The sequence below is a fragment of the Eptatretus burgeri genome, chromosome 2 (assembly GCF_056783735.1).
Source record: "Eptatretus burgeri isolate ZD-2024b chromosome 2, Ebu_testis_v1, whole genome shotgun sequence".
NCBI classification, from domain to species: Eukaryota; Metazoa; Chordata; class Myxini; order Myxiniformes; family Myxinidae; genus Eptatretus; species Eptatretus burgeri.
This window is the reverse complement of record NC_140962.1, coordinates 39316727-39460905: the sequence shown is the minus strand read 5'-3', so window position 1 is coordinate 39460905 and position 144179 is coordinate 39316727. Positions and strand designations below refer to the sequence as shown.

Genomic DNA, 144179 nt, shown 5'->3' with positions numbered 1-144179 from the left:
AGTGGGAGGAGACCGGTGAGTGTCGCACGAGGGATCAAGGAGTCTGTAGAGGCCGAGAAGATCAGGGGCTCAGGTTTCAGGTGTTGAAGGGAGAGAGGGCACCGTTAGAAGGCGAGGGTATGGGAAAGCAAGATACCACGAGAGAAAAAGCATGGGCACTTGAAAAAGATGGGGAAATGTTGAGGAAATGGTGTCGAGATTCAAAAGTATGCGGGAAGGTTTTGGAAACAATACGGTGGAGAAGCGAACACAAAGAAGAGATGCCGTCGTTCAAGGAAAATGGAAATGGAACAGAGGAGGAAATGCCAAGAGAAAAGGAATGTGAGTTAGGAGGAGGAGGAGAAGATGGTGTGGCTGCCCTGTTGGGCTCTTTGCTGGACCTAGCTACCTCCCACCCTCTGGCTCAAGAGATGAAAAGCAGCGCCAATTCCATGGTCGTCTCACTGCTGGTAATAGTCAACAAGAAATACTTATCTCATGAGTTTACATTTTATTAATAGTTGCATATGCTGTTGCAGTACATGTATAACTCAAACTGAACGTGTTTGTGTGTCTAGGGGGACAGTGGGCCAGGTGGTCATGTAGCTGGTCTGACCAGAAGTCTCATGGACTTGGCTACATCGATGACCCTTCATCCTGAAACCCTGAATTTGGCCAAATGGTTCCTGAAACGCGTGCTGGTGAGCAAAGCACTAACATCATCTGTGGAGGTTCTCTTTTAAGTTTGACCAAGTATTTTATTTTAAACTAAAGCATCCCTTTAAATACTCCGCTTGTTGAAATGACAGGAGAAACCTCTTCTCTCTCCATGATGACGTCACAGAATGAGCTTCCAAGGAGATCCTACCCGCAAGGCCTCGCCCATCCTGTGCACAGCCCAGCCCAGAAACAAGAGGCACAAACAAACGGAGGAGAATCAGAGGTAAAAAAAGGATAATTTGTTCAAATTACTATTACCTCCACCACCGAAGGTGAAGGAGGTTATGCTTTCACCCCTTTCTGTTTGTTTGTCTGTTTGTTTGTTTGTTTGAATCCGTCCCCAATTTTTTGAGATATCCTGCACACAAACAAACGAAACTTGGTGGACACGGGTGTGTGACAAGGACGAACTGATTCAATTTTGGTGAACATCCAGATATGAGAATTATTTATTTTTTCAAATTGATTCTTCACCATTGAGAGATCGGGCCAAAAACGAAATATCGCACGATAGTTCAAAAATGTATTGGGCCCGATATGTTCTTGTGGATCAGGCATTGAGTGGTAGAGGTATGCGCTCTACCCAGTGCCCTTCTGGTTTACATTGCTACCACTATGTTTTGCTGAGGGGTTGTTGAGGTTGAGGCTTTATTTTGAGGAATTTGATGATATGAAGCTTTTCTGAGCTGGATTCAGGATATGGGGAAGGGGGTGGGTGGGGTTGGAGGTTTCAAGTGTGAAAATATAGTTTGTGAAGGTATAAGTGTTGAATAAATATAATAAACTGCTTTTTACCCCTACCCCCCACACTGATGTGGGTTCGGGTTGTGGAACTTGTCGATAAACAATATAAATGAGGCTCAGAAGGTTTCCCCATTCACACCACACAACATCCACAGTGCTTTGTAACAGTCATATCCATGTGGTTTGAAAATGTGATGTATAAATGAGGGAGGAAATATGAAAGTAATAAGCTAATCAATCCTTTTTGTCAGCATCTAATCACAGACTGTACCGTAGTTGGGCTAATATAACCTCAGTACCTCACTGTAGTCATTGAAAAGAGCTTTAAAGGCAGGAGGACCCAAACTTCAAGGGAAACCTAAATGAGGAGGGGGCAGGCTTCCATTGTATCATTTGTTTTCCTCGTAAGCAGCTAGTGAGCTATTGTAAAACAACAATTTTATTTTCAGGGTGTGCTGCCCCACCACCCTTTGATCATTAACAAAAAAAACTTGCACGAAACTTCTAAAAATGTGAAGTTTTTTTTTTTTTTCAATACCTCGTCAAGGCTCATCTGAAAGCTAACACGCAACGCACGGCAAGGGGGGCATGAGACAAGAGGGGCGGGAGTGAGAAGGACAAAACAGTGGGGAACAGAGACATTGGGAGATCTGTGGAAGGGAGAGGGATGGGGCGGGGAACACGGGGTATACAAGATCGACATTACAGGGACTTTCAGGAAGGAAAGCAGGGAATTTTAAGGAGGTGGGTTTGGGATGCATTAACAGGGGGGGTAGAAAGGATCGACTGAAAAGAGAAGATCGAAGGCCAGGAGGGAAGAATGGGATTGAATAGAGTGAGGGAGTTTGTTCCAAAGGCGGGAAAAAAGAGGAATGAAAGAGTGAAGGTGAGCAGCGATTTGTGATTTTGGTAGTTTTAGCAGAAAGGGGTTGTATGCGGACCTTGGGCGCCCTGCAAAAATATGGTGGGGACAAATCGCAGACAGAGTGGGGGGGGTGAGACCGGAGAGGAGACGGTAGAAGACCGAAAGTCCACCAACCTGCCTGCGGTGAGAGAGTGAGAGGTCCAAAGACTCAGCCTCATCGTGGGAGATGCCAATGATCGTAAATGCGTTGGTTTCCACAGCGTGAAGCCGAGAAAGGTGAGAGGCAGGAGCACCAGCCCAGAGGTGAGGGCACTACTCCATCAGGCTGTGGATGAAAGCTTTGTATGTGGTCATCCATTGTTGGGAGAGCAGATGCAGCATATCCAGGGTAGAGTGACCTGGTCTGAAACCAAATTGATGATTGGAAATCAAGCCATTGGAGAAGGGGAAGGATTTAATGTCTGAAGCGATGATGGATTCCATAACCTTGCTGATGATTGGGACAAGGCTGATTGGTCTGTAGTTGCAGGGATCTGTTTTTGCACCTTTTTGTGCAGGGCAGTGATGTTTGCAGATTTCCAAGCAGATGGCAGATGACCTTGAGCAAATGAGAGGGTGAATAGAACAGAGAGAGGGAGAACAAGAGCAGAGGAGCAGGTTTTTAGGACACGTGCGCTGATGCCGTCTGGACCGGTTGCAGAATCTGAGTCGAGGTTTGAAAGCAAGCTCTCCACCTTGTCAGGAGAAAAGGACACAAAGTCCAGGGACAGTTGTGTGCGACTGGGTAAGGTGGGTACAGAAAGTGATGGGTTTTGGACACAATATTTCGATGCTAACACTGAGTTTAGGCATTCTGCCTTTTCTCGTGCGGTATCAGCAGTGCGGCCATTTGAGGTAACTGATGGGATGGAGGAGGAACATACACCAGAAACAGATTTGATTAGATGCCACCAGGATTTGGAGGAGGGAGAGAGATTTGAGAGTTCAGACTTGAGCTTAGAAAGATGTTGTTTTCTGGCTCTCCTGAGGGTAGATACTTCTGGTTCTGGGTTCTGGGTTCTGGGTTCTTTGTAAAATAAAATAAAAAACAATGATAGTTGTTGCAACTATTTATTTGAGACTACAGTATACTTTAGATACGAGTCCTCCCACTCCCTATGGGAGTGGCAGGGTCATGTCATTATCCTCTCTGGGGTATATACATTACACTAGATCTAGTCTCAGGTCCATTAGTCTGTGGGGGACACAATCAGCAAGTAATGCCTCAAAGATGTCGGGATTCCTCGAAATTTATTTCAGTTTAGTGTTAAACAGCAGTTGCTGTAAAGTTCTGATGTTAATGAGAGAGTGGCAATGTTCAAAGAGAACAATCGGTTTTATTCACTGATCTCCATACTGACTGGACAGGAGGCTTGACCCTGAAAGTTCACACCACCGTCCGTCATCTTTGTTCGCTCAAAAAGGAATCACACGAGCACTCTCCGCCGCTGAATTCAATGCCTTCCGCACACGCAAACCTTCTTCATGACTGTTCTAGAATGATTTGAAACCAACATGTACCACAAATGGCTGTGGTGTGTGTGTGTGTGTGTGTGTGTGTGTGTGTGTGTGTGTGTGTGCTTGCGTGCGTGTGTGTGTGTGTGTGTGTGTGTGTGTGTGTGTGTGCTTGCGTGTGTGTGTGTGTGTGTGTGTGTGTGTGTGTGTGTGTGCTTGTGTGTGCTTGCGTGCGTGTGTGTGTGTGTGCGTGTGTGTGTGTGTGTGCATGTGCGTGTGCATGTGCATGTGTGCGTGTGTGCGTGTGCATGCGCGTGTGTGTGTGCGCGTGCGTGCGCGTGTGTTTGTGTGTTTTTCATGCTTTTTGTGTCTATTAATTACGTATGTCTATTAATTAATTAGGTACTATTGAAATGTATGTTGAGACCCCTTCGACCTTTAAAGACCCTTTAAGACCCTCATGATCCTTAAGACCTCAAACACCCCAAAATACCATTAAGACCCAAAACACCCTGAGGATCCAAAAGACCCAGAGGACCCAAAATATTCAGAAGACCCAAAAGACACAGAGGACCCAAAAGTAACATTGATGATAACACTGCAACAAAGCATATATTCATTAATACGAATCTATCTATAATTCCAGCAATCTTTGTGTGTGTGTGTGTGTGTGTGTGTGTGTGTGTGTGTGTGTGTGTGTGCTTGTGTGTGCTTGCGTGCGTGTGTGTGTGTGTGCGTGTGTGTGTGTGTGTGCATGTGCGTGTGCATGTGCATGTGTGCGTGTGTGCGTGTGCATGCGCGTGTGTGTGTGTGCGCGTGCGTGCGCGTGTGTTTGTGTGTTTTTCATGCTTTTTGTGTCTATTAATTACGTATGTCTATTAATTAATTAGGTACTATTGAAATGTATGTTGAGACCCCTTCGACCTTTAAAGACCCTTTAAGACCCTCATGATCCTTAAGACCTCAAACACCCCAAAATACCATTAAGACCCAAAACACCCTGAGGATCCAAAAGACCCAGAGGACCCAAAATATTCAGAAGACCCAAAAGACACAGAGGACCCAAAAGTAACATTGATGATAACACTGCAACAAAGCATATATTCATTAATACGAATCTATCTATAATTCCAGCAATCTTTGTGTGTGTGTGTGTGTGTGTGTGTGTGTGTGTGTGTGTGTGTGTGTGTGTGTGTGTGTGTGTGTGTGTGTGTGTGTGTGTGTGTGTGTGTGTGTGTGTGTGTGTGTGTGTGTGTGTGTCTGCGACCGCCGTTTCTCGACAACCACTGGTCCGATCTAATTGAAACTTGCCAGATATATTGCTGGGGACCTGAGGATGTGCCTTTTCAAGGTTTGATATTAATCGGACAAGCGGATCCTAAGTTACGCCATTTATTTATCAACCAATGACAGGACACAGTGCTATGACATCACTATTGACGTCACAATTTTTTTTTTTTTTTTTTTTGCACGTACGGGCATGCACTAGTAATATTAATAACAACAATAATAGTAGTATCACTTGGCAAGAATAACAAACGTTTAATTCCCACCCTGGCCCCAAGACATCTTCCCCAGGACATGGCTGAACGAAGTACCAGGCTCTGCCTCGACAACTAAATAAACCATTCGTGGAAGACAATGACATTATTTTGCTCCTTCAGGTGACAGTTTTGTTCAGTTTCAGTAACACACCCACAGTAACACATACATACCAACACACATACAGTAACACACACAGAGTAACACTCACATACAGGAACACACAGAATAACAAGCACACGCGCGCGCACGCACACACGCACACACACACACACACACACACACACACACACACACACACACACACACACACACACACACACACACAGTAACACACCCACAGTAACACATACATACTAACACACACATACAGTAACAGACACAGAGTAACACTCACATACAGGAACACAGAATAACAAGCACACGTGCACGCACACACACACACACACACACACACACACACACACACACACACACGTAACACACAGTGTAACACACACACAGTAACACACACATATGGTAACGCACATATACAGTAACACACACAGTAACACGCATACAGTAACATGTGTACAGTAACATGCACACAGTAACACACACAGAGTAATACACACACACACAGTAATACATACACACACACAGTAACACACCCACAGTAACACATACATACTAACACACACATACAGTAACACACACAGAGTAACACTCACATACAGGAACACAGAATAACAAGCACACGTGCACGCACACACACACACACACGTAACACACAGTAATACATACACACACAGTAACACACACATATGGTAACGCACATATACAGTAACACACACAGTAACACGCATACAGTAACATGTGTACAGTAACACACACACAGTAACACACACAGAGTAATACACACACACAGTAATACATACACACACACACAGTAACACACCCACAGTAACACATACATACTAACACACACATACAGTAACACACACAGAGTAACACTCACATACAGGAACACAGAATAACAAGCACACGTGCACGCGCGCGCACACACACACACACACACACACACACACACACACACACAGTGACATACACACACAGTAACACACACACAGTAACACACACAGTAGCATGCACACACACATACACACACACACAGCCACACACACACACACCGACACACACACACACACACACACACACACACACACACACCGACACACACACACACACACACACCGACACCCACTCCCACAACCCCCTAGCTATCACTACTGGTCATACACAATTCCAACCAGGAAAAAAACACAACCCCAAAATTATCACCATCTCACTCTGCCCCAGACTCAAACTGCTCTGCTACTCTTACTCTCAGTGCTCTCCAGTGCCCTGTTATATGGCTGCGTGCTACATCTTCCCCAAAAACCTAGTCCCTCGGCTCTTGGTGGCATGACAAGACCATGTTCATGCAGCATGGTGGGTATGGAGAGAGAGGTAAATAAAGTGGCCTTATTATCATAATAGGGAGAGGGGGGAAGGTGAGGAACCATTGGCTTGAAGACGACTTGTGGTGCCTCGGTCATTTTCTTACACCCACTCAATGCGTGGCTATACAAGTCCAGAATGACAGAACCTGACAGAAACTAACACAAAATGGCCACAGCTTCTTTTTACATATGTGCACAATCTGTAATGCTTCCTTTTTCCGTGCGCATTGCAATATACATATATCCCTGATGGGATGGTGCACAGGTAGTGTACTTACCTTTGAGGTGTCGAGTTTGGATTGGGTTCTCAACCTGACTATAAACTGGGTCATTCCGTGCCAACTCACCTAAATTTCAAAAACCTCCCCAGGTCACCACCTCAGATTTTGCTGGAAAAATTCTTCAATGTAGATCTATATGGCTCAACCCACCATGCAAAAGATTAGCTTTCAATTCCTCAGAGTTTAAAAAATATCAATCTCGAGAGACCTTTGAAATTTGGCCCTAAAAATGCCAAATGTGGACAACGCATTTTTTCCAACTTCAGGGACTTATAATTTTATAATGGACTCCTCTAGAAAGTTAATATTGCAAATATTTACTAATTGGCATCCAAATTTTTCAATTATGGCATCAGAAAGCTTCTGGGATGCATATTTCTCACTCTATATCAAGCTAAAAATTGCTTTTGGGCCAAAACAAGCAAAAATAAGGTGAAACTATAGTAGCCCTCCTGAAAATATGGAACAACTTCGAATTTTTTCCTCATAACACAGTGATTATAGGGTCATTATCTATCCATAGATACATTTTGGTTGGGATAATTCAGTTAGGCGATGAATTATAAAAGTTTTACCATAAGCCCTTGCCTCCGAGGGCTCTAAAATGGACCAATTTTGTCCCCTGGTTTGACCATGTGGCTTGGGGTTTAGGATCTTCATTTTTTTTCTAAAGATTGCCTCATATAAGATGTGTCTACTGACTGCATGATTTTATCTAACGCCCATGGCTTCATAGTAAAATAAATTTTTATTCACATGCACGTTTTTTATAATTATTCACTTTTTTCATATTCCTGAGCTTGTAAATCTGAAACTGAACACGAGCAAAGTGATACTGCAGATATTTATAAACTGGCATATGAAATTTAAGGATCTGTTATCAGAATGCCTGATAAATGCATATGTTTCTATCTGTAGAAAGTTGAAAATGCCACTTTGACCAAAAATGGTGAATATTCTCATGGCCTCCAGAAAAAAAGAAAGTTCAATGCTGGGTGCCGTTACTCGACATTCTTTGTGTGGTTGAGGCCCCTGACATAAAATCTGGTGGACGTCAGTACCAACTGTCACAGCATGACTTCAAGCATGTTCAAGACCTGTTTTCCAAGATGTAAAATTCTGTGCCTCTGAGTGTGAGATAATCATGATAATGAATGTCATAAAAGATGAAAGGTCATTAAAGAGTTTTCTCAAGTATAAAAATTACTAATACTCATTGTCTCTGTATATCTGTAAATAAAAAAGCTGCTACTCAACTAATCAAATTTGTTCTAATTTATAATTTGCAATCACTTACGAAAGTAATCATTAACATGTATTTATGAATAAATAACATCCTTATCACTAATGTCTAATAAGAAGCATAATTTAGCCTCATGCGCACCCCCTGCAAGTTCACCTTGTTTTGTACCAAGTGGGCCAAATTGCCATATTTGGCTTCCTAAAACGAGGAGTATGTGCTTTCTCGAGACATTCTGATGCCACAATCTGAAATTTTGTATATCAGTTAATAAAATTCTACAGTTAAACTTTCCTGGATAGTTATATTTAACACTTATAAACTTCTGAACATGAAAAAGTGAATAATTATTTTTTAAAAACGTGCATGTAAATAAAAATTTATTTTACTATGAAGCCATGGGCGCGAGATAAAAATATTCGGTCAGTAGACACATCTTATATGAGGCAATCTTTAGAAAAAAAATGAAGATCCTAAACCCCAAGCCACATGGTCAAACCAGGGGACAAAATTGGTCCATTTTAGAGCCCTCGGAAGCAAGGGCTTATGGTAAAACTTTTATAATTCATCACCTAACTGTATTATCCCAACAAAAATGTATCTATGGATAGATAATGACCCTATAATCACTGTATTATTAGGAAAAAAATCGAAGTTGTTCCATATTTTCAGGAGGGCTCCTATAGTTTCACCTTATTTTAGCTCGTTTTGGCCAAAAACCATTTTAGCTTCCTATAGATGCATCCGAGAAGCTATCTGATGCCATAATTGAAAAATTTGGATGCCAATTAGTAAATATTTGCAATATTAGCTTTCTGGAGGAGTCCATTATAAAATTATAAGCCACTGAAGTTGGAAAGAAATGCGTTTTTCACATTTGGCATTTTTAGGGCCAAATTTCAAAGGTCTCTAGAGATAGATATTTTTAAGAATTTTTCCAGCAAAATCTGAGGAGGTGACCTGGGGACCCTTAGGTGAGTTGGCACGGAATGACCCAACTGTCAGATTGGTGCTCTGCAGGCAGGGTGTTGCATCACATAGTGTGCCATTCCTTGGATGGATGGATATACTGGATGGACTGGATATACCATATGCTTGCATTAGTTGGTAGTCTGAGCAGATGGATGGCTCGAGGTATGCACACTCACCTCAAAGCTGTCTTGCCCGGGTTTGATTTCTGACCTGGCTATAAACTGGTGTTTCACAAGCAGGGTGATTCATCAGTGTGTGCGCCGTCCCTCGGATGGGCGTTAAGCCATCGGACAGCATGAGTCGGTGGACGTTAAATACCCGACGGTGTCCCTCGCATAAAGTAGGCGACCTATTGCTGGTACCATGGACAAATTCCAAATTCCTGCCATTACCAGCAGAGGGCGTTGCATCAGTGGCACAGCTACACCCTCAGCCAATGATGCTACCCCGCAGCGTTGTTCTGCATTCAAACAAAGAAGTTGATGGACGTTAACAGCCCACTTTCACAAGCAAAGAGTAAATTCCAAATTCCTGCCCTAACCTGTAGGGGGCACTTCATTAAGCAGCACAACCATGCCCCTAACAATGATGCAAAGCAGTAGCCCTGTGTTACACGTGAATGAATAAATGAATGAACTTGTATGTATCTCAATGTCTGACTAACTGCAGCTCCTGCATCGTTCAACCTTTGCATCAACAGAGTGCTGGTGAGAAAGCGCGTCGTATGCTGCATGCATTGTTGCATGTCAGTCGGACATCACGGTGCAACCCTGCATGCGTTGATGTCATCAATGGACTTGTGACCAACTTGATGGTGAGGACTTTTAGGCTAAAGAAATACCATAAAGAGGCTTGTGGAGCTAGGAGCGATTTATTTATTGATGTCAATCCAAAGAAAAATTCTGGATGGGCAGTAAGGTCTCTGATCTAAATGTATTGGGGGTAAAGATGAGATCCTTATTTGATATGATCAAACAGGTCATTTCATCCTTTATTAAATCTTAAGAAGAGCATTTAACATTGATCTCAGTTGTGTAAACCTGGACCAAACAGGAGACACTTTGACTGATTTAACTAGTCCTTGTTGGTTCTGCTCCAGCTCCGTAAGCAAACTGAGGAGGCTCATGACCTCAACCACCAAAGGTGGACGGACGTTGTTTTCACATCCGTCTGTCTGTTTGTTTGTTTGTCTGTGAGCAGGATATCTCAAAATGTTGTGGATGGATTCGGACAAAACTTGAACAGGTTGGGTGTGTGACAAGGACAAATTTGTTAGATTTTGGTGAATATCCGAATCCGGATAATATAATTTTTTAAGCGATTCTTCACCTTTGTTAGTTGGGGCCAAAAACTAGCTAGATCACACTATCTCAAAAAGTGATGGACAGATTATGATAAAAATTGGTGGATGAGTTAAGTCGGTGACTAGAACAAGCCGATAAGATTTTGGTTCAGGTACAGATCCAGATCTGGACCATCAGTGGGATACAAAATGTAAACTGTTCAGCCTGGTGGAGGTATGCGCTCTACCGAGTGCCCGTTCTAGTTTTCATTTTGCACTGCATCCTACTTACAGCTCTAGTTCAGGAAACAAGTGAGAGTTATTCTTTATACCTGTCATACATGTGAGTGAGAGATACGATTGCATCTTGAATTTGTGCAGGACACCGTACAATTTGAAACTGGTAGTAATGTTGAACAGTCAATGTGTCTATACCTTACACTAGTTACTATGAATGTGGCAGGTTAACCTGCCTTCAATCATCCACAACATTCAAATAGGATGTATGGCGATCAATATAGACAAGGCCTCTTCTCATAAACTATCACCTACAACTGGTTTGTCAGAAAACCATCACCTCAATTATTAAGACAGCTGCAAATTATTGTGACCCCAACACAATGCATCGACAAGATGAACATTCATCTGTAGAAAATATGGCATAATAACGAGTGTTGATGCACTGATAAAGTAAAATATCACATGTTAACTGACCTGGACTCGGGTGACACCCGGACTTACAAACTCCCAAGACCTTGTTATCACAGGAACTCTTACAGGTCACTTGGGAAGAGGCAGAACAGTTTGACGAGTTCCTTGACTTCATTTAATTGTTGGCCTATCGCATCAGACTGACACCGAAACAGGCCCCACATCAGTCCAGTTGCAATAGGTCCTGAAGGTCTGGAAAGAATGACCGAATGGACTCCTCCGTTCTTCGGAGGTGATCAGTCATCACCTATGCAGAAGACTTGGTACGATTGTCCATCCTGAAGTTGCACAGTTGAATGAATGTTTCACAGTTCATCTTCGTGGGGTTTTTTTGTTTAGAAATTGAATGTCTTCAATAATCCGCTGACACGGGTGCTGATCAGGAGGATGCGTGTATTCTTGCTCTGCACACCAGTATTCTACTCATTTAATTGCTTGAAAATATCACTGCGGTATACCAGGAAACACATCTCTTTATCGCAGGATCTCCACAAATGTTGGAGGAGGGGAGTGTTTTTGCACTCATCTCACTTCTGAGTTCAAAGCAGCATTCAAGGTCCTATTTACAAACACCAACAAAGCTGCAGCGTTTAACAACACGTCATAATTGGATCCTGTTTCTTTGCACAACTCTGGAAAGAGAAGAGCATGAAGCGGTTGAGCCTTGATGAACATTCGTTTTGAAATGATCTTCTGCAACACTCAATTTCACTCAGTTCCTTTGATGCCACCTATTCTCAGTGAATTGAGCAGTATGTCCACATGGCTGACTGTGCGACTTTCTTCCCTATGGCAGATTTGGCTGTCGATCCCATAGATTTGGCTGTCTTGTTTGAGAGTGCTACGACTCTCGGTTTCTTTGCCTCATTGTCCTCGCACATAATTCTGACCATGTCATTTTCAGCGAGCAAGACCAAAGTTTTACCAATCGTGTGAGCATGCTTGCATGAGTGCACGGTGAGCACTCATGAAACTCAATCTTTCTGACTACTCAAAAAATGACTTTAGCTTTTGTTAGGGTTTGACTAACAAATCGCCGCATGTTTGTCTACTTCCTCTCCCTCGTTGTAATGTTGCAATTTGTCACTTTTTAATATCGTGTGATGATTAAAAACACTCTGCCAGGCGGTTTCACAACCCCATTTTTATATTTTATCATCCTCCATCATCCCATATTGGGTCATGGTCTCAAGGTTTGAAACTCCTGCCTGAGGGTTTTTAAAAGTCAAACCAAGTATAAACTGACATGACATGTAGACCATACCACAAGCTGTAGGAAGTTCTTGAATTCTTGAATGAAGGTCATTATTGAGCCAGCTTGGCTTTATTCAAATTTCTCAATTCTCATGATTCCTCTCACGTTGTAATCCTAATGATAGGTTTCGAATGAAAATGCTACCTTCAGCCACATTGGAAGGTCCTCACTACTTGACCACTGTGCCCACTTGGTTGTTGAATAGTTTCTCTGTATCACATTACAATCTCTGTATCACATCACTTTTGCACCATAACGAACCTTTTGGATCTTTTTCGCCTGTTTCGCAATTTTATCATCGCTCAACATGAATTCCTGATATTCTTTCACAAACCATATGCTTGTAATGCCAAATATATTATTTCACGTGCCTGATATTAATGCTTTTTGGTTCACAAATCGACTCTCATGACCCTTTATGATCCCTAATGATCCAGGATGGCTTGATAAAGCCCAAGGATTTCAGGAACCGGATTACAGAAGAATATCGATCTCACCCTGAACCCTACGCTTCAAATTTCTTACAGGTTACTTTATTTTCAGCATTATCCCCTTTAATGTTGATTCTTCCATCTTATTATTACATCCAAGATATCACTGCCTGTTTTGTTTTGCGTGTAATTCTGTTTATAACGAGCTGGCCCTCTTGGTTTTTTTGTCCCAGGGGGGGCATCTACATATAGTGAGACAGATACAGGCAAGAGGTGTGAAAGTACAGTAGCCTGTTGCTTATCCTGCCCAAGTAATGGTGATCGCAGGTGGGATTGGGGGTAATGGGGGGAGGGTGAAAGCAGTAGGTTATGAATGAATCATTGTTGATATAAAATGAATCATGGGTTATGTATCCATCCATCCATTGGGACCACACTCTGTGCAGAGCGTTGATGCTGCCTCAGCATTCTCCTTGGCTGGTGGGCACAATCGTGGATGTGTCGCCACTCCGACGCAGGATACCAGCAAGCTGGCACTCATTTTGCCAACCTCGGAAGGATGATAGGCAGAGTCAACCCCCACCTGGCATTAATTCAACAGCCAAGGGGGATTTGAACTCAGGATCCTAGGATCCCAAGCCCACCACCCGAACCATTAAGCCAACACCAGGCATGGTTATGTATGAATCATCCTATTTCTCCTTATTTTGGTTTCACAATGTCTTCAGAGCCATTATCCTTGACTTGCCAACCACAGGTACAGAATGTACTTTGCACAGTCAAGAAAACTTTATTGCCAAGCTGGCAGACTAGCAGAGCAGAGGATTGCATCAGTGAAGATGAGGAATAGAAATGTGTGCTATGTACGGGGAGAGATAGGGGGTACATAATTATATAGAAGATCTCTTATGGAAATATAGTACGTAATTATGTAGATATAATTCCTACGACGGGTATCATGACAGAATAAAGGGGTGAAGTGCCACTGAAGTGGTATTTAAGCTCACGCTATAAACAATCATAAAGGTCACATTTTTGTTTAAACTTTGAGCTAGTTTGTCAGCTTCATCGTATGTACATGGAAAACCTGATCCATTTCCCCATGCAGTAATAAGTAGCAAAGATGTGATGATGAGCACACCTGTAGAACTTTATATATATATATATATATTTTTTTTTTTTTCTTACTGTTTCTTCTCCTCTAGGTGGCCCTTCCCCACCTTCGGCAGGTCCTTGGGGAGCAGCTGGAGGCATCTGGACCTACACAGCAAGGTCTTGGGAGTCCAGCCAGCAGCACAGGAAGTGAACACTGTGAAAAGGTAAGTAGGATGCAATTACAAATTACTACAGGCATTTACAACACAGCCATCTGCTTAAAATATTACACTGGAAGAGGTGAGCCAAATAATTGCGGATGGGGAGGGTGGTTAAAAATAAGGCAAAGGACATGAGGTATGGCATTATCATGTAGAATGAGTCTGAGATGTAAAAGGGAATAAAGGAAGAAATGTAATTGATTGACCTGCAGCGATGATTGTTTAATTTCTTTCGAGCACAGCAAATGAAATCCTTCACACATCGAGGGTTCCAGCCCATCTCCCACTTCATATAACACCCCAGTTCTTTTAAATGTTCAAAACAAATGTTTTGTTTTTTTTAAGGCAAATCAAAACAATAAACTCTTAAAATATTATATTGTGGTAAATTGCAAAAAACTTATTGGAAGACATCATTCAATCCAATCAACATGTTGATAGATCAAGATTGTAAACTTCCGGATCAGTAGTATCAGCTGTTCATTGTTGGCTCATGACATCATGTTGGGATGACATCATGTTCATCATGACGTCATGTTCGGGGAACCTTCCCAACAATTTGGTGAACCGTTTCTATGGTCATAATCATCTTGAAACATCTCAAGTTTCCTACAATATCTCATATGAGAATAAATAGGATTTGTTTTTAGCTCACCTGGAACGTAGTTCCGGGGAACTTATGGGATGGTGCATTGTCGTCCGTCTGCCCGTCCACAAATACTTGCAACATCTTCTCTGAAACTACACATATGATTTCGATGAAACTTTACCACAACCCTCATCACCATGTATGTTTCAAAGTTTGTTCATGGCATTAAGAAAAAAAATCGATCCCAAAGGGTGTGTAGGGTTGCCCCCCCCCCCAAAAAAGGTATTTGCTTTCTTCTTAGAAACTACATATGCAATTCCAATGAAACTTGACCACAACCTACAACAACTGTGATGTACCAAAGTTTGTTCATGGCATTAAAAAAAAGAAAAATGGATTCGGGGTCTGATGGGGTCTGCGGAGTGAATTTACAGGGTAGTTCCCCCCCCCCCTCCCAAAAGAGGTATTTTCTTTCATTTCAGAAACGACACACAATTCCAAAGAAACTTGATCACAACCTTCAACATCCGTGATGTACCAAAGTGTGTTGACAGCATTAAAAATATATCAGGGTCTAAGGAGATCTAAGGGGAGTTGCCCCCAAAATATGTATTTGCTTTCTTCTCCTAAACTACACACAATGTTTGGATGAAACTTGACCACAACCTTCAACAACCGTGATGTACCAAAGTTTGTTCACGATGTTTAAGAAATCTGGGTCAAAGGAGATTTCCGCGGGGGGGGGGGGGGGGTTGCCTCCCGAAATAGATATTTGTTATAACATGTACATTTTGCTGATTCCATCCCACATTGACTTCTTCCTCAGCATCATTATGCTACCAGGTGGGCACCCATCGGGAGTCATTCCGTGTCAAATCAGCCAAAAAAATGAAATTTTGCGGTGACACCCTCAGATTTTCTTGAAAAAATTATCAAAGCTACCTTAACATATATGAGGAAGGTTTGCCAAGTTATAGCTCAAAATTCCAAGTAGTTTCCGAGATATGGCCCCACAAACACCCGAAGGGTGTTTCAATTGTGGCAGTCGCGAGTTGCAGATTTGTATCTGAAGCATTTCTGGAGGGCTCTAAATTCCAGACTTTTACAAACAGAATTCTGAAAATTCACACAAATGGTGTCTATTAGTGAGGCTTTCAGAATCTGACATCAAAAATGTTCTTTTTTAAGATAAGTACTCTCAAATGTAGTGATTTGTAACATGCAGTCAAAAAAATTGGAGTTTTCAAATTGCTGCCAACAGTCAGTTTATTCATCATGAAAAATTTTGTTGCCTGATTTACATAATATAGTGACTGGATCATTTACACAAGAAAACTGAAACATTTTGGAGCAAAATCTTGGGTGCTATAGGTGTCTGAGCTTTGCTCCAGACTCAACGACACTGAAATTTACCCCAGTTTTACCCCAAGTATTCACCATGTTGACAGTTACACAGCTCTTTTAAATTTTTGTCACTTAAAGACACATACATAGGCAAACTGTGGTAGAAAATTCAAGAGTTGTTCTCAATCCCTTCTATTTTTAAACGATTTTTATAAAGGCCCACTATTTAAAAAAAACATGTTTGATGAAAGATGTAGAATAAAAGAAATAGGTGTGCTTTTGAAGTGGAAGCCATGTCAAACATTCATAAGCTGACACCACAATGAGCATGCAGTTGTGTTTCATGGTCGGAATAACTTTGTGGTTAATTTACTTTGGCTCAAAAATCTATTTTTCCAATTAAAAATGAGATGCTAACACTTATCTCAATCATGAAAAAAGCCACAATGTACAATGGTGCATTTTGTATGATATAAAAGTAATAAATATTTATAACATTATTAATCTCATATCATATAATTAAATTTGCACATAAACATCAAATTTATACCAAGTAAATACTTGTGTAAACCTTTATATTATTGCAAAATATCATAAATGTGGGGTTTGAAGTTTTGAAGTAATTTACAAAAAATGCATCAATTTCTAATGATTCTGCAGTCCCAAAAGCTACTTTTTTTAAAATATTTTTTTTTACTTACAAACATATAGAAAAAAATAAAGATATTGTAAGGAAGTATGACTTAAGTGGAATCTAACAATATATAAATCAGTTTAGTAAAGCTTAAAGAAGTGTACCAAAATCATTTCCAAAGTTAGGCATGAAGCACAACTCTATCTTATTTAGGCTTTAACCTAATACACAGCCCTGTGGTAACTGCCAATGCTCATTGTTACATTTTATTATATCCTGGCAATTACAACACTAATCACTGTTCACTTTGTACAATGGATCCAAGTACATTTGTCCTAACAATTTGATATGAAATTATGAAAAAAAAAGTTGAACCAGATATTGTACCCACATTTACAAATGGATGGAGACTTTCATAAAATGCACACTAAATATATAAACATTTAGATATGCAAATGAATATTTATAATGGTGATTATTATGATCACATTATGTGTCTTAATTTGTAGTTGAGATTGGCGGTGGCCTTAAACTAAAATATCCTTTTCAAAAAATGTGAGCCAAATTAAAGTAACCACATACTTGTTCTGACCAAAAAACACAAAAATTTGATCATTGTGGTGCCAACTTATGAATGTTTGGCATGGCTTCCACTTCAAAAGCACACCTATTGCTTTTATTCTACATCTTTCATCAAACATGTTTTTTTTAAATAGTGGGCCTTTTTAAAAATAGAAGGGATTGAGAACAACTCTTGAATTTTCCACCACAGTTTGCCTATGTATGTGTCTTTAAGTGACAAAAATTTAAAAGAGCTGTGTAACTGTCAACATGGTGAACACTTGGGGTAAAACTGGGGTACATTTCAGTGTCATTGAGTCTGGAGCAAAGCTCAGACACCTATAGCACCCAAGATTTTGCTCCAAAAGGTTTCAGTTTTCTTGTGTAAATGATCCAGTCACTAGGTTATGTAAATCAGGCAAAAAAAGTATTCATAATGAATAAACTGACTGTTGGCAGCAATTTGAAAACTCCGATTTTTTTGACCTTTACAAATCACTACTTTTGAGAGTACTTATCTTAAAAAGTATTTTAAGTAGAACATTTTTGATGTCAGATTCTGAAAGCCTCACTAATAGGCACCATTTGTATGAATTTTCAGAACTCTGTAAAACTCTGGAATTTAGAGCCCTCCAAAATGCTTCAGATACAAATCTGCAACTCGCGACTGCCAGAATTGAAACACTCCGAGGGTGTTTGTAGGGCCATATCTCGGACACTACTTGGAATTTTGAGCTATAACTTGGCAAACCTTCCTCATATATGTTAGGGTAGCTTTGAGAATTTTTTTCAGAAAAATCTGAGGGGGTCACCGCAACCCCCGGCTGAAATGACATGGAATGTCCGATGGGTATTGTCCCTTTTTTATACTAGAGGATCATAATGCAATGCCAAGTGAGCAGACAACCAATCACAGTGGCTTGAATTCCAGTGGCAACACCCAATCACACCTCATGGTTCATTCATCCACTTCGTGAAACACAGAACCAGCGATTTGACTCCGTTTTCATCAAGCACTTCTATGCAACTGACAGGTCCTACCAGAGGATCAATACATTTGTAAACTGGTGGTAGAAATCGTTCAGGATGCAATATTCGGCCTCGAGAGCTCTCTGTCTCTCTGTGTCTGTCTCTCTCCGTCTCTCTCAGTCTCTCTGTCTCTCTCAGTCTCTCTCAGTCTCTCTCAGTCTCTCTCAGTCTCTCTCAGTCTCTCTCTCAGTCTCTCTCTCAGTCTCTCTCTCAGTCTCTCTCTCAGTCTCTCTCTCAGTCTCTCTCTCTCAGTCTCTCTCTCAGTCTCTCTCTCAGTCTCTCTCTCTCAAGTTAAGAAGACAGACAGTGCTGTTTCAGGAATGGTGTTCATGTGAACTTGTAAAAATCAATGTGACCATCACACACTACCCCTTTTGGATTGTGGTCCATAGTCATGCCCTGCAGAGATACCATTCCATTTCCCTGTGGTATGCCAATTATTATCTAACAAACTTTTGTTACTATCTTTAACAAACTACTTTCGCTGGCAATGTTGTTGCATATGACGTCATGAAAATATTGCTCTTGCCCTCTCACACCAAAGGCCCCAAAGCGGAAAGGAGTACATTCTGTGGAGGAGATAGACAGGAAACAGATGAGATGGACATCTGAGAAGCACGACGGAAAGCCAGACATCTGATGAAGTTCCAGTGTCAGTCGGAGTTCCACATTTACAGAAATACTGTACATATATGCAGGATTTTATTTTTGTAATGTTCTTCAAGAGTGTAGTTTGATCAGGACTTGGATAATTTTTGTCAGTCTACTCTCTAAAGAACAGCTGGCAAAGTGAAGTGCAAGGAATGCAAAGGAGGAAAAAGAAAAAATGATGGGCTTTATGGGGACATGTATTATATATTTATTACTTATGCACAGGAAGGAGGTTGAGTTGGGTCGAAGCATATCGGGTGTCTACAGGCAGGGTGGGAAGAGGAGGAGGGGGTGGGTGTTGTCTTCAGCTTAACACACATACAGGTCATAATCAAATTAAAGCCATGTCGTTTATTTGTTTATTTTCAATGTTAAATCATGTTTGATTATTTAAAAAAAAAAAAAAAAAACAAGCTTCAGAAGTGTATTTGAAAGTTTGGGGAAAAGGGTGGGGGAGCGGGGAGGATGTAATGCGGAATTCTGAAAGTAATGAGGCAGAAAGTTTGTTTTGATACAAAATTAATAAACATAATAATTTGATACTACTAATAAATATATGGTCTTTGTGTTGTTTCCACCTTCAACATGTGTGCAAAACCAGAATTGTGCTCCACATTTCTACCACCTTGTCTCTGCTGTTAAAATACATCACAAGGCAGTCCTGAATACGATGGTTCCACAAGCAGATAGTCGGCATAAGCTGGGTAAATGAGAGTGATTCAAAACATGCGGGCTAATCTTAGATATCGATTATAGTCCATTGGTCAATGTAAAAAAAATTAAATCTTGTCATATTTTTGTATATAATCTTGGCAAATGCATTTAAATTCCTCTAAATAGTATTTAGGACATAAAAAACATGTTGCCAGTTTTTCTATTTGGTCTCGGGGTGATTTCTGAGCAAAAGTATGAAAAAAATTTTAGTTGCCATAAAAATATTTTTCAATTTTTGGGGAGCCAGACTTTTGGCAAATGCATTTCAATTCATCCAAATTATCTAGTAAAATACGAAAACAAATATTGCCAATTTTTTCTTCAGGTATTTTGTGCCCTCAGAGCCAAAATATGGTTAGATTGTTTAAAAATTTAATAATACAAAATACTACACTAATTATACTAAGAACTGATATTTTATGATCTTAGGTAACATACTGGGCTGCAGGCGCGGATCTTGGAAAATTCAAGGGGGGGGGGCATCGGGCCCGACTCACGAGTGCCGAAGGCGTGAATGAAGTCCGTGAGGGAGGTCTGGGGATCCTCCCCCAGAAAATTTTGAAAAATAGGCACCCGGAAATTCGTTTCTGCAGCCTGCTTGAGGCTCAGCAGAATCTCTAGCAAAGCTGGAGTGTATATGTGAGAGAATTTGGCATTTTTTGGTCTATGGGGGGGGGGCTGTGGGGGGGGGTCGGGCACCGCCCCCCCCCCCTCCGTAGATCCGCCACTAGTGTCACCTAATTATTGCATTTGCTTCATAAGTTTCAGATGAATACGTCCCAACTACGACTTCATTGCTGTTTCAAGTTCTGATTGCCGACTTGTGTCAAGCCCAACATCTGCACCTTCACAGAGAACATAAACGAAGATGGCCACCTCTGCAGCATTAGGAGAACCACCTGTAAAGAAACAATCAATTGACTTTGACCTCTGCCTCAAATGCCAAGGACAACAGTGGGTGAACACTAAAAACAAAGGGAGAGAGCTGGAGTCACTGACGTATCAAAACGTGAAAGATATCAGAAATTTCTTGACTATACCAGTCAAAGAGCTGAATATAGGAATCCTGACTTCGTTCGTTTGAATCAACAGCTGCATGGTTTGTCAGCGGAGATCTTGGAACGAAACCATTCTGTATGGCACAGGACATGCTACAGTGAGGTGACACACAAAGGACACACTGACAGAGACAAAAAGCGGTACGAGAAAGCACTGTCTGCGAAGAGTTCAAGCGTGTCGTCATACAAGAAGGAAGGGGGACGACCCATGTCAAGTAGTACCACTATGCCTGATAGCAGTGAATCTGCTGAGTCAATGAAAAGGTCACTCACACGATCCCACGTCAGTCCGTTCAACCGAGAGCTTTGTTTATACTGCCAAGATATCAAACACGAAAAGAAACATGCCAGATCTGGTTTAAACCCAGAGCAGGTTCACTTATGCAGAACTTCAGACATTGGAAAAATCAGTCAAAAAATTGGAGATGCCAGTCATAATGACCAATGGAAATTGAATATGGCAGACATCCTTGTGGAGGGAGACTTCCTGTCCAGGGACATCAGGTACCACACAAGTTGCCACACAATGCACTGGCAGCGCTACGTGCAGCAGCCCCAAAGGCTCAGTAACAGGGACAACCAGTCAGACAAAGACACTGTGGCATCTATTTCGGTGGAGATTGAATTCTTTGCCGAATTAAAAGAGCGCTTGAATCAAGGAGACATCATCACACTGACTGAGGTGGCTGCACTGTACACCAATATGATGCACGATCATGGAATTCACAACGAGAAAATCACTCGGCAGGTCCTCTTGGAGAAAATCCAACAGAACATCACAAATTTCACAATCACTGATGCACAAGGGAGGAAGCCAGCAGTCCTACATTCCAATGAAGCTGGTCGCTCTGCTATAGACCAGGCAATACAGGAGAGAGACATCAAAGGAGAGATGAACACAATCTTCCGGTGTTCCAACATAATTAGGCAAGCTGTCCTACGGTGATAGCGCAGTCATCAAGAGAGGACATTGATTTGGAAGCAGTGATTGGCACTCACGAGTTTGCATACACAAACCAGGTGTTGATGTAACCAGATGGATCGATCCACCCAACAAGACAAAAGCACAGTAATCCACCTGCTGGAGAATCTTGTGCAGGCCGATAGTGACACAACCCAAGAAGCTACTACACACAAACCGACCGAAGAGAAGGGGTGCTGTCTCATAGTCGATGGAATGGCAGACCTTGCAGGAGTTGATGGCGGTCAAGAACTTCAATAACTGCAGTGACCTTGGCACATCATATGTCAAGATCATCGACTCAAAAGCTCGAGGCTATGACCAAGTGAGGGTTATCTTTGATAACTATACCAAAGTATCTTCACTGAAGGAAGGCACAAGAGAACGGCGCAGAGGCAAGTCAAAGGGAATCCGATCCTACATAGTACAAGATTCAACTTGCATCAGAGACAAAGGTACTTTTCTCGCAAGCAACGACACAAAGGATTCACTCACTCTGTACCTGGCTCAAAAACTCATCGACATGAGTACTGCTGGGAACCTGGTGACTGTGACATGCAGTGGTGTGGTGACAAACTCCGACTTCCCTGCCTCTACAGGTGTGAGCACACATGAAGAGGCAGACACTCTCATGATTCTACGTGTGGTGGAAGTTGCAGAAACAGGACTCAGAATCCACCTATACTCCCAAGACACTGATGGCTCCTGGCTCTTTGCAGGGTGCCACAACTGGGCATCGGCACCAGGGAGCGCCATCACAAAGTCATGCTGAAACCAATATATGACCAACTTGGTCCAGATAAAGCATCCGCTTTAATCAACTGGCACGCACTGACCCGGTGCGATATAACTGGACACATACAAGGAAAGGGCAAAAAGGGATGCTTCACAGCATTCCTTGCATCAAGCCCCACGGTACTTGCTGCACTGGCTAGGCTTGGAGAAGGAGCAGAACCGTCCGCTGAAGTGGTCAAGGGCTGTGAAGAGTTCTTGTGCGCACTATTCTGTCCTAGACGACTCCACATCACCCAGGCGAAGGACCTCAGGTGGCACCTCTTCAAACTACTGAAGCCTACAGTACAGCTGTGCATCCACAGACAGGACATGCTCAGGCAGGTGCTCTTGCAGACACCACAATCTTGTCTGCACCGAACTCTGCCACTGCGCGGGAGATGAGGACAAATGTCACAACACACAACCCACTGTAATTGGACAACATGAGGAAGAGGAGTAACGTAAGGAGCAAGGACTCAGGTGTAAATATATGTGGTTTTAAGTGGGACACTGGTTCACAATAAGAGTGACTGATGTTTGCAAAATTCTTAATGCGACACTTTGTCCATTGGAAATTCAAATGCTCATCTTTTTGAGACTCCATGTGCTGGTACTTGTAGTGAAGAATTATACATTAATAGCATTTAACTGCACAATATTCACACACAGGGACTCATGACTATATGGAAAACATACTCTCATAGTGGATTGGATCATCCTGATCATTTTAAGGGGTCACACGGTATACTTACTAAAGAAACTAAAGTTTTGGTCAAATATTATCGCATTTTTCACACCAATGTTTATTTTGTACCAAAAATGACCCTGGGACCACACAGAAAAACTGGCAACAACATTTTTTTCTGATCAGTGATGTATTTAGATGGAATTAAACACAGTTGCCAAGATTCTATATGAAAATTTGTTTTTTTTTTTACATTGACCAACCGACTCTTGGGTGGATGAGGGAAAGGCAGTGGACATAAAGTATATCTAGACTTTAAGAAAGCATTTGATAAGGTACTACATCGGAGGTTATTATCCAAAGTTAATGGCTTGTGGAGTGGCTGGTTAGGCAGCTAATTGGATTGCAAACTGGCTTAGCGGTAGGAAGCAAAGAAGCTGGCACTCATTTTGCCGAGCTCGGAAAGATGACAGGCAGTCAACCCCACCTGGTATTAATTCGACAGCCAAGTGGGATTTGAACTCCGGGTCCTGGGATCTAAAGCACACCACCCTAACCATTAAGCCAACACCAGGCATGCATAGGATTCGGAGGCACTGTCCACAAAACTCTTGATTACTGGCCACTGAAACACCAAGGGAATTTGTAGCATGTGAGCAACAGCCTGAGATGTTTTAATTGGAGTAGGGGAAAGCAGAAGTTATGGTGTAACCTCAACTAAAGTAGGGACAGGAAGGGGCAGATAAAACAATTTAAAACTGATTGGACGATTAGGGATTCTTCAATACTACTGCCATGCTCAGGCACACTTTCTAAGGTAGGCAAGACAGTGGCCATTGGTGTTAAGGAGCAATTAGTGGGTAAGTTAGGGAATTGTGAAGAAAGGGTGGGGAAGGGGGAGACACCGGAAATACAATCAGTTTTGAGCCCTTTTGCTTCATCAGTGGAGTTTCTGCGCGCAACTTGTCGCCGTTCGCGCAACAAGGAATTAAGGCGGCTTTGCTCTTAAGGTTCTCTGGAAGTGAGACACATTTACCCTCCGAGACACTCAGAAGACCGGTCTCCATGACAGGCAAGGATTCTACATCCTCACATAAAAGTGACTCATAACAATTACACTGTAACAGCAATGGCCAAAGAGGATGTGGATTGAAATCAAAAACGTTTGTTTTAGGGGACCAAACTCAACACAGGTAAAACATTTTAACGTCTCGGTTGAGGTATACACTTGGTAGTCATGATTGTCAATGCAGAATTTAAAAACTAGAGAGTTCATAGAACGCCTTACCCCACACAGTCTTGAGAGAAAAAAGGACATGGGAATAGTCTGTGAGGAGAAAATTTGATTGGTTGAAATGATACAAAATGCCGTAATATTTTGTCCAAGTACTGCTAAACAAAAGGTTTTTGAAAGTGCCAAAGAGGCGATTTGTGTTCTAAAGGTTTTAAGTGTTTAATTCAATTGAAATAAAATAAAGATATTAGAGATTGTAGAATTTTTTTTTTCGAAGTTTACCATTGATGATGCAGCGTCTTTCACGCCAACTTATTTAATACCGTTACGAATCTGGAAACCATTTGCCTCCAAAATACAGGTCCCAAAAGTCAGTTATTCCGTTAAGTCGTGTGAGACAGGTCCCTTCCTTTTGTTTAGTGGGAGAATTAAATGTGTGCGCTGCGACGGCTTAGTTAGGTTAATAAATCACTTTCTTTTATTTTTACATCCCCCATTGCGATCCACGGAACCATCGCGCTTGCGCCCTCGGTTCGCGGGCCACAGCGCACCTTTGCCTGAGACGGATTCCCGAGGATGTTTGAGGTGGCTTCACCACCATCCACCTTCCTCAAGCACGCGTGGAGGGGAGAGGCGGCTTTCTCCCGGCATGGCCGAAACCCTGCCCATGAAAGCTGTGCCCGTAGGATCCTGGCCAATTAGAGGTGAACAGCGAGGTGTGCTGACCAAGGCCCCTCCACACTGAGGGAGGTCCATAAATTCCAGAGACTCTCTGAGGCGTTGTTGGTGGGTTGCGGAGAGGTTCTGAAGGGTTTTTGCTGTTACGAAGCGGTGGTGTTTTTGAGGGGCGATTACAAAGAGTGGTCACAGGAGGTCTACGTCACAGTACGAAGGGGTTTTTTGCTGTCACGAGGGTTGAGCAGAGGGCCATCGAGGCGGCGAACCTGTCTCTGCTGGCCCTCTACAAGGAAGGACAGAGCGACCCTGACCCCCCCTCCATGGACCCCGATTATTCGCCCCCGAACTCTGCCACGAGCTTCGAGACCCCCACGTGTGACTGGGGATCGGACCAACAACCTTTGTCGGGTGCCGCATCACGGAGTACTCCCTTCCCTCCGACGACCAGGTACAAGCCGAACTCTGACCCCCAGCTCATCTCACTCATCGGTTGGAGGGTCGAATAAAGAACCTTGGGTTTTCTTTTCATTTGTGTGTGTCTGCGTGTGGGCCCATCTTTAAGTAGAACTGAATAAGTGTTTTTGGATCATTATAAATACTTCCTGCATATTCGCTTTAAGTCTCGCTTCTCTTGTCTTTTATTTACTGTTAATAAATTTATTAGAAATGTTCCCAGTCCATTTCTGTCCCTTCTTGTATTGGTCCAGCATGGTTCGTATCTGAGTTTAGACGGGGTTTCAGCCCCGGTGATCGGTACATCGTAGCCGGAACGTCCTGGGCAGGCCCGCTCGACTGCATCCGAGCCGGAGTTGGTAGGTGGAAGATGATACTCCACCGTAGCTGGTAGAGTAATCCGGTTCGGCCAGACGTTCCGAGGGCGTGAATCCCCGGTAGCCAAGACTGCGTGGTTACTTAGGTACATTGGATCTGGACAATTAACCCTACGCCACGCGGTCGAGATATTGGCGTTTCACGGTCGATTAATCGACCCGCCGGCTTCGGAGTTATCCAGAGCGACGGCCTATAATTCCGGGGAAGACCGGTGGGAGACGGCATAAACTTCCCCACCTAGCGGTCGTTCTCGCCACCGACCCCCGGCCCACAACAATACGTTAAATTATTTTTTCATGCCTGTTGTTTGTGTCCTTTATGATTAACAGTAAGTTTCCTGGGTTTTTTTGTTTGTTTGACTGTCAGACAGGCAGACAGACCAAAATAATTACTTCACTCCTCTCTGAATATGCGCAATCGGAATGAATTCACACCCCGTGTCTGTTGCACACTGCGAAAATACAGGTTTGTTTTCCGATTCATGTTCCAATTCATGTTCAAAATGTAAAATTCAACTGAAATTAAGTTGTTCCCCGATCATAAACTGACATTTGTAGACACAGACAGTCAGAGAGAGTAAACCAATTGCTTATCTCCGTTCTTTGCTTAGTACACACGAAGTAATAACATTGAGAACCTTATTCACATTAGATGTGGGAAGTGCAATGTATGCCTGGCGCCAAAAGGACATTATGTGTTTATCCTGCTCGTTACGACAGGCCAGAGGCAAAAATATATCTATACTTTGAGAGTCGTGTGTGTCGCTATTTTTTTCTTTGTCAAACTTTCAGAGGTTCATCAGTGAGTGCCAGGGAGTGTTTTAGGCACAAAAAACCCCAAAATTCGAAGTTTTGAGAAAAAAAGTTTGATCTTTTGTGGATTTTTTTTGTTGTTTTTTTTAATCGCTGTATAGTGCCAAAGCCTTTTTGATCAATGACAGTTATATTCAAGTCCACATACATATTGTTACGGTTCAAGGAACCGTACGCATACAAACATACAGTTGTCCCGAAGTTAGTTATGCCAGTAGTATATGTGTAGATAGATCCCTTCCTTGTATGTAGTGGGAGACACTGCGTTGCAATGTTTTTTTAGTTAGGTTAATAAATCATTTTCTCCCCTTTTATTTTATCCCGCCTCTTATTGGAACCACAGTACCTTCCTCTCGCTTGCTAGTCTCCTTTGGGCTGGACAAGCGCTTCCACCGCGTACTTGCCTATCCAGACTCTTTTTCACGGGCAAAATCTCCACGTTCGCTGTAGTAGTTCCTTCTCGGCGGGTCCAGACACGCATGAAGTGGGCGGTCCTTGCCGATGCCTGGCCGAAACCCCCGCCCAGAAAGGGCGGACCACACGAAGGCCCTGTCCAATCAGGATGGACGATGACGTCGGCTTCGCCATGGCTCCATACCCTAGCTCCGTGATCTATAAGATAGGAAGCAATCCTCAGAGTAGAGGTGGGATTGGATGAAAAGGAGTTCCTGGTTGGATTTGAGAGAAAGAAAGGAAGGAGTTGGATTTGGAAGTGCTTAGTGCTTGGTTGGTTTGTGTTTGGTGGGATCGATGGTTGGTTGGGAAGGTCGAAGGAGGTTGCAGTAGAAGGATTGGAAGTGTGCAGTTGTTGAAGGGGTCGTTGTTACGGAGTGTCTGCCCACATCTCACCTCGGCGGCCCGCCTGTTAGGCTGGTCCGCGCACACCCGACCTCGACCGGATCTCCCGTCGGGTCCTGTCTGCTGCCCCGTTCCCACCTTGGACTCTGCGCTCTCCACTCAAGCTCCTCCATGCACCCGAACTCCACATGGGCGGCTGTGGTCCGAACTGTACGACTTGTCAGGTGCCGCACCACGGAGCACTTCTTCCCCCGAAACTCTCAGGTACCAAGAACTGCGACCTCAACTCCCTCCCTTCCTGGCTGCAAAAGGGTCCCCTTTTCTTTTCATTGGATTTGATTTTCTGAGTGTGTGTCTGAGAGTGTGGCGCTTGTCTTTTAAGTAAAATTGTATAAGATCTTTGATTATTGTAATTCTTGTTTTTAGTATTCTCGCGTAAGTCTGCTCTGCATCTGCTTTGGTAAGTTGCTGTATAATTGTTGCACTACATCTCTCTCATCTTCCCCCTGCATAACATAGCCAATAAACGTTGTTCCTGTGCCACATGTTTTTCCTCGCCAAGTGTAAATAAATCATAGTAGAAATGTTCCCAGCTCGTTTTTGTCTTTTCCTCCATTGGTCTGGCATGGTTCGGATCCAAGTTTGGCCGGGTCTTTATTCCCGATGGTCCGTTCCTTTTAGCCGGTACGTCCTTGGCAGTTCCGCTCGGCTGCATCCGATCTGGAAAGGGAGTTGGAAGAGTTGGTAGTTGGTGGTTGGTATTTTACCGTAGTTGGTAGAGTGATCTGGTTTGGGCAAGGCGTACCGAGGGCGTGGTTCCCTGGTAGTTGAAACCGTGTAGTTAATTAGGTAACTTGGTTCCAGACTGAAGGACCCTACGCCACGCGGTTGAGGTATTGGCATCCACGGTCGGTTAAGTGACCTGCCGCGTCACGGAATTGTCCGTGAGTGACGGCCTACAATTCCGGGGAGTCTGTTGGGAGTCGACGTAACTTCCCCCACCTCGTGGTCGTCTCTCAGCCAGACCCCAGCCCGCAACAATATCAATAAATACAAAACAAAACATTTAAATACAAATAAACCTCTTCTCGAAGCGGTCGAAGTTGGTGGTACATCTTATTCTTATTCTTCCTGAATGGCACCATATTTATAGATCGGGGTCAAACTTAATCCAGAAATAGACGTCACATTCACTTGCATCCATTCGATGAATAACATCAAATTCCACTTCTCAGGTAACGCTTTTACAATGATTCTTAGCCAATAATCTACAGGGTGTTTACCAAGTCCCGTTACCCCCTCCGCAGAACCTGATAAATGATGAAAATGAACACACAAAATATTCATGTGATATTCATGTCTCTGCATGTTGTGAGCCAGAGGTCAATAGATGTCTGGGTCGGGCCTGGGGAGTCATGGATTCTCTGGATCATGAGGTGTGGCACTGCCGGTACCTATTCAGGAGGACGAAGGTCCGAGTCTTCAGGTCCTTGGTGCTTCCATTCTTGCTCTACGGATATGAGAATTGGACTCTGACCAGGGATCTGAGATGGAGACTTAATTCCTTTGGTACCAGGTCTCGACATGCACTGTTTCTTTATGTAAACCATTATTCAGATCAATACTAGCCGAAACCCCGTCACAGGCAGATTCCGTTCATTCAACCACCCTCACCAGCTCACTCACACTCGAGGGACATGGACTGGACAGGGCGTGCTTGCCTCCGCCTACTCATCCCCCGCCCCTGCCCCATTCCCCCCCCGCCTTTAATTTGGTTACCCCCGCCCAAAATGTAATTACCCCGGCCCCGCCCCCGCCTCTTCACTCCCCACCCCCCGTCTCTTGATCTCCCGGCCACTCGCCCCCGGACCCCCCTCCCCTGACCAGCCCCTCACACTCAACCCCGCCTAATTCACCACAACCCCCGCCCACTCATCCCCCACCCATTTCCCCCCATCTCCCGCTTTCAATTTGCTTACCCCCGCCCAAAAATTTGCTTACCTTGCCCCCGCCTCTCCTCTCCCTGCCCCCGCCTCTTCACTTCCTGCCCCCGTCTCTTCATCTCCCGCCCCCGTCTCTTCATCTCCTGCCCCCGCCTCTTCACTCCTTGCCCCCGTCTCAACGAAAAGTGTTTATTCCGCTTCAGAGTTGAAAGTTGACTATTGCCACGATGTGCGATGCACTCTTACAGGTACGAAGTTTCTTTCAGTCCAGGTCATAGTACCGAGAAAAACGTGACGCGACCGCTAGTCGGACCACAAAATTGGTCCTTCAGTATTAATATATAGATGGCTTCTCGATGTAATGTCACTGGCGAAATAGAAAATTGACACTCTCGGACTTTTTTTCGACACTTTGTGATAAGAAAAAAATTCAAATTTAAAAATTCAAAATTTTTCAAAAATTACACTGTGATTGATGATATTCAATGGTTTTCAGATCGAAAAAAAAATGCATTTGGGTTCCCCTTTAAGCACGAGTGAATTGGCTTGAAAAATGTAGTTACGGGCCGATTGGGAAATGCACATTTAAAGCACTCTCAAAAGATAAAAGCAGGATTGGGAAACACATTTTATTATTATTGAGCTATTAAAAGATTTACTCGACACCTCTCATCCATGTCTGCCTCCAACTCCGACACGCTTATATCAGAACGAGCTGATTTGTTATACGGTCACGCATGTTGAACCCCAATATGGGGCTGTTCAAAAATGACATAACACTTCTTCTCGGGAGGAGCATACGGGCTTGATTAAAAATTACAAATAATTTTTATTTGACATATGATTCGATTTTTCAGGGTCCCTCATCATGATTAACACAATAACACTCGACCCCAACAAAGCCAATATAAATTTGATGCAACAAAACTGGAAAGTGTATAATCAGTAGAGGCCTACAGGCCTAATTAGTGTAGTAGATAGTAGAAAAATCGAGCAAATTATGATACAAGCATCAAATTTGGCATTTCTGTTCTGCAGGGCTTTCTGATCAAATCTGCCCGATTGGCCATTTGAAAATCCAAATTTTGAAAAAAAAAAAAAACTTCAAAAAAATTTGAAGTTACAGCTGGCTGAAATTCTTGAAGCGCAAGTGAACATCCCAGATAGAGAACCAAGGGGAGATGCGGTCATCATTGATGGCTCAGCACTTATCAATGCCCGACCTCCACGCACTTCAAAGATATTTGATGACTATGCTAAAGAAGACATCATCCCACAGGTGGAATCCTATGGTGCCAGGTACGAGAGGGTGGACGTAGTGTTTGATGTGTACAAGAAGTCAAGTCTGAAGTCCGAGGCAAGGTCGAAAAGGGGGCAAGGAATCGGAAGAAGAGTGACAGGAACCAGTAAGACCCCAAGTAACTGGAGAAGCTTTCTTCGAGATGACAGCAACAAGACTGAGCTGTTTCACTTCCTTGCGGAAAAAATGTGTGAATCACAGACGACAAGCACAGTCATTGTCACAAAAGGAGAAGATGCCATTAGCAACACAAGGAAGTCACTGGATGCTGCGTCTCCATGTTGTCATGAAGAAACTGACACTCGAATATTTGTACACGCCACGGATGCAACGACGGATGGTAGCAAGTCCATTATCATTAAGGCTAATGACACGGACGTACTAGTCATAGCAATATCTGTACTGCCATCCTTACAGGAACTAGGTCTTGAGAACATATGGATTGCCTTTGGCCAAGGAGCCAAGGCGCGATGGATTCCAGTCCATGAGGTAGTTTCTGCAATAGGGCCTGAGAAAGCTGGAGGGATCCCATACTTCCATGCGTTCACTGGATGTGACGTCGTGTCTGCCTTCCGCGGAAAAGGGAAGAAAACTGCATGGCAGACTTGGAACGTCTTTGATGATGTTTCTGAAACATTCACCAATCTCAGCCAGCATCCAACATTGATTCGTGATGTTGACTTTTTTGAAGTTTTGTTTTTTTTTTCAAATTTTTCAAAATTTAGATTTTCAAAAGGCCAATCAGGCACATTTGATTAGAATCCCCTGGAGAACAAATGTGCCAAATTTGATGCTTGTATCATCATTTGCACGATTCCTCTCAAAAATTGCTGTTATCTGACCCACTAAATGTGTTCGGCCCACCAGAAAACCAAGTTGGTGACCATATCATTTTTGTCTGGGTGCTGTAGTGAGTCGAGTCAAGCAACAAAAGTGGGTGTGGTCTGGCAGCTGTCTGACCAATGGGTGCACATTTCAAACATGACCCCCAACAAGAACCCCACCAACAATAACAACAATGCAACACTTTTGTAGACCAGGGACATGTCGCAGGTAAAAACATACCTACTGCTTATAATTGAAAACACTTCACTTCGAATCAATTTTTCCTTCTCACACACCCTACCTGTCCACCAAGTTTCGTCCGAATCTGTCGTCAACGTTTCGAGATATCGTGCGATAGAGTATATCATTTTTGGTCCTGTCTCTCAATGGTAAAGATTCATTTTTAGGTCATCTCGTACCAGTCTCGATGTCCGTACGTCCCCATTTTTGTCTTCTGATCTTCTATATTTGATATGTGGGTAGATGTCAATGAGGGATGCACGACGGTATGACCCTTGACCCGATTGAAGGTCAAGGTCAACGTCAAGGTCACTCCAAAGTTGCGAAATCGTCCATTTTCAAAATTTATATCTTCCGCCGTTTATGATCCCGATCTTCGAAATTCCTTCGGATTCTGATAATATGGAACAATATCTAAATTTTGTCCGGCCGATTTTTTTTTTAATTCGTCCTGGTTATCGAGTCACGTGTCTTCAAAGTTGGAAAAATCGGCGATGTGATACGGTCAATAAAAAATTCGCCCAATCTTTATGAAACTTGGTATGTAGGTAGGGGTCGATGAGTGATGCACGACGGTATGACTTTAGACACGATCGAAGGTCAATGTCAAGGTCAAGGTCACTCCAAAGTTGAAAAATCAGCTAATTTCAACATTATCTCTGCCATTTATTATCCGATCTCGGCGGAATTTCCAACGGATTATGATAGTGGCGTCTAAATATGATAGTGATAGATGTGATATGATTATGATAGTGGGAACAATATCTAAATCTGGTCGGGTCGTATTTTTCGAATTTGTAATTTGATTTCTGAGGTTTTCTATCCTTTTTACTCCCGGGCTTTCGTCTGTACGTTAAACCAAAAGACAAGACAACATCGAAGCCATTCTAAGCCGATCAGGGATCCACATCTACAGAGCTTCAGAGATGACCGTCACCCCCAACCGGGGGTAATTTTTAAAATTATAGTGTCCAGATCCGGATCTTCAACAAAAACTTATCATTTCGGCCTTGCCACACACCAAATCTGTCTACCAAATTCCGTCCAAATCCGTCCACAATTTTTTGAGATATCCTACTCAGAGACAAACAGACAGAGGGGAAAACATCACCTCTGTCCACCTTAGGTGGCGGAGGTAATAATAATACTCTTGTTCGTCCATGTGTCTGTCTGTCTGTCTGTCTGTAACATTCTGTTCCATCTATTGGTTGGACAGTTCACCTGGCTCCACCGATGATTTCTTATTTCATTGAAAATCTTACTGCCGCAATATTAGTGCTTACTGTAATGTGAAGCCAAAGACTTCTCGGAACTGTCATATCCACAATCCCCATGCCCTCACTATAAGTTTTCCCTTAATTTAAAAACTACCAAAGCGACAGTTAAACGGATTTTGAGCCGATAGGTGTCACGGGCTTTGTGAAGATCAGCCTAGGCAATCGAGGCTGCTGTCTGCTAATCTATAGAACGCCCAAATAACTATGTGGTATTCTCTGAAGCAAGGCTAAAACCCATGTCAACAGAAATTAGTCCAAGGTCATTACTTACTTTTAACTATGTGTATCTATGCATCGGGAAGAAGATAATTTGTTTTGCGTCGTTTATTGTCACATATCTTTTCCACATTTTTTTTTTCGCAAGATGGTGAGTTGGACAGATGACCATGATGGGCCATCACCTGCTCATGCTCACTTATCTTTTCTGCATATCTTGTGGGTTTGTGAGTTGGACAGACGACCATGATGGGTAGGGAGGGGGCTTGAAGGCCTTGTGTGGGAGGGGATTGATGCCTTCGGGTTGGGAGGGGGAGGGTGAGAGCTATTGATTTGGGGGGGGGGGGTGAGAGCCTATATAGGGCAAAGTTGGTAGGGGAGATTGAGGGCGTTGGTCAAAGCCTAGCAGGATTTGAACTCAGGACCCGAGTATCCCAAGCCCACAACCATATCCACTCACAACCTTGTAACGTACAAGACACCTGGTCATTTTTATTTGTGCTGATCGATCATGACATTTCGTCCTTGCCTTCTTCAGATTGACTATTACGTCTTCAACTTCCACCTTCTTGGGTGCCTTCTACCTTGCTCTATCAAGATCCTCCTACAGGTGTTGGGCAGATTAAAACTCTCGATGGGGGTTGAGGAGTTATGGTGGGGGTGGGGGTTTTGAAGGTTTGGTGTGGGGAGGGGTTTGACACTCTAGGGTTGGGAGGGAGAGAGTGAGGATTTAGAGTTGGAGAGCAAAAATGAGTCACAGTTGAGAGGGGAGGTTGAGGGTTTATGGGAGTTGAGGAGTTGTGGTTGGGGAGGGGTGTTTGGGGGTTGAAGGCTTGGAGTGGGGAGGGGATTGAAGCATTAGGGATGGGAGGGGGAGTGTGAGGACTTGGTGTGAGGAGGCAGAGGTTGAGGTCTTGTGGTTGGGAGGCAGAGGTTGAGGACTTGAGGTTTGTGAGTGGGCAGTGGGGGGGGGGGTAGTTGAGGACTTGAAATCACATTTACATTATTTGGAATTTGCACGGGTCCCTGCTCATACATTACAATACTGTACTGCATTATACACTAAGACTGCAAGTCATGATGAGATAAGCAACAGAATGGAAGAAATTTGCTATCTCTACAAACTGGGAACATGCATGCGGAGAGCGAGTTAGCTTCTAAAATAATCATCGTCACCATGCATCAAATCGCACAACAACTATCCATGACTTCTTGGAAAACAAACATCATACGAGAGTCAGCACCTCCCTGTAAAAGTGCATTTTATATGAAATGTTCAATGTTCTTAATCTTGGAGGAGATAAACAACAAAGAGCAGCAGGTTTACAAACTACCGAAAGGTTTGGGGGAGGACTGAGGACGAAAGGACATATCAATGTGATAGCTACTCGAGATGTCCCTCTTGAGTAGCTGGCATGTGGATTGAGAATCTTTCAGCGCTGTAGACTATATGGTAGTGGTAGCACAATGATATTATGGTTGCAGTGGTGAATACAGAAACTTTCCGTCTGAGGGAATTAAAGTAATTATGTAAATAATTTGTTTGTGGAACAGTAATTTGTTGAGGGACTATCTTCCCAAGCAATACGATCAAGAACTGCCTTGAATGAAAAAAATCAAATGGATTCTGTCATTCTCCACTGTATGAAAAATCCATTTTTTATCTATCGAGATCCTCCCTTTGGAGCTTCTTCTCTGTCCAACTAATTATTAACCCTTGTGCATTTAAAATCCACCACGGAAACACAGATCCTTTTTCACTGTTTCTATCCTTGTGGAATTGTGTTGTCTCACTTCTTGAGTAATTTCTTGCCCTCTCCAAAATAATTTAAGCCAAAGCATAATCCTCATCCCTTTCCATCCCGTCTGATTTCTGAGATCCAAGTTCAGCTGCAATCAGATTATTTGTTTTCCTTCCCCCGTTCACTTTGTATTACAACCGGTGAGAATGTGGCGGACACACAACAGGGTCAGCTCTCCCCTCGTTTTAGTTGTGTTTCTATTGTGGTCACCCCTTGGTCCAAGCAAAACTTTCGCCTCGCATGACCTCTCGTCAGAATTCGTTGAAGGACATCCGGGTGAATGGAGGCCTCTGAAGACACCGCTCGAGGATCGAGTGTTGGCTCCAGCTTTGGATGCAGTTAAGCAGAAGTTAAAAGAAAAGGGTTTAGTCATGGAAGACGACCCCCCAATCACCATTTTGAAGACCAGGAAACAGGTGGGTCCTTGTTTCTGTAATTTAATTAATATGATGTGCCCTTGTTCAGAAGTGCACTAAATATGAGATGCTGTCATTTTGGGAACAAGTCGGATTTGGCACGAATGGTATTTTTCGATGATTCAACCAAAGAAATGTGATATTCCTCAAGCTCAAACTATTCTATCTTAATGATTCCAGTGCTTTATGCTTTTTCTCTCTATTCTGCACAACAGGAGTCAGAATCAGATGTGGCGCGCTACTTACTGGAGTTTCTTGTGAAAAAGCATCAATGCATGGAGGGGAGTGAGCAGTCTCACGATCATGAGGATGCAGAAGAAGGTGATGAAGGACATCATTTCTCTGAAGAGGAAGAAGAAGTAGCAGGTGGGGAGGTTGAGAGCAATGAATGGAAAGAAGGAATATCCAGTGAGGAGGAAGAAACTGAAGAGTCTGAAGAGTCAGATGACAGTGAAGCAGGTCATAGACCAAGGTGTCGGAAGGGTCATGGAAGAAGAATGAGAAATGGTAAAGGAAGACACAGGGGAAACGCTTGTCAAAATAGGGGAGGCAAAAGAGGAATGGGAAGAGATGAATCAGAAGAGAGGAGATTCGTAAACATGAGGAAGAGAGGAAGGAGCAGAAGTGGATTTCGGACACGAAGAAAGTTTTGTCCACGCAAGGTATGCACGTGTTCTGTTCTCATTGAATTAATTAGCAACTCGCAAAAATACATAATCAATGAATAAATATTCTATTTCACTTGACTGCATTGTATGAACGAGCAAATACCTGCCCGACAGGTGGAATGTTTCCTAGTTCCTGCAGAAAGCCTTATCTGGACACGCGGCCCAGTTACTCTCCCCCAAAATTATCCGAACCCTACATTTTGTTGTTTTGTCACTTTTGAGAGATTTTTTTCTAATTGATCACAACATATAGTCCATATCATAAGATTAACGAAGACGATTTGTAATACCGACGACCACCAAAGGTGGCACTATTTCCGCCACGTGTCAATTTTGGAGTTTCTGTGACATCCACGTTTGCTCCATTATAGTCAGATATAGCCAGAATAGAAGAGATGATAATTTATATTTTGGGGAGATGTGACGTATTGCCCCCACTTTTCCCAACAGGGGTATCTTGCCCCTTCCATACTCTCGTGATTGAGAGTTCAAAACTGCTGAGATGCCATGATCTTGTCATTACTCAATTTTCCTTGTTTAACCTACATAATTTTCTGAATTATTTGTTTACGATGTGTTGTATCCAACAGTGCAAAGCAATCGTGGAGTTCACAGGGGCTGCAATCAACGTGACAAGATTGTGGTGCAAAGGTCGAAAAGAGAAAGGTATATTTGTTAATAATGGATGAGGCAATCCACTGATTTGGAGAGAGAGAAAGAGAGAGAGAGAGAGAGAGAGAGAGAGAGAGAGAGAGAGAGAGAGAGAGAGAGAGAGAGAGAGAGAGAGAGAGAGAGAGAGAGAGAGAGAGAGAGAGAGAGAGAGAGAGAGAGAGAGAGAGAGAGAGAGAGAGAGAGAGAGAGAGAGAGAGAGAGAGAGAGAGAGAGAGAGAGAGAGAGAGAGAGAGAGAGAGAGAGAGAGAGAGAGAGAGAGAGAGAGAGAGAGAGAGAGAGAGAGAGAGAGAGAGAGAGAGAGAGAGAGAGAGAGAGAGAGAGAGAGAGATTATGTAATCAGCTTAAAATGCTGTTTATGTTTGACAGAAATAATCGCACAACGTGCATCATGTCTGGGCTGCGCACATCCCTTGCCTCTAAAGCACCGAAATGTAAAATGGACCGCACTCCAGGCGCTGCACAAGTACAATGTTCTAAGACAAATCACAAACTCCTTTGACATCGACAACATCACCAGTGCAACAAGACAGGTAAGGTGCAGCAGACATCAACATGGCACACAATGCAACATACAACAATGAACAATAGACAAAAGTGTCTTTATATCGCTAACAATATGTCTTTAAATCGTTTATAGAACTTCATATTGCTTTGTAGTTTACAGAACATTTAACAACAGAGAAAACATTGCATACAGAATATGGTATCACACGTCAAACACGAGCAGCATCATTCAATTCAACCTCTCTTACTGCCACCTCTTTAATTACCCATTCGCCTCGATTGCTTTTGTCTGCCTCACATCATGTAATCGCTGGATCATCATTCCAACCCTCTGGTTCCTTTCTATCCCTTAATGATATCCCAATGCTAAAGTAAATTTCCAATGTGCTGCTGGAATCTGCAATCTCTATGCAGTAGCGTTCCCATTTATTACACGGATGACAGGGTCTCCCAGTGAAATGACATATTACTGAGCATCACAACTATGACCTCGGTGGAGCGCGTACCTCCGCCAGGCTGAAAAATTTACGTTTTGTATCCCACTGATAGGCTGGATCTGAACCAAAATCGAATCAGCTTGTTCTCATCACCTAACCAATTAATCCACCTAGTTTTGTCAGAACTCATGCACAACTTTTTCAAATATCATGCCATACATAGTTTTTGGCCCCACCTCTCAATGGTGAAGAATCAATTTTAAAATTAAATAATTCTTGTATCCGGATCCAGATCTTCATCAACATCTAAGCAATTCGTCCTTGTCACACACCCAACTTGTCCACCAAATTTCATCCGAATCCGTCCATAACTTTTTGAGATATCCTGCTCAGAGACAAACGGACAAACAGACAGGAGTGAAAACAAAGCCTCCATCCACCTTCAGTGGCAAAGGGACAATAAAGCTTTACAACAAGGACCTTTGGCGCAGGAGGAGGTCTTTCGGCCCTAACCCTAACACCAACACCATCCACACACAAGCTTCATTAAAGTCCTGCTGATATCCCTGTACCCTTCCATATAATTCCAATTTAAACTTATCTCCTCTTTCTGCTGCCACGACCTTACCAGGGAGACCATTCCATACATTAACGACTCTATGACAAAGACCCTTGTCTTACGACTCGAAAAAGAACAACATTTTCCATGAAAAAAAATGTATTTAACTGGGGTTACAACTAGTGGGGCAACTTAGCATAGCAATTGTGCATTTTGTGAGGAAAGCACCAAATTTGGCACACTAGTAGCCTATCATATTATGAACAGATTTGGATATTGGGCCATCTCAAAATTTTTGATCGCAGTGGAAAATGGCTGCCACAGCCATCAGCGGCTGAATTTGAGATGGCCCAATATCCAAATCTGTTCATAATATGATAGGCTACTAGTGTGCCAAATTTAGTGCTTTCCTCCCAAAATGCACAATTGTTATGCTATATTTAGCGAAGTTGCCCCACTAAACTACAAACTCACTTGCTGCATCACTCACAACACAAAATGGTGTTTGTTTCCATAATAACAAGGTCAAGAGTGGTTCTGAAACCTTTTCAGTAGAGTACAGAAATAATGGACACACAAACAACTTTCGTACATTTGTATAAAAGCTTTTGCAGTTTCAGCGGATTCCACAAACACAGACAATCTGATAAACAACACAGGCTGGGTTTCTAATCAGTCGCACACAAACATTTGCTCAGCCCAAGGTCGCACACAATTCGTTCTTTCGCTGATGTTTTATTTTCTTCCACAATCCATCCCTCCTGTCAAACAACACCTCCACCACAGCTTGCCTATATAATGGTCACATGAGTCACTGCACACCTCTTCTCCTTTTGTTCTTGTTAGTTTTTCATCACCTCTCAATTTTGCAAATGTGTGATCATCATATAACTCTTTCATAAATTAGAGGAGGTAGTTTTAACACTGTATAGGAATTTAGTGAAGCTTCATCTAGAATGTATAGTTTTGGTCACTGCATACGAGGATGGACATACAGTAGCTGCCATAGAGAGGGGACAGCATCGAGTTACGAGACTGATCCCAGGGCTATGTCGACGAAGCTATGAGGAACGTTTGAAGGTGACAGGACTTTATAGATTGGAAAGGAGGCGATTGTCAGGGGATTTGATAGAGATGTAATAATGAAGGGTGTGGACAAGATTAAAGATAGGTGAACAGGACGTGCGGTGATTGTGGGATGCTAACTACCATCACTATTTTGCTCTGATGAAGGGTTAATGTCTGAAACGTCAGCTTCTCGCTTCTCACGATGGTTAGAGCATACCTCGATGAACATCCTATTGATTCCATCCATTCATCATGAAGCTGCCTCACAATGTCATTCAACTATCCTCACCTTCCGCTTTTATTAGCTCGAACAAAAGGAAGCATAACAAGAGTGAGAATTACTTTGCAATACATGTCCCCGACAGATGTGATATTTTATAAGTCCAAAAAGGGCATAACTCTGAAAAATTGACGAAACACCCTGAAACTCGAACTTGTTCTATAACTTATCATGATAAAGCCGTATATCAAGTTTCAGTTGAATATGTTAGGGGATTTTGGAGAGAAAAAAAGTCTGAAAAACCACAGGTGGGATGGACGGATGGACGGACAGACGGACGTATAGCAAACCTACAGTCCCCTCTGGTGAAACCGGTAGGGACGAATAACCCCACTGCGTTTGAAATAATTAAAATGTTAAGTTTCCCAAGATAATGATTCATGTGATATGATATTTAAATTTAAAAAAAAAACACAAAGCATCTGAAAATGCAAAGCCCGTCTGCTTTGTATTCAGACTTCGTCTTATTCTGTGTGCTAAACTGTACCTTTGACCTTTTGAGCAAATTATTGAACAGCTTTGTTCCTAACAGCTTTGTTGAAAATTTGATCAACAAAAGTTCAAATGATAATTAAACTTTCAGATCAATTGGATGAAAATTGACGATTTTATGTGATGCTGACCTTTGACCTTTTCACCAAATTCTTAATTTGTATTCTCCACATTCTCATAAAGCTTTGTTGAAAATTTAATAACAAAAGCTCAAATGCTAAAAAAAAAGTTACGGCCCAGACACACACTCATACACGCGCGCGCACACACATGCACATGCACACGCACGCGCGCGCGCACGCGCACACGCACACACACACACACACACACGTGATTGCAAAATCACAGAACAGTAGACTACATTAAATATTCATCCACATGTACCTTGATGGAATGATATAAACACTGAGATAAAATTACATTCTGGTACCAATAGATGTGGATTTGGCTCCATTTGCATTCTTTGTTTTGAGTGTGCGTGCGTGTGTGCGTGCGTGCGTGTGTGTCAAGCAGGTTGTTCATGGAATCCTATTTCATGTGGAGTTCACAGCAATTGAGACAGGTTGCAGCTTTGAAGAGCTTCAACACACCGTTCCCTGGAAAATGTTGCACGACCTTCCTCAGTTACATTTACACCATCACCATGCTGCAACCTCACCATCAGTATCATCACCTCACCATCACGTCATCCCTCCTCACCCACCAAATTCACAACATCAACCTCATCATTCCACAGAAAAGCTAATTAAGGAAAAAGTTGGAGCGTTGAAAGAAACTTCAGCAAAAGTGGTTGACCAGAAGAACACATCCTGCCCACATTTTCCACCAGGGATTGCAGTAAGATTTCGCTCATGTTGCTGTCGCTCAGTTTTTCATTGGGTTAAACAACAAATGTGTACGTGCTACCTTAAGGTCATAGTCGTCCAGCTCAGTTGGGTGACGATAAGAAACGAGTTTAATTGATCGCAAGGCGAGAGTACTGCAATGGCAGCAAGTTCATCACTCATTCTGATAAAAACGCAAATACTTAGAAACCGAATTCATTCATTAATTTAATATGCATATTAAGCATATGTCCCTTCTGACGTCCTCTGGTGCTGCTTTGTGTCATTGCTGGGAGTGTGGGTGTGCTGCTGATGCTATAGTTTAGGGCAGGAATTTGGAATTTGTTTAGGGTGCTCACCTACATTTTGTGAAGGACACCGTGGGATCTTTAATGTCCACCAACTAATGCTGGCAGATGGAAATACGTTTAACATCCATCCAAAGGATAGCACACGCATCGATGCCTTGTCCTGCCTGCGAAACACCAGGATGACAGTTTGTAGATGGGTCGGTTTTCAAACCCCGGCTAGACAGCTCAGAGGCGAGTCCCGGGAAACCGAGTACTCTGGGTTGATTGCTGGGTCCTTGCACTTGGCTTAGTTTATTAGCACTACTGTGTGCCAGATGTTAGATATTGGGTCATGACTTCACTGAACTGTGCCGCATGTGTTTTTGCAGCAAGTGCTCTCGTGCATCGGTACATGTCTAATCCTGCCCTCGAAGACATCAGTGACTGTTTGCTGTGACGTGAAATCACCAACAAGCCAAGCACCGGTATTACCTTTAGATTTTTGCCATGGGCTCACACAATGTCATATTCTCCTTCCCTCATCCTTTTGTGCCCTATTTGTTCATTAACCATAAAATTGGCTTCATATGCCAAGTCTTTTGCCTGAGACCCAAGATGAAGATTATAAAGCCTATCATTATCTGGAAATGTGATTCGCCTATCATGGATGTCATCCTGCCTTCCAGCAGAATAAGTGGTCTGAAACTATGCGAGGTGAACTTTTTTGTCGATCATGACTTCTCCATCTGTGGCTTGAACTGTTTACATGACACATTTGAAGTCAGGTTTCCATTGTTTTGTAAAGGATGTGAAATGGAGTTTGTCAGAACATTCGACTTCTTTCCGACAGTCCAAAGTTCGGCCTCAGCATTAACATCACTGTTAATGGTATCTTTGATTTTTGTCAGAAATTAGAAACCTGCAAAGGAGATTATGTAACTATTTCATATGAGAGAAGTGTGTGTGCGTGGTCGTATGGCAGCTTAGCTGCCGGGGTAGCTATCATTTCTTGAAGCGTGACTGTGTCACTGATGCAGCGCCCCTCTACCTGTACACACACTGGAACTGTTACTCATTTCGCCGACCTCGGAAGGATGACAGGCTGAGTCAACCCCCTGGTGTATTAATTCAGCAGTCGACGGGGCTTGAACTCAGGACCCTAGGATCCCAAGCCACCACTCTAACCACTGAGCCAACACCAGGCTTTATGAGAGAGAATACCTCTTGTGGGCCGGGGGTCGGTGGCGAGGAACGGCCGCCAGGTGGAGCAGTAGAGCCGTCTCCCACCGAACACCCGGAATTGCAGGTCGTAACCTTCAGACAACTCCGAAGGTCATGGGTCACTTAAGGACCGTGATCGCCAATTCTCTCATAGCGTGGGTTAGGGTTAATAGCCAAATTTCAATATACCTAAGTGCCCACGTCGTCAAATTACCCGGGAAGTCACACCCTCAATGGACTCTGTCGAACCGGGTCACTCTAGCGACCTCGGTCCGGTGTAACCGAGCAGAATTACCAAAGTCCGTCGGTCCAAACGACAATTTACAGCCCAATCGGCTTACTGGTTCTCACGCATGAACCGTGCTGGGTCAATAATAGAAAGCACTACAACGAGCTGGTACATTGAACAATCGGGGAATATTTATAATGGGGCAGGAGAGCACAAAGAGCAGAGTTAAAACCGAATATGAGAAATGCAATTTATATACAAACAAACACTTAGCAATTTCTACTTAAGGACGGGGCGCGCGCGCGCACACACACACACACACACACACACACACACACACACACACACACACACACACACACACACACACACACACACACACACACACACACAATAAATGGACCCCGTTGGGTCTTTATTGGACCCTCCAGCCGAGGAGGATAGGTCAGCTGGGGAGTGAAGGTCTGGCCGGGTACCTGTCTGCCTTATGCGGTCGCACCAGACTCCAACCCACCACGGTGGGACTCGAACCCACAACCCGGAATCCACCGAGCCCATGATCCTGGCTGCTTGACCACCACCACCACGAGGAGCCCCGCAAAAGACCGCAGACCACGACCGCTGACGACGGACGACTCTAATGACGCACACCAAGAGAAATGGCCACGATGACTGCTCTACTCTCTTCTTGACGACCATTCTACTCTTCCCTTTCGCGAGGTCCGAGGGATTTCTTCCCCTGGCCACTCGCCTCCTGATTTGACGAAGGGTGGAGTCTTGGTAATTGGAAGTTAATCCTCATATATGCCTCAGTAGGCTATATGTTATATTTGTAAGAGTAAATCTATAAGTTATGGCTCAACCTAATTCTGGTTCAGGTAATTTACCGGCTTCCGGTTTCGGTTCTTGAGCGACGGTGGCAGTTCCTCTTCAGGATTTCTGCCGACTTTCTCAAAGATAAGCTTTCTGGTCGTTTTTGTCACGTTTTTACTGTCATTTTGTTATCTCTGTGTTCACGGTATGTTTCTAGTTCGGTCATGTGTTAACACTTGTGCTAATTGTGGAGTTTTCGTCATCCTTTCATATTAGTCCGGCGGATTATGACAATTTTTGGGCGAATTGTGATTTTTTTGTGATAAAAGCGTCAAATTTAGCAATAACATCACTGTATATATTACTGATGATTTGTGATATAGGGAAATTGAAAATTCTGCCTAATTGCGGTTTTATCCAAGATGGCGTCCATGCGCGTCATGTTTACCACAAAACAAGCAATATTACTGTAATGTTTACACTTTGAGGTTTAATTATCATGTGTTGTTAATATTCTCTTATACTACATGGTCGTAGTTTATGAAATGGTCATCATTTGCGTTACAGGGTCAAAATATTCAATTTTTCAGTTTTCTCTGTGTTGATAGACATCACCAAGCTCCATGCACTTGTGTGAAAATTCTTTTTAGCAAAAACCACTAATTAACGGCGAATATGGTATTTTTCAGTATGAACTTTAATGGATAATGCATTACAAGGAAAACACATTTTCGCGTTTATCTCTAATTCACCCTTTTTGAGTAAATTGGATGTGGATCAGTTATCCTTTGGCCGTTTTGGACAATTCAAGTGCCAAATTAATCCGGAGAATCTGCTAGATACAAAACTATGTAAAGATATTTACAAGATCTCTTTTAGGAGTTTGTACAAATTGGTCAGGGTTTGCTGAATAATAACGAGTTGAATAATCAATTTTGCATCATGCAACAGCAAGTCCCAAGTGTTACTCACCTAAAAATAACAAAATAGATTATATTAAAGCTTATTGATTGAAATAAATTCAGTTTATTCCAAATTTGACTCACCACATCTGCCGCCTCCACCTGTTTACTCCACCCCTGACTTGTATCACTTATTTGCCTGTTACACAAAAACTATTGCATATTTTTTATTTCTGTTTTTTCCACATTAAACTAGACAAAATTACCTTTCTTCTCATACTAAGATATCTAGATATCTGTGGTTTTTCTGGTCAAAGCGGAAAGTGGATGTTTTGAAAAACATGTAACAACTCCGCCTTTTTAGGGTGACCAGTTCATGAACTACGACCATATATGTGTATAATTACGTTAAAACTATTGAACACCTTCTAAAGATAATAAATGTATAATTTTATATACTCAACAACACAATTAAAGGGTCACATGATTATATATTATGCACCAAAATGCTGGAACCCCCACTGATATTGCTTTCAACAAATAAGTCAGAACAAATGCAATTTTATTTCTTCGTAATGTCTGGGATCCAAGGTTTTTGGGATCATCCCAAGGCATTTGGGATCATCGGCATCTCCCGCAATGAAGCTGAGTCTTTGGGCCTCTCACTCAATCACCGCAGGTTGGTCGGTGGTCTTTCTGTCTTCTACCGACTCCTCTCAAGCCTTGCCCCCCCTGCTCTCTCTGCGATTTGTCCCCACCACATTTCCACAGGGCGCTCAGGTCCGCCAACAACCCATTTCTGGTAAAACTACCAAAATCACGAATCACTGCTCATCTTCACTCTTTCATTCCTCTTTTTTCCCGCCTTTGGAATAAACTTCCTCACTCTATTCTTTCCCATTCTTCCCTCTAGGCTTTCAAAACAGTTGTTCACCACCACCTCTTCTCCCATCCAAAACCTATTTCTTTTCCACCCCCATAAATCCATCCCAAACCCACCTTCTTCAAATTCCCTGCTTTCCTTCCGAAAGTCCCTGTAATGTCCATCTTCTCTTCACCATGTTCCCCGTCCCATCTCTCTCCCTTCCACAGTTCACCTAATGTCTCTGTTCCCCACTGTTTTGTCCCTTCCACTCCCGCCCCTCTTGTCTCATGCCCCCTTGCTGTGAGTTGTGTGTTAGCTCTCATACGAGCCTCGACCAAGGTATACAAAAAATAATAAAAATAATAATAATAATAATAATAATAATAATAATAATAACAATAATGTGTATATATATATATATATTAGTTATTATCTATTTATTTGGTATATATTGCTCAGAGAAGCATGTTTATATTACTCATGATTCTTTCATTGCAAGAAACCGCTAAATTATTGATTATATATGTTAAGATAGAGCTTATTCACATTTTTTCTGACAAATTGGTGGCCATGTTGAATAAAACCGGAAGTAGGTCAAATCACAAATGTCCCTATATCAGATATGCATTAACTAACTTATATGCCAAGTTTCATGCTTTTATCAAAAAAAAAAATCACAATTTTTTTCATAATCCGCCGGACTATATCAGGTTTCCTTGAGGCCTAACCTTCTTCCCGTTCATGTGCACAATTGTGTTACGATTGTGTTCATTGTATTTTCTCCACTTTTCCCTCCACCCTCCTTCTATCCCTCCCAAACTATACCCTCCGTTTAATGTCTTAAAATATCAAAAAAAACCTTTACCTTCCTCACCTTGTACACCACATAATGACGTAACTTCCTGTACCGACTCTTCTTCCTCCAACTTCTGGAGATTTACCATCTTCTACTTTTGCCGAACCTTTCCTTTTCCTCACCTTGAATATATATATATATTTTAACTTGTCCACCTTACACCTCCCCGTAACCACAGTTCCTCTCCCTCCCTCGAAGGGAGGGGAGCTTCTTCTTCTTCTTCTTCTTCTTCTTCTTCTTCTTCTTCTTCTTCTTCTTCTTCTTCTTCTTCTGACAAAACCTTAAGGACTCAGCTCTTTTATATACAAGATCCAGATCTCCTTAAATACTGAGCACATGTACACATCCTCACATAGACGGTGCCTTTTGAGAGCGTCTATCATGAACTTTTAAATATATTCGGACATTTGCTTTAAAGTTTCGAAAAGTTCACGTTGCTATTTAAAGATTATTCCATTTTAATGTGTTGTAATTTCGTAAAATTGTGCAACGTGTTAAAAAAAACTGAATGATAAACAAGCTGGTTATAGTCACGTATCTTGCTCTGAAAAACTGCAAAAAAAATCAGCTCCTGTATTGCTGGATACAATATGTCGGTATGCCTGAAGATAGGATGTGATCATCATCCTGCTGATGACTTGTTTATGTTTCATGATGTCATGATGCACCACATGAGTTGACTTGTAAACAGGAATTAATGCATTATCAGATCTCTTCTGCCACGTAATATTTATCCCATCCCCTTGCACTTTCTTTCCAGAAACCTCCATCTATCAGGGGCACAGCAGGAATTGGGCCTTTTCGTTCACCACCGGGAACATTCTTTGAAACTCGTCCACTCTGGATTTCTAACACCTCCTCCATTGCAACTTCTGGCAAAAGCATGGATCAGCTCTCATGCAATCGTGAAACTGTGCCACCACAAATGGAGCCTCAGCCAGACAATTCAAACCCCATCCATGAGGAAGATAACCCAACCATTAGAAAAAGCATGGACACTTTCAGTGATGAGGATCTGCTTGGTTAACTTACACGTTGATCAACTACCTTATATCTAAAATGAAGAAACATGTTGCTTGCCCATAAATGCTTGAATATTAGGCTTACTTTGCTTTGATTCTAGAATAAGGCTGAGTCAATATTTGTAAAATAATAGTTTCCTCTCCTGCAATGTTTTCCATCCTTATGACATTTTGCTAAAATTATTTATCCCACCAATCATGCTCGTATGCGAGATGGACAACAACAAATACCAGAAGATCCGATTTTTTTTCCACTTGAAGACAAAAGGAAAGCAACTCTTGTCAAGTAACTGAAGGCAATCTCAGTTCCTTCTATGAAGCTCAGAACAAGTGTGTGTCTAGCCTCAGGAAAGCCAGAAAACAACATCATTCTATCTCAAGTCTGAACTCTCAAACCTCTCTCCCTCCTCCAAATCCTGGTGGTGTCGAGTTAACTGTTTCTGGTGTATGTTCCCCCTCCATCTCCTCCCTTACCTCAAATGGCCGCACTGCTGATACCGCACGTGAAAACGCTGAATGTCTAAACTCGGTGTTTGCATCGAAATCTTGTGTCCCAAACCCATCGCTTTCTGTACCCACCTTCCCCAGTCGCACCCAACTGTCCCTGGACTCTGTGTACTTTTCTCCTGACAAGGTGGAGAGCTTGCTGTCAAACCTCGACTTACATTCTGCAACCGGTCCAGACGGCATCAGCCCACGTGTCCTAAAAAAAAACCTGCTCTGCTGGTTTTACTCACCCTCTCTCTGCTCTATTCACCCTCTCATTTGTTCAAAGTCATCTGCCATCTGCTTGTAAATCAGTAAACATTCCTGCCCTGCATAAAAAAGATGCAAAAACAGATCCTTGCAACTACAGACCAATCAGCCTTCTCCCAATCATCAGGAAGGTTATGGAATCCATCATCACTTCAGACATTAAATCCTTCCTCTTCTCCAATGGCTTGATTTCCGATCATCAACTTGGATTCAGACCAGGTCACTCGACCCTGGACATGTTGCTTCTGCTCTCCCAACAATGGATGGAGGTCCTCAATGCCAGACATGAGATCAGAGCCATCTCCCCAGAGATATCGCATGCCTTCGATGTGGTCTGGCACGCTGCCTTGCTCACCAAACTCTCTTCCTTTGGTATTCAAGGCCGTCTCCACTCATGGCTCACAGACTTCCTCTCCTGTCGCATCCAATGTGTGGCCCGAAATGGAGTTCTTTCATCCCCCCCTTCCTGTCCAGGCTGGAGTTCCTCAAGGCAGCGTTCTGGGCCCTGTTCTTTTTCTGATTTTCATCAATGATCTCTCCCACTCTGGAAAATCCTCTTTATCTCTTTGCTGATGACTCCACCCTCTGCCGTACCATCTGTCATCCCTCAGATCGGCAAGCAGCAGCTTCTTCGCTCTCTGCAGGTCTGGATAAAATCACAAGCCCGTCAAACACTTGGAACATGTCTTTCAATCCGGACAAATCTCACACTCTCACTTTGTCTCTCCGAAAGGACCGCCTGGAACCCCCCCGGCCCCATATACTTTCTCAACAATCCTCTTGAAGAAATCCTTTCATTCAAGCTTCTGCATCTCACTATCTGCCATGATCTTTCCTCGGAAAACCACATTTCCAACCTGGCCTCCAAAGCCAGTCGCTGACTGGGCATCCTCCATCATGCAAAGTCCTTCCTTGGCCCACCTGAGCCCCTGACCACATACAAAGCTTTCGTCTGCAGCTTGATGGAGTACTGCTCTCTCCTCTGGGCTGGTGCTCCTGCCTTTCACCTTACTCAGCTTCATGCTGTGGAAACCAAGACATTTAGGATCATCGGTATGTTATGTGGTGAGGCTGAATCTTTGGGTTTTTCACTCTCTCACTACAGGCAGGCCAGTGGTCTTTCTGTCTTCTACCATATCATCTCTGGCCTCCCCCCCCCCTCCACCTTTTGCTCTGTCTGCGATCTGTCTGGAGTCCCCCCCCCCCCATATTTCTGCCGGGCGCTCAAGGTCCGCCAGCAACCCCCTTTTGGTAAAACTACCAAAATCACGAATCACTGCTCACCTTCAGTTTCATTCTTTTCCCAGCTTTTGGAACAAACTCCCGCACTCTTCAATCCCATTCTTCCGTCGAGTTCTTCAAAACAGCTATTCACCACCATCTCTTATCTTCCCCCATCTAACACCACGATCTTTTCTACCCCCATGAATCCACCCCAAACCTACCTCCTTCATATTCCCTGCTTTCCTTTCTGAAATTCCCCGACGTGTAAGGACCTGAAAGTCCCGGTTGTGTCCATCTCGTTTACCGTGTTCCCCGCCCCATCCCGCTCCCTTCCACAGATCTCATAATGTCTCTGTTCCCCACTGTTTTGTCCTTCCCTCTCCCACCCCTCTTGTCTCCTGCTCCCCTTCTTGTGTGTTAGCTCTTATACGAGCCTCGACAGTGCATACAAACAAAAGAATGATTTCGCTCACATGTTTTTGAGTCCACAAGGATGAGGATGGAAAATAAAAACTGTTTGAATTTAGCAGGTTGTGATGGATGGAAGAGAAATACTCGCTGAAGGTATAAAAAAAAAATGCAACAATGTCATTGGACTTCAACTACAATGTCTTCTTGCCAGGTTTAAGGCACAAAATTACATGTTGATCTTGAGATGTCATTGGTGTATAAAAGGGGTTATTTTGAAGGCCAAATGGCTAATACTCTCAAGACAATCAATGCAGCAGTGCAGGTGGAGTTTACAATTTTTATTTTTTAACATTGGCCAAGGTTCCTGGAAAAGGTTGTTCACATATTGCATGAGAAAATTGGATGAGCACGACATTTAAATTGTACAATATTGCCGTGCCCAGGTTGATGAACACCGATGGTGGATGGATATGCTGAACTGGCTTTTTACTCACTCAGACTGCGTTCAATTAACGGAGGGTTTGAACATGCGAGAATCAAGGAGAGACACCAGCACCTTAGCTCTGTTAAAACCAACAGGTTTATTTCCCGCAACACAAACAACATGACCAGGGGATGGAAGGGACGACGGACGGTAGAGGTGGGGAAGAAAGGTGGAACACGGAACCGATAATAAATAATTGTATTAATATACAATGAGAATAAAACTTATAGCACCACACTCCAGATTTATTCACAGATGGGAAAAGGGAACATAAACCGGTTGGCTTATCTCTGGGTTGTGGGGGTAGCACTGAAGGACAGGCGGGACGAGCAGGCGATGAGGTGGTGAGGATAACGAACAGGCAGACGAAACAGGGCGAAGTCAGGAAGGCACTGAGAGCAACTGTCTCTCCTCAAGGTTCTTCTCTCCGGCTCTCCTCAGATGATCTCCCTCTCAGTCAGTTCTCCTCCAACACTCACGACCCTCCTTCCAGGCTCTCCTCAAAAAATCACTCTCCTTAGCGACACTGTTCTCCTTAATCAGCTCTCTTCAGACCAGCTCACGATTCTTCTTACAGATGCTTCGCACCTGTGCAATCCAGGCTCCTCCCTTATCTCTCTCTGGACTCGCAACGCCCTTGGAGGGTCCATAGCTCCCCCTCCCTCCACCCCCACCCCTCTCCTGCGTGGCAGAGCCCAACTCACCAGATTCCACCTGGTGAGACTTTACAAAGGGGTTATACATACAATTCCTTTACCATTATCCCCAATTAATTATTACCACACACTATCCCCTGTATGGTGCACATTCAAACAAGACAATTCTTAAGCTTACATGTTCCTACTTAATACATCAAGATTGGCTAACTACTCGGACATGGACCATGCTACCCTATACATTTCTATCTGTTCTGTGGCAATGTCTAACCCCCCCCCCCCCCAAAAAAAAACATCACAATGTTTAAGCAGTAAGAACATTATATGACATAAATTAAAACAGTTAAGTGTACAAGATATTGGAACCTGGAAACAAACTATCTTGAATAAATAATCTTGAATCAATAATCTCTTGTTCAATAAATAATCAATAATCTTGAATCAATAACTTAAATCAATAATCTTGAATCAATAATCACAGGAATAATACCAAACAGTGTAACCTAACGTCCTCCGCACACAAGCCGATACAACACGAGATTGTCGGTGACTAATCTTGTTTTGTTTTTGTCTGAGACTGCCACACACTAAGTGTTTGTCGACCACACTATTGTTGGAAAACAAAATGGCAATGAAGAAGAAATTCAGGAAGAGGATGAGAAAAGGGTAAAAGGTCTGAGCACTGCTACTTTGGCACGAGTGCTGGTGATGTCGCCGATGATGATGTTACCGACATCGTGCCTGGAGAAAGAAGCAATTGGGGGTAAAGTTCTGGGGGGGAGAGAAGTCCGGCTCCGGGAGCATTGTATAATTTACTCGTGGAACATGCTGCAGAGACAAACACACAGTATCTGTCAATGAAATTCAAAGGCAGATACTTTGTCATTTAAAGTTTTTTATTACACAATGTACCAACAAGAGCAATATTGTATTGTTTCTGAAGGTTTCTTAAGTACAAGAAACAAGGGGCAGGTTCAGGCTACTATATTGAACTTTCATAATACCTTTTTGGGCTTCCAAGTTCACAAAAGCTACAACTATTGAAAAATTGCGACTTTTTTTGTGACAGAAGATATGAATCCGTCATTAACGCTATGATCAGAAGCTCCTGAAAGCTGAAGTTTAAATGGTCAATACATTGCACTGAATCGGCGGCGTCAACCGACACATACTACACAATGATGCACGATTGTTGTGGACAACTTATAAAAATTGAACATGTTCAACTTTTACGACTGTCGCCGACGATGGGGGTCGCCGACGCACCTGTGAAAAACTAGCCGACGAGGATCGGCAACCGCTGCAAATTACACGATTATCAAAAACTATCACCGATAATCTTGTTGCACCGAGTCAGCCAGTGTGTGGCGGCCAAAAGAGACAATAATAAAAAATATAAAAAACAGCCTTTTTACAGCCATTTTTTTCTGCTGAGCAGGGGTTAGTGTTTTGCAGGATCCATGCAATCATGGTTCCCTTCTTGAGGCAATGTTTTGTTTTTATGTCCGGATGCCCTTCCTGACGCCAACCTTGGTCGCCTCTTACGACACGCAGGGAATATGGTGCACCTATTTTAACCGGGGCATACACCGGGACCAGGACACTGGTACTCATTTCTCCGACCTCGGAAGGATGACAGGCTGAGTCAACCCCCTGGTGTTAATTCAGTGGTAAAATGGGGCTCGAACTCAGGACCCGAGGATCCCAAGCCAGCCACCCTTACCACTAAGCCAACACCAGGCTATGGCTCAAAGAGACAATGATTCAAAATAAAATTTAGGGAATTTTAATTGATGTTGAGCTTCACACCAGTTTAAATGAAATAGCAGAGGGATGATGCACATGCAGCAGTGGACATTGGATCACCAAAACACTTCAGTGGTATTATAAAAAGTTGCATTAACATACCATATTTTGTAGTAATTGGAAAAGATTTTATCCAAAGTCATCACACCAAAGTAAGCATGAACACTGACAGCAAAAGTTACACAATTAAACCTACTTGGTACTTATGGTATGTTTCAGGAGTATACCGATCACTTTACTGGTTTTAAAAGTGGAGTTTGAGTAATAAATTAATTATATGCAAGTGTGCTCAGCTTATCTATGATCATGGACTGAATGGTCTCCAAAAGCAGATTGAGGAGTTTATAAAGGTGGTTGAAGGAAGAATTTAAAGAGATGAAGGAAGAGCTTGATGGCAGGAGGGGGTTAACTAGGTTAACATATAAACAATGGAGCTCTGAGGAACGTTGGATAGGGAATGAGCAAGACCAGGAAAAATTGGAGAAAATTGCAGACACACAATGGAGACAAGGATCATCACAATATAAAATCATGACCGAGTATGGGGGATGGTACAAGATGACGATGGGTTGCCAAAATGAAGGAATGGAAGAAACAGCAAGAACAGAAACGGTATACACCAGTCTCGGTGGAGTAAAAAGGGTAAGCGTCTGCTCCTAGTTTGGGAGGATGGTGGTTCGAACTTCGGCCAAGTTATACCAAAGACTTTAAAAGTGGTGCGTGCTACTTCCTTGCTTGATGTTTAGCATACAAGGGGATAGAGCACAGACAATCTCCATCAGAGTTGGTCAAAATAGTGCAGGCTTTGATCAGCCTAATGGTCTCCTGTGTCGAAGTGTTCCTGGTACGAGAACTCATTATGATACGCAATCATTAGAGAGTACCAAAGGGTAGAATTGACAAGACTTGTCAGAAACTGAACAAGCCAAGAACCCATATAAAGAAAGAAGTAGTCACACCTCAGTGGTCCATGTTTTGGCGGATGCCTTTGGCATACATTATTTAATTTTTCTGTATAGTGTCGAGGCTCGTGGAGGAGCTAGAATGCAGTAGAAAGGGGATGAGTACACCAACAGCAAGGTTGAAGGACAAACTAGAGGGAGACTTGGAGAAATAAGGGCTGGGGAGAAGAATGAGGGTAAGGGGAAGACACAGAGGATTTATTTATTTATTTGTATGCAGCCCGTGGCTGCTTGGATGCATCATTTTCTGGGGGCATGGCTGTGCCACTGATGCAATACCCCTGTTCCCAGCATGCTGGTACTCTTTTTCGGATTCGGATCTTCATCAAGGTCGAATCATTTCTTCCTTGTCACACACCCAAACTGTCCATCAAGTTTCGTCAGAGTCTGTCCACAACTTATATCCTGCTCACAGACAAATAGACAAACATCCACCTTCGGTTGTGGAGGTAAAAAGAGTCTGCATTACAAAGCTCCAAATATTTTAAATAAAAATCCATGACAGGATAATCTACCAACTGCATGGATGCTAAAGAGAGTAAAATACAATGGAATGCATATTTTGATGTGCCAGACTCGTTACAGAGCATAGGTGTTGTTGAAGCATGAGTTTCTTGGCCAGGGTTATACTGGGTGGTTTGCCATTACCTTCCCAGCGTTGTATTTTTATTTTTTCTATACCTTGTCGAGGCTCGTATGAGAGCTAACACACAACGCACAGCAAGGGGGGCATGAGACAAGAGGGGCGGGAGTGGAAAGGACAAAACAGTGGGGAACAGAGACATTAGGAGATCTGTGGAAGGGAGAGGGATAGGGCGGGGAGCATGGGGAATACAAGATGGACATTACCGGGTCTTTCAGGAAGGAAAGCAGGGAATTTGGGGTGGATTAACGGGGGTAGAAAAGATTGAGGGTTTCGATGGGGGACGATAAGAGGTAGTGGTGAACGGCTGTTTTGAAGGCCTGGAGGGAATAATGATATTGAACAGAGTGGGGGAGTTTGTTCCAAAGGTGGGGAAAAAGAGGAATGAAAGAGTGAAGATGAGCAATGATTCGTGATTTTGGTGGTTTTACCATAAGGGGGTTGTTGGCAGACCTTGAGCGCCCTGCGGAAATATGGTTGGGACAAATCACAGACAGAGCAGGGGGGGGGGGGTGGGGAGACCAGAGAGGAGACGGTAGAAGACAGAAAGACCACCAACCTGCCTGCGGTGAGAAAGAGAGAGGCCCAAAGACTCAACCTCATCGCTGGAGATACCAATGACCCTAAATGCCTTGGTTTCCACAGCGTGAAGCCAAGAAAGGTGGGAGGCAGGAGTACCAGCCCAGAGGGGAGAGCAGTACTCCATCAGGCTGCCGACAAAAGTTGTTGACCTTTGGCCGATGTTGACCTTTTGACCTCAAAAACAATCGGCTTCTTCCAAATGACAAACTCTACCACGTGGTGAAGTTTCGTGAAGATCGGTTTAAAATTGTGACCTGTAAGCGACAAACAGACAAACAGACAGAACAACAAAATCGACTAACCAATATACTTGAAAAAATTTCGATTTTGCAAGTAACAAACAAACGGACCCAAATGCAATAACCTCTCCTTCGGCGAGGGTAATTACGTGTGCTGCCGTCGTTCACTGTAAGATTGGCTTTTATGAAGCGGACGTCAAAAATAAAACCTGAATACATCCATGGCCATTATTAATATGCATGCTGTTTTGGTGGAGAGTTTTCCCGGGTTATGAACGTTATAAGTTACATGGTAATAATTACCAGGAATAAAGTGGACACCACAAACTCAATCACTGGGTGAGGGTTCATAGCAAGCTGCTTCTCGCAGAAATCGCAGAAAGCCAAGGTGCTCGTTTCTTTGGATATTTACTTGTGCTTGGAATGTAATGAAATTCTCCTCTCGATTCCATGACATGACCACCCAATCTGTTGGTACACCCATCGCAACACAATCTTCACCATCATTAAAATGAAAACAAAAATTCCTGGTTAAAGTTGGTATGATGGAACACAATAGTCTCGGAAGCAGAAGCTGATAATTGTTAGTATGCGTTCGGATGTTCACGTGCTCATTAAAATGTCCCCCATGTCCGACCTTGTCAGACGGCAGGGGACAATATCGTTTTGATAATGTTTTCATCATGACAATGTTTTGAGCTTTCAGGAATATCCATATTATGGGGTAATTTTGTATACATCGGTTGTACTTTAAGTGAATGAGGAATGGTCATAACATCACAGAGCATGTTTTAACATACTTCAAAAAAGAGATGAAGGTCAAGTTTAAATGGTTGATAAACAGCTTTTTATAAGTAAGCAGGTAACGTACAGTGGAGCTCTTCTCTCCTCAAATTTTTGAGACCCTCTCAGCATCTCCCTTCCAAAATAAAATAAAATAAAATAAAAACTCTTGCGTCACCACAATGTATAAAGGCTTTAATGCATAGCCAGAAAGGGGAGGCAAGGGGTCTACAGAAGTTCCTTGGAAGATCTGGGGCAAGATTTTCCAATAAGATTTGACCCAACACTGCATTTGAAGCAAATTGAGCTCATATTAGTGTTTGCAAAAGAAAATGTCATGCCAATTGTCAATAAATTAGAACAGTGGACCAGCTTCAACAAACACACACCATCAAGTATGGGGATCCTCAGGTGCACTCCAAGTTATGGAATCACCATCCATCCATCCATCCATTGGGACCATACTCTGTGCAGAGCGTTGGTGCTACCTAAGTAGTCTCCTTGGCTATTGGGCACAATCCTGGACGGGTCGTCACTCCGACACAGGATACCAGCAAGTTGGCACTCATTTTGCCGACCTCGGAAGGATGACAGGCAGAATCAACCACACCTGGTATTATTAATTATATATTAATATCAACCCCAAATTAACTGTATACAAATTTTTTTTTTATATCATATTCAATTTCGTTGAATATTTTCAATTATTATACATATATGCTCCGTGTTTATTCATTCAATTCCAAATATTTACTCCACTTTTCCTTTAATTCATTTGCACTTTTTGTTCATTTCTTTCTGGACGAGCTTCTGCTTTTCACGATAAGCTCCATCAGTACCAAAAAGCCAGTCCCACCATATGAACGTGGAGGAATAATTTCCCACAAAGTTTTCATGGTGAAAGTCATGATAGCGAGAACCCGCGTAACCTGGCAGCACATGCAGTGGGTTCCACGGCCAATCATAGCCACTGCAAAAAGAAAATAAAGAAATTGGCAAGAGGAGAAGGTACAGGACATGAGTGGACAAGGTAAAAGGCAGAAGAGAGATATTCAATAAGTACACACACAAAATATAAAAATGCTTGTGTAGAATACTTGATGACAGAGCACATTTCAGCTGAATCTAAACAGCAAGACTACGCAACACATTTACTTCAATTCCAAGATCATATTGCACTGTGTTGTCGTTATATAAATGTCGTTATAAAAAGGCTGGTGCGGTGGGGCAGAGGGAGGTTGCGGGGAAGGGACAACATTCTGCAGTTAAAATATAAAGCAGTTAAAATGGCATGGAGCTTTAAAAGCAGTTTTGTGTTCAAATTATTTATATATATATATATATATATATATATATATATATATATATATATATATATATATATATATATATATATATATATATACGTCAATGTGTGTCCGTCTGTCTGTCTCCTCAATTCCAAAACCATGAAACTTAGCGGGCCCAAACTTTACATGTGTACTAAGGGAACTCCAAGGTGTTGCACAAATGAAAATTGGGTGCTTTGCTTAATTAAAACAACCCTTTTGAAGATAATTAACGGCCTTATGGGTTTGTAACAAAAAAAAACACTCATTACCTTTTTAGATCCTCGTGGAGGATCTCCAAGTCTTACTCACGTTGTTCTTGTGGACTTTTTTGTTTCACATCCTACAGTTGTCATCGAAACTTCCTGAAACTTGGCGTATACATGTAAAAATACCCTGCGCAGACAGTAACGATCTCAGATTTTGAAAATTCCTCCTAGAAAAAAAAGTTATGACGTCAAAATATCTCCGCAAATGGAAATCGCCTAAAAAATTCTCAGAAACTAGGCAAGCTTTTTGAATTCTGTTTACGGAGATCGAACAGGGCATTAGCAGAGATGAATTACCGCACATATGATACACCACTATGACGTCATATCAATTTTTATGACGTCATTCCTATTTTTTGACATTTTTTGTTTGTTTATTTCACAAACTACAATTTTCATCAAAACTTCCTGAAACTTGGCATACATATGTAAAAATACCCTGCACAGACAGTAACCATCTCCGATTTTGAAAATTCCTCCAAGAAAAAAAAAGTTATGACGTCAAAATATGTCCGCTAATGGAAATCGCCGAAAAAATTATCTCCAAAACTCGGCAAGCTTTTTGAATTCTGTTTGTGGGAATCGAACAGGGCATTAACAGAGATGAATTACCGCACATATAGTACATCACAATGACGTCATATCAATTTTTATGATGTCATTCCTATTTTTTGACATTTTTTGTTTCACAACCCAGAGTTTTCATCGGATCTTCGTGAAACTTGCCATGTATATGCAGAAAGCCCATGCGCAGGCAGTAACCATCTCCAATTTTGGAAATTCCTCCTAGAAAAAAAAGTTGACGTCATAATATCGCCGCTAATGGAAATCCTCCATACCATTATCTCCGAAACTAGGCAAGCTGTTTGAATTTTGTTTGCGGGAATCAAGCCGGGCATTAGCAAAGATAATTTATCGCAAACCTGATACATCACAATGACGTCATATTCGTTTTTATGATGTCATCATTAAGAGGACGAGGATCTTAGCTCATTTGAGACTATTTATCACTTTCCTCACTCGTATCATCGAATGCCTGATCATCATACATACAAATCGCTGGATGCATCACACGGCTTATAAACGCCCAGAGATGCCAGTGTTCATGGCTATATTTCATTTCCACAAATGTGATAAGCTTTCTTAAACTGAGCTGAATTTCAAAATTTTAATGGCGGAATTGACTTCAGCAGCAGTTCCAACTGCAAAAAAAAATTAAGTGTTCATTTGTTCAATTCGCATTTTGTTTGACACTTCAGACGTCTCCGGAGATTGACAAACAAGTGATGCAGATAATATTGAGGGTTACTGAAGAACACAAGGGGTAGACAAGAGGAATCCATAAAAAAAAAGTTTGGGGTGGGGTGAGGGTGGTTTAACGGGTGTAAAAAAGATCATGGCTTTGGATGGGGGATGAATTTGATATGGTGGTGAACAGCTGTCTTGAATACCAGGAGGGAAGAGTGGGATTGAAGAGAGTGTGGAAGGTGGTTCCACAAATGGAACAAGAGGAATAAATAAGTGGAGGTGAGCAGTGGTTATTTTCCTTATTTTTGTTATTATGCAGTGAGGTTATTATGGTAATGTTATTATCCTTATCCAAATGTGCAATTCAAAATACCTCTCCAAAATACCTCTCGCTGCATAATTCAAAACATCTCACTGCACTGGAAAACGTGGGGAAAAGAATACTTTACTGAACTGTACTGTAAAGGGTGGGGACTTGTAATCAGAGATGGCGACTTGGACTTGAGTCACACTCGAGTCACAAATTTTGTGACTTGAGACTTGAGCTTATAGACTTGTTGACAATGACGATGAATGAATGAATGAACACGATCTATATCAAAATACATTTATCTCAGTGATGTGTTTATGACCAATTTTAATTTGATGTCTGGTAGGATGTCATTATCTATCTATAATTCCAGCAATCCCTGCGTGTCTGTATGTGTGTGTGTGTCTGTCTGCGACTGCTGTTTCTCGACAACCACTGGTCCAATCTAATTGAAACTTGCCAGGAATATTGTTGGGGACCTGTGGATGTGCCTTTTCAAGGTTTGATATTAATCGGACAAGTGGTTCCCAAGTTATGGCCATTTATTTACCAACCAATGACAGGACACGGTGCTATGACATCACGAGTGTCGTCACAATTCTTTTCTTTTTTCTCTTTTTTTTGATATGTCACAATTGATGCTGGGGACCTGAGTATGTGCCTTTTCAAGGTTTGATATCGTTCTACTTCATCCGTTTCAGCTGTTTCCCAAGTGTTTCCCAAGTTATGGCCATTTATGATACAGTTGGTCCGATATAATTGAAACAATGCCCAAATCCAGTCATCGTTTACGAGAGTGAAGGAACGAAGCTGCACGTCATGCACACACAATGGAATCGGACGAAGCACGAGCTGCTCGCTTGACATGCGACACTACGCACGTGACAAGGCATCGTGCAGCTAAAAACGGACAAAGCACGAGCTGCTCGCTTGATACGTGACGCGACGCATGTGACAAGGCGTCGTGCAGCTGCAACGGACGAAGCACAAGCTGCTCGCTTAACACGCGACGCTATGCGTGTGACAAGGCGTTGTGCAGCTGAAACAGATGAAGCACGAGGTGCTCGCTTGGCAGACAACACTGGACGCGAGGCAAGGCGTCGTGCAGAAGAAACAGATGAGGCATGAGCTGCTCGCTTGGCAGACAACACTGGACGCGAGGCAAGGCGTCGTGCAGAAGAAATCCCTCACCAGCGAGAAGAACGGCAAGTAAGGGATGCCCTGCGCCAATCAGGACGTACACCGTGCGAGACTTGAGCAGGCTCACCATGAGAATCGCAACCTGCTCGATACGATGATACCGATTTCTTCCGAGAGCAACTTCATGTTGAGTACAGGCACGCATTGAGCAGGACCTCATTATTTCAATGCACTGAATGCTCACATTGTGATGCTTTTGTGTGGAACGAGGAGAGAAGAGGATTTTGCTGCAACCACGACAAGGTCGACCTTAAGCATGATCCTACGAATCCAAAACCCGGTTCAATTCCATCACAACCTCCAGATGCTATTAGAAACCTTTTCCTTAACCGGGACTTTGTGAAGCAAGGAAAACAGTACAACAACACGCTGGCAATTGCAAGTATTGGTGTCCGAGAGATAGGTATGCCTGGCTTCAATCCTGGAGTGTGCATACAACGTATGGTTTACCATTACATTGGTGCTCCTCTTGCCGATCTGGGTTGTACCGCACGCTTTGCTCAGATCTACTTTCACGATCCAGCCCATGAGCTGGATTATCGTCGTGCCCACACCTCGAACAGTAGCCTGAATGAGCATTTTTTGCAAAGAGCACAACAGGCCATCCGTGAGTGCAACCCATACGTCCAGCAATTCAAATCAGCCATTGAGTATGTGGTTCATAATGATAGCGCCAATGAACTGAAAATTGTGTTAACAGGTTGCACGCGGCGCCGAGACCTTCATCATGGTATCATCAACCTTCCCTCACCAGACAGCGATGTGGCTGTCATTGCTCCAGGGGCAATGACAACAGAGCAGTTTGGAAGGCTGGCAGTCGCTGTTCACCTCAGAGAAGGAGGTTTACAGACAATAGACGCCATGCACCCAGCGTATGACCCTCTATCATACATACTTCTGCTACCCTGCGGCTCCCAGGGGTACCACACTGAGTTAGCAGGGATAACGCCAACATCTTTCTTCCGCTACCATCTCCAAGTACGTGATCCTACTCATCACTTCAACCTACTGCTTCGTGGTGGAAAGTTGACACAGCAGTACGTATGCGACATGATGGCAAAAATTGAGTCACACCGTCTCAATTGGATTTGCTGCAACCAGAAGTCAATTAAGGCAGAAAAGTATAAGATCATCGCTGATGCGTTGAACAGTGACGCTGAGGTGCTACCTGGACGCCTCACCATTCTGCCGCCGTCAATTTATGGGTCACCACGTTGGTATGCCAAAGAGTTTCAGGATCCAATGGCTTTGGTCCGAGTCAAGGGAAAACCTGACTTTTTTCCTAACATTCACCTGCAACCCAAAGTGGCCAGAAAATAAAGAATTGCTTTTTGAGGGTCAGTCAACCAATGAAAGACCTGATATCATCGCTCGGGTGTTTCATATGAAGGTGGAGGCACTCCTCGCAGACCTCCTCAAGCATGACATCTTGGGGCATGTGGATGCTAATGTGATATATACATATACACATGCTCCTGACCGTGGTACCTCGCGACAAGTCCAGAACACCAGCAGATGTCGATCGCGTGGTCTCTGCTGAGATTCCTGACAAACGCACAAATCCTGAACTACACCGTATCGTGACATCACACATGATTCACGGCCCATGTGGGGAATGGAACATCTCGAGCCCTTGCATGGCAGATCGGAAGTGCACAAAGGACTATCCCAAAGCCCTACGAGAAACGACAAGCTTCTCTGATGACTCCTATCCCCTGTACAGAAGAAGGGCAGAAGCAACACCTGGTGATCCCATCATGAAGACAATACGAGGCGGTGCCAACATATTAGTTAACAATGCATGGGTTGTGCCTTACAATCCATATATTGTCCTCAGGTACGATGCTCACATCAACCATGATATTGAATGTGCTGTCACCAGTGTGAAGTACCTGTACAAATACGTTGAAAAGGGCCCGGACTAGTGCCTGGTCAGACTAGACCCACATGAGAGGATGCGAGAGGCATTATGACATGATCAAGTGACGCAATACAAACTAGGGCGTTACATCACCGCATCTGAGGGATACTGGCGCATATACGATTTCCCCATTCAAAGCAAGTACCCACCAGTCGAGATGCTGGCACTCCATCTACAGGATGAGCAGGTGATCACGTTCAATGACGAAGGTGCCATACAGAATGTGGCGGAGTCAGGACCCCCTGCAACAACACTCACCGCCTTTTTCGAAGCCATGAATCTCCATCCACACATGCATCATGTTCTATATCCAGATGTGTTCCAACACTTCACCTACTTTAGGAAAAGGTTTCAATTGCAGAAGAGAAGGCTGAGTTTCCAGGATAACCGTAAGACTGATACAGTTGGGCGGCTCCCCATTATTTCCGTCAACTCACATTATGCCGAGTTGTACTATCTCCGCATGCTACTGTACCACGTGCTTGGCCCCACATGCTTTCAGGATCTCCGTCGTGTCGGTGGTAGGGTCATGGAGACCTATCTGGCAGCCTGCATTGCGTATGGCATCGTTGACAATGACCAGGAGGTGGATTCTGTTATGGAAGAGGCTGCAAATATTGCATTTGGCCCTGCAGTCCGTGAAGTATTTGCCAACATGCTCATATTCGTCGTCAGAGGCAACCACGTGCAGTTCTGGGAAAGGCACAAGTATGTGCTGTGCGAGGACTTCATGCGTGCAGCAGGTGTGAATGAGCCAAATGGACGCATTGTGAGTGAAGTGCTACTGGAGCTGAGGGACAAAATTGAGACGCACGGCTTTTCGCTCAGTAAGAGCTTTGGCCTTCCTGAGCCTGAACCAGTTCATATCCAATCTCGCATTCCTCGCGTCATCGAGCACGAAACAGGGCACAATATAGGAGAACTTGAGGCTCACATCGCTCAAACAGAGTGCCTTCTTAATGACGAGCAGTGCGTTGTTGTCGATAAAGTGATGACGAGTGTGGAACACTGATATGGCTGGATGATCGCAGTTGATGCAAGTGGTGGGACTGGGAAAACATTCACATTGTCTCATATATTCAACAAAGTGCGAGCAAAGGGCAAAGTGGCTCTTGCGACTGCTGAAAGTGGTATTGCAGCTACCCTGCTGCCTAAAGGGGCCACCTTCCATAGTAAGACCAAGTGTCCTCTCATTCTCACTGATGGGTCCACTTGCAACATCAGTGAAAATGACACCACTGCAGCACTCATACGAATGACGAATAGAATGGTGGTGGATGAGGTTTCAATGATGGATCGTCACGCATTGGAGGCAGCAGATCGAACGTTCCAGTGGCTTCGGGGCTCAGAGCAACCATTTGGTGGTTCACAATGGTTTCAGTGGTGACTGGAGGCAGATCCTTACCGTTGTGCCACACGGTAGCCGTATTGACATAGTCGGAAGGTGCTTCAAGAGCTCATACCTGTGGAGAAAAGTGCAGATACTTCGTCTCACGGTAAACATGAGGATCATGCAGGGTGCTGGAGAACAACAGGACGAATCTGATTTTGCAAAATTCCTGCTGGATCTGGGTGAAGGGAAGATTCCTGTCAATCTAGAAGAGGGTGAATTTGCTATTGAGCTCAGGGAACCGCTCATTCTTCCAGGTGAAAAACTTCAGGACATTGTCACTTGGGTGGACGAGGGCTTGCACAACAACATTCCAACCCCAAGTGGCTATGCGAGCGTGTTATACTATGTCCGACCAATTCCAAAGTCGATAAGGTAAATGACGACATGACAACCATATTTCCAGGGGAGGAACATGTTTGCTGTAGCGTCGATACAGCGGAATCTCAGGGTGATCATTTGTATCCGCCTGAGTTCCTGAACACCCATCGTCCATCTGGTATGCCTCCACATCGGATGACTCTCAAGGTGGGTATGGTGATCATGCTGCTACGAAACCTCGACCAGCAAAGCGGGCACTGCAATGGCTCAAGGTACATCATCCATCAGATCCTTCCAAATCTGTTGGTTGCAAAATCTGTGATGGGTGTCAATTCCGGACGCACATTGCTCATTCCACGCATAACCTTGAGTCCATCTGACAACATGTTCCCGTTCACTCTGCGGCGTCGGCAGTTTCCGGTATGACCATGCTTTGCCATGACTGTGAATAAATCCCAAGGGCAGTCGCTACACCATGTTGGGGTCTTCTGCACAAGAGACTTCTTCAGTCATGGTCAGTTCTATGTGGCGGCCAGTAGGGTTGGCAGATCCAGCAGCCTCCGCATTCTTGCCCTGGACGAGGAAACAAAGAAGCGCCATTTCCTCAGCAATGTCGTTTATGAAGAGGTGCTAACGAGATAAAGGTGTGTACATGCAGACAATTTTTATTATTATTTATTTATTGAAGAAAAATTGTTCCGAAAATAATTTATCAAAACATGACAACCATATTTCCAGGGGAGGAACATGTTTGCTGTAGCGTCGATACAGCGGAATCTGAGGGTGATCATTTGTATCCGCCTGAGTTCCTGAACACCCTCTGTCCATCTGGTATGCCTCCACATCGGATCGCTCTCAAGGTGGGTATGGAAATGGTCTGTGTGGTTGTTGTTTCTGGCACGTGGGTTGAAAGTTTTTTTGTTGTTGTTTCACGCACATACGGGCATGCACTAGTCTATCTATAATTCCAGCAATGTGTGTGTGTGTGTGTGTGTGTGTGTGTGTGTGTGTGTGTGTGTGTGTGTGTGTGTGTGTGTGTGTGTGTGTGTGTGTGTGTGTGTGTGTGTGTGTGTGTGTGTGTGTCTGCGACCGCCGTTTCTCGACAACCACTGGTCCGATCTAATTGAAACTTGCCAGGAATATTGCTGGGGACCTGTAGATGTGCCTTTTCGAGGTTTGATATTAATCGGACAAGTGGTTCCCAAGTTACGGCCATTTATTTGCCAACCAATAACAGGACACGGTGCTATGACATCACGATTGATGTCACAATTTTTTTTTGCACGTACGGCCACGCACGTATGGCCACGCATGTATGGGCAAGCGAGAGCGAATGAACGGCCTGTGTGGTTGTTTCTGGTTCGCGGTTTGAAAGTTTTTTTTTTTTCTTTTTGCATGTACGGCCACACATGAACGGGCACGCACGTACGGGCATGCACTAGTATTGATAAACAAGGACAGCTGGAGTCGCGTGTCAAAGGGAGCACGAACTCTGAAAATAGATCGCGCCGAGCTTAGAAAAGGCATTACTTGTATAGCACTGAAAGTGCCACTGAGCTCCGAGCCTCCGATCACACATACACGTATCTAGTGGAGAAAAAGGAGGTAAATTATGGAGAAAAGCAAGTGGAGCTATAGCATCTTTCTTTACATGGATTCTACGTCCTTGAATTCAGAAGGCATGCATGCCATACGATGTATGTGTGGAATTATTGGTGCTGCTCAGTTCATACCCAAAAAGCTTCTTCGGTTTTTTGTTTGTTTCAGCGATGTGTTTTATGGCTCATAATGGAACGAACATAAACATCACACATGCACATACCCACAATGGCTTGAGCTTTGAGTAAAGGTTCTTACCAATACACCATCGAGACTGAGCATCACTGTTGAGCTTGTTGCTACTCTCTGCGCATACATGTTTCACTTCACAGAGTTGCCAGGTTTGAAAAGTGGAAATATCGTGTTGGAACCTCAAAATTATCGTACAATTCCCATGAACTATGTGGAAAAAATTTTTTTACCGGCGTTAACCCACAATACACAGCGATGTTTCAATTTGCAACTGTCAACCATCTTAGATTCGTAGTGTCATTCTAGAAATGGTCATTTCCATTCCTTCCTGGTTTTCCCTTACTGTACACGGCCTCGACTGTGGGCCTTTTTCCGCTCATGAATGCATCAATGCATGAGAGTTGTATAATGACACCTTAGCTAGAAACAGCCCTTAAAAAAAAAAATCAAAACATGGAAGCGTGTTGTGTATTATTATGCACCGCCTCGAATATAATGATCAAAACATCCTGATATCGAATATTAAAGGGGGAAATTTTTATATTTTCAGAAAGAGAATATAAATGTGATGTTACATGATAATTTTCATCACTTTGTGACGTCACAATGTGGATGGTTGAGCTTGACTGAAATGCCACAAAAAATGCAGTGAAGCTAGTAGAGAATATCAACTCCAGATTGTCAGAGGCATATTTGAAAGTATTGTTTGAAAAGAAAAATTAATAATTTGAAATACATTTCTCGGTTACTTTTTGTTGAGGAAACGGATTCTGACCATATTTTGATGATTCCGTGGCTTATTTAATGAGTAAATCGTATTTAAAATAATCGATTTTTCTCCATATTTATGCTACAATTCGGTAATTTTTGTTGTGGACTAACATACGACCACTTTCTGAACAAATTGTATTCACCTGCACACTGTGATGTCAATTTTTTTTAAATATCATGTAAATGACGAAGCCATAACCCTCGGCATAACCATAACCCTAACCATAAGCTTAGCCATAACCTTAACCTGATGTGTGCACGTTAACGGTCCACGTGCTCGGAAGTCAGAACTCGGAAGTGACGTGTACATTGCTTTTCTCAGTTGCTCTCTGTGCGCGTGCTTACGTGACGTTACGCCTGCATGAGGTGTGACGGAGAAGGTCAGAATCTTCCCAGAAGACTGAGAAAAATGTTATGAAATTTAAACTGAAAATTGAAGGTCGAGTACTTTATTTTTTGGAATTGCAAGAATTATCGTACAGTTGCAATTATCGATCGTTCATCGTACAAGAGGTTGAATTATTATCATACAAATACGATACTTATCAGACATCTGGCAACCTTGTCACTTCATTATCGGTAGCATGGCGGAGATTCCGAGGGTGCTCTTATTTGGTTATAAACATTTGAATAACCAACCCTTCCATATTCGGAGCGGAATCACCAAGATTAATGACACGCAAAAGACTGAGACTGGTCAAAAGTTTTGTTACCGATTGTAACCATTACACCACCGAGTCTGGTCAACGAGTTTGAATTAAAGCAATTAAACTGTCATTTTTATTTTTTCCTTGTCATTTATTTTACAGAGTACACAGGCCCACCTCAATCCCTCCATCCCCACCACAACTCAACCTCCCTCACCACCACCAGAACTGTCTTCAATCCTCCCCCCTCCTCACAAAGTTTCAACCCTCCTCCTTCCCCCCACCAAAGTCTCAACCTCACACTCTCAACCCTATCCCATATTTGCTCTCCCCACCCCTTCCGAACCCCAACTCACTGGCCTCCCCTACCATCACCCTCATAAAAGTGAAAGCACATTCTTACATCAACCATCCATTCTTACATGAGAAAGATAGACAGACAGGCATTCTGACAATTGTTGTAGGGTATTCCTACAACAGACAAATAAATAGATAGACAAGCCAGTAGGCGACATGGTAGTCGCGACATAATTCCATACTAGTCATACAGTTTTTGACAGATCGGGCTGAAATTTTTTGACAAAGAGGTTGATTATAGTGTGCATAAAAGCACGGAAGCCGATTTTTGATTTTCGAAAAATATATATATATATATAAATATTTTTCGGATTTTTTCAAAGAGTTCAAAGTCCCGTTGCTAAGCAACGGTGGTGTCCATAGGAACGGTGCTCAAAAGCATAGAACTAGATCCTGGTATGAACATACCAGTGAAGTTTCATCAAAATCGGTTGACTCCTCTGGCCTCCAGAGCTGTCCATTACATACGTACAGACAGATGGAAAACCTGAGAATAACGGTAGTCCAGCGACCACCCAATAGATTGATGGACAGATATATAACGACAGATACACAAACAAAGACACATAGATAGATAATGGAAAGACAGAGATAGACAAACAGACACAAACACAGACAAGCCGGTAGGCGGACATGGGTTGTCGATCAAGTCGAATTTAGTCGTTTTTCAGCCGTTACTTGCCAACAAAAGCATCCATAGCAACGGTTCTTTCTCACACATAACTAGGACTTACCATGAACCTACCATACCAGTTTCATGTATATTGGCTGCTCTTAGAGCACCCTTATTCTGGACATTTCCATCTGTCTGTCTGTCCACGAAACTTTGGTCAAGCCTAGGGGCTAAACCACTCAACCGATTACAATGAAATTTGGTAGGTAGGACCAATATTTCTGGGAATCGTGCGCTTTCGAATATGGGACCCCGCGCCCTAGCAACGGCATAGCAACGGCCCTTTAAAGTGGTCAAAAAATCGAAAAAAAAATCAAAAAATAAATGGAAAAATCCAATTTTAGAGTTCTGTGCGCAATCTATCTAGCTCCCTTCATGCCAATTTGCAGCCCGAACAAAAAATATTTGAAGGAGATAGGTTTTGGGCGAGTACATGTCGAACATTTCAGAAACGGTTAATTGGGAAGATCTCTAAGAGAAAGAGTCTGATTTTGATGAAACTTGGGTGAAATGTGTACAATGTGGCGAGCATGTACACAAAAATGAATGGTTGCTATGCACACCTCCGTTGCTTAGCAACAGCTAAACTACTTTATCGTACATCGTACACTTAATGTGGACTGTACAAAAAAATCAATACCTCCGAAACTGGACCTCTGAGGGACCTGTTTTTTTGTGCCCAAGGAGAATGTCTTACAGCATCATATAAAAAAATAAAATCTTTAGCGAATAGATAAATGGAATTACCAGGGCTGCCATTTGTTAGAGTCTCTTTGGAAAAATGCCTAAAATTTCACAAGGCGGGTTTCTGGGCGCAAACTAAGAGGGCTGTGATAATCATATTTATTGTGCTAAATTGATTGATAGCATGTACATGAATATCGGCTAGTCGCGTCGGCCAGCTTTACATCAAGAGCGAGCAGCCATGTCGCCTACCGGCTTATCTGACTCATAGTCTCTGAGATATAACGAACTTTGTTTTTTTATTGTTTTCGACCAGGGTTCATTCAAAGTCCATCTTCTCCGACAGTTTTCATAGGATCCAGCTGGAAATTTTTGACAATATGGCTGAATGAGCTGCCCACAATAGCTCGTGGCCCGATTTTTGAAAAAATTAATTTTTGAAAATTTCAAAGGTCCGTTGCTAGGCAACGGATGGGTCTATAGCAACGGTTCTCATTTGCACACAACTAGGTCATGGTATGAACCTACCAAACAAGTTTCATCAAAATCGCCATTGTATTAATGGAGCACTGGACCGAATAGACATACATAGAGACAGACAAGCCAGTAGGCGGACATGGGTAGTCGACTACCCAATAGAACCTGACGCGATGGGCCCGTTCGATGGGGAATGACCTGAGGATTAAGCACAAGAAACTTCATGATTCTAGCTTCAAGGGTTAATGCTGCAGATTATTTTTTCGTTAAAATACCCCCACATTTAGAGGTTTTTCGGCCGTTGCTAGGCAACGGAGGGGTCCATAGCAACGGTTCTCACACATAACTAGGACATACCATGAACCTATCATACCAGTTTCATGTATATCTGACTCATCGTCTCCGAGATATAACGAACTTCGTTTTTTTATTGTTTTCGACTCGGGTTCATTCAAAGTCTATCTTCTCTGACAGTTTTCATAGGATCCGGCTGGAAATTTTTGACAATATGGCTGAATGTACTGCCCACAGTCGCTCATGGCCCGATTTTTGATTTTCGAAAAAATTAATTTTTTATGATTTTTCAAAAATTTCAAAGTCCCGTTGCTCAGCAACGGTGGTGAGCATCGCAACAGTTCTCATTTGCACACAACTAGGTCATGGTATGAACCGACCAACCAAGTTTCATCGAAATCGCCATTGTATTAACGGAGCACTGGACCGAACAGAGGGACAGACAGACAGACAGACAGACAAGCCGGTAGGCGACATGGCTGCTCGCTCTAGATGGAAAGCTGGCCAACGCGACTAACCGATATTCATGTACATGCTATCAATCAATTTAGCACAATAAATATGATTATCACAGCCCTCTTAGTTTGCGCCCAGAAACCCGCCTTGTGAAATTTCAGGCATGTTTCCAAAGAGACTCTAACAAATGGCAGCCCTGGTAATTCCATTTATCTATTCGCTAAAGATTTTATTTTTTTATATGATGCTGTAAGACATTCTCCTTGGGCACAAAAAAACAGGTCCCTCGGAGGTCCAGTTTCGGAGGTATTGATTTTTTTGTACAGTCCACATTAAGTGTACGATGTACGATAAAGTATTTTAGCTGTTCCTAAACAACGGAGGTGTGCATAGCAACCATTCATTTTTGTGTACATGCTAGCCACATTGTACACATTTCACCCAAGTTTCATCAAAATCAGACTCTTTCTCTTAGAGATATTCGCAATTAACCGTTTCTGAAATGTTCGACATGTACTCGCCCAAAACCTATCTCCTCCTACAAATATTTTTTGTTAGGGCTGCAAATTGGCATGAAGGGAGCGAGATAGATTGCGCACAGAACTCTAAGCTTCGATTTTTCGATTTATTTATTTTTTTGATTTTTTTGACCACTTTAAAGGGCCGTTGCTAGGGCCCAGGATCCCATATTCGAAAGCACACGATTCCCAGAAATATTGGTCCTACCTACCAAATTTCATTGGAATCGGTTGAGTGGTTTAGCCCCTAGGCTTGACCAAAGTTTCGCAGACAGATGGAAATGTCCAGAATAAGGGTGCTCTAAGAGCAGCCAACAGCCAAACATATCGACTGAAATACTGATAATAAGGGTAGGAAAAAAAAAATTTGGACATTTTTTTTTTTTTCGACTAGATTGACTACCCAACAGACAGACAAACATATCGACGGAAATACTGATAATAAGGGTAGACTAGATTGACTACCCAATAGGATAAATAGACACAGATAGATAGAGAGGATATAAATAGATCAACAGACAGACACAGATAGATAGATACACACAGATATATAGATAGACAGCTCACACAAGGCATTGACACCATGTGAGCAAATTATTTTGTACGCCTCACATGTGCAGGAAAAGAAAGTGGAAGCATTAGTAAGGAGTCCCAGTTTCCGTTTGTAATGAATTCAAATTCATTGTTTTTTTACTATGACTCTCCATTGATAGCATAATACAGTCACTGACTGTAGAGACTGCTAAGGTTTCTCGGTAAAGTAAATTGATGGAAAGGTAGTTATACGCTGATAGAATTGACCGAATAATTTGTGGTTATATTTTTTTGTTAACTTCCGGTAGGTGTGTGAACCAACGACTCTGAGCATATACACCACGTGTGCAATAAAAAAAAGAATGCAACTCAAAATTGCATAAATATCGATGTTTGTAAGCCTCCGCATGCACTGTCTGGATAAAAGAGCACTTAAATTAGGTATCATCCAGCATTGTATGTGCTGTGGTTATGACATTTACCACATTTAGACACAATACAGCAGAACTTTGAAATTTGTTAGAAGTTGCTGGAAAGGCAAATTGAACATAATCTTGGCATGAAAATATAAACTTGGAGGACATAAACCTGGCTCTAAGGTTTGAAATGATATAACGCAAGATGCCATCTTGATTAATTATTATTTGTCTTACAAGGTGGAACTAGCAAGCATGTTGTCATCCTGCGTCTATTCAATCAGAGGAGCAGCATCGATGGAATCAGAGGCATGATCTGGCCTCCTCGTGGATGTCTACATATCAAGTATTTAAAAGCTAGTGGAATTTATATATTAAGTGTGCAACCAAAAAAAACAAAACATGCATTTCGACAAGCAACCCCTTTGTCCACAAAATATTTTTCATGCTGTATCATTTCTTCACAACCACTCCCACTCTTCTCATCTTATCTCCTCAAATTAGAAGACATGTTAAGTGACATTTGACTTCAAATCGTGATGCAAAGGTCCCCTTTGGCATGGAAGTTCCTTAGGGTCATAGAAACAAATTTATCCAAAGACACACGTCATATCTCAAAATCCAAGATGGCCGCCGTCGACCATTTTGGAAAACAAGGCCCAGTCAGAGCTCATGAACCGTTTGCCATAGAAACTATTATGATACATGTTTTCTAACTAACCTGAGGTCACTGAACTCATTTACGGTGACAATATTGCTTTCTGATGGATTTAAAGGTCAAATCATAGACAAAAATACATAAATGTTACATTTTTTCTAAAATGTATGAGAAAAAAAAATTGTGAGAACGAGACATGACTTAACATGTCTACTATATGATGGTTAGGTCGGACCCAACTCAGAAATGGTTTTCTCATGCTGAATTTAACTACACACGAGTTAGTCACATAATGTATCTATGTTATGTGACCTTTAATTTTTACTTTCAGATTCAAAGTGACCAATCCAAATGAGTTCCGATAACTGTGAAAGCACGCCTGCCACGATGGACTGGAGCCTATGTTTTATATGTCAATCAGACGAGACTCATAATCCAACTTCAGATCCCTCATCATCTGTTAAATTGAGAAACAATCCTGAAAGACTTTCAGCCACTTACAGACAGGTTGTGAACAATATCCAGGAACTCAATGAATTAGGTGAGCTGCCTGATTTTGTATTCGTAGAGAATACTGGTGACAGTGATACTCAGAATATAGTGCATCTGATGATGTCTAATCATGTAGTGTGGCACAAAGCTTGCAGGAATGCTGTCGGCAATCAGAAAGTGCAGAGAGCCAGGAATAAGCATCAAGGACAAGCGTCATTTAGCCCGGTAAAAACTCGTGCAGTCAGGTCAGTCACACAGACATCACCCTCTACATCTTTGAGCGAACCAGTTGACACTCCGTGTCTCTTTTGTGATGAAGTGGGCAACAAGAAAGAGCTCAGAAAAGCTGCTACACTTGGCTTGGATTAAAAAAAAAAATCAATGACTGTGCTCAGCTGTTGGGCAACAAACGCCTGTTGTCTAAACTGTCTGCTGGTGACTTCATCGCAATCAATGACGTCTATCATCGTGCGTGCCTGACTCGGTTGTATAGGAAAGTGGAGACAGTCGGATGTGACATCACTGATAGTCATAACACGCAGGTGATGTGAGCACATGTTCTCAATGAGTTACTTGACTTTATTGAAGATAACCGTGGTTCAGGGGAGTCGCTAGCAATGGCTCACTTGACGACCCTTTATGATAAGCGTATTGCTGCTCTCGGCTTTCCCTACATCAAATGCAATACAACACGCCTTAGAGAGGACATTGAGCGCATGATTCCTGACATCAAGGCAGTAAAGATTAACCGTTGCTGGTCTCTTGTTTTCGACGATGACCTATCCAAAGCTATAGTTGATATGAAAGACAATACATCAACTGAAGTCTCCACCCTGCACAAAGTAGCCAAGATCCTCCGTCGAGAATATCTTCAAATGCGGAAAGCTTTTACGGGTTCCTTCTCAACCTCATCTGAAGCTGAATCAATCCCAACCACTCTGCGTTCATTCCTGTACATGCTTCTTGATGGCCAATCTATCGATCAGCCATCTCCTGGATCGAAGAAGTCCAAGGTTGCAACATCAATTGGGCAGCAGATCATCTTCAACTCAGTTGCATGCAGATCCAAGAAACGTGACAGTGTTCCACGTCAAAACAGAGATAGGGAAACACCAGCTTCACTGTATATGGCTATGAAAGTACCTCTTCAAACTGGGCCGTGAATCTCTAATCGATGATTTGCATCAGCGAGGGTTATGCATCTCGTATGACCGTTTGAGAGTGCTTAGTACAGATATTGTGAATTCAGTCATTGGTCACTGGGAGCAGGTTGGTATGGTGGTCCCCCCTCAGGCAGTTAAACACGTTTTCACCACAGACGGTTTTGACAACATTGACCATAATCCATCCTCTACGACAGCAACATCAGCCCTCCATGGAACATGCATCAGCATTCACCAGCACTTCTCGTCAGACACACAACAAGTTGCGAATCTTGATGAGATCCTCAATCCAGATGAGATGGGGAAGAAGACTGTGCAGTCCATTTGCAAGTGTAAGACTGAATTGCAAAGCTCCTTGTAAGTGCTGCGTGCAGAGACAGCGCTGTATGCTTCTCTGCAGATGTCAAGGTTCGTGCACCCACACTGGCAGGATGTACCAGGACAAGAGAGGAGAGGAGGAAGAACTTGTGTAATTACGACATTGTGCGATGGATAATCTAATTACCTCAAATTTTCTGGATGCGAAAAACAATAAAATTTGTTATAATTTGTATTATTTTTGGGATTTCACCTTCAAATGCATAGCTGATGCCGGAAATGAATTCAGCGACCTCAATTTAGCTAGAAAACGCGTCATAATAGTTTCTATGACAAACGGTTCATGAGCTCTGACTGGGCCATGTTTTCCAAAATGGTCGACGGCGGCCATCTTGGATTTTGAGATATGACGTGTGTCTTTGGATAAATTTGTTTCTATGACCCTAAGGAACTTCCATGCCAAAGGGGTCATTTGCATCATGATTTGAAGTCAACACCCTATTTTGTGCACTTAACATGTCTACTAAATGTAATCCCATCCGCATACGTATCATATGAAGGACCCTTTTGTACAGTAATCAAAGGTTATGATGAATATGATGAAATAGTAATGCACAGTCAATAAACTTCTGTAAGCCTGGTGTTAAGGTGGCTTAATGGTTAAGGTGGCTGGCTTAAGATATTAGGGTCTTGAGTGCAAGCCCCTGTCCCATTATTAAATGAACACCAGGTGGGTTGAACCAGGCTATCATCCTTCTGAGGTTGGCAAAATGAATACCAGCTTACTGGTAACAGGGGTTATTGGATCAGTGGCACAGCTGTGCCCCCAGAAAAAGATGCAGCTAAGTAGCCACAGGCTGTATACAAATAAATAAATAAACTTGCCGTGTGATACAGCATGAAAAATGTTTTCAAGCCTTGGCCCAGCCTGAATTAGCCATCGGGACCATAACTTTGCATTGGAATGCAGTCAGGAAAAATAGATTTTAAATAGCCTGGTTGTAGAGCTTAACCAGCTCGTTGAAAAAAAAAATCCATTTACAAATAAATATTTTGGATGATTAACAAAAACGTTATGGTTGAGAAGTGCTGAAATGCTGCATTGCAAGGTGTCGATGTGCCGTGCCTGTGGACATCGATGGTTTCCAAAAGGCGGCAGAGTACCCAGGCCCACAGCAGTGCCATATGAGAAGCAAACAGCAGTAGACCCAAGAAAAATCCAAATCCAAGGGTGATAGTCTCCACTGGATGTGCATATTCTGCCTGCAAGCCAAATGGAGCCTGCACATAACACAAACATGTCATAATGTGCAGCACTAGTTCTTGTGAAGCAGTAGTCATGGTTTGTATGCAATGAAAAAAAACAAGCACAATTACCGTGTAGCGATGGTGTATTTTGTGAACGTGTCGATATAGACGAGGGTGGTGGAGGAGGCGATGGAGAAAGTAATGCCAAGTGTCCTCCACAACTGCACAGCCAGCACATTGTGCTAACAGCGCCCACCTGAAACATTATTGTACAGTATTCCATTGAAATGAATGTCAGATTGCAATCTGTTGAAAATAACATTCTGCAACAGTTTTGTCATAACAATCATGATCACCTCTGAACCCACCTTTTTTATACACTCTTCTTTCCTAACCCTTTTCTTGCATTTCTCAATAAACATCCCCCCCCCCAATACTTCCACACCCAATATTTTGCAACCGTGTCTCATGGATTTCTAATTCCATGGCTTCTTAAGTATTCTTCGTTCGTATGCCACACAAGGCTGCAGCGTAGCATCATTGGCCGAGTGCATGGCTGTGCCGCCGATGCAATGCCCTCTGCTGGTTAGGGCAGGAATTTGTAATTTGCTCATTGTGCTGCTGATAGCTCTCCTACTCTTCGCAAAGGATACCGTGGGATCTTTAATGTTCACCAACCAATGCCGACTGATGTGATGCCCAGTTTAATGTCCATCCAAGAGACAGCACACACATTGATGAATCACCCTGTCTGTGAAACACTGGAATGACAGTTCATAGCTGGGTCGGGATTCAAACCCAGGCTAGACAGCTTTTAGGTGAGTATGCGACAGGACATCTAGTTTAATGTCCATCCAAGGGATGGCCCACATTGATGAATCACCCTGCCTGCAGCAGACATGTAGATTCTCCCTGCTGCTCACTCAAGCAACGAAATGGGTATACATAACAAAGTTGGTTATACTGTATTTTCTCACTTTGGTTTGCATCATTGTGGTACCTAATAAATAAATAAAAATGACAGGTACATTCATGCTTTATGTTTTGACCTAAAAAAAAAAATCATTGTGAAATAAACGGGCAGACTTGATCTTCATACGTTCAATTAAAATGGCACGAGTTCTTTACGCTCCCATAATTAACAACATTTGTTCTCAAACTTTAATGTGAAAAGGAAAAGATAAAGGAAAGTGTTATAGTTACAATGATGTTCTTCTTGTGTATGGCAGCTTGGCTGCTGGGTAGCTATCATTTTGTTGGGGCAAGACTATGCCACCGATGTTGTGCCCCTTTACCAGCGAGCTGGTACTCATTTTGCCGACCGCAGAAGGATGACAGGCAGAGTCAACCCCACCTGGTATTAATTAAACACCAGAGCAAAATTTGAACTCAGGACCCTAGAATCCTAAGCCAGCCAACACCAGGCTTAGTAACTATGATAAGTTTACTATTGAAAAACTATCACACAAAAGGTGAAAAACATGATTGTTTTTCATTCCAAGGTACACGCAAATCCATGACAGAAATCGCTTTCGCCCAGCATCGAGTGCTAACCAAGATGGCGCCCTGTAGCTACACCACGGTCTGTGAATTGTGAATGAAAATGAGCATTCTACCTATTTTCACTTCAGTGGGTGGATCGGAGCACTACGAGACAAAACCTCCTGGCAAACGCTCAGCAGATCCAGACGCGCGATGGATCGAGATTCCAGATCGAGACGCATGGTACACGAGAGTGCCCACCAATTCACAGGCAAAGGCTGCTTGAATGCCTCTTGTTCAGAGTATCAAGAACCTTAAAGCTTTTAAAACCAACAGGTTTATTCCCGAACCACAATAAAACCAGGGGAAGATTGACCCGACGAAAGGATTATGACGGCGGGTTGGGAGGGAAGAAAGGGGGAAATATCGAATCGACAATAAATAATTATCTACAATGTGAATAAAAACGATGGTGCCACACACCAGACTCAGACCCTGATGGGGAAAGGGACAAAAACCGGGGAACTCAGTTCTGGTGGTGGCGGGGACGATGAGGTGATGACCAGGATGATGAGACGAAGCAGCAGGAAGATGAAACGGGCACAGGGCAAAGAAAACAGACAGGTAGGACGACCTCCTCAAAACTCTCGAAGAACTTGATGGTCCGATTTTTTTCCTCAGTTCTTTTCCCCACAGTCAATTCTCTTCACGTCATGTTCGCCTCAGACTTTCTCCTCAGACTTCGACGTGCCTCATCTTTTACCTCAGAACTCCCTCTCCGACACATCCAATTGTCTGATTCGCTCCTCCCTCTTCTCCCTGGGCAACAAAAACCTCCACCCTCCTCTCCCCAGGCGATCCAAGCTCTGCCCCTCGAGAGGCGACAACCGTATAAACCCGGACTGTATAAAGGAAGACCTCAACACGTTTGTGTTTGACCAATCCTTGTATCAACAGAGCTGTTGGGGATCTAGGGGAGTTTGAAAATTAAAAAACGTAAGATCACTGCTGAATACCAGTTGATGGAGCATACCAAGTTTTGAAGACAATGTCACCATGCAACTGAACTACGGAAGTCCTCCATTATCAAACTTGAGGAGGACTGGATGGGATGTTGATGACACCGATGAAACTGCCTCTCATTCGAATTAGATTCACCAACTTAATGTCAAACTCGCTATACCTCAGTTTGAGCAGCAGAGAGAGAGAGAGAGAGAGAGAGAGAGAGAGAGAGAGAGAGAGAGAGAGAGAGAGAGAGAGGAGAGAGAGAGAGATCAGGACCATACTCTGTGCAGAACGATTGGCTGAGCAGTTTCATCCAGCCATGAATTCATACCATGGTTGGCTCTTACTGTCTCGTCGAAAATTTGGAATGGACTGAAAATTTCTGTGTATGTGTAATTCCATCCATCCTTTGAGACCATACTCCATGCAAGGCATTGGTGCTGCCTTAGCAGTCTCCTTGGCTATTGGGCACAATACTGGACGGGTCACCACTCCGACACAATATACTTGCAAGATGGTACTCATTTTGCCGACCTCAGAAGGATGACAGGCCGAGTTAACCCCACCTGGTATCAATTCAACAGCCGAGCGGAATGATACGTAACCAATTGAATATCTTAAGCCTAAGTCACATTTGCTCTCCGGCTAGGATACGGCAGCCATACCCCCCCCCCCCTGAATTGACAGAAACATGCGGCGGCCGCAGAGTTTCTGAGGTGGCCTCAGGGTGGCTACGCCGTATGGCTATCTTTTACAGGCCGTAGGGGTTGCCGTGGAATTATAACTTTTTTCATTTCTACGTTGGCCGTAGCAATTCGACAAGCCAAGCTGTGACGTAGATGTGTTCCACGTCAACCGTATGTAGGGCATACGGTGGGCTTGCGTTATTCGTGCGGCTGCTGTAGGATCTTATCAATGAAAAATGAATTTTGCCAACCCCCAAAAAATTACGGCAGCCGCACTATTTCCACGGTCACCATAGGGTAGTCCTAAGGCGTCCCTGTGTTCAACGTACGGTGGCCTTGCGGTCTGTGTGACTACCTACGGGCAATGCAGGGTCGACGCACGGTTCCCCTATGCCCACCGTGCGTCCTACGTACGGCCTCCGTGGCAGTCTGCGTCGACCGTGCGTCCACCGTGTGCTACCGCAAGAGAGGTGTTTGCCTATACTCCGAACTGGTATATTCAGTTTTATATATATATATATTCTTTCTTCTTCCTCTTTCGGCTTGCTCCCGCTAGGGGTCGCCACAGCGGACCAACTGTCTCCATTTTGCTCTATCCTCCACATCTTCCATTGACACTCCAACCACCCGCATGTCCGCCCTCACCGCATCCATGAACCTCTTCTTTGGCCTTCCTCTTCTCCTCCTGCCTGGCGGCTCCATCTTCAACATCCTTCTCCCGATATACTCCGTTTCCCTCCTGTGCACATGTCCAAACCATCGCAATCTCGCCTCTCTCACTTTGTCTCCAAACCGTCCTACCTGCACTGTCCCTCTAATACACTCATTTCTTATCCTATCCATCCTCGTCACTCCCAACGAGAATCGCAGCATCTTTAACTCTGCCACCTCCAGCTCTGCTTCCTGTCTTTTTGTTAGCGCCACCGCCTCCAAACCATACAACATAGCTGGTCTCACTACCGTCTTGTATACTTTCCCCTTCACTCTTGCAGCTACCCTTCTGTCACAAATCACTCCTGCAACTCTTCTCCACCCACTCCATCCTGCCTGCACTCTCTTTTCACTTCTCTCCCACACTCTCCGTTACTTTGGACAGTTGATCCCAAGTATTTAAACCAATCCACCTTCCCCACCTCAACTCCTTGCAACCGCACCATACCACCACCCTCCCTCTCATTTACGCACATGTACTCCGTCTTTCTCCTACTGACTAACATTCCCCTTCTCTCCAGTGCGTGCCTCCACCTCTCAAGGCTCGATTCAGCCTGCTCCCTACTCTCCTACAGATCATGATGTCATCCGCGAACATCATGGTCCATGGAGAACTCCAGTCTGATCTCGTCCGTCAACCTGTCCATCACCATTGCAAACAGGAAAGGGCTCAGAGTCGATCCTTGGTGCAATCCCACTTTAACCTTAAACCGGTCCGTCATTCCCTACCGCACACCTCCCCGCTGTCACACTGTCCTCATACATATCCTGCACGATCCTCACATACTTCTCCACCACTCCCGACTTCCTCATACACAGCCACAACTCCTCTCTTGGCACCCTATCATAAGCTTTCTCTAAATCCACAAACACACAATGTAACTCTTTCTGGCCTTCCCTATGCTTCTCCATCAACATTCTCAAAGCAAACATCGCATCAGTGGTGCTCTTTCCTGGCATAAACCCATATTGCTGCTCACAGATCGTCACCTCTCCTCTCAACCGAGCTTCCACTACTCTTTCCCACAACTTCATGGTGTGGCTTAACAACCTTATCCCTCTGTAATTTCCACAGCTCTGCACATCACCCTTATTCTTGAAAATCGGAATCAGTACACTTAATCTCCACTCCTCCGCCTTCCTCTCACTTTCCAAGACTTTATTAAACAATCTGGTTAACAACCCCACTGCCATCTCTCTAAGCACTTCCATGCCTCCACTGGTATTCCATCTGGGCCAACCGCCTTTCCACTTTTCATCTTCTTCATAGCAGTGCTGACTTCATCCTTACTGATCCACGCCACTTCCAGATTCACTATCTCCACCTCTTCCAACCTTCTCTCTCTCTCATTTTCTTCATTCATCAGCTCCTCAAAGTACTCCATCCACCTTCTCAACACACTCTCCTCGCTCGTCAGCACATTCCCATTTGCGTCCTTTATCACCCGAACCTGCAGCACATCCTTCCCAGCTCGGTCCCTCTGTCTTGCCAATCGGTACAAATCCTTTTCCCCTTCTTTTGTATCCAACTTCTCATACAGCTCGTCATATGCCTTTTCCTTGGCCTTAGCCACCTCTCTTTTTTGCTTTTCGACGCCACTCCTTGTACTCCTGCCAGACTTTCTTCATCTCTCTGACTATCCCACTTCTTTTTAGCCAACCCCTTCTTCCTTATACTTTCCTGTGCTTCCTCATTCCACCACCAAGTCTCCTTATCTTCCTTCCTCTGTCCAGATGTCACACCAAGTACCTTCCTAGCTATCTCCCTCACAACTTCTGCTGTCGTTGCCCAATCATCCCACCCATCTTTACCACCATCCAACGCCTGTCTCACCTCCTCCCTAAATTTCACGCAACAGTCTTCCTCCTTCAGCTTCCACCATCTGGTCCTTGGTTCAGCCCTCACTCTCTTCCTCAACCTCACCTCTAAAGTCATCCTACAGACCACCAATCGATGCTGTCGAGGCTACACTCTCCCCTGCCACAACCTTACAGTCACTAATCTCTTTCAGGTTGCATCTCCTACCAAGATGTAATCCACCTGTGTGCACTTTCCTCCACTCTTGTATGTCACCCTGTGTTCCTCCTTCTTCTTGAAATACGTGTTTACCACTGCCATTTCCATTCTTTTGCAAACTCTACCACCATTTGCCCTTCCACATTTCTCTTGTTGAGACCGTGCCTCCCCCATCACCTCCTCATCCTCTTTATTCCCTTCCCAACATGTCCATTGAAATCTGCTCCAATCACCACTCTTTCATCCTTGGATACACTCTCCACCACTTCATCTAACTCACTCCAGAAATCTTCTTTATATTCCATCTCACACCCCATATGTGGGGCATATGCACTGATGACATTCATCATCACCCCTTCAATTTCCAACTTCACACTCATCACTCGGTCAGACACCCTCCTCACCTCCAATACCCTCTTGACATGATCTTCCTTCAGGATTATCCCGACACCATTTCTCCTCCCATCCACACCATGGTAGAACAGTTTGAAACCACCTCCAATGCTCCTCGCCTTACTCCCCATCCACTTGGTCTCTTGTACACACAGTATGTCCACCTTTCTTCTCTCCATCATATCAGCCAACTCTCGCCCTTTGCCAGTCATCGTCCCAACAGTCAGAGTTCCAACTCTCACCTCCCACACTTCTACCCTTCCCCCTCTCCCACTGCCTCCGGACTACGCCTTCCCCGTCTCCTTCTCCTCCTTCGCCCAGCAGTAGCACAATTTCCACTGGTACCCTGCTGACCACCGGTACCGGTGGCGGTCAGTAACCCGGGCCTCCACCGATGCGATATGGAAATTCGTTTTGTTGCCCGCATAATGATTTGGCATAGGTTTTTACGCCGGATGCCCTTCCTGACGCAGCCCTGGTCGCCTCTTACGACACACAGGGATATGGTACACCTATTCTAACCGGGGCATACACCGGGGCCAGTACAACTGGTGCTCATTTCGCCGAGCTCGGAAGGATGGCAGGCTGAGTCAACCCCCCCTGGTGTTTTCGACTTGGTTTATATATATATATATATATATATATATATATATATATATATATATATATATATATATATATATATATATATATATATATATACATATATATATATATATATATATATATATATACATACATATATATATATATACATATATGTATACATATACATATATGTATACATATTTTATATATATATATATATATATATATATATATATATATATATATATATATATATATATATATATATACATATATGTATACATATTTTATATATATATATATATATATATATATATATATATATTATAGTTAAAGTATATTTAGTTATATATCCTGGTATATTCCGAACTGTTATATTTTTTATTTCAGTAAAAAAAGAACTGATATATATATATACCCACTCATTACCGTCCGTCTGGCCGCATGTTCGCCTTAGGGCCCCCCTACGGTCGCCTTGCGTGCACCTTGAGGCTACCTTGCGGATACCTTGAAAATTATATGGCCGCCACAGGGACGCCCTAAGGTCACCGTGTGACATCAACTCAAAGACCGTACGGCACCCCCACGTTTTCTGTCTCCACAATTTCTAAATACACCGTGCGGCTCCCCAAAAAATAAAAACTTGTGTGACTGCTACATTGTGTGACCGTGGAAATACTGTGGCCACCCTATAATTGCTAGTGTCGTATGAGGTCTGTATGAATATCCCTGTGTGTCGTATGAGGCGACCAGGGTTGCGTCAGGAAGGGCATCCGGCGTAAAACATGTGCCAAATCACTATGCGGATCATCCGCTGTGGCGACCCCTAATGGGAGCAGCCGAAAGAAGAAGAAGAAGAAGTATATTCCGAACTGTTATATTTTTTATTTCAGTAAAAAAAGAACTGATATATATACCCACTCGTTACTGTGGAAATACTGTGGCCACCCTATAATTGCTAGTGATTCCATTGATTGAACTTGAATAATGGAAATCTTTTCTCCTTCAGGAATGGGACATGGTAATCATGTGTAAGAAAAATTATTCAAATTTTCCTTTAAAAAAAAAAATGTGCCAAATCACTATGCGGATCATGCGGATGATCCGCTGTGGCGACCCCTAATGGGAGCAGCCAAAAGAAGAAGAAGAAGAAGTATATTCCGAACTGTTATATTTTTTATTTCAGTAAAAAAAGAACTGATATATATATACCCACTCGTTACCGTCCGTCTGGCCGCATGTTCGCCTTAGGGCCCCCCTGCAGTCGCCTTGCGGGCACCTTGAGGCTACCTTGCGGATACCTTGAAAATTATATGGCCGCCACAGGGACGCCCTAAGGTCACCGTGTGACATCAACTCAAAGACCGTACGGCACCCCCACGTTTTCTGTCTCCACAATTTCTAAATACACCGTGCGGCTCCCCAAAAAATAAAAACTTGTGTGACTGCTACATTGTGTGACCGTGGAAATACTGTGGCCACCCTATAATTGCTAGTCGCCGTAGATTTTGTAGACCCTATGGCCGCCGTGCCAAATGTGACTTATGCCTTAACAAAGGGTAAGTGCAGCTAACAGTGAACATCTGTTGTTAATAAATAAAACCTTTTTCCACGACAACCTTAGGAACAGTTAAGGGAGAGATAGAAGACCTTCCAACTCTTAGTATGCATTCCAAACAGTAGGAATAGTGATTTCTACTTGCCAGAAGACAATGTTTAAACGCATTTCCTGTGCTGGAGTTGAACAAACCTTTTGATTCATAACAACACAGTTCAAACATCTTTCGAGGCAGAACACATTTACCAAATTCTCATTAATATTGTGGTCAATGTTCAAGTGCATTTCAAATCGTTCACCCGTCTTCCCACAAATCACGTGAATGCATTAATAACCATCGAGTCACCATCCAGAAATTTTTAAGACAACACATTATGGCACTTCGAGGCTAAATCTGAATTTTTTTTCTATTTTTTACCCCATGGGGTCTTACACCCCACGGGGTCTAAGCGCCGCTCACGTTCTCTCTTTTCTTGTGTACAGTTCATTTGAACGTCTATTTCTCCATTATTCATGAACAGAATTCGATGAAAATTGACAGGCATATACTAGACACATATGCGCAGGCATTAACTCAGCCCAAAGTGCGATTGCGGCCCTTCGGGCCGAGGATCGGCCATTCTTGGCCTATTTTCTTAAAATTGTTATTTCTCGGTTATTAGTGGACGGAACTGAACCAAACTTGACAGGTATATTCTAGAGACCATCCCCAGGCAATAACTGAACCCAAAGTGCGATTCTGGCCCTTTGGGCCGAAAAACGGCCCTTTCAGCCCATTTTCTTAAAATTGTTATTAGATATATATATATATATATATATATATATATATATATATATATATATATATATATATATATATATATATATATATATATATATATATATATATATATATATATATATATATATAGTAAATGCGCTGGGCAATGCCCAACGCAAAATTAAATCGCAAATGATGATATGAAACTAGCCTCACTCTTGTGAGGTGTTCTGGTTTCTTTTACTGATGCGATGAAAATCTTACCAAATTTCAAAACTATCTGTCATCCGTGCAATCGCTCACCTGAGAGTTGTACGAATGAACTCCCACGGGGTATGTTCGCAATTCGAACTAGTTTTTTAACAGTTCAAATATTTTAATGAGAATGGACAGGCCATGTGTACATCAACTTTTACACAAATGACAACACATTCAGTTGCATTAAAAAAGATTGCTTCATTCACTAACATGCGGCAAACAGGTAAAAACTCTAATTTGTCAGCATTTCAAAGAAATGTGGGGTGCAATTTTAGCATAAAACTAAATAATTTTGATAACAAATTATCAATTATATAAATCATTTGAGTAAACAAACAAATTATTAATTACATTAATTATTTTAGAGTATAAATAAATTATTTTCATTTTTCATTTTAAAGAGGAATGATCAAAGATACAATTAAATATCATGAATTTGAATATGGCAATTTTGTCCAATCATGGGCAAACCCTTTATGCATCGATCTAGTTATCACGGGGCTTAATTTTTACCAATCACAGTTTTTGAGCAGAGTTGTGACGGTTAACTCGAACCACAAGCTTTTTGAGGTTTCTCACGCACTGTTAATAATGGTGCCGAAGCATTTAAACGATGGAAAAAAAGTGATTTTATTTTATTCATTCACTGGTTTACGGAGCTGCAGAACGATTTATAAAAGAAACACATCGAAAGATTACAAAGGGAAACGGTTAAAGAGATTAATTGAGGAGGAATGGTGGTCGCTTTAGACGTTTAATCTGCTTTTGAATGTTTAATCTCCTTCAATACAGCAGGAGACTTAATCATAAAGCCGATATATTTATGTTTCATGTTTATTTCAATTGTGATGCGTTTATTTCTGGCTGCCGCCAACCTTCCTCGACATTTTCTCGAAGTCCAGGAACCTAACTCCCTTTTCTCATAGCCCCTTGGTTTTAACTATCGTAGTTTTGAATATTGTAGCATTTTCCAGGAACATAACCCCCGTGATATTTAAGGGTTTACTACATATAGTAGTTCGGTGTGGTGTAATTTTCTGCAATGTAATATTTAGTATACAGTACCAATTGGGCATGGTCTCCCAGCTGTAGTTCAGGCCCAGGAACTCCGCACAGTGGAAGGTGCAGGCAATCATGGGGAGTTGCACAAAGAAGTGACTGAATAACAGAAGCTGTAAACAACGCCACTGGCCTTGCCAAGTCTCTGTCTTCGACTGACAGAATAAAGGTACAAAATGGGGGGAGGGGTGGAAGAATGAAGATTGTAAAGTGGGATACAGCAATGAAAATATACATACATATATATATATATATATATATATATATATGAAAAGGAAGGGAGGGCATTAAAGAATAATAATAATAACAACAAAAACTATGCATTTATTCATTGACCCAAGGGTGGTCCATGTAACACCAAGGTCTAATCTTTTACCATGAGTTAAATTTTTTTCTTCCTGACAATTAGACTCCAAACAAACTTTTCACTCAGTATTAGACCATGAACTTCAAGATATTTCACTGAGCATTTTCATCATGTTTGACTGCCTGGCAGCCATTTACAAACAAAATGTCTCGTTAGCCAATTGTACAATAACTGCTTGATAATCACAAATTATGCAAACGTCATCAGAAATGCCAGGTAGGAGAGTGATATTGGAATCTACTTCACGGGTTCCAGCTAGTATGAATATAATTTGTATACAAAGTGAGACAGAGCAGTTTTACCACCACATTGAGTCAATGGTAGTTCCAGTTTGTTTTCCCTCAACGTGGACCAGTCAATCCCCCTCCACAAATTGGAATGGAAAAATCCACAAGAGAGGATTAAGGGTTCTGGTGTGAGAATGTGATCGGACATTCGTACCATGAATATCTTCAGAGAGCAGGACGGAACAGAGCAGATCTCACAACCTGAGTTTTCGGTAGGATTGTAATTGTTAGAATCTTTCTTGATTTGACATTGTGGTATGTAGTGGTGTCTGCCATTATTTTTGTATTCCCTTGGTGCAGACTTGTGGCTGTGCTGTGTGATGCATTTGCTTGGAGGAGGTCACATCTGGGGCCTTGTCCTCCAGGCTTGACAGCCGGGGAGAGTGACAATTATGGTGTTACAAAGGAGTTATGTGGTGATTATGTCTTGTGTTTCTCCTGTTTTTGTCACAAGATGCTATTCGTGTGCAGTTTTGATTAATTAGTGAACCTAATTTACTGTTTATTAATATGGCATCTACTTGATGTCATACTGTTGCCGGGCCAGGTATCGGCGACGAGCACGACCACCAGATGGAGCAGTGGAGTCGGCTCCACCGATCACCTGGAATTTATAGGTCGTCACCCCGGATAACTCCCTTATCGGACCAAAGTTCGCTTATAGGTCGACCACGCGAGGTAGGGTCAATTGCCAATTTAAATTTACCTAAATACCCACGATGTCCAACTACCGGGGAAATTCACCCTCGATGGCACCCATACGGAACGAGCTGCTAGCGTACTCGAACCGTGCGTAACCCGAGCGGACGGTTACCAAAGTCCCGTCGGTCCAAATATCCCATTACAGTGGCAACCGCCTGGCTAATTCTCCAACACGCACCATGTTAACCCAATAAAAGAAACACAAAAACAAGCTGATTCATTCAACAAATGGATATTTATTTATAATAGTGTGGGAGGGGAACACGTAAAGGGCAGAGTTATCTGACTACAAGGAATGAAATGCAAATCATGTACAAGACACTTAACAGTTGCTACTTCAAGACGGGCCCACACACAGACACACACACAGAAACAGACCCCAATAGTCTTTATTGAAGGCCTCCAGCTCGAGGACAGGGAGCTGGAGACCAGAGCCTGCGCTTGGACCTGTCCACCTCGTGTGGTCTTCGATGATCTGGCTCGGCAGGACTCGAACCCGCAACACGATGCCGCTCCAAGCACCAGGGATGGAGGAAAAGTGCCGGACACCAGGTGGACGAGACGAGGGACGACCCGAGCACTGCCAAGATGACCGGACCAAACGAGTCGATCTCCGGCACCTCGAACCCGATCGTCCAACCCTAACCAGACCAGACCAGACGATTCGATCTCCGGTACCTCAAACCCGATCGCCAAACCCTGACCAGACGAGTCGATCTCCGGCACCTCAAACCCGATCGCCCAACCCTGACCAGACCAGACGAGTCGATCTCCGGAACCTCGAACCCGATCGCCCAACCCTGACGCTCTTTCCAAGGCCCTGGCGTTTCTTATATTGCATTTCTCCTGCGGGCTGGGGTGTCGTTGGGAGGATCGCCGTCTGAGACGTCTCGCCTCCCATTGGTCGAGGGTTCGTGAGAAAGTCGATGTCTGAGATGTCTCATGCCTCCCATTGGTCGAGAGGCTGTGGGAAAGTTCGCCGTCTGAGACGTCTCGCCTCTCATTGGTCAGGGGGAACATTCCATCTCTCTGCGGCGGAGTCGGAGCTCTGGTGGCCGAGGAAACTCTGCCCACGTATGTGGTCGAATGCACATAGACAATGGCGTCGGTGTGAGGAAGCGAGGTGAAGGCGTATTGTTGTTATTATAAGGGGTGTAAAAATCCTAACTATTAAAATAACACACAGCGCACGTACATTTAATTCTCATTAGACAAGGGAAAAGGGAGCTATCTATCCACATTTACTTATCGATATAACTGAGCTATAGGACCTGTATGTTGAGTGCAGTAAACTTCCCAATTCGTAACAATACTTCCAAGATTTTGTCAGCATTTTATTCAATCAATACTTTTGTGAAGTATCGGATTGTGAACATTTTGTATTACGTTTTGTTTGGTTGTACTTCTGGACTACACAGGTTTTCTTTATTGTTGCAACTGAAAATAAAGACAAATAGACTGCACTTCTTGCCTGGTGTTGGCTTGACGGTTAGGGTGGTGGGCTTCGGATCCGACGACCCTGAGTTCAAATCCCATTCAGCTGTTGAATTAATAGCAGGTGGGGTTGACCCTGCCTGTCATCCTTCTGAGGTCGGCAAAATGAGTGCCAGCATGCTGGTATCCTGTGTCAGAGTGGCGACCATTGCAGGATTGTGTCCAATAGGCAAGGAGACTGCTTCGGCAACACCAACGCTCTGCACAGAGTATGGTCTCAATGGATGGATGGATGGATGGATATACTGCACTTCCGCCATGTGGTGAGGTCCTTTTCTCTGTGTCACAAGTTTTTCCTGACTTGCAAATTTTAGTCACTCAAATTGTATTAGGTGGCTAAACAAGAAAGTAAACAAATTATTTCAGCAGCCAGTGTTAATGAAATACTTGGTGCCAAACACAGACTGTGCTGTCTCAGTTACAGATCTAATCACTGATCATTTCTTTCAATGCTTATCTCGTTCTGGTGCATACATGCCATTGAAAGAGACCGCTGGTGATGTAAATGGAATGGACAAAACAATCAGTGTTTTACTCAGCTCATCACTTTACACCTACAGACCCATGTTGAAGTCCCTTTGCCTAATAGCCAAGACAAACCAGTGCCACTGATTTTTTTTTTTATTATTATTGTTGCCAGGTTTTCTTGTCGATATCATCTTTCTGGAACCAGATATTACAGTCACTTCATTTAGAAACATGAATGCCTTCCCAGTATCGTTTTTCCTTTCCACATCAATGTTACCCCCGTCCCCACCCCCAATGGAGGATTTTAACACTTGTGTTGATTACCTCCATGCATGTGCCTCACCCCCCCCCCAAAAAAAAGCTCTCATTGATCATCCTCATTCTCATTCTCTGGCTGCGACTTCCCCTCCACTCCCAGCTCTTGTTCATCTGTGTGTTGCACCGTCCTCCGAACAGTGACGACTCCATTTACATCTCTCTCACAGACAACATGAACAAACTTTTAACCACTCATCTCATCCCAACTCTCTCTTCCTTATAATGTGGTGATTTAAATTGTCATGGTGCAACTTGGCTGGGTGTTGGTACCTCTCTCACCAGCCATGGCACTTCAACAAACGACTTCTGTGACTCCATGGGACTGAATCGATCTGTAAACTTCACTACCCAGACTTCTCCAAATGGCAAATCCTCCCTTCTGGACTTGGTGATGACTAACTTTCACACAAATGTCACCTGCTCTTCCTCTGCTCCAATTGGTTCATCTGATGACATGTTTGTGAAAGTAAACGTCTCTCTGTCTATTCTCAGAGATCCGCTTCAATACAGGCGAGTCAGGCGATTCTCTCAGGTAAATTGGCAGGGACTGCAAGTAGCCACTTCTCTTCAGGACTGGTCTCCCATATCTACTGCCCCTTATGTTAACTCAACCAGGGAATTCTTCCACAGAAATTCTTCCACTACTCTCTCTTATGCACAGATTCATCCCATTTTGTTTTCAATTATACCACCCTTATTCCTGCCCATGGTACACTGCATTATGTGGTGAAGCAGTTGCTCTAAAACAACTTGCCTTATCTTCCTGGAAGGCTAATCCACCTGAAGGCTATCTCAGTGCATTCCAAAAAGTCTGCAACAAGTGTATGTCCACTCTCAGGAGAGTCAGAGAACATCTGTCCAACCTCAAAAATGAATTTCAAAACTTGTCTCCCTCCTGTAAAACCTGGTGGTGTCTTGATAAGTCTGTCTCCAACGTATGCTCCCCTTCCATTTAGTTCCTCTCTTCAAATGGCACCACAGTTGACACCATTTGTGAGAAGGCCGAATGCCTCAATTCTGTGTTTGCTTCCAAATCTTGTGTCCCATCCCCTCACTCTCAGTACCCATCCTTCCCTGTCTTCCCCAACTGCTCCTGGATTCTGTGTCTTTTGCACCTGAAAAGGTGGAAAAGGTTCTTTCAACCCTCAACTCTGACTCTGCAACTGGACCAGATGGTATCAGCTCATGTGTCCTAAAATCGTGCTCTGCCCGTTTCACCCTGTCATTTGTGCGAGGTCATCTTCTATCTGCTTGGAAATCTGCCAAAATCACTGCATCACATCACCAGAGTTGGTGTCAAAGCCACCCAATGCTTGCCTGTTTATACATTTATCATTTTTAAAAGACGAGTCTAATAATAAATATTTTTTATAAAGCATTGCAGTGAAGTATAATTATAAAGCAATATATGTATATTGTAATCAGTAACAAGAGCGCAAGTGAGCACAATATACACCCAAACAAGTAGGTATATACAGAATTGTGCTACTACATGGATAACAGCATCCTGGTTGCCATGGCAACCACTTTAGATGACGAACGTATGTCACTACACACCGTCTCCACAGTCTGTACCTATGTACCAAATATGAAACGTGAAATTTGAAAACTTTGGGAGTTAGAGTACGGACAGGAACTGATGGAAACACAGCATCCTGGTTGCCATGGCAACCACTTTAGATGACGAACGTATGTCGCGACACACCGTCTAAACAGTCTCTACCTATGTACCAAATATGAAACGTGAAAGTTGAAAACTTTGGGAGTTAGAGTGCAGACAGGAACAGACGGCAGACAGACAGACAGACAGACAGACAACCGGTATCACATAAACGCCCTGATTATATGTATATATATATATATATATATATATATATATATATATATATATATATATATATATATATATATATACATACATATATCGGGCGTATAAAAAATAGTGTGGTAGATAAAAACATTAGAAAGGAAACTAGAGGGGGAGCACTCGGGAGAGTGCAAAACCTCCGCCGCCAATACTGCTGGATCACTCAAGTGAACCTTATATCTTATTCATTAAATATGATGTCAACAGTGCTGACAGAGTTATAGTTCTTTTCTCCAACATTTTTTTGGGGAGGGGGGGGGGTTGGAAATCACTTAAAACATGTAGAAATGCAAAAAAGAAAGCAAAAAAATTCTCTAACAATTTTTTTGGGGAGGGGTCCAAATCCAAAATCTAATGGCATGATCCTTGGACCATACCTAACCCCCCCCCCACCAGGTTTCGTCGAAATCTGTCGAGGAGTTTTTCCGTAATACAAAAAATTTAACATTTTCACGCTCACGCTCACGCCGGGGGTATCGCTATAGCTCTCTGTTCTTCGAACAGGCGAGCGAACACGAAGGTATGTCGTGACACAACGGCTCCACAGTCTGTACCTATGTACCAAATATGAAATGTGAAAGTTGAAAACTTTGGGAGTTAGAGTGCGGACAGGAACGGATGGACAGACAGACAGACAGACGGACGGATGACCAGTATCACATAATACGCCCCGATATATATATATATATATATATATATATATATACATATACATATACATATATATATACATATACATATATACATATATATACATATACATATATATATACATATATATATATATACATATACATATATACATATATATACATATACATATATATATATATACATATACATATATATACATATACATATACATATACATATATATATATACATATATATACATATATATATATATATACATATATATATATATACATATATATATATATACATATATATATATATATATATACATATATATATATATATATATATATACATATATCGGGCGTATAAAAAAATAGTGTGGTGGATAAAAACATTAGAAAGGAAACTAGAGGGGGAGCACTCGGGAGAGTGCAAAATCTCCGCCGCCAATACTGCTGGGTCACTCAAGAGAACCTTATATCTTATTCATTAAATATGATGTCAACAGTGCTGACAGAGTTATAGTTCTTTTCTCCAACATTTTTTTTTCTTTGGGGGGGGGGGGGGGTTGGAAATCACTTAAAACATGTAGAAATGCAAAACAAAAAAAAATTTTCTCAACTATTTTGGGGGGGGGGGACCAAGTCCAAAATCGAATGGCATGATCCTTGGACCATACCTAACCCCCCCCCACCAAGTTTCGTCGAAATCTGTCGAGGAGTTTTTCCGTAAAACAAAAAAAATTAACATTTTCATGTTCACGCTCACGCTGACGCTCACGCCGGGGGTATCGCTATAGCTCTCTGTTCTTCGAACAGGCGAGCTAAAAAGGAGCAAGAACTGATCCCCTTAACCACATATGCATCAGCTTACTTCCAATCATCAGCAAGGTCATGGAATCCATCATCGCAATTGATATGCAATCCTTCCTTTTCTCCAAAAACCTAATCTCAAATCACCAATTTGGTTTCGGACTCGGTAACTCTATCTTGGACATGCTGCGTCTTCTCACTCAACAATGGATGGAGGCCCTCAATGCAGACATGAGTTCAAGGTCTTCTCTCTGGACATATCTCGTGCTTTTGATGCAGTCTGGTATCCTGCCTTACTCTCCAAACTCTCTGCCTATGACATCCAAGGCCAACTCCGTACATGGCTTACTGACTTGCTCGACTCTCATAGTCAACGTGTGGCTCTCAATGGAATCCTTTCATTTTGTCTCCCTGTCAAGGCTGGAGTGTCCCAAGATAGTGTTCTGGACCCAGTCCTATTCCTGATCTTCAACAATGATCTCTCTGACTCTATGGAAAATCCTCTTTATATATGTGCTGATGACTCCCACCCTTTGTCATGACATCCCTCAATCTTCAGACAGGAAGGCTGCAGCAACTTCTCTCTCTTCAGACCTTTAAAAAAAATCACAAGCTGGTCAAACACTTGGACTATGTCTCAATCCTGAGAAATCTCTTTCTGGAAGGACCATCTGGCAAGCCCCCCCCCACCCCCACCATCTACTTACTTAACAATTCTCTTGAGGAAGTTCAGTCATTCAAACACTCCTGAGTCTCACTATCAGCCATGATCTTTGTTGTGCAAACCATATTTCAAAGTTGGCCTCCAAAGAGAGCTGCTGACTGGGCATCCTCCTTCGTAAATCATTACTCGGTGCACCTGAACTCCTATCCACCTACAAAGCCTTAATCAGCAGCTTGCTGGAGTACTGCCCTCCCCTCTGGGCTGGCTCGCCTGCCTCACACCTTGATCAGGTTGATGCTGTGGAAACCAAGGCCATCAAGGTCTCCCACAATGAAGCTATAACCCATCACTTCACCATCGCCAACAGGTCTGTGGTCTTTCTGTCTTCTACCGCCTCCTCTCTGGTCTTGCACCCTCTGCTCTTTCCATGCTTGCCCCCCCTCTCTCCCCCAGGTTTCTGCAGGACACAAAAACAGTCCACCATCAACCCCCTTCTGGTTAAACTACCAAAATCCAGAATCACTGCTCACCTCCACTCATTTGTTCCTTTTTTTCCCCATGTGTGGAAGCAACTTCCACATTCTCTTCAATATTATTATTCTCTCCAGGTCTTTAAGACAGCTGTTCACCACCATCTCAGATCGTCCCCAATCCAAAACCATGATCTTCTCTACTCTCGTTAACCCATCCTACCCCCCCCCCCCTCTTCCTCTACCCCAATCCCTCCTCCTTTCAAATTTCCAGTTTTCCCTGCTTGGAGTTTCCTTTTGTATCCATCTTGCCCATCCCCATGCATCCTCTCCTGCCCCACATTCCTCCACACACCCATTATTTGTGCAAGTCTGCCTCTATCTTGTCCTTCAATTTTGCTGTTGGTGTTTCCCCCCTTTCTCAACTGTTCCTTTTGTCCCATTGTGTCCTGATCCATTCAGTGTACCAATTCTAGCTCTTGCATGAGCCTCGACTATGGATACAAGAAAAAATGCGATACGTCCATCTAAGTCTCTCTCTCATCACAACGTGAATAATTTGATGGCATCTCATATAATGTTTGTTGGTGTTCTGTGGTTACTCCTCATCTGTTTCCCTGGGTCAAATGTTGGTTGACCAGTTATTGCAGCACAATGCTCTTGGCCACTTGGCAAAATGTGTTGCCAAACCAGTTTGTTTCTTGCAGAGCTGCTACTGTTACCTGGTATCTGTCAAGTTTTCCTATGACTATATCTATTCGCATATCAACAACTCGACTCAATTCAGTGCCCTGCCTGGCAATCTCAACGATGGACCATATTGGAAAACTTTGCTTCGTTGTGTGTATGCAAATTGTAATTGTGCTCAGGAGACTTTTAAGCTCTCTTTCGGCAACTTTGCAAGGGATGAGCCAAGTGGTGCCATCGAATGATGTCTTGCATTTGTAGGACCTGAAACATCACCGACAACATCATAAACCCAGAAGCTAATCAGTACCAAATACATAGGTACACCCAGTCACAATTGTGAGGATAGGTTGGACTTATGACCAGACTTGGATATATGCACAAACATGCCCAAAATTTCAATTTAAAAAATATATATATTCATGAAAAGAACAAAAATCAATTGCATCGAACCAGTCAGGGCAGAAGTAAAAATAAATTCATACTTGTTGAATCTTGTATTTGCGCATAGCAGGAATAAACTGAGCAAGGAATCCAGGAAGACAGATGGTGAAGTATGCAACTTCATGAATCAGGAGAGACCCCCAGGTAGCTATCTGCAAAGCAAAATAATAATAATAATCATAAGAATCCATTTATATTTTGAACAGTTTTCCCAACAAGGGTCGAGCTAGGCTCATGGAGAAGCTAAATGACAAAGGGCGGCAAGTTTACATACCACTAAAGGGTATCAGGGGGAGAGGGGGATTGACGTACAAAAAAAAAAAGGAAGAATAACAAATGAGTAATAAATGGCTCGGAGAAGAATAAGATAGGAAAGAATCAGTGCATGTCGCAGAGGTTGTGGATGTGCAAGGGGTAATTGATTGGTAGGAAATTTTAAAAACTTAAGTGAGAAGGGCAGAAAACACACAGGAAGATGATTCCACAATTGGGAGACCAAGTGGGATGAATGGATGAAGGTGATCAAGCTGCCTGAACTTAGAGAGGGTTTCTTGTGGAGCACGTGCGACCTGGGGTGGCTAGGAGAAGGCAGTAGAAGGACAGAGCAGGCAGAGCAAGGCCAAATATTAGCTTGGATAAAATAGAACCAACCAACGTACCACCGGTGGGAAAGTCCATGGATATTCATCCCCTTGTAGTACTGCAGCATAGCAAACCAATTGTTCGACTTTTCATAAAAGCACCAAAATTGGTACATATGTTGACTAATGTATTGTGAACAATTCTGGATATGGAGCCACTCGAGGTTTTGCCTTGGTCAGCTTTGGCGGCCATTTCCCAAAAATGGACGTCATTCTACTTTAACAACATGGGATATCTATCATTGTTATTCTCTTTGTAGGTTTCTCAGAGGTGATAAATACTCCATGTGATGTACATTTACAAAGGAAAACAATACAAATGTCATTTGTGTTGATTTATTATATTTCCAACTATTGTATTGGGGAAAAATGGTCATTTTAATGGGAAAATCCATTTTCGCACACAGCATCAGTGACAGGTTCAGAAGTATTTTGTTGTGGTGGTGGTAGTGGTGGAAGTGGTGTTGTAATTGGTAATATTGGCTACATGTGACCCATGCTGCAGAACATGACCACCGTCGGATTCAAGTTCGAACCGTAGACACCGACGTTGTCGCCTTGGCGGTGATGGTAGCCCAGGCACTACCACGCGTGGATGAACTCTGGATTGCCTTTGGGACGGGCAAGAACTACCGCTACATCCCTGCCCATGAAATAGCTGCCTCCCTCGGTCCACAGAAGGCACGTGCCCTCCCTGTCTTCCAGGCCATGACCGGATGTGACACGGTATCAGCATTCGTGGGGCATGGGAAGAAATCTGCCTGGGCCACATGGAACTCGTTTCCAGAACTGACAGATTCTCTTGTGACCCTGACCACCACGCCAGTCAACATCCAGGATGACAATGCACTGCAGTGAAAGGTTTGTGGTGCTCCTCTATGACCTCACCAGTCCATATACGGACGTCAACGAGGCCAGAAAGAAACTCTTCGCCAAGAGGAACTCCGTCCAGTGCATCCCACCTACCTACGATGCTTTGGAACAGCATGTGAAGAGATCAGTCTTCCAGGGTGGCTATGTCTGGGGGCAGGTCTTGGTCCCTCAACCCATGCTTCCATCACCAACAAGCTGGGGCTGGCAGCAAACAGAGGATGGGTCCTACGAACCGTTCTGGACCACACTCCCTGAGGCTTCAAAAAGCTGCTTCGAGCTGGTGTCGTGCGGCTGCAAAAAAGGCTGTAGAAACCGCTGCAAATGCAAGAAGGCTAATCTGCAATGCACTGGACTTTGTGCTTGTGAAGGAGAATGCCAGTAGACAGACGCAGTAGACACAGACTGAGATATCGGCTGAGCTTAGAATGTGCAAATGCAAAGTCGCATTGCTTGTAAAAGTGTTGACTTCTTGATCCAGAGCCAGTACACTTGAGCTCAGAAACTCATATTGTACTAGACTGATGTATGCGTGTACCATGTGTCCTGGTAAAATGGTAGTAGACAGTAAACCGTAGCTGCTTCAAAGTGAAGTGTGCAATAATTTGACTACATTTTCTGAGTTTGTCATTATCATGATTATCAGTTCCCTTTTCAAAATAGAGTAAAGTATGTAATCTATAATGCAATTTTTGTTGATTCCAAACCCATTGAATTTGATGAATATCATTTGACTCTTCTTCTCCAGGCAATAATGGGTACTTTTCAGCGAAAAGTTTCAGGAAAGCAGCAATTTACAAATCAAATAATGGCTTTTTTACCAAAAATACTGGCTCATAATATTTGAATATGCCTTTTCATGGTCAATTTCCTGAATTTTACACTTTCCTTATATCTACCACCAATACAATAAGAAAATAAGAGCACATCGCCAATTTCGCTAAAGTAGAATGGTGGCCATTTTGGAAAATGGTCGCCGAAGTTGACCAAGGCACAATCTCGGGTGGCTCCATATCTAGAATTGTTCGGAATACATTATTCTACAGGTGTACCAATTTTGGAGCTTTTATGCAAATTTGAACAATTGATCTGAAATATCAGACTACGCTGCAGGACTATTGGGATACCAATGATGAGGAAGGCCCTGTTTATGACCATCTCAAGAGCAGCAAGGTGGAAATGAGGAGTACCAGCTCAGAGTGGGGAACCATACTCCATGGCCACGAGTACGAAAGCATTGTACACCATGATGAACTTGGTGCAACTCAGGAATGCCTCAGCTCAAAGCAGAATACCCAAATAGTGTCCAGCCTAGCTTTGATGCCAGTTTTGAGATATGATCCTCCCACAAAAGGTTATGGCATATCGTTAAGCCAAGGTGTTTGAGGGATAGCACCTCTTCTAGGGGCTGTCCCTAGAATAAGATTGATAGGTCAATTGCTGATCCTTTTAAAGAGACAGTGTGAGAGCTTGTGATTTGTCAGTATTAAATGTCATGTTCCAAGTCGCTGACTAGCGATTTAACTCGTCCGGGTCTGATGAAAGGGATTCAGCAGTGGCCGGCCTTTTTCAACCTGTTCTCTCCAACTTTCAACACAGAAACCTTCTTCCATGCTTATCACTTGTTGGTACATTTGGCTGAATCAAGCCTTCTTTGCAAGTGCTTTTATATACTATGAGGCTAATGGTGTGATGGGGCTGCACAACACATTTATCCTTGCTACCCGTTCTCCTCTCATAATTTTTTTTTCGTACTGTCTTGCTTGTTCTTTCTTTTACTTTTATTTCTACCATTACCACTCTTTAAAATTGTGGTTAAAATTCAAACTCCACTGTTTAAAATGACAAATCGCCCCGTGTTCATCGTCACAGGACCTGAGAATGCCAATGCAACGTGCAGGTAATCACCACGTGCTTCATTGAGTGGAGAAAGGACCAGCAAGAAAACCTAGAGGTACGCACACTCACCTCTCAGCTGTCCAGCCTGCGTTCGAATCTCGACCCAGCTATAAACTGTCATCCTGGTGTTTCACAGGCAGGACGAAGCATCAATGTTTATGCATCTCGTCTGCCAGCATTAGTTTGGTGGATGTTAAAGATCCCATGGTGTACTTCAAAAGAAGTAAATGAGTTATCACCGGTATCCTGGCCAAATTCCAACTTCCTGCTCTAACCTACAGGGGGAACTGCATTAGCAGCACAGCTATGTCTCCAACAAACGATGCCACCCACAGCATGCGAAAGAATATCAGTCGAGAAAAAAAGTTGGTCAAGCAAAGAGCCTTTACTTCCCTGAGGAACTGCTGTTGGATGGATCATCAAAGAGTACTAGATGTAGCTTCAGAGTACATTTTGCAAAAAAAAAATAAAACAAGGAAAGTTTAGCGTTCTACAAAAGAGGGCCTTTGAGGCTTAGTAAGCTTAAAAAATAACAATACCTCGTGACTTGAAAAGCATGGCTAATTGTTTGAAGTGAAATCAATATCCCCAGGCTAAGATTTAAAATAAATATTTATAATTAATCACAAGTCTAAGAACAGTTTTTATTGTGCAGCCTGCTTTCACCTGGAAATGTGAGTAACGATTGAGCATGGCAGTCCAGGCCAATCTTGCTGGCTCCTGCAGGGGATTGGAAGGCAGGAGGTCAAGGACTGCCATTCCATCAGCCCAATGTGAAATGTTATTCATGTCTGTAGAGAAGAAGAAAAAAAAATACAAGGGGGGGGGGGGAGGAAGAGGAAGCCATCAATTTATCCGGGCGATATTCGACTTCAATTCTATCATTGGTCATCAGAGTACATTTTTTATTTGTATGCAGTCTGTGGCTTTTTGGCTGCATCATTTTTCTGGGGGCGTGGCTGTGCCATTCATGCAATGCCCCTGTTTCCAGTAAGCTGGTATTCATTTTCCCGACAGTCAACCACCTGGTGTTAATTCAATGTGTTTGGGCTTGAACTCAAGACCCTAAGATCTTAAGCCAGCCACCTAAACCAAGAAGCCAACACCAGGCTTTGAGTACATGTAATCAATGCACACGTAGAAAAACCAAGATTTGAATCTAGGGTGGCACGAGAAGTGGTATGCGAACGCAACTACAAATTCAGAAATATTCCCTCCGATAAATGTGATAAGTTGCTCTTCTTTGTGAAAAGTTCCTCCTTGCATTATTTGATGGAATGTCAACACACTGATGTCAAGAATAAACTTTACAGAGCAATGTTATATTTTTATTTCATACACGATGAACAGACCTTTAAATCAAAATAATCTCACTACTTGCAACTTCCGAAGATTTGGATTGTAAGATTTTGCACAGTCGGTATAACCCCTTTCCAGTGCCGAGGAGGTCCCACCATATTGCGATCAAATAGCTTAAATGAGCAAAGATTTTAAGGTAACGTCAACAACATGAGTAGGTTGCGGAGGGGAAGAGTGGGGGGCATGAAGTAAAGAAAATTAATTTGTTTGGATATTCACCACAAAAAAAACAACGATGAGCAAAACTTTATATTGTCAGCAGCTGGGTCTGAACATTGTCCTGGAGGTCCAACAGACTGTCCCAAAGTGATCTCATGGCAAACCCCTGTGATCCAAATGATCTTCATGCCATCATCCGATCACAAGAATTAGCTAATTAACATGGTTCTTCTAATTGCAATCATCAATTTCGCTTAGCCAAGTTCAAATGCATACCATATGGTCAGTAACATTCTACGAGTCAAACGATAACATACTTCGTTACTTGTCTGGTCCAAGAGGTAAAATAGGGGACAGATTAGAATACCAATTTCATAGTACGTGTTCGTAAAATTGTGGCGTGATCCTAATATATTAAAAAAGCTAATTATCTGTATGTGTGTATGTGTGTACATGTGAAAAACATAGAAAAACTAGAACGACACTCGCAAAGCGCATGGTCTCACTCATGCATTCATTATAAACAAAAATAATGTCGTGTTCGGGGTGGTTAACACTGACCTGGATTGATCGCCGAATGGTTTTACTTGGAGGCGAACAGCTGAGGTTCTTGGAGGTTGTGGCGCGCGTGGGATGGAGGGCAGTGAGGACACGTAACAGACGGGAGCACATGGGTTGACACTCGAACCCACAACGAATAGACAAACAAGTGAATTCAACGAATGAGAGCTCAATGAACATAAATCAAAGATTTATAATGAAAATAAATCAAAGCATGAGGAAATGAAACGTGAGGTAAACTAAAACCTAATTTGAGATATCTCCACTCGGTCACAAAAACAAAGGAACAAATAAAATAAAATAAAATCCTCCCTTTATTCCAGCAATTAGCTGTGTGTCCAGAGATGACCTTTTAGGAGCCCGGCGATCCTCGAAACCGCGTAGCCACCAAGCAGGAAAATGCACCCAAAATGGCGCCAAGTCATTCTTTGCGGTCACATATGTCAGGTAATTCGCGCGGACGGCCTTCCTTAGTTAGGACCCACATCCCGCCGTACAGTTTCTTCACATGATCGAAACTGCCACACCGCTCCTCTCTCAGCACCAGGCCCACTCACTGCAAAGGGCGCTAGCTTTCTCCTTGAGCATACAATGGGACATTTGCTGAGATAAGGCCAAGAGACACGCTCTTCTTCTCCTCTCCTTCTCCTCAAAGCGTCCAAACTTCTTGACCGAGCCAAACAGTCCATGGCTGGCGTCGTATTTCAGTACGTGAACAAATTCACACCAGCACGACAACGAGAATTGGCCAGCTCTCTTGTTATGTCAAGGAGAGCAAAACGAGACCCTCTGTCTCAACCGCGTACCTCACACCAACTGCCCTCTAGTCTCTCTAGCCCCTTCTGACATCACACCGACAAATCCCAAACCTCAGGTGGATGGCCAGCCGGTTGTTGTTGTTAAAGCGTCGTTCCTTTTTATAGCCAGCCTTGTAAATGCAAAAATGTAGAAAAAGGTCACAGGGGGCAATCACATCCTGGTAGAAATAGCCTTATACCCTGCCTAGTTAACACAACACCACACCCATGTGCTGACACGTAAAAACTTAAGCTCACAGTTTCCCTCCTTAAATTTCATCAAGATGTCTCCTGCTTGTCCACTGACCATGCTATACAATACAATCCTTCCTTTACTATAAAATTCCTCCATCTACCCCACAAACAACAATACCATCGTTAACTTGAACATGCTACAATCATGGCCCACAGCTATTATGGCCCATATACCCATGCACCCTATTACGTAACCATTTATTGGCATGGGTTATGACGTCATAAATTTAATCCTTCACTCACATCAGGTCATAGATCAGACATATGAAGTTTCATATATTTTTGGATAAGGACTTCAATTCAACCAATTATGGTTGGAATACCACTTCACCGATTATGTCATCATTATCATTCTATATACCCCATGGGAGTTGATGACATATGCCAAGTTTCAATTTTTTTTCGTTGAGCAGTTTAGATGTCCAAATATTTCCTTTAATCCAATATGGCTGCCATACCATGTGACCTATGAGGTCAGATTTATCACTAAAATATTTTCCATGGGAAGTTCCTCCTATGTTTAAAGTTTCACATCAATCAGACAAGCGGTTACAGAGAAAAAAATTATAAAGAGAAACGATTGAAACACAGGCACACAGACAGATGCACGCACGTACGTAGGGCAATAGTCTCGCAACCCCTTCGGGTCGAAACTGAAAGCAGGGTTAGGTCTACACCAAATTTTGCATCTGTGTTGGTAGTACCCAGGGTCAGGTCATGGGCACAACCACCCATCTCCCTGCAAGGGGGGGGGGGGGCTTATGATTTTCAACTGCATACGTAACAGCGCAAGTGATTTAACTGACCCCTCCTGTAGACAGGGGGGATTATTAGCCATGGTGCAAATTACATTTGCCCTACCTCCCCTACTACCGCTCCCACTTCCCAGGCTGCTCCTGCAGGTAGCGGGTGTTTCTAATTCCCGTAACTGATAAAACGTGTTGAGCACACATTTCTAAGTATGTAGTCCCTCCCCACCCCCCTCTGCCCAAGTGTCTGTATTTCTTCCTTTACCCCTTTCCCTACATTCTTGAATCTTCCCCATCATTTATCTGTCCTTGTATGGAATTTCCTCCCAGCAATAGCCAATGAGTGCGACCCACTGCTCGATCGTGGAGTGAGCACAAAACCACCAAACAGACAAAGGACATCGATCTGCTTGTGTTGGTCAATGGGCATGCCCCACGGATGCTTCAATGAGCTCCATGCAGATTATAAAAGGGTTAGTGTCGTTGTGTGCTGAGGCCAGTGTTGGTGAATCCTGCGCAGTCTTTGGGGTCTGCATTCTTGTCTTCGGTGCACTGCTACTGGTCTTCTGGAGAGAGGAGAGAGGTCGCCTCCATGAGCTGAGGCCAGCACCGAACTGTTGCATGCCCGGACACGACCCGAACAGCCAAGTGGGCTGAGGATGGATGCATACCACATGAATGAGCAGTGCTGCGTAAATAAGGTCTGTGTCTCAACACAAACCCCCTCCCACCTACCCTCAAGTGAAAGACAAAAGGTATATTTGCTAAGTTGTCATGCTTCTGGGGACGAGTTTCATACAATTTATCTATATATTTGATAGTTGCCATCGTTGAGAGAAGAAAAAGCGGAAGGGTGGAAAGGATCCGTGGTGTGAGGGAGCAAAGTGACCGATGCTAGTGGAGAGTTTCGAAAGGGGGTGTCCCCCCCCCCCCTCACCCTTCCCATCATAACGAAATTTTGTAATTTTAACATTAAATTTGTACATTCTAACAGTCTTTTTTGCAAAAGGAAAGCACAATAATCAAGTTTTCCTGATGAATCTGTTTTTTGCGTTTTTTCACATGTAACTCCTGAATGTGTTTAGGACTTTACATTGTGTGACATCTACGATCCTGAGTTCAAACCCCCCTCAGCTGTTGAATTAATACCAGGTGTGGTTAACTCTGCCTGTCATTCTTCCGAGGTTGGCAAAATGAGTGCCAGCTTGCTGGTATACTGTGTCGGAGTGGCGACCCGTCCATGCTCTGTACAGAGTATGGTCCCAATGGATGGATTATATGACATATATTGGAATGACTGAATGTAATGTCGCGACCCTGGTGGTAATGTTCATTTCCCTGACCCAATTGTCATGGACGGACGGTTAACACCGACCAGGCCGGATCGCCGAGCGGTTTTCCTTGAAGGCGAACACATGATCCTCGGAGATTAAGTATGGCACGCCGGATGGTGAACGGCTAGGACATACCAGAGGCGTTCACCAGGACGGTAGCAAAAGGGTTTTATATTCGAACCCACAACAGATACAAGCAACTTAAAGGTCCCATGACACTCAAAATGTTCTGGTTATTTATATATTAACTTGACCTTCCTAGTGAAGAAATCACCCATATTTCTTTTTTTAAATCAACAATGGGATAATTAGACCAATATTTCAAACATTTGTAGTGCTTTTTACAACTTGCTATGCCCCGCCCCTCAAAAAAGTTGAGTTCAGCGAACCGCAGATCACGTGACTGTCGACGTCATCTCCAGAACGCGACTCGCTCAGAGTGGATTGATTAGACGTCGCGCGCCGTATAAAGTACGTACAAATGCATTGTGCACATTTGTTTGCTATCTCACTGATCGTCTAAATTCCTGTGATTGTTTCGTGGAAAAGAAATTCTGCTTCTGAGCCGTGTATGCACAACAATCACGAGGCAATTATTTATCCCTTTAGTACCTTGTCGTAGTCGTGTACAAATCCAATACATGTGTGCACAATAACGGGCTATACCATGTCCACAAAATATAAAATGTGACTGTTGAACCTTTCCATTAAAAAAGAAACTTACAGGGACATACAACTAAAATACGAAAGATTAATATTGCATCATTTCAAGGTGCAAGGAGGTAATTTTATTCATTGTTTTCTACTGGCACTACATGATGACAGTAGGAATAAAAGAAATAAAAATGCAACAGAACGTCAGATTTATCAGACTACTCCAGACAATTGTGTCACAAGGTGTGTTCTGCACACAAGTTTTCATCGTATCCGGACAGCGAGATTGCTTCGTTTTATGCGCGGAGAGATACGGCCGATGACATGCGCTGGCCTTGCTTGCGATTCATTGGCTGCAGTGCAACATGTCGGCTGAGCTGCGCTGGTCACGTCACCTCACAAAAATATTTCTGAGATCGAGCAGTATGCAAGTCGAATTTACATTATTGAATTATGAATAGGATTTAGTCTAACCAGTTGTTATTGCCAAGTCGTCCTTCGATGTCCTCCCGATAATCATGAACTCCGGGAATTTCAGCCATTTTCCTCTGCTTGTCCTGCTTCGGGCTCGAACTGGTAAGGCCATATTCCATTTCCAGCTGCCTGAACTTCACCTCCCGCGACTACGTTATCCGACAATTCTCCATCTGATTCAGACCAAAAGCCTTCATTTCTCTCACTCACTGTTGCTACCAGACAAATCAAACTCCATGTCATCCATTGTTCAAAACCAAATATTTGATTTTTTAAAGCAGAAATGAACGAAGCGTTTGAGTCGACCAATCGAATGTGGAAACACACAGGACACCAATACAATCACGTAGACCACCAACCCGAGTAATTTACGTGCAGCCTTGGTTGTTCTGGAGATGATGTCATGTGGGTTGCGCGTCGTTCAGTAGATTTTGGCAGAATTTTTAGGTGCATTCCCGAAGAGGTTTGTTTTTTTATTTTACATTTTACAGAACGAGTATTGTCAAAAAATTGTCAGATCGGAAATCACGATGACTCCTATAGTCATCTCCTATAGGAGATATCTCCTATAGTCATCTCGGAAAAAACTCCTATAGGACATACATATATATATATATATATATATATATATATATATATATATATATATATATATATATATATATATATATATATTGTGACGTCCACGGGACTTGAACAGTCCCGCCAACGTAGAATGAGCCGAAACGATGGAGGCGGTTTATTTATTTATAACCCAAACATGGCGGTTCTAATCGCTCTACCGCAAACGGGACGAGGAAGGTGGCACGAGTCACTTTTCACTGAGTTGATGATGTTTATTTGTTTTTACTATTAACCAGAAATAACAAGACTCGGCAAGAAAAGGGATCCGGGGCGATTCGACGGGATGGTGTGGGATCGGGAGTGGGGAAAAACACAGACAATTCCAATGAATATACAGATCTCAAACCCTCTAAGGCGCCAAGCACACACACACACACACACACACACACACACACACACACACACACACACACACACACACACACACACACACACACACACACACACACACACACACACACACACAAAACGTAGCTATTTCTGGTGGTCAGGCTGGACCGTGGTGTGGACGCAACTGTCCCTGGATCGGCGTCGGACGAGCTGGCCTTGCTCTCGTCAGGGGGGCAGGAGAAACCGTGGTGCTGTTGACCTCCTGGTCTTGGCCCAAGTCCGCTCACAGCCGCCAGGGAACCAGTTCTGGCGCCAAGTTGCGAGCAGGAGAGGGAGGCAGGTCCGCCCGCCGTTTGTCCCAGTACTCCGAGTCAGCAGAACCCCAGAGCCAACCAAGGTGAGGCACGAGGCTCAGCAAGGCTCCAAGACACGATCAAGAAGACGATCGAATCAGCACAACAAGGACACTCTCCGCGCAACAGCCTCCACACCAAAAAAACACGATCGTTTTGTCCCGATCTTCTTCCTCTTCTTTTTCGACCCCGAACAGAACCTTTTTATCCTTGGTCCTCGTCACTTCCAATCGAGCCGTTTATTGGCCCACCGCCGTCGCCTTCCGCCAATCGTGATCACGGGGCGGAGCCATCCGCTGCACTGTCCTGTGACGTCACGGCCAGTCTCCAGAGAATACCAAAAGGGGTTTACGCAGACACACTTACCCTATCCCGTGTCCCTATCTAATTACGTGACAATTATCATTTCCCCCTTGAAGAAATGAACATTTACTAGACAACTTATCACCACTGAATTGCTACTTATTACATCGAGATCCTGGTAAACTCGAACAGCATGGCATACCTAATTAAACATCCTAATTACCCTTTGAATGCATACCCCCCCCCTCAAACGTAACAATATATACATATACATATATATATATATATATATATATATATATATATATATATATATATATATATATATATATATATATATACATACATGCAATTTCAGTACTTTTGAGTGTCATGATACCTTTAAATAAATACGGGTTTTTAATGAAAATCAAATATTTACAATGGTAATAATACAAGGTGTAATAATAAAAACAGAACGTGAGGTAAACTAAATCTAATTTCCTATTTGAAGCACCTCTGCAATCAGACACAAAAACAGACTAGCGGAAAAGAGAAAAATCAAAGAAAAATCCTCCCTTTCTCCCGGCACTTTGCTTTGGGACCAGAAGCAATATTTTGGACTTAGCGATTGAACCTCAGTGTGTAGCTGTGTGGGTGGAGAGTTTGTGTGCTCGTTCAGAGTTCAGAGTTCTTGCGTGTCCTTGGGAATTCTTGAGAGTCATTTGAAGGGAGCAGTTCTTGGAAGGCAGTTTGGGTGCGCTGTCATCATTGCTGGAGCTCTCAAGCCTGAAGTCTCCGCTGGCCTCCTTCAAGGAGCGACCCTGGATCCGCTATCCACCATCCAAGCTCCCACGGACCACGGGTCCCACACGTGCAGTCGCGGGCCAAGCCGCACGAACTCGGTCAGGTACCCCGACAGACCTCTGACCCCCAGCTCGACTATCCCCTTGGCTGCGAGGGTCGAATAAAGACCAATTGGGTCTTTTTTCTTTTGAGTGTGTGTCTGTATGTGGCGCCGTCCTATAAGTAAAACTGTTTAAGTGTGCATGATCATTGTACATTGCATTGGAATATAGTCGGATAACTCTGCTCTTCTGTGTTCCCCTCCCTGCCTATTGTAAATAAATATCCATTTTGTTAAATGTATCAGCTAGTTTCTGTGCTTCTTTCATTGGCTTAGCATGGTGCGTGTTGGGAAATTGGGAAGCAGCAAATTGTGCATTTGGACCGAGGTGACTTGGTAACCATCCGTTCGGGTTACGCACGGTTCGAGCCTGATAACGGCTCATTCCGCTCGAGGCCTGCTGAGGGTGTGAATTCCCCGGGAGCTTTGCCGCATGAATACTTAGGTATATTGAAGTTGGCAATTAACCCTATTCCACGCGGCCGAATTATTGGCGATTCACGGTCCTGAGTTCTCCGAGGAGCACGATCTAAATTCCGGGTGTTCAGTGGAGCCGACTCTACTGCTCCACCTAGCGGTCGTGCTCGCCGCCGATACCCGGCTCCACAACAACATATTGGTTTAGCCCAACCTCTCAGTGGTGAAGAATCACTTACAAAATTATCATATCTGGATTCAGATCTTCACCAAAATTGAACCAATTCTTCCATGTCACACAACCAACCTGTCCACCAAGTTTCGTCTGAATCCCTCAACAACTTTTTGAGATATCATGCTATGTGTCGTTTTAGGCACGATCTCTCAATGGTGAAGAATCACTTAAAAAAATTCTAGTAGTCGGGTCCAGGTCTGGATCTTCACCAAAATCTAAATCAGTGTGTCCTTGGCACACACAACCTGTCCACAAAATTTAATCTGGATCCGTCCACAACTTTTTGAGATATCCTGCACACAATTAAACAAACAAGAAGAAGATATCATGCAGAGCACGACACTTGCAAAATCCACAAAACAAATTTGACCACAAAAAATAATTGGTGGCTGAATTCAGTGACCTGATATGCAAATCCTCTTCAAATTTCAAGTCAATCGGATGAAAATTGAGGATTTTAGAAACACCACCTTAGTTGCTGACCTTGGGCCTATGTTGACCGTTTCGTCCAAGTTAATCTCAAAAATAATTGGCTCGTTGAATTCAGTGACCTGAGATATATATCCTCTTCAAATTTCAAGTCAATCGGCTGAAAATTTAGGATTTTAGAAATCTCCCCTAAGTTGTTGACCTTTGACCTATGTTGACATTTAAACCTTTTGACCTCAAAAACAATAGACTTCTTTCTTATGACAAATGCTACCATGTGGTGAAGTTTCGTGAAGATCGGTTTACATCATGACCTGTAGGCGACAAACAGACAGAATAACAAAACCGACTGACTAAAAAATTCGAAAAATCTTCGATTTTGCAAGTAACAGACAAACAAACAGAAAGGGGTGAAAACATAACCTCCTTCACCTTTGGTGGCGGAGGTAAAAAGCGGTTGACTACCGCCAAAAGTGGTAGAGTTGGCAACTGCATTACCTGTTTTGATAAAAACGTGTGTAGTCATCGGGAACAGGCTCCATAGTGCTTAAAGAATTCTGGCTTACCCCTTAGATGGGCAGATTGGCTCCACGCAAACACGCTAACACACCTCGAATGCAGACTTTGCAAACTTGGCTTGGCTATTCCCGTCGGTGATTCCACCAAGGTCGTTGCATTCGGAGTCGCCAATTCGTGTCATAGATGTGGAGACACTTTCGTCCCAAAGCCTTCAAGCAGCATGACAGTCGTCGAAGACTGCACAGCCCTAACAATATATTGTTGCGGTATTCGCGCCCGCCGGCGTGCTGACGGCCACGTAACTCGAATCGCGGCACGTCGCCCACCGGACGGACAATCCAGTCGTGACCCTCTCGGACTAACGCCGGGAACCAGTCACGGGTGGACCTTTCGGTCTCACCGCGATCGAGCCAATCAGCCCCCGCGTGGGATAGGGTTGCTCGCCAAATTCGACCTACCTAAGTACCCACGCGGAGGGTAGACCGGGCGATCGCACCTCGCCGCAGGTCGACTTCGGACACGGGCCACTTAAGCGACCCGTTCCGTACTATCAGAATAACCGAGCGGTGTTATCGTCGACCTCGACGGTTTGATTAATTATCGGGCGTATTCAGCCCACTACCAACCCTTTACGTGAAGCAAGATGAGGATTCAATGGGAGAAAAAGACGAAGCGAAGCGGGAGAACAGTTCAACAATAAAGCACATTTATTCGCGGCACACGGGAAGCACACAAATACAATTCCACCAAAAGCACACAAAAAAAGAAAACACAATTCCATTTACACAAAAAGCAAATATAAAAGCGAAAACAATGCAGAGCTAATACCGACTACCGAGCACACGGCAACACTTATACAATTCTACTTCACAGACGGCGCCGACAACACATACCCAAAACCAAGGAAAAGAAATACCCCCAAGAATGAGGCGGGCCTGAGGCCGAGACCGGGTCGCGCCTACCCGTCTGGTGATGAGACGCGGAGCGGCGATGGCGCCTCACTCCGCGGGCCTCGCGGACAGTGTCTGGCAGGGGGTGGGAAAGGGGCCCCCTTGGTCGCACTATCTCAGCGCGGGGGGAAACAGGAGGGGGTTGCTGATGCTCGGGGTATAGAGGATCTTTATTATCCCTGGTGTGCGTCTCCACCTCGGCCAGGTCGCGCTGCCGGCCTTCCTCGGGCGTGCAGCTCCCGGCACCGTCGCGAGCACCCCCTCGTCTGCCTTCGCCGCTGCCGCCTCTCCGCCTCTGGACTCTCCACCCTGGACTCTTCTTTGGGCTCTCCTCGTTCGACTCTCTTCAGCTTCTCCAGCTACTGCAGGCTTCGGGCTCCAGACTTCCACACGGCTCTGACTGACGAACACGGTCCTTTTATCCCCCCGTAGCTTCGCCTTTGACCCCCTCCCTTTGACCTTTCACCTCGCTCCCCATTGGCCCGAGAAAAAGTGGGCGTGAAGGCTTTTGATCCACAAATTTGCATATATCGATCGTCCTGGAGGCGGGGCCAAATCGCCCCTCGCTCACCGATTGGACGGCAAAAAGTGGGCGTGTGTCGTTTTTGATCCGTTTTTGAAGCACAAAATCCGTGATTTTGTACACGCTGTTCAACGTGCGCCCTGCACGAGTCCAACACCGGTACCCACAGCGGGGCAAGAACGGTGGCGATGCTACGGTTGCGAGGTGTGACGTGAAGGTCGTGGCGGTTGTGGTGAAGCGGCGTTGTGGTTGGTGGTTGATGTTGTGGTTGTGGTGGTAATCATGGCGGTTGGTCCAAAATAAAGATAGTAAAAGAAAAACGGCTATCCTGAAGAGTCGCAGCACGTATAAATGTCATGTATTCCCACTAGACAACGGGTTTGGGCCTAACTACACATATACTTGCCGAGATACCTCACCTAAGGGACCTGAATGGTGGTTTGCGAATCTGGTAACCACAACAATATTATACACCGCTCCTTCCCAATTCCATATCCAGGTGATGCATGACATCACGCCGTCCGACGAAGGCAGTACTCAGTTTTTACTCCGTTTTATTTCTTGCTTTCTTGTTTGTTTGTTGGTCTGGGCGATATCTCAGCCATCCTTTGAGCTAGGAAGCTGAAATTTGGGGACAAAAGTGAAAACTGAAGAAGAAGAAAAAAAAAACTAAGGACATGGCTAAGAATATGAAACATAATAGCAAGGCTTTCTTGATGTACATCAGGGGAAAAGAACAGGTTAGAACTGGTGTGGGCCCATTAGTCCTGCAGCGTAGTCTGATATTTCAGATCAATTGTTCAAATTTGCATAAAAGCACCATAATTGGTACACATGTAGAACAATGTATTCCGAACAATTCTAGATATGGAGCCACCCGAGATTGTGCCTTGGTCAGCTTCGGCGACCATTTTCCAAAATGGCCACCATTCTACTTTAGCGAAATTGGCTGTATGCTCGTATTTTCTTATTGTATTGGTGGTAGATATAAGGAAAGTGTAAAATTCAGTAAATTGACCATGAAAAGGCGTATTCAAATATTATGAGCCAGTATTTTAGGTTAAAAAAAGCCATTATTTGATTTGTAAATTGCTGCTCTCCTGAAAAGTACCCATTATTGCCTGGAGAACAAGAGTAAAATGATATTCATCACATTCAATGGGTTTGGAATCAACAAAAATTGCATTATAGACTACATACTTTACTCTATTTTGAAAAGGGGACTGATAATCGTGATGACAAACTCAGAAAATGTCGTCAAATTATTGCACACTTCACTTTGAAGCGGCTACCGTTTACTGTCTACTACCATTTTACCAGGACACATGGTACACGCATACATCCAGTACAATATGAGTTTCTGAGCTCAAGTGTACTGGCTCTGGATCAAGAAGTCAACATTTTTACAAGCAATGCGACTTTGCATTTGCACATTCTAAGCTCGGCCGATATCTCAGTCTGTGTCTACTGGCATTCTCCTTCACAAGCACACAGTCCAATGCATTGCAAATTAGCCTTCTTGCATTTGCAGCGGTTTCTACAACTTTTTTTGCAGCCGCACGACACCAGCTCGAAGCAGCTTTTTGAAGCCTCAGGGAGTGTGGTCCAGAGCGGTTCGTAGGACCCATCCTCTGTTTGCCGCCAGCCCCAGCTTGTTGGTGATGGAAGCATGGGTTGAGGGACTAAGACCTGCCCCCAGACATAGCCACCCTGGAAGACTGATCTCTTCACATGCTGTTCCAAAGCATCGTAGGTAGGTGGGATGCGCTGGACGGAGTTCCTCTTGGCGAAGAGTTTCTTTTTGGCCTCGTTGACGTCCGTATATGGACTGGTGCGGTCATAGAGGAGCACCACAAACCTTTCAATGCAGTGCATTGTGTCATCCTGGATGTTGACTGGCGTGGTGGTCAGGGTCACAAGAGAATCTGTCAGTTCTGGAAATGAGTTCCATGTGGCCCAGGCAGATTTCTTCCCATGCCCCGCGAATGCTGATACCGTGTCACATCCGGTCATGGCGTGGAAGACAGGGAGGGCACATGCCTTCTGTGGACCGAGGGAGGCAGCTATTTCATGGGCAGGGATGTAGCGGTAGTTCTTGCCCATCCCAAAGGCAATCCAGAGTTCATCCACGCATGGTAGTGCCTGGGCTACCATCACCGCCAAGACGACGACATCAGTGTCTAAGGTTCGAACTTGAATCCAACGGTGGTCATGTTCTGCAGCATGGGCCAAATGTAGCATGATGCGAGTGTCCGCCTCTTCTTGACCGCATGGAGCCAGAGAGCTTTCATCTTCCTGCCTTGGAAGGCAGATGACTGCTTCACCATCAGTGACTACCAACTCCTTTGCCTCGTCATGGAAGGACTGCACCAGCACCTCGGACAGGAAGGTGAAGAGCTCCACCCTGTTTGCGTCGACACGTAGGAAACTCTGCCAATTTCCTGGTATGGCTGCGGTGCTCACCACGCGCCATCGCACCCCTTTCCTCGTTTCTCCCTTGTCGCCGTCTTCAAGGAGCCATCTTTGTAGCTATCCCAAACGAGGTCGAGACGTGAAGCACGACGCAGCTGCCCCTCGACGTATGGGATGAAGACTTGTTGGGCATATTCTTCAAATGTCTTGGCAGTGCCAGGCTTCAACATCTGCACGATGACGGCGCCGTCAAGGACAACAGAAGTGACAGCAGGTGCATCAGACTGACCTTCAGCAACGCCTTCAAGGCACACCAGCAAGTCGCTTTTGCTACCCAGGTGTAGCTCACCTGCATGAGATAACGCAGGAGGGCATGCTTGATTTTCATGATGGAAGAACTCGTCCAGGTTCCCATCGCGGTTCTGGCAGCCTATGTAGAGCCTTGCAAATCAGGCCATATCATTTTACAGATGCTTCCTTTCCTTTGGATGCTTTTCTCGAAGTGCCTCCATATCGAAGTGGCAAAATCTCGAGTGGCTCCATATCCAGAATTGTTCAGAATACATTAGTCAACATATGTACCAATTTTGGTGCTTTTATGAAAAGTCGAACAATTGGTTTGCTATGCTGCAGTACGACATTGAGGAATAGCACCTGGAGAGTGGTGAGTGAGGAAAGTGAGATGGCAGGCTTATTAAACAGGTATTTTGCTTCCACTTTTACACAAGAACAGTCAGGAGAATTGCCAATAGCTCAGACTATCTATCGAGGAGGTGGGGAAGGGCTTTTACAGAAGATCCAGGTTGGAGCGGAGGAAGTAAAGGAACAGCTGGGTTATCTAAGAGAAGATAAGGCTCCGGGTCCAGATAATATGCACCTGAGAGTATTGATGGAAGTGGCTGAGCAGGTAAACGAGATATAAACGGATATTTTCAATAGTTCACCTGGAGTCAGGACAGGTGCCGGAAGATTGGAGAGTCGCAAATATAACACCATTATTTAAGAAAGGATCCATATAAGAATTGGGAAAATTTAGACCTGTTCGTTTGACTTCAGTTGTGGGGAAGGTGTTGGAGACATTAATTAAGGATCAGATGAGGATCCATTTAAACAAATACAAACTAATTAAAGGTAGTCAGCATTGGTTTACCAAAGGTAGTTCCTGTTTAACAAATCTTTTAGAGTTCTATGAAGCAGCGTCTGATTGGGTGGATGAGGGAAAGGCAATGGACATGGTATATCTAGACTTTAAGAAGGCATTTGATAAGGTACCACATCAGAGGTTGTTACCCAAGGTGAGGGCTTGTGGAGTGGCTGGTCAGGTAGGTAAATGGATTGCAAACTGTCTTAGTAATAGGAAGCAAAGAGTGGCTGTGAGTGGGAGGATGTCTTGCTGGGAGGATGTAAGTAGTGGGTGGTCATGGTTGTATGGCAGCTTAGCTGCTGGGGTAGCTATCATTTCTTGAAGCGCGACTGTGTTGTGATGCAGTGCCCCTCTACCAGTACACACACTGAAACTGGTACTCATTTCGCCGACCTCGGAAGGATGACAGGCTGAATCAACCCCCTGGTGTATTAATTCAGTGGCCGACGGGGCTTGAACTCAGGAACCTAAGATCACAAGCCACCACCCTAACCATTGAGCAAACACCAGGTATAGTAGTGGGTTACCAAAGGGATCAGTACTCGGATCATTTCTATTCATTATTTACATCAACGATTTGGATAATGGGATGAAGAGTAAGCTTTCCAAACTTGCACATGACACAAAGCTTGGAGGTAAGGTGGATAGCAGAAGGGGTGGTGATCAGATACAGGAAAGTATTGATACTTGCATAGATTGGGCAAAAGCCTGGCAGATGGAATTTAACCTGAGCAAGTGTAAGGTGTTGGGGATGGGAAAGAACAATGAAAATAGTGATTACAAGTCTGGAGACGGCGATGGTTCACGAGCAATGTACACGGTTTGCCTTTTTTATTTTTTTGACCTTCGAGGGGACGCCACGGGCAAACTGGCGGGAATCGGGAAAAATGTAAATGATGAAAGTTTGAGTACTCGAAGAGCACGACTTGCATACCAACTTTCATTCGAAACAGTTGAAAACCCTAGGAGCTCGATGTCCAATTTATTGATTTTTTTGACATTTTCTAAGTTTGTGACCTTGACCTTGGGATGGAAATGAAAAAAAAAAAATCGAGCTCCGTGGGGCTATGCAGGTGCCATTGGGCTAACCAAATACCGAAACCCCTGCCAGATTCGCCAAACCCTCTCAGAGAAGATGCAACTTGAAACCGGCTACCCCCTAAAAACACATGTTTTTTGGGCGTGGCTCCACCCATAATGAGCGCAACATGCCCATTCTCCGGAAAACACAACTACATCATGATACAAACCTCGCACCCAAATTTTATCAAGATCGGATCAAAACCCACGGAGCTATGCTCGGGACAGACAGACAGACACACACACCCATAACGAATATAGTGGTCACTTACTGACTCGTGAACCAACAGGATGCAAGGGGTAATTTTGGAGCGTGTCGCACAGGAGAAGGATCTGGGGGTGGTAATACATATGGGAGGTAAGCAGGCAGCACAGTGCCAGACAGCTATAGGTAAAGCAAACAGGGTTTTAGGTTGTTTTCGGAGGGGGATCATTTATAAATCAAAAGAGGTGGTGGTAACATTGTACAGGAATTTAGTGAGGGCACATCTAAAATATTGTGTGCAGTTTTGGTCACCATAACTCAGGAAGGACATAGAAGCCATAGATGCCACAGAGAGGGTTCAGCGCAAGACTTCAAGATTGATTCCGAGCCTACCTAGATTCAGCCATGATCAGCGGCTGAAGGAGACAGGGCTTTCTTCACGAGAAAGAAGGTGGTTACGAGGAGATAGAAATGTTTAAGATAATGAAAGGTATCGATAAAATAAGTGCAGATGAATTATTCAACAGAGTAGACAATGACAAGACCAAGGGCCATAGCTTGAGAGTAAAGAAGAGAGTTAAGATGGTAGTAAGGTAGGGGACTTTTACTCAGAGAGTAGTTTATGTATGGAATGGTTCCCTGGAAAGGTAGTGGCAGCAGAAACATTATATATGTTTAAATTAGAACAAGTCTGAAGACGACGATGGTTCACGAACGGTATTTGATGATGTAGATTGTTTCAGAAGTCAAGGATGAGACAATGTGATAATTTTTGACCAAGTTATAAAAATGATCAACATGATGTGGTACGGGTGACAGGTTATTAGCTGTAAAATGTAGAAACCCCGGTTTTGTTCAACAACTTTCAAAATTTGACCTTTGCATAACCTTTAAAGGTCACAAAACAATGTTGTGGACAGTAAATAAGGAAACAGGATACGTGCTAAAGCTTATTGGAGTTGGTTCGTCGAAGAAAGTCGAAAACCCGGTTCGAGTCCCACAACTTTGAAAATTTGACCTTTGTGAACTTTAAAGGTCAAAGGTCAAGGATTATGACCTTTGCTGCAAAACTTCCTCTGGAACATTCCAGGAGCAATATAACGTCATATCGGCTATATGGCATTTCGCACTCCTCGGATTATCCATACTTTGATGAAATCGGCATAAAAACAAACTTGAAGGGGGCGCCACGGGCAAGGTGTTGGAGATAGAGCAAAATGGTTTCAAGACTTTAGGTGAGGAATGACCTCAAGATTATGCATAAAAATATTGTCATCCTAGCTCTCAAAGTTTGGGCGGTCGTATGATTTTTGTCAAAATTCGCAATTTTCTAAGTTCGTGACCTTGTGATGAAAATGAAAAAAAAATAAATAAATAAATAAAAAATCGAGCTGCGTGGGGCTATGCAGGTGCCATTGGGCTAACCAAACACTGAAACCCCTGCCAGATTCGACAAACCCCCTCGGAGAAGATGTAACTTGAAACCGGCTACCCCCTAAAAACACATGTTTTTGGGCGTGGCTCCGCCCATAATGGGTGCAGCACGCCCATTCTCAGGAAAACACAACTAGATCATGATATAAACCTCCCACCCAAATTTTATCAGGATCGGATCAAAACCCACGGAGCTCTGCTCGGGACAGACAGACAGATAGACAAGCCAGTAGGCGGACATGGGTAGTCGACTACCCAATAGAACCTGACGCGATGGACCCGTTCGATGGGGAATGACCTGAGTATTAAGCACAAGAAAATTCATGATTCTGGCTTCAAGGGTGAATGCTGCAGATTGTTTTTTTCGTTAAAATACACCCACATTTAGAGGTTTTTCGGCCGTTGATAGGCAACGGAGGGGTCCATGCCAACGGTTCTCACACATAACTAGGACATACCATGAACCTACCATACCAGTTTCATGCATATCTGACTCATAGTTATTGAGATATAACGAACTTCATTTTTTTATTGTTTTCGACCAGGGTTCATTCAAAGTCTATCTTCTCCGACAGTTTTCATAGGATCCGGCTGGAAATTTTTGACAATATGGCTGAATGTACTGCCCACAGTCGCTCATGGCCCGATTTTTGACTTTCGAAAAAAGTAATTTTTTATGATTTTTCCAAAATTTCAAAGTCCTGTTGCTAGGCAATGGTGGTGTCCATAGCAACGGTTCTCATTTGCACACAACTAGGTCATGGTATGAACCTACCAACCAAGTTTCATCGAAATCGCCATTGTATTAACGGAGATAATCACGTATCGATCACTCTGCAGAGCACAGTTATCATTGGAAATTTTTGTAACTTCGCATATCAGAGTCCTATAAAGGTCCCTTTCAGGGCATAAAATTTTCAAGGTCAAGGTCAAAGGTCAAGGTTACTTTGTCACAAATCAGGGGAGTCGACGAAACCCTTATTTTTTGAGTAATTTTGATCGGATCGTCTTCAAACTTCATGGGAATATAGTTCATGGTTTGGCGCTCAGCTGATTAATTTTTGGTGGCGATCGGCCTTGACCTTCATGGTTAGCGCTGGAGGTCGAAAGTTTTTGACCCCAAGGTCAAATTTTGAAATCTTAGATACCATATCGAGTAATACCTTATATGAAAGCGCTTGATAAGTGCTTTCCAGATCTGTCAAAAGTTTGACGCTACGACATCATTTGATGACGTCATGACGAAAAAACGGATTTTTCATGAAAATTTTATTTCCTCAGTTCTCATCAAAATCTCTTGATATTTCATGTACAACGGTCCTGAAGAGATACCATTAACCGTACGAAAATATAAAGATCAAGGTCAAGGTCACAAAAAGGTCAAGCATCAAGGTCGACGAAACCCTTATTTTTTGAGTAACTTTAATCGAATAAATAAGTCACTCATGTTCACATTTTGGCAAGATACTGGTCACCCTGGGGGTGACATTGGTGTATTCTTTATTTATTTTAATTTTGCAATGAATCAATTAATCAATCAATTATTGTACACCGCTCCCTCCCAATTCCGACTCCATGTGCTGCGAGGCGGCATCGCTGGTCGCTGAAGGCACTCAAGCGATGTCGCACGTTGGAGGATTTGTTATTTATTATTTGGCATGGGGACGGTGTACTTTGAATGTACCTGTACTTGTTTAATTTTTTTTCTGCCTCCTTCCATTTTTCTTTAATCCCAAATTGATCAAAAACATCATTTTAGAAATACCTCATTGGTTTTTAACCAGTGGACATAACCACAACAGAATGAAGCAACAAATAAATACGTAATGAAATGATCTGTCACAGATCTGTTTGCAAGATTCCAGTGTCCGCAAACCTGGATGCTTCCCTAAAACACTAACAGGGCACCAAGATTCAATAATCCATCATCAATCACACCGATGATGTGCAGTTTCACTTTCCTCGTCCTCCTCATTGTTGTACGGGGTGGCCTGAAAGTCACTTTACCCGGCCAAATTTCCTGCACCTCCCTCCCCAACTCTCGAAGTACACAGGCACGAAACGTGGTGTTCTGGTCTAAGGAAAATCAACATTGTAATTGGAGCATCATCGCATGATGTCAATATGGGCAGGAATGATCTCGAGACATATATTTCATCACTATTTTTTGATGGACTGGTAAAACAGCAGAGCTAACGAGCTTATGTTAAGAAATTGGCTGATACCACAACTTGTTACTGCGGGAATAGCTGAAAGTGTCTGGTTTCACCAACATGGTGCACCTGTGCATTTTGTCCGACATATTCAGGACCATCTCATTGAAACATTCCCTCAACGATGGAATCGGCATGGATCATCAGATGTCCAACATTTGATGTTCCCAATAAACCTAAATGATTGATTTGAGTTTGATCAGTTGGTCCAGGGCCAGGCAAAAATAGGAGGGGGCGAAAGGCAGTCTCCCTGGAAGATCTCGCGCCGCATCTTCACTCCTGGTCTTTCAATCTTTCCCGAGTGCTGCAGTATCAATATGGTGTTCCAAAGCTGCATTCCTTTCTCAATCAGTTTGATTACTTGGGGGTTGATGTTGTCTTCATCAAGGAGCAAGTGTCGACAAACTGGTACAGGACGATTCAAGAATTACGCGCTGCAGCCGTGACCTCTTTCACACAGGTGACTCCACAAGACGTCTAAGAGGGCGACAAATTTAGTAGTGCAGGGAGAATGATGGAGCGCATACAGATACAATTACTGTACAATAAAACCTGCATATTAAAAGAGTTCAAGAACGAATGGTTTACCGGGAAGGGATAAAGAGACTTCCAGGCCACCTTTCATGACAAAAAAAAAAAAAAATACAAAACCTTACTCTAACCTGGGACATTCAAATGTTCCAATTATTTCGGTTGCAGCCAATATATAAATATATATATATATACATTTAAAAAAAAAATTATACACAATGCTTAACACACAATAAACACACGACATTCCAAAACTCAACAGGAAAAAAAATTCAAAACTTTTCAACTAAAACTGGACAAGGATTGAAAAAAACAAAACCAAATCACATTGTAATCACATACGCAGGTAAAAATTGGACTCCACACCTTCCCTTGAATACAGTCATTATCAGTACATTCAGAAATTTGCATATACGTGTATATACACAAGATTGTATGATGAACAAGATTGCACAAGATATATAAAACATACAAACCAGTTGAACGTGATCACGGCCCTGCTGTCTCTGTTGATACCAACTTTCCACAATCCCAGTCAATGGAATTCACGTTATCTCACAAAAACGGAGGCACACATCACCCTCCGAATAAAAATATAAATCGCACATGACGTCACAATTCCACCGATTTTAAACCCACTCGCCTCATGCTGAACCTTGCACGCCCATTGGTCGCACGCGCACGTGCCAGCCACTGCCGATTGGCTCGTTTTGCTTCCGCGATACCGATTGGTTCAGACGATCGCCCCACGCTGACCGCTCCATCCAGGAGCAGCCAATCACAGAGCTCTTACTGATGACGCCTCTCCTCGCAATCCTTGCGATCACGATTTTGATGTTGGGTTATGGGGAGCGGATAAATGTGCGCACAGTCGCATTAACGGCGCTTGTGCGCAAGATATTTTCATTGTTGCAGAAACGGACATTTAAAATGATGAACATCGTCAGTTGCATTCACGATGACACGAAGCGGGAGGGGACCGAGATTTAATCCATCATCCACTGAGCCAGATTTAATCCACTGAGCATCCCTCTTCTCCCTGAGGAGGCGATCGGTGGTGATCAGGAAGGTGGAAACCGAGCTTTGCCCATATAGCCCATCATCTTACCCCATCTCCACATAACCCAACATAAATATATCACCCATATATCCCGCCGCGATGAAGCCCATAACCCATAGCATTACAATCGATTGCCCATCACCCATAACCCATATAGCCATCACCCAGAACCCAAAGCCATACAGCCCATCACCCGTACCTCATATAGTCCATTGATATAATGCCCATTACCATATAGCCCATTGCCATAACCCTTAACCATGTAGCCCATACAGCCAACTGCCCATTGCAATATGGCCCATCACCCAAAAACCCATAGCCATATAGCCCATCGCTCATAACCGTAGCCATATAACCCATCGCCATATAGCCCATCACTCATAACCTGTAGCCATATAGCCCATCGCCCATAACCCGTAGCCATACAGCCCATCGCCCATAACCTGTAGCCATACAGCACATCGCCCACAACCCGTAGCAATACAGCCCATCGCTCATAACCGGTAGCTATAAGGCCCAGAGTTATACAGCCCATCACCCATAACCCGTAGCCATATAGCCCATCGCCCATAACCTGTAGCCATATAGCCCATCGCCCATAGCCCATCACCCATAACCCGTAGCCATAAGGCCCAGAGTCATACAGCCCATCGCCCATAACCCGTAACCATATAGCCCATCGCCCATATAGCCCATCACCCACAACCCATAGCCATACAGCCCATCGCCCATATAGCCCATCACCCACAACCCATAGCCATACAGCCCATCACCCATAACCATATAGCCCATCACCCATAACCATATAGCCCATCGCCCACAACCAGTAGCAATGCAGCCCATCGCTCATAACCGGTAGCCATAAGGCCCAGAGTTATATAGCCCATAACCTGTAGCCATATAACCCATCGCTCATATAGCCCATCACCCACAACCCATAGCCATACAGCCCATCGCCCATATAGCCCATCACCCACAACCCATAGCCATACAGCCCATCACCCATAACCATATAGCCCATCACCCATAACCATATAGCCCATCGCCCACAACCAGTAGCAATGCAGCCCATCGCTCATAACCGGTAGCCATAAGGCCCAGAGTTATATAGCCCATAACCTGTAGCCATATAACCCATCGCTCATAACCTGTAGCCATATAGCCCATCGCCCATAGCCATATAGCCCATCACCCATAACCTGGAGCCATAAGGCCCAGAGTCATACAGCCCATCGCCCATAACCCGTAACCATATAGCCTATCGCCCATAACCCATATAGCCCATCACCCACAACCCGTAGCCATACAGCCGATTGCCCATAACCCGTAGCCATATAGCCCATCGCCCATAACCCGTAGCCATATAGTCCATCGCCCATAACCCATAGCATATAGCCCATCACCCGTAGCCATATAGCCAATAACCCATAACCATATAGCCCATCGCCCATAACCCGTAGCCATATTGCCCATTGCCCATAACCCGTAGCCATAAGGCCCAGAGTCATATTGTTGCAGGGCCGGGTGTCAGCCGCGAGCACGACCACCAGATGGAGCCATAGAGTTGGCTCCACCGATCACCCGGAATGTATAGGTCGTCCCCCTGGATAACTCCGGAGCCGACGGGTCCTCTATCGGACCGAAGTTCACCAATGAGGTCGACCACGTGGGATAGGGTCGATTGCCAATTTCAATTTACCTAAATACCCACGTGGTCCAAACTACCGGGGAAATTCACCCTCGGCAGGATCTGCGCGATCCGGGCCGTTACCGAGCCGGATCCGAGCCATACCCCGAGCAGAAAGTACCAGAACCCTGCCGGGTCATTTGTACGATTACAGCAACAATGAGGCCTCCTAGTTCCCGTTTGCAGCACGGAAAACCAATGATAGAAAACACAGAAACGAGCTGAAACATTTAACACCTGGCTATTTATTTACAATGGGTGGGGAAGGAACACAGAAGAGCAGAGTTAAAACCGACTAAAGCAAGGCAAACAATGTACAGCGAAAACACTTATCCAATTCCTACTTACAGACAGGGCCCAACGACAGACGCACACACACAGACACCCAGAAGGACATGGACCTTCCCGCCTCGTGCGGTTCGGCTGAGACGAGCGAACCAGGCCAGCGTCGAGACGTGAGCAGAAGGACCAGGCGCCAGCGTCGAGACGCGAGCAGAAGAACCAGGCACCAGCGAAACGCGAGCAAAAGGACCAGGCGCCAGCGTCGAGACGCGAGCAGAAGGACCAGGCGCCAGCGTCGAGACGCGAGCAGAAGGACCAGGCGCCAGCGAGACGCGAGCAGAGTCGAGAGCTCCGTTCGACGCTCATCCCGACAACTACAACTCTCCTCGTTCCTCTCGCGCTCGTCGCCCTGTCATTGGCCAAAACGGGCGCCAAGGCCGTTGATTGGACCGGGGGGGCGTGACGGCCGCCCGGCGGACTGCCCTCCAAACAGGCAGAGGAACATTATCCTGCGTGGGCTGTGGTCATTAGACAACCACCGAGGAACTCGCTCGCATCTCCCTGATTGGGCGAGAGCCGCCGCGAGGCTCCTCCTTGAACTCCGCCCCCCACGGCCGCCATGGCGTCGGCCAGAGCGAGGTGAAGGTGAGGGTGATGCTGGTGTTGTTGTAGTTGATGTTGGTGGTGTAAAAATAAAAGAAAACCCTGACTTATCAAAATAACTCTGCAGCGCATGAACATTGAATTCCCATTCAACTAGGGACGGGACCCTAACTAGAAACACGCACTTACCGATATAACTGTTCTATAGGGCCTGTATGTTGAGTGCTCATGGCTTCCAGATTCGTAACAATATGACTGAGCACCTCCGCGGACGCGGGGGGGCTCATGTGGGTAGGAGACGGTGACAGTAACCCCCATGTGTGGAGTGCAGTTGTGAAACAGCCCCACATATACCGGGGCAAAGGAGCACTAGCCTAAGGGGATGGCATCAGTAGGCCCACATGGGGGTGCCAGCGATGGTAGCCTCTTTGTGGGTACCGAAGCAGCGACCATGAGGGAGGGAGAGGATAAATTTAGGGACCAAGAGAGACAATAGGGACTGTTTAGGTGGAGACATGAGGTGGAGGTAGAGTTGGTAGAGTTGGTAGAGACATGAACGTGTAGTGGGGATTTAGATTCGCGATAGAGTTAAATGGAACATGCATTAGAATAAGGGAAGACGATGGTGCACGAGTTAGTTAGGGGAAATTAGTTCGTTGATGCTGTGTCGGTGAGTGGAAACGTGTTTGTGTGTGATAGATGAATTATGAGTGTGAGGGCAGGGCAATGGCCGGTATGAGTGAGTAATGGAATGCATGGTGTGAAGGATTGAATGGGGGGAGTGGATCCCACCCAAGGAAACCCGGGGCGCCAAAATGCCAAGTCAGCATCGTGAGGGGGAGTGCCAGTAAGGACATCCCCCATGTTAGGGTGAGGAGCAGGCAAGCCTGGAGGCAGCTCCAGCGACCCAGGGATGCTAATGGTGAGTATGCAGGTGGGCAGACCTGGTAGTGGAGCCACACTACCCAGCCACGAAATTGTGCGATGGCACAGAAAGAAGATTTGGTGGGCAAGGCCCAAAATTGTGAGAGCACCAACACGTAGGCGATGGGAATTTGGGTTTCTAGAACCCCATAGTTTAACAAAAGCCTCTTGGCAGGGTATAACCCTGGGGAAAGTTTAAAAGTGAAACAATATTAGCATAGTTAGGATTGATGAAGACCTCTTCACACCATCCACTGGCAGGATGATCGCCGGCTGCTGTACTTGCCCTCCTGTCGGACTTGAGAATGAGTCGTGTTACGATGCAAGTGTAAGATTGCATGTAGTTCTGCTGTTCCTTTCCATGGAACCTTGGGGGAATTGGGTATGAATTTGGCAATGGGGGTAGTGGGGTATAGCAGACGAGACATAGCGACAAATTGTAAAAACAGGGGGGCTAGGGTTGTGTATATGGGAAAGACGGATGAGTGCGGACGAATTGGGCCAACCTCGAGCTCTCTCTCCTGGCACCACCGCCACTGCCCCAGGTATGTGCACACCAGGGACTGGCTGACCATGTTGGTCATACCTGGTGTTTGGCATTACCTGGATTACTTTTTTTTCTTTTCATGCTGTTTGCTGTTTGTCTTGCAGTTTCGCTTTGTCTCGCCACTGCCCCAGGACCATCAAGACTGTTCTGCATCAAGGCATCGCTCACCTTGCTGGATCACCTGTCTCCATCAAGGCATCACTCACCTCGCTTCACCATTTGCTCCGTGACCTGTGTTCCACCGACACCTGTTCTGTGGACTTCTCCTCGCTGCAGCCTCATACCAGGTGACACCGTTCCAGTTATCATGGTGGTTTTGTTTATTTCCTTTTGTTTGAACTGCATTTTACTGGGCAGCATGCCAACACACTTATGGACTGCCCCTTTGTTGCAGCCACTTTGTACCAGCTCATTCCAGCTTCATAACAGCTTCCTACGAGCTCATACCAGTTTCCTACCAGCTCATTCCAGCTTTATACCAGCTTCCTACCAGTTCATACCAGCTCAGAGCAGCTTTACACCAGCTTCATACCAGCCACATACCAGGTTCATGCCAGTTTGCTTCACTTGTTTTATGACGTATCACCATGGCCATCAACTGCACAAACGCAGCTCTGTGGAGGACGTGGCTCAATACTTGTGACTGCTTCTTGATCATTTTTGTTTTGAAGGCCACAATGTTTATTATGGCCTGTATGCCGGTCATTGGCCTGCTGGTTTATCTTGTTAGGTGTGCTGGTGATGAGCATGAAGGGAGCAAGAATCAGCAGGTGTTACTCACCCCTCTCCACAATTTTTCTTCTGCATTTCTCCAGGTCCTGGGTCAGAAATTGTATATAGTTGTATAGTTGTGCAATTTCGAAAGCCCACCGGTTATGTGTTGTAGTTTCAAAAATTCCGGCAATTTCGGTGTAGCATAAGGTTGTCTGTGTGAATCAGTTAGGTAGTTCCCAACACATCAGGTGGGACATATCTAGTTTAAATTGTCGCACACACGAAAGGGTAGAGTTAAAACATAAGAGGTAGTGGGTAACTTCACCTACATGTCAGACGGTAATGCTAATGGCAATGGTGTAATATATATATATATATATATATATATATATATATATATATATATATATATATATATATATATATATATATTTTTTTTTTTATTCAACCAATGTCGCCACCTGTTGGACGACTCGGGCCGAGTTTGGGATAGGGAAAGGGGTAGTATTGTTGAGGGGCCGGGCGTCGGCCGCGGGCACGACCGCTAGATGGAGCCGCAAGTCGGTTCGACCGATCGCCCGGAGTTCAGATCGTCGCCCCGGATAAGTCCGGAGTCGACGGGTCCATTATCGGACCCAAATTCGCCAATGGATTGACAACTTGGGGTAGGGTCGATTGCCAATTTCAATTTACCTAAATACCCACGTGGTCCAACTACCGGGGAAATTCACCCTCGACGGAACTCGTACGAAAATGAGCCGCTTAGCACGCTCGTTCCGTGTGTGATTCCGAGCGGCTTAATCGCCAAGAACCGTCGGTCCAAATGTCCTCTTAGGGCCGTAACAGCTTTCACTAACTCTCAATCACGCGTCATGTCGAACCAATGAAAGAAACAAAAAACGAGCTGATACATTGAACAATCGGGGTATTTATTTACAATAGGCAGGGAGGGGGACACAAAAAGCAGAACTAAACCGACTATTGAGAAGGCAATTCAAATATATACAGCCCAAAGCACTTGACAGTTTACTACTTACTAGACGGGCGCCACGAACACACACACACACACACACCCAAAAATGATCGGACCAAATGGTCTTTATTGAGACCTATCTCGGACCTGCCCACCTCGTGCGGTGTTCAAGGACCAGGTCCTCGGGGCCGAACTGGACCCCCAGCATGATCCGGACGATCCAGGCAAACGGAGTCGGCAGGGCGAAGGCTGGCGGCAGAAGACCCTCCGTGCGCAGACACTTTTCAGAACTCGTGCACGACCAGAACAATAGGAGAACAACCCGGAGAACGACGAAGAACGACGAAGAACAATGAAGAACAACGAAGAACAAAGAACGAGCAGACCACGCCTATATTTATACCCCCCTCTTCGGAAGGGGGGGGCGCCTCCTCGAGACCCTCCCTCTCTCACTGGCTGGTTTTGGTGCGCAACATCACTCTTCTTCTCTCTCACTGGCCAAAACGGGCGGCAAGCTCCTTTATTGGCCCAGGGATGTGGTGACGTCACGCGGAGCCCTTTCCTCCGGTTGCGGGATCTGATTGGCCGGGCGACGGTCACCTCACACGTTGCACGATGATTGGTCGAAGGCCGCCGCGCGGCTCCTCCTTGAACTCTGCCTTCTTCCAAAGGACCGCCCCTCCAACAGGAAGCTGAGCAACATGTTTCTGCGGGGGCTCCGCCCACCCATGACGTCGGCCAGAGCGAGGTGAAGGTGAGGGTGATGCGGTGTGGTCGGCATTGATGTTGGTGGTGTAAAAATACATGGCAAAGTTAGTCAACAGTTTGTGAGGGTGAGTGGTCCGCAGCTGAAGGTCAGACGTCTTCAGGGCCTGTTCAAAAGGCCCTTTGTTTGTCACTGAACCTCTTTTTTCCCCCCTTTTTCAGGTTTCAGCTGCTGGAGGCAACTCACCCTAACCCGGCATGCCATATGCCATCCCACAGGCCATTATAAGAGGCAGCCAGGCTGCCCAATACAGTCCCTGGCTCCCTTGAAGTGAACTGGATGGAAGCAAAACACAAGAATGAACTGGATGGACTGGATGGAAGATGCAAAACACGGCGCACGGGCTGCGCAATGCAGTCCCCGTGGTGTAGCTGCCTGCAGGGCAGTCTTTGCAGAACACTGGCGATCCTGGCGCACATGGTGATGGATGATGAACACAGGGGCAAATGCAAATAGGGCAGCAGGCATGGGGTTATGGTAGAGGCAGGCAAACAAGTCATGGCAAGGCAAACGCGGAACAGGCCGCTGTAGCACAACCAGGCCGGCATGTGAAGCTGGCCAGCCTCTGGTATGGTTCCATCAGGTCTGGAGGGAGTGCGGTAGTGCCGGCCGCTCCGAAGGCGGACTCGGACCTAACCTACTGTCTCCCCCAACCTATCGCCTTTGCCTGTCTCTGTCCATACCCACTCCCTTAATTTGCAACACAAAACAAATTTAGCCCCTTTCTATTTTTTTCCTTTTACAATTCCATCTTCCTAACCCACTTTATTGTCCTTTTCCGGCTAACATATCATGTCAACCTAGCCTACTCCCAATCCCTACGTTCCCTGTCTGGAGGGGAATAGGGAGAGACTAGCGCCTGTCTTGAGGCCCAATAAAGCCTCAGAATGGCCTCCCACATAATTCAGCAGTCTTCTCCACAGTGAGTCCAGCGGCCTACCGAGAGCGAAGGGATGGATGGTACATCTCCTAACTAACCTAGCCGAGAGCAGGTTGCGGGTCACCAAACATGTTCTGAACATTTATCAGTATGATTATATGTGCATTAAATAGTTCGATGCAAACTATTGTGGTTGCCTAACTATTGGGAAAATTAATGAAATTTAACTCTGAAGTTGTTATTTCTCGAGGCTGTTGAAAACCAGAGTTGGTGTCAAAGCCACCCAATGCTCGCCAGTTTATACATTTATCGTTTTTAAAAGACTCGTCTAATAATTAATATTTTTTATAAAGCATTGCAGTGAAATCTGATCCAAATAATTTCGAAGCAATATATGTATTTGTACATTGTAATCAGTAACAAGAGCGCAAGTGAGCACAATATACGCCCGAACAAGAAGGTATATACAGAATTGTGCTACAACATGGAAAACAACATCCTGGTTACAATGGCAACCACTTTAGATGACGAACGTATGTCGCAACACACCGTCTCCACAGTCTGTACCTATGTACCAGATATGAAACGTGAAAGTTGAAAACTTTGGGAGTTGGAGTGTGGACAGGAATGGATGGAAAACAGCATCCTGGTTGCCATGGCAACCACTTTAGATGACGGACGTATGTCACGACACACCGTCTCCACAGTCTGTACCGATGTACCAAATATGAAACGTGAAAGTTGAAAACTTTGGGAGTTAGAGTGCGGACAGGAACGGACGGACGGACGGACAGACAGACAGATGGATGGACGAAATCACATAATATGCCCCGATATATATTTCGGGCGTATAAAAAGTGTGGTCGATCAAAACATTAGAAAGGAAAAAATAACTTGCACCAAAAACTTTAACATTTTCACGCTCACGCTAACGCTGGCGCTGACACTCACGCCGAGGGTATCACTATAGCTCTCTGTTCTTCGAACAGGCGAGCTAAAAACAGCCGCGTGCCATATATGGATGGTGATGTCACGTTCTCCAAAACAAAGCAGAAGCTCACTCTTTCATTGAAGAAGTGTCCAGTTGAGCGGGCCGTTCTTTCGCTTTTTTTTGAGCTTGCAACTGTCTGTATTATCCTTTTTATTTTGAATTATTGTAGAACAAAGTTATTTGGATATTTGTTCATCATGCCTCGTACGTGTGTCGTCATGTTTTGCGAAAATGGCTGGAAAATGGGTAATCGCTCCCACCAATTCCCGAAGGAATCAAACATTCGCTGGCAGTGGATAAGATTTGTACAAACAAAACAGGTGAATTTCCCTGCCTTTTAAACTTTTAAACAATATCTTTGTGGAAAAAGCGCTGCGGCCTAACATCTAGACAAGGCGCCCTAGGCCCTGCGCGCCATCGAACATAAACCTTATAAAATATCGGAATTTTAAAAACTTCACAACTACCGAGTGTTAAGCATCCTAAGCGACTGCAAAAACAGAAAACAGAATTTTAATTGACTTTAAAACGAACCCGCAACGTCGATTGAAGCAAAAATCTCAATTCACCACAGGAATTCACGGCATTATTTAAAATTATTTTGTCAAAGTCATAAAACCGTATTATTCAGCCATCCACGAACAATCTTTACATAATCCGACAGCTTAACAAGTCAGGCATGTGATGATAACCTTTATTGGGATGAAAAATGATTTTTAAACCTCATCTTTGTGGAAAAAGCGCCGCGGCCCAGATCTAGCCAAGGCGCCCGCGGCCATACGCGCCAGGCGCCCTAAACTTGAAACATTCATAACTCGACGAATAAAAGCTCAAATTGCACCAAACTTACCTTATTCTTGCGAGCTCACGCTCCCTGTTAGTGGGTGAACAATCCAACGCTTGGCGAATTCTGCTTCGCAATGATAGGAAGAGCCGACATCGAAGGATCAAAAAGCGACATCGCTATTGACGCTTGGCTGCCACAAGCCAGTTATCCCTGTGGTAACTTTTCTGACACCTCTTGCTTAAAACCAAAAAAGTCAAAAGGATCGCGAGGCCACGCTTTCACGGTCTGTATTCATACTGAAAATCAAGATCAAGTGAGCTTTCGCCCTTCGGCTCCACGGGAGGTTTCCGTCCTCCCTGAGCTGGCAGTCAGTCCTGCCACTTGTACACAAAATAGGCCGTTTTCTTGCACTTGCAAGTAGCTCAAATTTATATGGCTCAGGGCCAGAAACTCCATAGTATAAATTCCCATCATCCTCTGACTCGCCTCTGCAATATCAGAATGAAAACACTCGATTTCATCCCCGCTGAAATCACTCTCTGATTCGCATCTCGCCATTGTTTACACGCTGTTTCCGAATGTTCACGAAGTTTTCGGAGAACGTGACGTCATAGCATCTTCGGTAACTTCCGGACTGTTTTTCGATCACGGTCAAAAGTTTTGAAATAAAAGTTGATTTTAGCATATTCTGAGTTTCAAATGTAAGAAAATAATTGCCTAACGATTATTAATGTGATTACAACCTTCCAATCACGCAGTCATTGGTAACCCAAAACCTGCTCTTTAACTTGAAAACTACCCCAGGGCTTTTCGAAACGCCTGTCCTTTAAACTATCGGTTCTAAGAACCATGATTCCCATCGCCTGTGTTGGTGTCCATAATAAATTTAGGCTTAGCCCTCAAATTTTTACTTGTGCCCTTGCACAATTTAGTGGCTGGGCAGCGTGGCTCAACTGGCAGGAACTTCCCCTCTGCCGAACTCTAACCAGAGCACCCCCGGGCCCGTAGGCTGTTCCGAACCTACCAGCTCCCTATGAACATGGGGGGTTGCCCTCTCTGGCATTGCCCCCCTCCGATGCCCACGTGGCATTTTGGCGCTACGGGTCCCGTTCCGCGGGTCGCCCATGCCCACTACACTATCCCGGTCCCTTGTACGCTTGGCCTACTCTGGCCGACTCGTCCGGTGCCTGGGGTGCCCTCTAAACAATACTCACCTTTCGACAGCCAATCTCCCAGCCGGTCCATGAACTCCTGCACCCCTCCAAATGGGTTCCGTGCCTTCTCTCGACACCAACAACAAAACGATCTCCCTTTTTGTAAATTTAACTAACCCTCTAAATAACATAACACTGACCCCGGGGTCCCTTGGGTGGGAATCACTTCTCCCCCCATCATTCATTCACACCATGTATTCCACATTCACTCTACTCACCCACTCGGGCCCGCTGACCCATACTCACTCCTTGTGTATTTCAACTTTTCTTTTAACCTCACTCGTACACTCCAACACTGCCATTCTCCGAACTAAATTCCCCTAACTATCTCGTGCTCCCTCGTCGTCCCTTAAACTAACGCACGTTCTTTTTACTCTACGTAGCTAGGCTACGTCCCCACTACACATTTCATGTCTGTCCATGTCTTCCAGAAATCCATCCTAAAATCCCTCTAACTAACCCATTCCACAGGCTCCATGAGGAACAACCTATGTCCCCATGAAGCCGGTCTAACTATCGCTAACCCTTTCCACTAACTCGTGCTCCTATGCCCGAATACACAGGATGTCCACCACATCCTGCAGGGCCGTATACTTGGAGTGAGGCTTTTTTTTTCTTTTCTGCAGCGCCAAGGTGGTGGTTATTGGCACGCCCGTTCGTCCCTCTGGGCGATGCCAGCGTCCCTTCCAATGGGCGATACGTGCGGCCATGACGTCACTCTGCGCATCCCAAACAGCGCTCGCTCGCGGGGAATTCCCCAAGTGGGACTACGTGCGCTGTTTCTCCGGCATTCGTGCCGTGAGATTCCCGGTGACGTCACTCGCACACCGAGCCTGCACGGCAAGCCGCGCAGGCTGGCACGCGCGTCGTCCCGAAAACCCACTCCGCGAACAGAACACGTGGTATGCAGCACGTGATGCCCCGAACACGTGCCCGCGTGCACATGGCAACCCGCGTGTTCCGAATTCAATCACTCGCCGCCATTTTAACCGTCCGCGCGACGGTCTTTTCCGATACGCGGGACGTTCCCGCGCCGGAATCCCTCCACGAAGACGCGCGCGCGAGGGCCGTTCGTGAAATGCCGAACGCGCCTCGTACACGACGTCCCGTGAACCCGGCGCAGAACCAAATTAGCCCAACACGGCGCAGAAGGCTCGCCACACCCGTCTCCATAGCGGGTCGACAAACCTCCACACTCCTCGGCTCGTTCGTTCTACCACGTGGTGTCGCCATCTTGTGCTCCGTTGTCCGCGTTTCGTCGCGCACAACCGCCATTTATATGCCTTTCACCTCGTCCAAGCTTGTCTGCAGGCCTAACCCCATGCTCTGCATTTCAGCCCGTTGGGATTGCATATCGTCCCTCTGCGCATCCATTTTCTGCGCGCTCGCATCCATTTTGTTGTTCATTCCTGCCAGCATTGCCATCAACTGGCCCATTTCAAATGAACTCGGCGCAGCCGATCCGCCATGATCGGTCGCGGAAACGGACGGGATTGGGGAGGAAATTTGACGGAGGGGTCGATTGTCATACGCCGCCACTGCGCCCCTTTCGGGCTCTGAGTTCGGATGTGGGGGGTGCTCGACCTGCATGGTGGTGTCCTGGGTAAAATTTAATAGCTCGCAATATGGGGAAACGGGGGGGGGGGTTCGCTCCCTCCACCCCTGATCCGAGTCCGTGAATTTCGCTACAGAGACGGAGGGGTCCGAATTCCGCTCCTGAACACCAATTGTTGTGGATTCGAACCTGCAAATTTACGGAGGTGGATGGGTTCACACCCCACTCCTGACTACCAATTGTTGCGGGGCTGGCGGGAGAAGACCCTCCGTGCGCAGACACTTTTCAGAACTCGTGCGCGACCAGAACAACAGGAGAACAACAGAACAACCCGGAGTACAACGAAGAACGACGAAGAACAACGAACGTGCAGACCGCGCTTATATTTATACCCCCCTCTTTGGAAGGGGGACGCCTCCACACGACCCTCCCTCTCTCACTGGCTGGTTTTGGTGCACAACATCGCTCTTCGTCTCTCTCACTGGCCAAAACGGGAGGCAAGCTCCTTGATTGGCTGGGGGCGTGGTGACGTCGCGCGGAGCCCTTTCCTCTGGTTGCGGGATCTGATTGGCCGGGCGACCGTCACCTCACACGTTGCACGCTGATTGGTCGAGGGCTGCCGCGCGGCTCCTTCTTGAACTCCGCCTTCTTCCAAAGGACCGCCCCTCCAACAGGAAGCTGAGCAACATGTTTCTGCAGGGGCTCCGCCCACCCATGACGTCGGCCAGAGCGAGGTGAAGGTGAGGGTGATGCGGTGTGGTCGGCGTTGATGTTGCTGGTGTAAAAATACACTTGAAAAGAAAACCTGACTATTAAAATAACTCCACAGCGCAGGAACATTTAATTACCCATTAGACTCGGGTCGGGACCCTAACTGGCAACATGTACTTACCGATATAACTGATCCAAAGGACCTGTATGTTGTATGCTCATGGCTTCCAGATTCGCAACAGTATTATGGATCTCAGAATCCGGTCTTAAGATGCATCCACACATCCAGGTTCTCAGACAGTTATTTTCTTCAATGCATTGTCAGATTAGCCCCATCCCCAAGTCTAATGGGATCTCAAATGTGATGCGTTGAGAAGGGTGAAGGATAGATCCCCTCTCTTATGGGAATCTTTTTTCTTTACGACAGATGTTTGCACACATTTCTTTCACGAGCTCTGAAGCCTGCCCCCCATTCTTCCTCAGCAACAATCTTTCACAAGCTCCACCGCCTGCCTTTTTTGAGAGCGCACGGGTCGTCATGGTAACAGTGTGCAAGTGGGGCGGGGTGTGCTTGGGACGGACTGCACCCACGGAGACGGCCCGGGGATATAAAACGAACGAGAGGTACGTTCTGAGGAGGAGAAAAGCGGGAGAGGAAAGCGAGAGGGAAAGCAGAGGCGAAAGAAAGCCAGGGAGGGAGAAGAGAACGAGAAGTAAGCTTGAGAATTGAGCAAGAAGCGGGTGTCTGACCAGTGCCAACAATGACAATTCGTCCTTCCCAGTGCTTGGGCAAGTGAGCGGGTGTGAGCAGCGCCGCAAGCAAGTGCAGCACGGGTCGGTCACCAACAACACCAGGGTCTAAACCCGCGACAGACGATCTCCGTGCCCTCCAGACGTCGACTGGCGTTCAAGGCTGCCCCGCGAGAGGGTGCACGGCAAAGCTGGGTGCTGGCGACGGACGTGACACGCATGCACTTTCAGGACGTTTTCACTTCACGGACGACTCCCGATGAGCGAAACGATTCTCTCCCTCCCCCTGAATGATCTGTTGGGTACCCTTGTCTGTGTTTTGCTGTAAGTAAGTCAACCCCCGATAAGCATCTGCTCTGTCTCTTTCCTGGCATTTTGATTGATTTTTGCTTTGAAATTTATTCTTTCATTTACCTCAGAAAATAAAAGGTTCTTTCCATTTATTAATTTTATTATTAATAAATCATTTGTCGATTTCCAACCTGTCCATGTTTGTCCTTTCCTTCCATTGGTCGAGCATCGTTCGAACCGAGATAGACTGGGAGGTAATTACCACAAATTTGACGAAAAAAAGTCGGCACGCACCAGCGGTCAAAACGCTCGGCCGCCCTAATTAAAATCTAATCGAGATAACATTGGTGCTTTGCCGAGGGCACATTCCCCGCTCAGGAAACCACGTGACCTCTAGTTAAACGGAATAATTAGACGCTGGACACTGGAACTCGTGGTTAACTGGGTGGCGTTCGTGGTTCTAAAACAACCCACCGTACCACAACGTTAATTGTGAGCGGTGGCCCCAGGTCCGGCTCCACCGAGGATTAATCCCCCTGAGTGACAAGCTGGTGTCTCGGTACCCATGGCCGTAACAATATTTAAGGCAAGATGTGCATGATTTAATATATTATCATCTATCTATAATTGCAGGTGTGTGTGTGTGTGCGTGTGCGTGTGCGTGTGCGTGTGCGTGTGTGTGTGTGTGTGTGACCGCTGTTTCTCCACAACCACTGGTCCGATCTAATTGAAACTTGCCATGTATATTGCTGGGGACCTGAGGATGTGCCTTTTCAAGGTTTGATATTAATCGGACAAGTGCTTCCCAAGTTATGGCCATTTATTTACCAAACCAATGACAAGACACGTTGTTGCGTGGGCGTGGCTGATGGGGAAGGGAAGCTCAGTCGTACTCACCATTACAGGTTACAACGTACGGGCTTCCAGAGAGTGATGACTTCGTGTATTCTAATAATTTCTCCCCATTTCTTATGCGCATTTATAGATAAACACAATGCCCCAAGTTATGGTCGTTTTCATATTAGACGGTGCATAAATTTCAGTAACATCAGAGTGCTGGTATGCTCCGAACCAGGAAGTAATTTTTTTCTCTCTTCTCTTCTCTTTTTGTTTTTCCTTGCGATGACATTGCGAAAAGGCAAAATACGTTGGCGCTAATTGAATATTTGGGCATTAAAACTAAATTGCGAATAATCGTAACTGCAAATCATATGCGAACTTCCGGGCCACGCACGTACGGGCATGCGAGAGCGAAGAAATGGCCTGTGTAGTTGTTTGTTGCTCGCAGTTTGAATATTAATTAATCAATTTAAAAAATTTACGGCCACATACAAGTCAATCTATACTGAACAAAAATATAAACGCACCAAGCGATTGTTACTATTTTACCTCGAACTCATTAATACTAAATCTTCACAACAATTTGGTTATAGAATCCATGACAATTGAGCATTAAATTTCAGAGTTCCTTGAGAATTCTGGTGACAGTCTTTGTGCTACAACAGCCGACACAACCGAGGTGTCACTGTCAGAGTTCACACAGTCAGTAGCGGGTGTTGGCCTCCCTCAAGCTTGGCCTCCCTCAAGCGGTTACGCACCGTCTGGGCTGAAATGCGCCTGTTATGCAGCCCGACAGTCTCATCGGCAGTCCTCGTGGCCGGTCGGAGTCGATCCCGGAGATGTTGCAGCCTCATGTGACGATCCTGACCGGCGGTGGTCACACGTGGTCGCCGGGCATGTGGGCGGTTCACGGTGCTTCCAGTCTCTCTGAGGGGCGTTCTCAGGCGGCTAATGGTGGAGTGGTGGACATTGAAGTGTGCTGCAACGGCCCGTACTGACGTCCCAGCATTCAGCATGCCAATGGCACGCTCCCTCAAGATTTGCGACATCTGTGGCATGTTGACATTTGGCACCAGTCCACATTTTGGGGAGGCCTTTTATAGGGCAAGCTATAGGGAGTGTTTGTGTCCTGGTCACGCTCACTGACCATCACTCTGTCAAGCCCCATGGTGCTCATGGGAAGGATTACTCAACGTGTGAGTCCACAAACTCAGAGTGGTCAATTTCAATGGGAACATCTGTCTTGAGCAAAACAAAGGAACCATTGCTCCAACATATCATCGGTTTGACCATTTTCCCATAATGGCAATCTTGACTTAGATATTTAGGTTGGTGCGTTTATATTTTTGTTCAGTATATAATTCTAGCAGTGTGTGTGTGTGTCTGCAACCACCGTTTCGACAACCACTGGTCCGATCTAATTGAAACTTGCCAACTATATTGCTGGGGCCCTGTAGATGTGCCTTTTCAAGGTTTGATATTAATCGGACAAGTGGTTCCCACGTTATGGGCATTTATTTACCAAACCAATGACAGGACACGGTGCTATGACATCACGATTGGCGTCACAATTCTTCTTTTTTTGCACGCCACGCACGTACGGGCACACGAGAGCAAAGGAACGGCCGGTGTGGTTGTTGTTTTTGGCACGCGGTTTGAAAGTTTTTGTTTTTTTCCAGACGTACGGGCACGCGAGAGCGAAAGAACAGCCTGTGTGGTTGTTGTTCCTGACACGCGGTTTGAAAGTTTTTTTTGTTTTTTTTTTTTACACATATGGCCACGCACATACGGGCACGCTCTAGTATAATAGAATACGTGATGAGAGTTGTAAATATGAGACTACATTAAATCCTCGAGCAAGTAGAGTCTTATGAGTGGTCACATTGATGGGTGACTGACTGTCTGGACACAACTGAGGTTGTGGATCTCCTGATGTAAGTAATACACTGATCTGTGGATCCATGACCGAGGCTGTGGATCCACTGTTTGGAGAGGTCCGAAGCTGAAAGGATCAAAACCTCGAGGAGGAACGGTGCCCAGCTGATGGTCCGTGCGTTCGGGAAACCATTCAATTGCTCACAGGTTAAGGTTCTTACTTTATTGGAGAAACTATGCTTTGAGGTTTACAATATAAATGAAGTTGAATATCAGATGTGAAATTAACATCAGATCATTTACAGCAATCCTTTAGATTATATAATTTTAGGAATAGCTGATATAGTAGATTGTTCACCAAATGAACAAGGTGTGTGTGTGTGTGTGTGTGTGTGTGTGCACACGCGCACGCACTGGAAACGTTCGCGAGCAATCAAGCCAAACACAGACCACAAATAAAATGTAAGAAGTATATTTGTCAATCACAGATTCACAAAAGCCAACAACAAAACAACAATCATAACAATGTCCTGACTGCAAGAAGACAACTCCGTCCAAATCCAATGCAATCGGCCAAAAGGTAACTTTCCACTGAAGTGCAGCACACACAACAAGGAAAACACCAACAGTGATGGAATTTACATCGAATACAAGCTGATAAGCATATCAGCTACTTCTATCAATATTGCTACGTCGTGAAAATTTGTCATTCAGCCAGACTCATGGTTTTGTTCACCAAGTTTAAAGTACTGTACGGTACGTGGTTTCTCAATTATAATATCAATCATGGGTTGTGGTCCTGAAAATAATCTCGTTTTTGTTGTTTGTGAGAGAGTTCACCAAATACAGTACAAACTTCCTTTAGAGCTGGTTCCTTGCTATTAGTCAAAAAAAATACACAGGTTCAAGCATCAAACAATCTTGGAAATATCTTAAATTCATGCAGCATATTGAATCTATTGCGATCACATTTGGCATCATGTTGACGGAGAAAAATCAGATATTAAATTGCACTTTTTACAACAACTCGTAGCAAGGCTTGAATCCCGTAACCTTTCGACTCGACGTCGTTTAACTTGCAAATGAGAGAAAAATCATCGAATTATTATTCGACATGTAAGAGTACATATTTTAGACCGTCTTACCCAGAAATAAGGTGATGGAAGCGAAGTGTGGGTAATAAATTGGCACAAGAGGACAAACTGTGAAGTTGGCAGGATTATCATCAGGCTAGCACAAGAATTTAAAACGAGGCTCGAGACCAAGGAAACAACTCGATGCTCGATTCCTTGCCAGACATCCGAAAGCTTAAACACGGATACATTAGCTATTTAACCCCAAAAATGAAACCTTAAAAGTGGGAAGAAAAACAAAACAAAATACAAACTCGGCGTCATGTCAAAAGCAAATCAAAGACCAACAATTTAGCTTTAATTTTAAAGAGTGCAGCACAGATGCATCCCAAAAGCATAAACTATCAATCATACATCGTGCTCTTTAGTCATTGCTATCGGCGTTGATCTGTGTCGCATGGCTGTATTAAAGCATGGAAATTATACAACCCTGTTTGTTTCTGCCATCCTTGAAACAAAACAAAAACAAAAAACAACAAACAACAAACAGGCTCAACCAGTTGGCCATTTTGAAGAAAGCAAGTGATCTGCACGAACAGTGCACGCAATAGGTTTCAATGTTTTATAAGATAAATTACTGCACAAGGGCAGTGTGAAATAAACCGAGGAGAAATACAAAGGGGTTGTAAACTATTTTCATTAAGAATGTGAAGGTGACGAAAGGTGAGAACATATTGACAGTTGGTGAAATAAATGGCAGTGCAAAATTTCAGGATGGGCAGGGTGAAGAAGAGTCGAAGTATGGGTGCCTGAGAGCCTGCTTGGCAGACATTCGACGAGCGGGATCGTAGTGAAGGAATTGCTACGCGGGAAAGGCAAAGGGAAACGAGCACAACAAGTTTTATCGTCATCTTAAATCTTCCAAGTCTGCTGTATATAGATATTCTTGTACGCCAAAGAAAAATGATTAAAAACGGGCAAGATCCATGACATCAATTTTGTTATAATGCAAGACAGACATAAAAACGAGGCAAGCAGACAGAAGCGGACACACAGACACCTTTTATTACAAAGATAAGAAAAACAAAACTACATTCATAAAATTTTGGGGGGGGATTAAATATAAAAAAAAAAATATATATATATATATATATATATATATATATATATATATATATATATATATATATATATATATATATATATCGAAGACCTAAATGAGAACTACAACAGCACTCTTCAACCGATATGCCTCCACCCACATCATTGCATCGTTATGCATACTTGTACCAAGTTTGACTTTGATCGCTTCAGCCATTCTTGAATTATCGTGGAAACAAAAACCGATCATGGATTCTGACGTTTGACCTCTTGATGCCGCCATCGATTCGGTTCATCTTTGCATCGTACTGTATACTCATACCAAGTTTGGTCAAAATCCCATCACTAGTTCACAAGTTAGCACCGTAACATTTTTTTTTTTTAACCAAACATGACCTCTGACCTCTTGACCCCAAAATCTAATTGCTTTATCTCGATATCATTATAATACTTTGTACCAAGTTTTGTCAAAATCCCACGATTGGGTCACAAGTTGGCACAGTAAAGTTTGCCAAACATGACCTCAACATCTGACCTTTTGACCTCAAAGTCCAATTAGTTCATCTTTACATCATTATACATACTGGTACCAAGTTTGACTTCGATCCCTTCAGCCGTTCAAGTTATCGCAGCAACGAAAACCTATCGCGGACGAACATACGGAGAGACAAATTGAAAGCACAATGCCTCAAGTGAGTTGGTCAGCGGAGGCATTAAAAAAATCTTTTCACAAGTGAATGTGTTCTTCATTTCCACAATATATTACGAGTGTACCACAACTTGAAACACGTGAAGAATACGATACCCACATCAATACGATATTTCATTTGCTGTATCATACTCGTTGCAGAGCGTTGCTGTTGTTGAAGCAGTTTATCAGCAAGGGTTACAATGGGTGGTTTGCCATTGTCTTCCCAGCATTGTTTTGTCTGTGCTCTATCCTTTTGAGTGCCGAGTGTCAAGCAAAGAAGCAGCACATACCATTTCTAGTCTGTGGTATGACTCGGACAGGGTTTGAACCAACGAACTCCCAGACTCAAGGCGGACGCTCCAACCACTTTTTTAATTTTATTTTTGTATTCCAAGTCGAGGCTCGTGGAATAGCTAATACACAGAAACGTATAACAACGCAGGAGACAGGGGGGGGCACAAAATAATGGGGAACAAAGACAATCGGAGATCTATGGAAAGGAGAGGAATGGGGGCAGGGTACATGGGGTAAACAAGATGGTACTTCAGGGACATTCAGGAAGGAAAACAGGGAATTTGAAGGTGAGTTTGGGGTGGATTAATGGGGGTAGTGAAGATCAAGATTTTGGATGGGGGATAAGAGATGGTGATGAACAGCCATTTTGAAGACCAGGAGGGAGGAATGGGATTGAAGAGAGTGTGAGAGTTTGCTCCAGAGATGGGAAAAGAAAGAATAATGAAAGAGTGAAGGTGAGCAGTGGTTCTTGATTTTGGCATTTTCACCAGAAGGGGTTTTTTTCACCTTGAGCACCCTGAGGAAATATCGAGGGGACAGATCACAGACAGAGTGGGGGGTGGGGGGGGCAAGGCTGGAGAGGAGAGCGTAGAAGACAGAAAGACCACAGACCTGCCTCCAGTGAGAGTGAGAAACCCAAAGACTCAGCTTCATCGCGGGAGATACCAATGATCCTAAAAGCCCTGGTTTCCACAACATGAAGTTGAGCTGGGTGTAAAGCAGGAGCACCACCCCAGAATGGGGGGGGAGAGCAGTGCTCCATCAGACTGCGATGAAAGCTTTGTCAATGGTTTGAAGCTCAGATGTGCTGAGGAAGGACTCTGTACAACATAAGATAGATAACCAGTCAGTGACTGACTTTGGAGGACAGCTTGGAGATGTGGCCTTTCCAGGAAAGATCATGGCAGATAGTGAGGCCGAAAAGCTTGAATGAAAGGACTTCTTCAAGATGATTGTTGTGAAAGTAGTTGGGGGTGGGGGAGAGGGGTGGGTTTCAAACGGTCCTTTCGGAGAGACATGGTGAGGGTGTGAGATTTGTCAGGATTGAAAGACATATTCCAGGTGTTTGACCAGCTTGTGATTTTACCCAGATCTGCGGAGAGTGAAGAGGCTGCTGCTTGCCGATCAGAGGGATGAGAGATGGTATGGCAGAGGGTGGAGTCATCAGCAAAGAGATAAAGGATTTTCTGGAGTCGGAGAAATCATTGATGACAATTAGAAAAATAGCTCCGCAAAGCGGGCGTAACCCCTCAGCCCATGCATTGTAAAAGAAAACAGTGACATCACGATGATGCAGTCAGAGCACGTTGGACGTCATATCGCAAATCAATCAGACTTCAAGATGGCTACCGTGGCGGCTAGTGAAAATCGCAGCGCGCCCATTTTCGAAAGGAACCTTCTTCTACTCAACTCCAACACACGCACACTGCAATAATGGATTTAATCGGACAAGGCGTTCTCCTCGAAATCGACGGAAACCAATTTTAAGATGGCTGCCATGGAGGCCACATTGAAAATCGCAGCGTGCTCATTTTCGAAAGGAACCTTCCTCTATTCAACCCCAACATACCCTGCAAAAATTGATTTAATCGGACAAGGCGTTCTCCTCGAAATTGACGGAAACCAAAAGTTGACAGACGCCCGCTGGACAACGCCTGTGACGACAATACCCCTTTTTCAGCCCAATTGGGGCTGAGGGTTAAAAAGCACAGGGCCTAGAACACTGCCTTCGGGAACTCCATCTTGGACAGGAAGAGGAGATGAGAGAATTCCATCAAGAACCAGGCATTGACTGACAGGAGAGGAAGTCCACGAGCCATGAATGGAGATTGCCTTGGATACCACAAGAAGAGAGTTTGGTGAGCAGTGCGGGATGCCAAACTATCGAAAGCTCGCTATGTGTCTGAGGAGATGGCTCTGATCTCATGTTTGGCATTTAGGACCTCAATCCATTGTTGGGTAAGCAGAAGCAGCAAGTCCAGGGTTGGGTGACCTCGTCTGAATCCAAATTGATGATCAGAAATCAAGGTATTGCAGAAGAGGAAGGATTTGATGTCAGAACCTATCGTGATATAGAACATTACACTGCTGATTCTAGTATAAATAGGAAGAATGCTCCAATTTCATTTCTTCGACTCACGAATTTGTCTATTCTGGTTTTATAAAGAGCAGAATGGGCAATAACTCGTGCAGAATCTATAATCGCACACATTTTTTGTAAGTAAGTTTCTTTCTCAGTTTCTCAGTAAGGCATGAAAGTCCATAAATGAACACCGAAAAAAACAAACAAACAAAAAAATAAACCAATGTCACCCGCAGGGTGACCCGTATCTTGCCAAAAGGTGACCACGTGTGACTTCTTTAAGGACACACTGAGGTGAACAGAGCTGCTATCCACCAGGAGCGACTCCTTGAGGAATATCTGCCGAGGAGAGATTCCAATGAGAATCGTTCTACAGAGTAACCATGAAAAATGTGTTTACCTCATAACGTCACCAAATGACATCATAATGTCTCAAGCTTGACATATCTAGAAAGCACTCATCGAGGTGTTCAATTTGAGGTACTACACGATATGGTTCCTAAAACTTGAAAATTTGACGTTGGGGTCAAATATGTTTGACCTGAGGTGCTAACCATGAAGGTCAAGGCCAATCACCACCAAAAATTAATCAGCTGAGCGCCAGACCATGAACTATATTCCCATGAAGTTTGAAGACGATCCGATCAAAATTACTCAAAAAATAAGGGTTTCGTCGACTCCCCTGATTTGCGACAAAGTGACCTTGACCTTCAAAATTTTATGTGCTGAAAGGGACCTCTATAGGCCTCTGATATGCGAAGTTACAAAAATTTCCAATGATAACTGTGCTCTGCAGAGTGATTTATACGTGATTACAGACCAAAAAAAAAAAAAAAAAAAAACATATGAAGGTCGAGGCCAATCGCCACCAAAAATTAATCATCTGAGCGCCAGACCATGAACTATAGTCCCATGAAGTTTGAAGACGATCCGATCAAATTTACTCAAAAAATAAGGGTTTCGTCGACTCCCCTGATTTGCGCCAAAGTGACCTTGACCTTTGACCTTGACCTTCAAAATTTTGTGCGCTGAAAGGGACCTCTATAGGCCTCTGATATGCGAAGTTACAAAAATTTCCGATGATAACTGTGCTCTGCAGAATTTTTTATACGTGATTACAGACAAACAAACAAACAAAAAAAACAAAAAACATACAAGCTGACTAACATATCTTGCAAAAACTTCGTTTTGGCAAGATAAAAACCCTTCAATTTACCAAAATAAATATGGCATAGAAAGAGAAAAGCACATGATAGTCCTCCACAACCGATAAAGGCACAATATAGGTTTCCCCTCGCATTAAAAAATACAGATATACAACAGATGAGGAAGACATCCAAAGTTCTTTACAAACCTCTATTACAGGAACTTATAAAGCCCGGAACCTAGGATGCAGAACTACCACCAGACCAGCCCTGGAATCTCCAAAAACACGAGGGGAAGAAGAAAACAAAATAAAGAATTTAAAAAATATAAATTAAAAAAAACCTTTAAATCATCAATGTCACTCGGTCTCACAAAACTGGTGAGCATGCGTCTCCTGTAGCAAGCACTGGTTCAACATGAACTTGGACTCGGGGGTTCATGCACCTGCATGCCACCATTAAAAAAAATATTTATTTATTTAAAACCTTTAAATCTACTTCGTTGTAGTATTAAATTTCTTTATTTCTCTTCTCTTCGTTCTTTTCCAGCTGAAGCAGCATTAAATCGTACCTTTTGGCAGCTGGAGAAAAGTACGTAGATTTGGGGAATAATCCTTTTTTTATTTTATTTTTTTTAACACACATTTTCCTCAAGGTATTGTTTAAAAGAAAAAAAAAAAAAAAAAAAATAACTTTATGACCTCTTCCTGAGAGAGCTTTTAGTATGATTATTTTCCTCTTATTCGGGGTCATAAGAACCTCATTTGCTCACGGTAGGGGATAGGATGCTTCATCAGCAACCCCCTCATCCTCTCCTCACTCAACATTGATTTTGAAGTTTAAAGTATC

At 43.9% G+C, this 144179-nt stretch overlaps 4 protein-coding genes across 9 annotated transcripts in view; 2 read left to right on the top strand and 2 right to left on the bottom strand.

Annotated features, from left to right (window-relative positions):
- The window catches only part of LOC147031864 (uncharacterized), a 22742-nt gene extending 3208 nt beyond the window's left edge, over window positions 1-19534 (top strand). For 2 of the 4 annotated variants that reach the window (XM_085853130.1, XM_085853138.1), the window contains 7 exons: window positions 1-449; window positions 558-680; window positions 824-922; window positions 10019-10132; window positions 13004-13093; window positions 14203-14316; window positions 19015-19534. The exon at window positions 1-449 is cut by the window's left edge. In XM_085853130.1, the coding sequence (XP_085709256.1) occupies window positions 1-449; window positions 558-680; window positions 824-922; window positions 10019-10132; window positions 13004-13093; window positions 14203-14316; window positions 19015-19110 (1085 nt within the window). In that variant the 3' untranslated portion in view covers window positions 19111-19534. The remainder of the gene's footprint in view (window positions 450-557; window positions 681-823; window positions 923-10018; window positions 10133-13003; window positions 13094-14202; window positions 14317-19014) is intronic. The other 2 variants (XM_085853157.1, XM_085853147.1) reach the window with 2 other exon arrangements.
- A 15680-nt stretch (window positions 19535-35214) lies between these two features.
- Window positions 35215-49893, top strand: LOC147031863 (uncharacterized). The gene is made up of 7 exons (XM_085853102.1): window positions 35215-35685; window positions 35901-36347; window positions 36944-37019; window positions 37392-37555; window positions 40879-41202; window positions 41869-41964; window positions 47126-49893. The coding sequence occupies exons 1-7, from the start codon at window positions 35416-35418 to the stop codon at window positions 47390-47392; spliced, it is 1644 nt and encodes a 547-aa protein (XP_085709228.1). The 5' UTR covers window positions 35215-35415; the 3' UTR covers window positions 47393-49893.
- Window positions 49894-56113: 6220 nt separating this feature from the next.
- On the bottom strand, window positions 56114-120037 carry MSMO1 (methylsterol monooxygenase 1). Its single transcript, XM_085853419.1, has 8 exons — window positions 119970-120037; window positions 115383-115443; window positions 99230-99354; window positions 95195-95305; window positions 85941-86089; window positions 75547-75673; window positions 75296-75450; window positions 56114-56903 (listed from the first exon to the last, which is right to left on the bottom strand). The coding sequence occupies exons 3-8, from the start codon at window positions 99350-99352 to the stop codon at window positions 56705-56707; spliced, it is 864 nt and encodes a 287-aa protein (XP_085709545.1). The 5' UTR covers window positions 99353-99354; window positions 115383-115443; window positions 119970-120037; the 3' UTR covers window positions 56114-56704.
- Window positions 120038-137399: 17362 nt separating this feature from the next.
- The window catches only part of LOC147031861 (cyclin-dependent kinase 1-like), a 45761-nt gene continuing 38981 nt past the window's right edge, over window positions 137400-144179 (bottom strand). For all 3 annotated transcript variants that reach the window (XM_085853321.1, XM_085853330.1, XM_085853313.1), the window contains exon 8: window positions 137400-138878. In XM_085853321.1, coding sequence (XP_085709447.1) covers window positions 138786-138878 — 93 coding nt within the window. In that variant the 3' untranslated portion in view covers window positions 137400-138785. The remainder of the gene's footprint in view (window positions 138879-144179) is intronic.

Excerpts from the sequence above, each read along its gene's own strand:
- LOC147031863 (XM_085853102.1), top strand. The coding sequence starts at position 35,416 with ATGTGGCGGACACACAACAGGGTCAGCTCTCCCCTCGTTTTAGTTGTG. Across the intron at positions 36,348-36,943 it reads GAAAGTTTTGTCCACGCAAG|TGCAAAGCAATCGTGGAGTT; the intron begins GTATGCACGTGT and ends TGTATCCAACAG. Across the intron at positions 41,203-41,868 it reads ATTTTCCACCAGGGATTGCA|CAAGTGCTCTCGTGCATCGG; the intron begins GTAAGATTTCGC and ends GTGTTTTTGCAG.
- MSMO1 (XM_085853419.1), bottom strand. The coding sequence starts at position 99,352 with ATGAATAACATTTCACATTGGGCTGATGGAATGGCAGTCCTTGACCTC. Across the intron at positions 95,306-99,229 it reads ATCGTTACTCACATTTCCAG|ATAGCTACCTGGGGGTCTCT; the intron begins GTGAAAGCAGGC and ends TTTGCTTTGCAG. Across the intron at positions 75,674-85,940 it reads TGGGAGACCATGCCCAATTG|GTGGGCGCTGTTAGCACAAT; the intron begins GTACTGTATACT and ends ATAATGTTTCAG.